This window comes from Coturnix japonica, chromosome 18, assembly GCF_054131305.1.
Source record: "Coturnix japonica strain WE chromosome 18, WE-NBRP24, whole genome shotgun sequence".
NCBI classification, from domain to species: domain Eukaryota; kingdom Metazoa; phylum Chordata; class Aves; order Galliformes; family Phasianidae; genus Coturnix; species Coturnix japonica.
The window spans coordinates 8,151,173-8,287,715 of NC_140680.1; the positions used below are offsets into that span (position 1 = coordinate 8,151,173).

Here is a 136,543-nt window from a genome sequence, read left to right on the forward strand (position 1 = left end):
GCTTCACAAAGAGAGAACAAAGAGAAGATCAAAAGGTATGGGAGTCTGCAAGATTAAAACAACGGAAATTGTTCTCTTTCTTTTCATAGTATCAGCTTTGCTTCATGCAGCACTGAGCAAGATCTGGTCTGTGCTTTCTGTGGAGAGCGTCTCTTTTGAGACTGTACTCTCATTATCAAATGCTGGAGGTTGTTCCTTAAAATAATTTCACAAATCCTAACAGGAGCCTTACATGTACACATGCATGCATACCAACAACAAATAGCTTTTGTTTGTTTGTTTGATTGATTGATTTTTAACACAGAATGTCTTTCTATCCTTGGAAAGAAAAAAAAAAAAAAAACAGTAGTAAAATTGCTTTTTAGGAAGAACAGGGCTTGAGAATAATATGTCTTTCAGTCTTTCTATTTTGTTATTTTAAGATACTTTATGTGTAATTCTTGCTTTATTATCATTCATTTTATTGCAATCTGGCAGATGCTATGGTAGGTAAATGTCCCGTGTACTAGAATGAATAGCTGTGCAGCTGAATCTTCTTGCTAGCTGAGCACCTGCTTATGACTTCTAGACTCGTAACTCTGCTCAGAAGAGAACAAACACATACTGCTGCCACACAGCACTTTTATTGAACAGCATAACTCACTTCCATAATAGCATATTGTTGGCTTTTGATTCAAGATTGTGGGATATCTTAGGTTGGAATTTGCTGATTGAGTGCTTGGGTCTTGGAGAAGTAGGCTTTCCAGAGCACCATTCATAAAAGTATCATCTTGTCAAGAACCTGGCATTTCTGTGGGTATTTTTGTTAGAAAAATAGAGTCTTCTTGTATATATCCCAACACCAGGCAATCCTGCTAAGATGCTGAGTTCTTATTGAGTTCTACATCCATTTTAAGTAGAAAAACATTATAGAAAGCAGCAAATCAAGCAAATATTTTTTGCAAGTCACTGTGTCTCCTTTCAGTGAGTTTTCTGTAGATTCGTAGAAGAAATGTCAGTAGGTAAGTTCGTACCAGAGGACTGGAACTTTCATGAAGTAAAACTCCATGACTTGTATAAGCATTACACATCTTCAGTGCAAGGTCAGAAAGTGTCATTCTGCTCAGGTCTGCAGATATATATAATAGAATCAATAGAGAATTAAGAGAAGCACCTGGTTTTATTATGAACGTATTATTTTAAAAACTTGCCTATAATTGGTAAGAAGCATTATTGATCAACATTATCTGAAAATCATCTCCTGAGATATGATGATAAAATCTGTTATATTTAAAGACCATAAGCAGTTGAATTAGCAGATAGGTTTTCAGACTTGCTTACATAGCATTTATCCCTGTTCAAGTGCTTAACATCTTCAAAAATCTACGCTATAATGCACTATAATGTCTAAATTCAGGGATCATAGCAAATGTCTTGGAAAAAAAAAATGCTGCTTTATGCAAAAATAGAAAAGGAAGAGCCTGCCTGATCGTTTCTGCCATCATTTCCCCATAATCCCTCCTTTTAACCTGTGTGTCTTCATGTAGAAATCACTTTCATTATATAAAGGATAACAGGTTAGATAAAAGATTGCTCACTAAAGATCACAAGGTTGGAGCATGATGTTTCTTGGAATCAGTGCACAATCACATGTCTGTGGACATAGGTATCATTAAATTCAGTATTAAATGTTGAGGAGGAAGATTTTTCCATAGACCAAGATTCTCAGTTTCAAGAATAAGGTGTTTCTTGAAGGGCCTTATCTTCTGACTTTCTACCTAGACTCTGTAGTCCATGTTTGACTGAAGTGATACAGGCAGCTATTTGCAGTGTGACTTGACAAAATAATGGGATCGCTGAGCTACTTCAAAGCCTTGTCCCATCAGACCATTACAACCAGTGAAGTGGATCAAGTGGTTACATAAGACATTAGAACTAATGGAGTGATTTTATTTGTGCTAGAACAAATCCACCCTTGCATGCCCTTTGACTGACACTAAATATCTGGGTAACCTTATAGGATAAGACAGTTTCTAGACCTAAAAAATCACATATTCCTCTCCTTTTCTTGTGTTTTAAAAGCCATGTAAGTTCTTGTTTGTTATGATGAATTCCATCCTGCAGAGCAAAGAAAAAGATTGTTGTTTATAAACTTCTTTTGAAGAAGACACTTGCAAAGGCAGTTGGAGATTATATTTTCATTTCCAGGAATAGGCATGGTCTGGCACTCAAGGCAGAATTCTGTGCATTTTTAAAACACATAACAAAATTGGACCTCAGCTGAATGACAAGCAGGTGGCAGAAGGACACCCACTTTAAACCCAAATTGATACAGGAAGGATGACCAACACTGTTCTTTTTTATTTACATTTCTTTTCAAATCTTGCAGTCACCCACAGACTTCAGGAATGAGTTTTCCATGGTTCTTTTATAAAGGTTGTGACTGTATTGAAACGCTGAAATCCCAGGAAGTTCTTGGTGAAAGCCTTCTCTGGATCATGATGGCTCTGACAATGGAGATATACAAGTACTTAATGGGAGGATAGACCTAAGTTGGAGCAAGGGGTTTCTTGAAGGACAGACAGGGGCAGCACAAGAGATAATAGACATATATTGGAACATTACAGATAGCATGCAGATGTAACATGAGACTTTTTTTACCATAACAGTGGTAAAATATTAGAACAGGGCTGACAGAAGCTGTGAAATCTCCATCCTTGGATCTTCCATAGATTATCTGGACATGGCTCTGAGTAGCTCCCCCTGGCAGAAGATGTCTCTTAGGATCCCCAGAAGCCCTTATAATGTAGGGGGTTCAGAGTGTTTCAAGTGGACACTCTGGACTGCATCCTAAAGTTAGTCTGAATATTTTGTTGAGTTTAGGGTGTAATGAAGAGGTAATGAAGACAGAAATAGTATTGGCAGTGACAAAAAACTTAGATTTATCTTGGGCCTGAATTACAGACTCGATGTATAATATTTACAGGGATTTGGCATGTAATGAGACAGATTCCAGTGATGAAACCCAAAATGTACTAACATTTGCAATCATAGAGGATGTACGAATTTTTATCAGACAGCATGAAGTGAACAGGGGTTTGTATAATATACATATCTCCTTTGAGGTGTTTTCTACAAGGTCAGCTATGCGGTCTTCATTTCAGACTGTGCAATTGATGCAGGCTACTGTGGATAGCAGGCAAAGAAAATCTTAGTTCTGCCATGCCCAACAGTTCTGCTAAGTGTACAAACCCCAAACATCAATTTATGTGAGCAGTGAAAAATGTTTTGGCTTCTCTGGAAGTCCTGCCAGAATGCCCTCCAGCAGTCAGAGCTCTGGATTATGAGGCCACCATCCCATAATTTCACTCTAGAGAGATGATGTTTGCCACTCTGCCTCACTGAGTCACATCATAAGAATCACCTGTACACCTTCCAGGTGAAAGTCTGAAATATTAATCACTTAAAAGAACTGTAGGTCTATGAATATTTAGAGCCTGATACTCTTTCTATTGGAAATCATTAGAATTTATTTATTTATTTTTGTCACTGGTACGGAAGTGGTCTCCTAAGAAATCATGGTCAGGCTTATGAGAGCCAGAGTTTACCCTGCAAAGGCGGATTTCTCAGTCCTAGCCCTGAATCTGTGGATGCTCAGGGCAGGCTGCTCTTACTGTTTATTACTCTGTCTGGAACTATTTTTCTTCATAGTATTCCCTGTGTAACATCTCACTTTTCTCAGGGGATGGTGATGTGGGTGACTTTTTAAAATGATTTTTCCTATGTGGGATGTCTCTGATGCATAGAAGTATTCTCTAAAGGTTAATATGAGGCAATGTCAGAGATAAGGAAATGTAAAGTGTTTTTCTTGTTTGTTTGTTTGTTCGTTTTTTGTATCTAGAAACCAAGATAATGATTGAACTGTATTTATTTATGAGAAAAATAGTGGGTAGTTTCCATGCTGGTTTTTAATGTAGGTTAATGTGTTTATATATGTTGTATCTATAAAAATGCATAAATACTTCCTCTTCCTTTTTGCCATAATTCCTTTTAATTTTAACTTATAGGAGTCTGGTTTTTTTTTTTTCTTTTTTTTTTTTCTCTATGTGGTATTGATAAGATGTTGATAAAAGAATTATATTTATAGAGATATAAGAATTGATACTTTATTCAATAACATTATTCACCTTTGGAGACAACTCTCCTTTTTTATCACAGGCCTTATCAGCCTAACTCCATTACAAATGCATTGCAGAGTAGGTTTCTCTTCAAGGAGAACATGTGGATATCTGTGCAGGTAATAAATACATTGGAAAATGAATCAGATGAAATTTTAAAAAAACATTTGCTTCTGGCCTTATTCTGGAACAGGCTGCATTGGAAATCACTCAGACGGAAGTCTTGAGTTTGTGTGAACGTAGATAGTGCTCTGTACAAATCTCTTTCAACATCCGTCATTTAAAAGCTCAGCATAAATTTAATTTCTCTTTTTTTTTTTTTTCTTTCTTTTTATTTTCTTTTTTTAAGTAGTGACCAAATCATAGAGTGATTTTAAAAAGTAGGACTGCTGATAAATGCACATCTTTAAAGCCTCCAGCCAGTGTCAAACATTTGAAGAACTGGAGTTAGTCCTTTTAATCACAAGGATAATTTCTAAGATTGATATTCCTTATTTGGCAGAGTGTAATCCACACATACAGTCAGAAGAATGTTTAATTCTTAAAATCAGTGGTTTCTTCTTTGCATTTAAGTATGTTAGTGATGCTGATGAAATGTCAAAGCTTGGACAGTTTGATCTCTAATGCTCTGAACATGGCAGCATCTGTAGGACAGAGTGGCATTTCAGCTTATTTCATTATTTAGAAAGGGAAAGCAGAAGAGAAATTTTAAGCCTTTAAAAATAAATTTTAGGTGCATTCTGAAAATTGCAAAAGACCATTAGACCCCACACCTGCCTTGCTGACTTGTGCTGACCCCTTCCGACAGAGGAAAAAGCATTTATAGTATGACAAAGAACAGAGATTATTAAATAATTAAAGTTGGCAAATGTATTATTCTGAAAAGAAGCAGATTCTTCCTCTTCTTCCTAAATGAAATAAAAGCAGTACATCAGCATAACTGAAAGTAGTAGGAAAATAAAATTGATAATCTTCCTAGAAGGCAGCAAATGTTCTCCTTGCTGCTATGCACTGGCAAGGTTTACCATCTCAGTGCACTGCCAGTTTTTTACCAGCTGAGAAGCTGGTTTGGCAATAGAATAAAACAACTTATTATTCCAGGCTCTCTTGGAATATAGGGAGATTCCTTCAAATTCCCAGAGACATCTTTCATTGCATACAACAAAGCAGTAGTTTGGGTTTGGGTTCACGTTCAGGACTTGATGCTCTTATTCCTTTCTGAGACAACTGGATTATTTTTCTTACAGACTGTAATAGGCTTTGTCTCCATGTCCATGAGGTAGCCAAATAGACTGAGGAGAACTGCAAGTTCATGATATAGGAATTGCTTGTAGCATTTTACACTTTTCTTACAATGTATTTCCTTACTATATTGTTAAGTCACTACACTAAGAAAACCTCGAAGCTTCTGTCTAGTGAAAGTATTTTGATTTTTGTAGCATAGTTATGCATTTGTAAGTAATTCCTCAATCTGGAATATCTTTTCATATTTGGATACTGTTTGCTTTTCATCCAGGCACGGGAAGATAAGTTATTAATGTGGAAAACAGTACTTCCCAGAGATAATAAATGGCCTTTAAGCAGAAGAAAGTAGATTAAGCATCAACCTCTTCAAATCATTTAACACATTTTATATGTGAAGATTTTGTTCCTTTATTTTATTCTGTTTTTATTTTTTTTTATTTAATTGTTATTTCATATGTAAAGAGTAGGAATGCAGATTTCAAACTTGTGAATGACTGAGCAGACAGATACAGATGGTTTGTAACTAATTTTAGGATGCATTTTCCATTCAGATTATCAGATTCTAATGTTAGAATCTTCATGATACATGAAGAGTGGTCTTCAGAAGTAGATGTTATTTATAAAGATGTTGATCTCCTTCCAATGGAAAACTGCAAATGCATTCTCTCTTCTTACTGGTACCAACATGCTATGAATTGAGACTTTGTAATACTGATAACTCCAATCTGTATGTCACCGAACACCTGTGCTTTACATGGTCTATTTGAAGATTAATTGCCTATTTTGCAGCAAAATCTTCTTGTTGAGAAAAACCAGTTATGAACAGTGCTTTTCTAGATCATTACCCTTAATGTAACTTCGTATACAAGATAATGATTATTGACTAGCATTTAAAAATTACCATTTCCAAATAAAAGAAGAAGAAAAAAAAAAAAAAGAAAGAAAAAAAAAAAAAAACAAGAAAAAAAAACACCACACAACTATTTTACATCCCTTTCATGGCTTTACAGTTGAATACTGAGGCAACATCAGCTCTTCAGTCCGTACTGGATAGAGGTAGGGTATAAATTTTAAGATATGCTGCAGTATAAACACAAAGATCATTAATAACTGCTGAACAATTTACCAGCAAAAAGCAAGCAGATGCAGTATATTTGTGGTTTTTCAGTACCAAAAGTGTAAGAAGATTATGGGAGCTTGAAAGTGTGGAAAGACGAGTGTGCACAAATTCATGTTATGTACTTCATACCAGTGCTTCAGCTGTTCAGCTGTTTGCATGTATGCACAACATCAGACCCCTAGAATGACACTCTCAGGATAGAAATGTTTGAAAAGTTGACTAAATATTTCATAGGTACACAAAGAGGAAGGACTATGAGGTCCTTAATACCTACTTGATTTCTCACTGGTGTTATAACATGTTATTCCACATTGAACACCTAGATGGCAGCTCTGAACTTCAATACATTGCTCAATCTAGTCTTTAGTCTTCAGGCTCTTGATGGCTCCTGTTTCTGGTGAAGTTCATTTGTGCAAAAGAGAATGCAAGATTTACAGAGTTACACCTGGAATAAAAATTATATGGTTAGAACAGTAGTTCAGGCTGCATAAATAGAAGATGTTGTTTCCTACACTATTTTTATATATTGTCGTCTTAAAATTCAGTGGACTGTATATAAAAAGAGACACTCTCTTGGGGAGGAAAACTGGAGGACTCAAAAATCCTCATTTTTCAAAGAAATGCCTTAAATGTTTAAGCTTCAGTCATGTTCCTTTGTGTGGTCAAACTCATTCAGCTTTGAATTATTTTAAAATGGATCAGTTTTAATTAGATATTTCTTCTTTCTCTATCTTCTGAACATTAGGCTATGACATTCAGATTAAAACAGTCTCTTGAATGTGACTCCAAGCACCCAAGACAGAGGAGATATGCTAAAATTGAGACTCTGCTTTTCTGTTTAAGTCTCTTGTACAGGAGCTAGATATCAAATAGTAAGCAGAAAAGTGTTTGAAGCAGGTGATATTTAAACTCTCTTCCTGTCCAGGCCTATGACAGCACCCTGCTCAAGGCATGATAGCAGGCTCATAAGAAGCTTTATTGTCATAAAGGGAAGTTGAATGGTTCTACTTTGGAAAACAGATTTGTAGTCTCTTTTGTCTCACTGCACTGTGGACATAAAGGTCATAAAGATCATAAAGGTCCCTTCCATTCCATACTATTCTGTAATTCTTTTAATTTCTGTAAATTGATAAATAGTCTGGGTAAATAGCTCTTTTGAGGGAGAAGTTTTTGTTGAAAATAGAAATAAAAGGTAGTTTGACCAGAAATTTAGTGAGAGTTTTTTCTTTGTAAGTGAGGAAGAAGATGAAGAGCGTGTGGTTTCTTACTGTTATTTACTGTTTTGAATGTTAGCAAAGGTATATTTTTAATTCACTTAGAAACTCACCTTGCTGGGGAGAGAGTAAGAAACTCTTCAGGAATATGGAGTACACAGAACCACTGTAAGGAAATGTGTGTAGAAAAAAATAAGTACCTTTTACTGTCAAAGTTTTGCTATTTAGAAAGAAAAAATGTAATATATTTCTTGATGTTTTATATGCAAAAGCTAGGGTGTCTTAAAATAGCTAAGAGTATACAAGTGGAAAACACTCTTTTCTTATTTTACTGAAAGTCATGTAGTTTCGTGTGAGATAATTGAAGAAAACTGTTGTTATTTTGATTGTCAAGATAATAAATGTTTTTGGAATAGCAATCATAGAATCAACAGATGTGAACAGTGTCTCTTCTAAGTTAAATACTTCTAAACTGTTTGGAGTCAGTTTGCTTGTGTTGTGTTTTTTTGTGTGTGGTTTCATTTCCCAGTAGGGCATACATTTGGATAGGTCTGGTAAATAAATTTTGAATATAGTCATTCCTATAATTTCTTTTTCGATACAGCTTTTTGCCCATCTTAGCAACCACCTTGTCTACAGCTTACAGTAATTTATAAGGTATGACCCAATACAAATATTTTATAAGGTTCTTCACATTTAATAGTTCTGAGCACATTGATTTTGATTTTAGAGCTCCTCAAGCAGCTATAATATGGTGAAGATGAATGAGAATGCTTAATGAAAGCTTCAGCTAGCTACTGTATTTCTAAGTACTTCAAATGAAATGGAAATAACATGGGATACTGTAGCAAAACATCAGTTTAACTTCTGAATTGCATTATGAAATTAAGTAATAATATATATATTATGAAATTGCATTATGAAATAATCTATATGTTATATATATATATATGTGTTATATATATACATATGGATTTTTAAAGCCAGGATCAAAGTAACTTGGGGAAAAGGAGTTCAACCTCTTGTTTGTTTAAAACAATAAAAATGTACATCTGGTTTTGAATTACTCTGGCTCTTCATAAGCTGTTCTAAAAAGATGAGTATCAGCTAAATCATCTGAGGTATTTCTGCATGTATTATGTGAAAGTTTATAAGAATATTAGCATTTTAAGCTTAAAGGTTTGAAAAATGACAAAGCAAATATGGGTTTACATACCTTAACTATGCGTTAAAAACTATGAGTATCACAAACCTACTACAGGGTGCGTTATGATGTCCAAACACCAAGTTTTTATGGGTAGTCAGTAATTTACAGAATGTAAAGTGAATATGCTAATTAGACTGTAATGACCTGTGCTTCTGGAAAGCAAAAGTGAAATGGGTGAGGAATAAACACAGTACTGATGAACTTTGTCTCAGAGTATTCGTTATTGCCTCTTTGAGGTCCAAACATTGATTTCTGGCAATTTGTATTTGCTCTTTTTCCTTAAATGTTCTGCAAAATCTCTTAACTAATTGAAATTTCTCATGATCCTCCAGAAGGAGAAGCCCAATAGAAATATTTTTAATACAATTAAATTAACTTTTCATGTCTAGGTGACCTCGCAATTTGGAGATCATAGCCTTAAGAATCAATACCTCATTTGCTGAAACAGATACAAAATGGACTATGGTATTGTGTCTATCTGCGATTAATTTTGTGGAAATGAGAAGTTCTTATCTGACATTGATGTTTGAGTCTGAAAATGTTCTTCAATATCTATAAAAGGGCCTCAAAATGGAAGGCATTGCTTGGCAGTATTTCATGAACTGAACACAAATGTTACATGCAAGGGACAAAAAAAAATTCTAATTAGATTAAAATTAGTTCCTCGGGAAGGAATTTTTTTCTCAGTTACCTTTCACCTGCCCTTCTCCGATGCCCCCTCCTTTGCCAAAGTGCCAAGTGATTTGTGATTGTGACTTCATGTTTTTTAAACTTGATCCATTGCAGTGTGAATTCCACATCATCCTTAAAACAAAACCAAAACTGTTCAGCAACTGCTAAAAGTTTGTTGCTTCGTACACAAGCCAAATGTCAGCAACTTTTTCAGAGGAGACAGATGCCTTAATATAACGAGACACTTACTGCATGCTTCTGCATTAAGTGACATTGAATTGCTGAGATATTGGCAAACCTGTCCAGTAGACACTCAGCTTGTCTTCCTCTGCTGGTTCTAGTTCACTTCACTTATGCTGACTCTTCTCTTTTCTTTTGTCATCTGAGAATTTCCTATTCAATGAAATCCTCCTTTTGAGACTAATTAAAATCAAGCTGGAGAGATTCTTTGAAGCAAAAGCACTATAAAGAATTAAACTCTCATTACTAATACGAGGATATTATAAATATTAAATTCCTACCTTCCTCTTTTTTTTTTTCTTTTTCTTTTTTTTTTTTTTTTCAGTTGATCTTGTTTTTATATAGCTCATAAATTTAAGAACTGCTTATAAAGATTGCTTTCTTATTCTCCATGCAGCTTTTATTTGCATGTGTTATTTCATACACATGATGTCTGCTATTATGGTAAGGTTATGAAAAGTTAAGTGTCCACTGATTTTAAGAAATAAAATTGTTCTCATTTCTTAAATTGACTTACTATACAATAACATCTGAATTGTTTGTGGTGCTGTGTTCTTGTTGATTTGTCTTCTGAATGCTGCAGCCTATTTGCAGGTAGGGTGAGGAGAGAGTGTATAGATGGAGTAACTGAATATTTTTGTATTATCTGAGCATCTCCTAATCTTAGCTTGTCATGCAAATCCTGGAGGTTATCTTAATCTTGTTTTGTGCTTAGGAATCTGTAGCAAGAATTGCCTAAAGTGGCGTAAGACCATGAAGGTAGATGATCTTCAGCTTTCTTGTACTGTAGAGCAAAGTGCTTAAACTTCATTGTCTCCGTTCCCTGTCAGACCTAGCCAAGAAAAACATAGTTCTTACCTAGTGTTTTCTTCAGCAAGAAGTAATTTATCCATTGAAGTCTTTATTTGAATGAACAAACTCCAGAGGATTTTGTATCACTTCTTGGTTCAACTTCCGCACAGCTAATGGAATTTGTAGAATAAAAAGTCTAAGAATGTGTTTGGTTTTTTATGTTGTTTTCAGTTAACATCCTTTCTTTGTCCAAGTAATAAATATTACATAAACAATTATTGAAGTCCAGTATGTTCTACATGGCTTGGATTATGTACATCAAATACTTGTAGTGAAGGCCATGGAACAGTTGATTCTGAGTGACTGTTTTCAAGAGTGCTTCTTGATGTGGCGATGAAGCTGTTGCAGTTCAGGATGGATGTGTGGGGGTGGTTGTCTGGTATGCTCACAAAGAACTGAACTATCATGATTTAATTATTTTTTTCCACACAGATCTCAGGCTGCTAAATAAATCCAAATCCTCTCTACCTCTCTTCATTATATAAAAGCCATTAACGAAGTCATAAGTTTTCTGATAACCAATGTTTATACAGGAGAAACAAGCTCTTTTAATGTAATATTTAGCTTAGCTTATTATTTTAGATCTAGAAGCTGCTTTCCTCCCACTTTATAGAAGACCATGTCAACTCAATACTTCTTAATTCCACTTTAGCTCTAATACCTCAGATATTGATTCCTTGGCACATCTTCTAGTTCCTGATGTGCTGTTACAACTAAGATCTTGGCGAGTTTGGTAATCTGAGAGTGGTGACTCTTCAGCATTGTGGAATTTCCTTCTCTAAACTTCTGCTCAGCTTTTAACTAATAAAGCAGTCTTTCCGTTTTATATATTTTTTTTTTCCCCCAACCTGAGATAATCAGTGCTGACTGACCCACTGACTCGTACAGGTAAACTTGTTTGGTGGAGGGAAAGGATGCTTATGTTCATGTGGTAAGCAAAAGCTTTTACTGCTTCCCTGCTTCATACTGCTGATAACAGTATCATTCTTCAGTGATTGCCATTGCAAGAAAACTGCACATGTGCTTCCTAGCTAGCGCATTCTTATCAAGGTTATGTGTGGGTGCATTTATCATTCACTGAAGGATTCATAATGGTTACACAGTTTTATTGTCAAAATACTGTGACTAACAATTTACTATAGAGGTGCTAGTGTTAGTACAGAAATGGGAGATGGGATGGCAACTCAAAAAATGCACTTATATTATTAACATTTCCTGCATTAAATGGAGTAAGCTTCTTTCTGTAGGCTTCGTTTAATTCCAGTTGGCATCAAACACTAAATATTAACCTTATCTATCTGGAGTTTAGGACTATTGACAAATATAGTACAAATTAAATTGCAGAATGAGGCATCACTGGCAGCAGTGGCTGGCTATTAATGTTGTGAACCTGCTTTCAGAGAGACTCTCCTGCAGGGCCATGTTATGCTCAAGGGGAGGAGATAAACCTGCTGCTTCTGAAGAGCTTTTGATCACTGTGTGCAGCCTTGCGGCTTCCTGAGCACCATCCCTTTTAATTTGTGCTCCTGTTCAGCTCGAGGACTCGGTGCATGTTATTATTTGCTGTACCCTAGTGCTGTACAAGTAACAGGCATTTTTTGCAGTATCTGCCTGGACTCTAATCTCTATATTTTGCTTCTTTATAATAGCAAATGAGTTTTCCTGGAAGAGCAGGATTGGGATTTATTTATTTATTTTGCTTCAAACAACAAAGATACATTCTAACAGCAATGCAGACATAATTAAGGTCTGAGTTAGGTCTTCCGTTATCTCCTGATCTCACCCTCTGTCTGAGACACACCATTAATGAACACTTTATGCTGTTGCCTTAGAGAAGGTGTTGACACTTAATTTTCCCGTCTTTTTTTTTTCACCACAAGACAGAAGATGGTAGGATGGCAGAGGAGGGCAACAACTTCTGTAGCTGAGGAGGCTGAAATTGGAAAGGCTGGAGGTTTATTTTTTTTATTTATTCTCTTTTTTTTTTTTTTTTTTTTTTTCCTGAAGGAGAACTAAAATCAGAGTGATTCTGAGAGTTAAATGATTGTCCATCTGGACAGTGAATGCTGAGGCCCCACAGCTTGGTGTGCCTCTGTGCTGCAGGCTGATACCACCCCAATAATGGTCTGAGGGAGGAAGGGCCATGGAGACTCATTGCATCCCTTATCTCACAGAGATTATGGCTGAGCCATGCAAAGCTGATGGATGGAGGTACTGAGGCTGCAGCTGATTGTTGGCTCAAGATCTGGTCACCTGTGACCCCAGATGTGCTCAAAGCACATGTGAGCTGTTCACAGTGCTTGCTGAGCAGAGATGCACCTGATGTTGACAGTGGGAAAGGGAGTGGGGGTGAATTTAGAAAGATTACATTCACATTGTGAGACACAAAGCTATCATTTAGTAAATGTGTCCAGGACTAGCAGAGATTTTTTCAGTGTAATTAAAAGCCAAGGGAAGTAGCACATCGCCTGGTTATCACTCACTAATTTTCAAGTTCAACTAGAAATAAATTAATAAACAAACAAAACGCGTATAGGAGATACTTTGTGATACTGCCCTAGAATGGCAAGTAGGTGGCAGTAGGAAATACCAAAATGCCTATCTTTGAGCTGTATCTTGGCTAAATTGATCCAGATTGATAAGCCTTCTATGTGCCCAGTGTCACTCAGAGATGTGGATGTGTGAGTGAGCTTATAAACAACTATTATTCATTATCTTAAAGATAAAGATTGTAAAAGTGATTTGAAAGGTTGATTTTTATTGCTTCTTTGTAATATTGCTATGAGAGAAGCTCAGTGTGGCTGTGAATTCAGGTAGGTCATCCATCAAGCTCACTGTGCAGGCATCTTAGTTTAAACAATGCTTTGTAATGCATAGTAACAGAAGATATAGTGGAGGCAAGGAGGATGGAATCCGTGGCTCCTATATCAATTCTTCTATCACTTGTGCTGTGAATTCAATCACAAACTTCTGTAATATCAGCCTCTTGTACAGTAAGGGATCCGATTATTTCAGTCCTTGACCAAGACCAAATGGTGATGCTTAACCATGCCATTCTTACAGGATCTTGGCTGGTCAGTGATTGGAACACATGCATACAAATAAAGGCTCACATACATAGTTGTAACACAAATGAAGTTCCTCCTTTATGTCCTAATTCTTTTGTTTTTAGAGTTTTAATAGGATTTTTATTTTTATTTTTTCCCCAGAATGTCTATTTGCTGTTCTTGCTATTTTCAAGGCTTTTTTGAATTCTACACTGCCTTTTTATGTGTTAGGACTGATACTCATAATATGCTCCAAGCAGATTAAATAGGCATGTTGCAAACCTTAATGCCTGGCCTATTTTCCATCATTAAAAACATGTACCGGATTCTCAGAGTTGATTCTTCAGAGTTCATGCATTAAAAGTGATGTGATGAAGCAGCAATTTAAAAGTGCAAATATTCTGTTTCAGATACACAAGCATATCAGATGTAGTCACCTCATTGTTATTTTGTTACTCCCTTGGTGCTACCCTTGTCCCTGTGAGCCCTATAAAAATGCAGGCTTCTTGACCAAGTTAATTGCTGCTGAGCAGTGCAGTGTTAACATGCACATCAGCATCCCAATCGAGACTTGCTGGGGCCTTGCTGCAGTGAAAGGTACACAGAGGAGTAGAGAAGAATCCTTAAAGACAAATTCAGATGCCAGTTTTATTTTTCTTTTTGGTTTAATTTTACTGAAAACTGTTCAGTTTACCAGGCAAATATGAGACCTGCAAGAATATAAACTGGAGGTCAGAGTAGATTTTTCACTAAGACTGTAGACAGGATTTTCTCTCCTGCAGATTTTCTCATCCATGCATATTAGAGAACAGACGCTTTTTCCTCTGCCAGTGGCAAAGAAATCCACCCTGCTTAATCATATTATTATTCTGTGACTCAGCAATCGTTCTGCCATTGTATTTCTGCATTCTGGTTGACATTGACTGCTTAATCCCTAGCAAAATTTTTTTTGCAAGGCTGGTAAGGTCAGCTTCTCCTAAATGAGAAGTTTTTCTTACAAGTTTGAGGCTGTCTGACTTGATAAAGAGAGATAGAACAAGAAAAGTTAATATCATGGGGAAGGGCTTTCTCAAATTCCTGGTGCCCTCCAGATCTTCCTGACATAAACTGTTTTTCACATAAGTTCACATACTTTAGACCAAGAAAGTACAAAAACTCACTTTGAGTTTACATTTGTTTAAAAAGCTTGGAAAACATGCAGAGGTCTGAGATTTGAAAGCAATTATTCTTAGAGTACTTTCACTTAGTCTAGTTTACTTTTCTTAATCACAGCCAGAGAGAATTATTGATTGTAACAAATTACACATTTCTGGTTCACTTTTTTTTTGTTTGTACTCAAGTAGTTTCTGAAGGAGGCAGTAGTTTCTAGTTTACCCCCATATATTTCATTTACTTCAGAGCAGGACAGAAAAGACTTTGTAGTCATCTGTATGATTTCCTTAATACTTGGTACAAATGAACATAAATATTTTTCTCCTTAGCTTACTTGAAGGGTGTTCCAAACTGTTAGGTTTTTTTGGGGTTCTGTTGAAAGCTTCTAATCTTTTCATAACCAGTGTATGTTCGTTGATTTCTGTGTAAGAGGATTTTCTTTTTTCTACTCATGCTTTCATTTTCCCTTATCAGAATTCCATTTAAGAGCTGTACTGCCAACCTTAGGCTTTCAGTAACCAATTTAGATCCTTCTTTCCTGTTTCTAAATGGTAGCAGAAATCGCAAATCATAGTTCATGAGTGAATGGACTTGTCTATCACACTATTGAATATCATCTTATTCCTCTTGCTTCATCCTTTAAGGCTATTTGTGTTGAAGAATTTCCAGTTTTCTCCGTGGTACTCTTAGTGCTCCTAACTGTCTGTATATCAGCTGTATAATTTTTGGCTAATAACACCATAAGTTTCCACTTTGAAAGGCAAAATGTAATTGTAGGCTACACTGCATCCTGTATCTGTTTTCTTAATTCTTTATAACTCTGAATCTCTGAACTCCAGGTTTGCTCTGCTGTCAGCCTAAATTTTATTCGGCTGCTGGCTGTGTAAGTTAACAAATTTTCCTGAGTTGTTCTTTACTGGATTTCTAAATGTAAACTTGTGTTGAAGAGAATCACACCACTTTGTCTGGTCAGTTTATGCATGTGGCTTAACTTCAGGTTTCCAGATGCCTTATAATTATAAAATATACTCTTGTGCAGTACTTTATAGTATCTCGTTCTCTTCAAACTCCACTCTATCAGGTTATTTTTGATCCAGAAAATGTGATGGTAGAACTTATCAGATGTGTTCTAGATAAAGAATTAATAGCTTTGATCTCTACAGATGGTTTGAAAAATACACTTTATATTGCTATAACAATTAGCTGTGCGGAAAAGAAAAGTAAGCAAAGTTAACACATTCAAAATATATTTCTTTACAAAAAAAGACTGTTCAAGAAAATGCCCATAAAACAGTGTAAAAGAAGAAAACTTCCATCTTCCTGTTGTGTAAATGAAAAAATGTTGTGTAAAGTTTCATCTGCTTTGCAGCTGCATATGATGACTTTAGCAGTAGAAATGGGTTGTTAACTCTGTAGACATATCACATACTTTGAAAAGAGTCATTTGGAATAGAATAGACACAATACTAAGTATTTACTCTCAGGAGTTTGGAAGAGAAAGAAATATTAAAAAATAAAAAAAATATATATAAAAAAGTAGGGAATTTGACCTTAAGTACACCTCTTCAGAATTGTTCTAAACCAGGTTTTCTTTTGCCAAGATTACTCTGCAGCTTCAGTGACTGCAGAGGCTGATTTTCCTGGTCTCTTTCCAGTTGCAGGAAAGATATTGATTGACCTGTGGTTCCCTTTGGGTTAATCTTCTTCTATCAGCTTTTCATTCTTTTTTCCTTCACATGACATTGTCAATATTTCTATGCTAAATGCAGCTTTAGTACTTCTCTCTCGAATGTGTTTCTGTTCCTCCTGCACTTGCACAGGTGATGTTTCACTGTATGTTCTCAACAGACGATTCTGTGTAAAAGAGCTTTCTCTGGACTGTCAGGGTACATAATGAAATACCCTGATGTAATTTGAAAGCAACAGACTACCAAACTAATAACTGTGAAAGAATTTTTATGTTATGAATGCAAACAGATCTTATTATTTTTAGAGCACTGTTCATCGTACCTTGGCATAACTGAGAGTTATAAATAGGAGTTAACTATGAAACGTGAAAATGAAATTTCATAAATACAAAGATCAGTCTCTATCATCTGCTTTTGTGTTGAGGGGGGTTTTAAAACTCAAGCTGATCATCAGTCACTGTACTATTTCTATTACAACTGTTGAAATAACTTGGTTTTAATAGTGCAATTAAAGTGAAAACCAGAAATGCCCTCCAGACTGTAAGTGCTGGCTAACTGTGATTTATGGGATTTTATCATTATACAGAAAAGTTAGCTTGAAACTTCAGGAAAAAGTAACTCATCCCCACACATCAATTTGAGTACCTGATGAAAGTTTTATCTAAAATTTCAGATGGAAATCAGGATACACGAACACTGCAAGTTGGATGTTCTTTAAAAAAAGCTTTCAAACAAATCACCATTAACTTGGCACATTGAAGCTTGCACAATAGCAGTCAGTCATTTTAAAAAAGCCAACCACAGTCAAAGCCCACATATGCATGTAGTGGTTGTATGGAATGACTCCTGCAAGTTAGATATATATTATGTGAAAAGTGTATTAGATTCAATATTAGTAAAACAAAACATGTAGTTTAGACAGAATGACTGAAGATTTTTTTTTCCTTGGTTTTAAAAAGTGAAGAATCTGGATAGCAAGAAAACGTTGTACACCACAGATATGTTGTAAAAAAATTAATGGGTAATTTGTGAGGTTTGTATGCGAATGGAAGTACTGGTTCTGAGTGATAAAGGAACACAAAGACTTAAGAAAATATGTACTTAAATTTATAATTTTTGTAACATATGGGCACCTGGAACATCCATTAATTTCTTCCTGGATTGTTTGCAATTAGTTGCCAGATGGTTTTATCTATTCCTCTGCAATCACCTTCTTAGTTCAATAATTCAGCCTGTCAAATGAATATCACTAATAAGTACCATTGGCTAACTGAAAATGAAGGCTTCTTTGCACTGCTCAAGGTGCAATTTGAAACAATTCTGGAATTGCAGGAAAACTTATTAGCTGTCACAAACTTCTCATAGTTTCATGTGGTTCTCAAGAAAACAGCACTTTGTCTTACCTATCAAAGAAAACATTGCTTTGGTTAAGGTAGAGAAGAATCATGTAAGAAACATTTCCATTTCAATCCTTTTGACTGGGTGGTAGTTACTGAAACAGAATTTAGAAGGGATGTCTCATTTTTATTGTGTGTGAATAAAGAGGGATCTTTAAGGAAAGCAAAAGAATGAGGTTGACTGCATCATGAACAAGGTGTTTAAAAAACTTTGTTTTAAGGAGCCTGTGTGAGGTCTGCTTAGGAAAGGCGTGTGACATTATGTCATTTAGTTGCTTTCAGTAACTTCTGTATAAAGACTGCTTGTGCCAAATAAATCTGAAAACTGAATTCAGTGCTTAATGGTAACACAAGAAAAGGATAGAATAAGTGCAGTCATTCAAAACCTGAATCAGTTTAGAAAGTATCTCAAACATGCACATAGTAACTGCTAGAAAAACTTGTATAATGAATAAACTGGTGGAAATCACCTATTTGAATTAATTTATGTTTTCACTCTTTGTAATTCTGTTATGCTTGTCTGTCTAGTGAGCTTTCATATGATCAAGCAATTCTCATATTCTACAGTGAAAACACCTCAGCTGGGTTAGTTCTTAACCACAGGCAAAATGTGTTGGTGTTGACTTCACTGATGTTGTACAGAGAAAACTAAAGTTTATTGCAGAATAGCATGCAGGCCCATAACAGTGACCAGAGCTTGTTCCCTTTTGCAAGGTAACCTACATCTCAGAAATACCCAGGAACAGCATTTTCTTTCATTACAAATAAACATTCAAAGAGAGAACTGATCCTCATTCCTGAGGAGCAAGTAGAGGAGGGTTTGTAGACATTCTATTAAATTGAAATTAGCTCATTCCTAGATAAGGAAAATCAACATGAGAAAGAGAGAAGACTGAAACAAGGGTTTTGTTCTTTTGCATTTGTTAGAGAAGGCTAAGTAATGTCTTTTCTATTGGAAAAAAACAAGCCTATTTTGGTCTGGATGGATGGGTAAAGTTTAGAAGAGATTTATATTCTATTCTGAGTATAGTTATTTCCCCTGGAGGGCACTCAGGTAAGGCTACCTGGAGAGGTGTGGTACCCTTGCATATGCTGAGAACCAGATTAGAAAAAACAAGCAACTTGTTCTAATCTCAGAGCCTTCCCTGCTTTGAAGCGTGACCTCCTTAGGTCTGTTGTAACATATGAAAGTCAGGCTAGAAAAGATGTTTTGAACAGTAAGTGAAGCTTGCCAAATTTAGAATATAGAATCATAGAATGGCTTAGGTTGGAAGAGACCTTAAATATAATCCCGTTCCAACCCCCCCAGCCATAGGGTCACACACTGTGTGTTGTTTTGGTGGAGTCTTCACTGCTTGATGTTTTTTGAATGAGGGCTTGATTCTCATCTAAAATGCCCAATGAAGATTATTTCAGCAAACTTATATGGCTTATGTCATAATGGTGTTCTACTAAAATGAAATTTGCACAGAAGATTGTAATGTTGTCATTTTTACAAATACCTTTAAAAGCAATGGAAAAACATTAATTTTTTATTCTAGGTTATATTTTTGTAACTTCAATTCTTGATTTCCCAAAGGCATTTCAATCTATTTTACTGTATGGGAGTGATATGTAGTGGTCTGCTATTTATTCTGTGTGCATTTTGATAGAGATTAGGGAGCAAGTCACATGGAAAATGTACAGAATTTTTACTGAAGCCGATTGAATACAAATAATTCTCAATTGTGGTTTGCTCTTTTGCATTTAAATTTACTGCGAAGAGAAATGGAAATGTGACTAGTAGGGTGTGAAAGTGAGGAAAGGTACATTCCAAACTAACTGATGAAGTTGAAGGACTTAGAGCCTCTGCATGAAGAGCACCCTGTGTATTGATTAGGGATATTTTTTTTTTCAGATGACGCTTGGTGCCCCATGAGCTGGTAGCTTTGTTTAGGATTGTTCTCCAGAGGAGAGAATGACTGCAGCTAAACTGCTGTGAGTGCCATTTAAGTCTGGGCAGCCTTTAAAGAAAAAGCAAAAAGTGAATTTATTTTACTCCAGTGAACAACTTATTAAAGTAGTTGTATTTAGAAACTCATACAGAGGAATAAACATATGGCTTCGTGGCAGTTTGTAGCTTTAATTTTAAAGATGTTTTCTCAGTTCCCTTTCACTACTTGGTTATCAAATTAAGCTAATTATGAGTATTGCACATAACTCCCAGTTCTTCCTAAAGCTCCATTTTTAATCTCATTCTTTCTAAAATACTGACTTGAGATGAAGTCCCTGTTATATTCCTTTTTCTCAGGTGTGCTGGTTTGATTACTAGCTCCCTCTGGTTCCTGCTGTTAGTCACTGTTTCAGTGACTGAATCCATCTCTTGTCTGTTTATTTTGAGTGCTCCCTAGTACTTTCCTGCTGTCAGAGATCCTCTTGGAATTTTTCACCAAGGCAGGAGGATTTGGTTTAATATCTGATTAACTTATTAACAGTAAAAAGTATCCTGTTGTTTACATTGACTTGGATATCATTCATATCACAGCTGGGAACATGGCATATCAGGTGTATGGGCAGTTTAGAAAAAGGTTAACTTGAAAACTGATTATAACAAGATGTAATTGAGAATGGTGCATAAGGGTAATTTCAAGATATTCACAAGTTCTAATCATATCAATAAACTAGCTAATTTGAGGATGCCAGAGTATTGGGTAAAATGCTTTCTAGGACTTGGGCTACAGTAGTGATAACAAATTCCTCATGCTTAATTTTAGTGGTTTTCTCACTGAAGAGAAAGAACTAGTGCTCTATCATTAAGTGAAATAGTAATGAAACAATGGAACTTCATCACATGATTATTATAAAGAGTAATTACTGTTTTTAAATATGTAGGCATGCTTAGATTAGAGGTTCCAACGTGCAAAATGAACACATACTGCCTTGCGCTATTAAAGACAGTTAAAATAACTCAGAAGGTGGTAATAAAGCAGTTGGCCATCTTGGCTGTGTTGACTAAAGAATGAAAATAGATTAAATCTGGAAGATGTCTTCAGTATCTTCTTTTCACTAGGAAACCTGATGATTTAAAGACGTTTTCATATGACACTGCTGTTAGAGTCATCCAAAACAGGAAATGGCAAAGCTACTGTTTATTTCGGACTGTAGAGTTGTCCATAATGAATACTGGGACAGACTGTCTGCTGTTTTGGGAGCTTGGAAAGGCAGCTGATGGACAAATAAGGCATCACAACTTGCAGTTTAAGATGGGTGACCCAGTGTGGCAAAAGTGAAAAAACTAATCTTGAGTCCAAAAAAATAAAAAAACTTACTATCCTTGAATCATTTCTGTTCCAATTTTATTTTTATTTTGCATATTATATAAAGAGATGTTCTGAAATTACAAGAATCCAGCTGTATTGTCCCAAGGAAGGCTAGAATCAGGTGTTCGTTCAAGTTTGTCTTTCATTGGAAGACTATTCTGATATACTACCTTATTTTATTGTACTTATTACACCAAGGGTTACACCTACGTCATAAACCTTTTACTAAACATTAACCTTTTTCATTGTCTCTATTATGACCTTACTCATACCTCGCTTATGATTGTCCATTACCTCTGACCAGTTTCATTTCTTTTTGACAAATAGTGATGGGATTCAGAAGGTAATTAAGGTTAAATTCTTTATTCACCAGGAAGTCAATTTCCATTTAGAAAGTACAATATCTATTGCTACAACAAAGAAATTTATCTTTAAAGGATGTAATCTGTCATATCTGTCATGGTTAGCTTTCTGGCAACTCTAATACTACCAGCTCTAAAGAATAAAATTGCTCTGATGGAAGAAACTGAATGTTGCAATATAGAAAACTTAAAAGTAGGCAGGCAGGCCTATTTGGTCTGCCAGACAGGCCAAAATAAATGCAAAATATTTATTCTTTTAAAATTATTATTTTTTTTTTTCCCCCCAAAGCGGCTTAAGTACTATGTTTAAAAAGTGGTTTAACCTAGTTCTCAAAGAAACTAGGAGTAAATGTCACTTAAACATTCTTCACCTGCTCATTACAGGCTGTGAGGAATATATTTTAAACAAAACATCAAGAAACAGTTTAATTCAAAAGTTACTTATTAGTATTGGATAACATTTATTTTCTTTAGTACAAGATTCCAGATCCTTCAACATGCATTTGGAGAGTTTTCAATTACTGCAAACTTTCTTTTGTTCTTACTGTGAGGAGAAGGAAGGGAAAGGAACCAATGCCCTTCTTGGTACTGCTTCTTAGAATTGTTGACAAGGTAACGTTGCTGCTCAGTTGGATACTCTGAGGCTTTCTGCTTGCTGCTTATTAGTTTTGCCTTCTGCAGCAGTTGGCAATACAGAAAAAAGTTCACAACCAAGCACAACGAGTAGGTATGAAATCATTTACTGTTCTTATGTACTCTTGTGGTTATGCTTTTATCAGTAAAAATGGAAAAACCAGTGTCTTCTCGTACCTGTCATAGACAGTTTAGAATGGAACATATTGGTTTTCAAAACATTCATTCTGAAAGATTGTAGAGAAGAATCTGCTTCCTGTTTCCTGAAGACTAGCTGTAACTTGGATGTGTGAAAACACGGCATCATTAGGTAGATCTTGTAATATGCATTAAGTGATTAAGATGGTGTGGTTAGAAGTATAGGTTTTGGCCTTCAATTCCTAAGAAAGATTTTATGTCCTCAAAATCATGTACGATGTTTAGGCAGAGCAGGAACATCAAATGTACCAGACTCAGGGTTTATGCTAATGGTAATGAAATTCTAAAGCACCACTGTTTTACTTAGAGTGTTTATGCTATTAAAATAAGAAAGGGAAATGAGGCTTCAAAGGTCATATTCCATCCCACCCCAAAAAAACACGTGCCCTTTTCTGTTGTATGTTGACTTTTAAGTTCTTGTTATTTCTCCTGGCAAATTCCATTTCAAATTCAGTTTCTATTTTGCACAGCATTAAAAACTGAACATGCTATGTGGCGTAATGAAACATTATTGTAATTCTGATTTCCTATTACAGGACTTAAAGTGAATTTAGCCAAAGCAAGCAGGCAGAAGTCATTATCATCCGATGGCTGCTAAAGGTCACAAGTGACAGGCTGGTAGGCACTCCTTTCTTAAGAATATCATCCCAGTTAACAAACTGGAAACAGCTTTTTTTAGTGTTTGAAAGAAGTGTATCTTTGAAGCTTATAATACCTTTAGGAGAGGGAATAAGATAGTTAATAGTTATGGGGTGGGTATCTGTGACCTCTATGCATTTGCACAGATCAAGATGTTTAGCAAAAACTGCTTGATTCAATCCAACCCTCGCCTGTCACAGCTCCATGTTGTTTCCTTGGGCCCTGTCACTGTCACAGAGGGCAGAGCTCAGCACTGCCCTCTGCTCCCTGTGAAAAGCTGTAGGGCTATGAGCCTCCCCTCAGGGCCTCAGTCTCCCCTCCTCTGTATTGCCCTCCAGACCCTTCATCATCCTCTGGATGCTCTCCAAATAGTTTTATGTCCTTCTTATTGCAGTGCTTAAACCTGCACGCAGAGTATTAAGTGATGCCTCTCTTGAAGACTGATGTCCCCTTCTTTAACTTTTTTTTCCCAATGTACTGAGACATCTTCTAACTGATGAAAGGACAGACATACCTGGCTCTAAAATCTAAATAGAAAATCACAGTGCCCCTCTTAGAAAACATGACTTGTGTTTTCAATCTCTCTTCTCCACCCTATGCCCTCAGTGAATTAGTCAAAATCAATTGCTTCTGAGAGGCAGAACTGTTATTAATGGATGTATATATTTTTCTTAAGTAAACTGACTGAAAAAAAAAGGAAGCCCACACAACACCTTATCCCAGATATGACAGGCATGTATTTGTGTTAAATTTCTATCTTGCTGGAACAAAAAATGGCACATGCTTTTGTCTTTCTGTGCTTTTAAAGCCAAAGGAAAATTTACTTCCATTTACAAAAAATACTTCAATTTCTTCCATGGTTATCCTGAAATAAGGGTGTCATAATTTAAAATGGTGGTGTAAAGTCTGAACTGGTATGCAAAGTCATCTCATTGATTCACTGGGAATATTTACAAGTAAGTTTTCCAAAGGAGTGAACTGCCTTGATTTGTGTTGTATTAAAGCTATGCTGTAGCTTTTAATTTTTAAAGGAAAGTAATTTCTTTAATTATGTGTAAGGCACCCATTTCTTAAGGTAGAAGTGCTGTTTCTGTAAACTACCTGAGGCCAAGTTTGCCAGCAGCTTGCAGGTGCTCATTCACTTCAGAGAAGCTCCATTGTGCCATAGCTGTAATACAAAATACTAATACAATATTTCATTGTTATCAGACCTATGACATTTCATTTTCGTTTTGTTTGCTAGACTTTTATTTAAAGTGTTATATTTGATGTGAGAAAAGAGGAAAGAAAGGTCCTCAGGGTTATTAAAATTCAGAACAGGGAAACAAATAACCAGAATGTAATAGAAAAGATTCCTCTCGGTCAGCCTCTAGTTCCATTCTTGTTTACACAGGAAAAGTCCATGTGGATATTATTTCTGTGGCTCTAGGCAGCCGTGTACTAAATTTCATTTGTGCTTCAAAGTGTGAGGATGGCAGTCTGGTGTGTTTTATTTTGTTGCGGTGAGGAAAATCTGAAATATTTTGAATTAACATGCAGTTGTGAATAGATGTCCAAATGGTTTCACAGGAATAGCCAGTCATTTTTTGGACTGATTAAGTTTGCATGATCTCCATCGGTAGCAGTGCTAAGAGGAACTGTTTTTACTTGTCTTTTCATTCTATTACAATGATTAGTCAATTTTATGAGCAATGTGCAGTTTAACATATTCCATCTAGATGCATCAATCTGACTTCTTTATTTATTTTTTTCTTTTTTTCCCCCTCCAGATCTTTACTGAAAGAGCTGGATTTTGTTCTAATTATGTGCTTAACCTTTGGCAGAATGAAAATGTAAAATGGGCAATGTAAAGAACTTTACTGAAGGTTAATTGCTTGTACTGTATAACTTCCTGTTTTACTGTCTCTTACAAAGCTAACTAAAAATGTTAAAGGACTGGTGAACATACATAGTTGTTCAGGCAGCAGATGGGCTGATTGAGTTCCTCTCAGCTTGTAACAACAACTGAGCAGACGTGGTCCTCCTTATGCCTGCTGTTTTTCACTGGTGTTTATTCCAGCAGTGACGTTTGCTTAGTCATATGGTCAAAGGAGAATGGATGCCATCTTCAAACTAACATTTCTTCAGATTCTGTCAATAGATAACCATACCAGGTTACGGTTGTATGTCACTATAGCCCACTGGGCATTCAGATGCTAAGAGCTCTATAAGTTAGCTGGCTAATTGTATTTTGATGTACACCTTTATTAATATTCACTCACTGCACTATTCTCTCTTACATATTGTCAAGCGGTATAACATTTCAGTTGCCTAGAACATGAGAATTTTAATTGATATCTAGTGTCAATGAGAGATAGACAGAAAAGTAAATCTACTGTTTTTACTTGGATCAAATTTTGCTTGCATAAGAGAACTCAATCTGTAATAGTGAGTTGCTGCCATGTTTAAGCTGTTGGGTTCTGAATCTGGCACCTCAAATGTGCAACTTCCAAGGAATTTTCAGCTGCACTTTTGAATCTCTTTTGAACTTTTGCTTTTCCTGATTTATTTTTTTCTATTTTCCTTTCCTTCATAAATGTACACTTCTGTTTAAAACAAGCTTAAAATCCGTTCTGGTTTGGTTCTTAAAACAGGTGTGCTGGAACAGCAGTAGTAGTGCTACTTCTAAAGGAAATCCAACCCTGGCAGTCTTTAATGAGCTAAAATCTTGGTAGTTATGCCCTATTGTGGGACGACAGTGGAAATGATGGAAAAAACTTTGTCTTTCTAGTTGAGAATTTTTCTGTATTGCTTTTGCAAAAGAGGTTTGAATGGCTTCTATTCTTGTGACAAACAGGCAAATGCAACCAGCTAATGTCAGAGAGGCTACTGTAAATATAGGCACTTCAGTAATTCCCAAGTTGCTTTCCCCAGGATAAATATTTTACTGTTACTAAATACTTTACTAAAGTAGACGGGGTGAGAGAAAATATGTTTTTGTATTTGTGTGCAGAAACAATGGTAATCATTGAGGGGCAGCAGAATGCAGAAACTATAGAAGATGCATTGGATCTGGTAAGATAGGTCCAGTGGCTCCAGCAAATAACATTAATAATGAGGATGGAAGTCAGCACAGCAGCAATTTCTGTAATTTAAGTCCTGTGTCAGTGTTATATGCAAGAAAAATTTTGCCCTGGTGACATGAGGTTGATGTGCCCTCAATTCCAAGACACTTGGACCTTTTCTTATTGCACTAGATTATTTATTTGCAACTTTTTCATTTGCTAAGCCAAGACAGTAAGAATGAGGAGAGCAAATAGAGTAGTAAAATGCAACTCTCATCGATAGAGTTCTTGTATAAAAATGGAAGTAATCTGAATTTTACAGTGTAGCCTTGAGTCACACAGCACATACTGCTTCTATTTTGTCAGTGAACAAATAGCATTAAGTACTTTTAAAAATAAGTGCCCTGTACTTCTGTGTTAAAGATGTTAAAAAAGTGAAGGTGAGATAAATAGGAAAACTGGGAAGTGAAAGTGAAGAAAACGAATATACTTGATTGTTTCCTGTTACTTTTCAGTTTTTTTGTTTGTTTTTTCTTTTCACTAATTGGTAATTAGAAGTAGGCTGATGGAGAGAAAGTGTGACCCTTCATCTTCTGAAAAGGTCGGGGCCTATGAGAGATGAAAGTGTATTGCATGGTGAGGGGAGGGGTAGGTGGAAGGGAGGAAAGAGGGATCTACAAAAAAAAAGCCTGAAACCCAACAAGCAAAATCCAGCTGTTACTGGTGCTTAAAGTGAAGCTGAAATCATAAACTATTTTATTATGGCATAAAAAACTGGAAATTGGTCTTTAACTATATTTCATAAATAGCACTTGAATGTCATTATTAACTTCAACTAATGCCACACACATACACACCCTCCCCCACAAAAAGTGATAGTAGCTCTGCAGTCTCAAAGGACTGTATTTCATGAAGTTTTAGCTGCTGAGCAGCCCATCTAACTATATATTTGATTTGCTTTTCATGGTCAATAGAGTACAACTCTGAATCACCCACTAATCTATAATAAAGTGAGGATTTCTCAGAAATGAGATGTCTTTCTTACTGATTAGGGAAGCAGGTTTCAGGCCTAATGTGTAAATGCCTCAAAATAAATGTTGGATTTCATCCCCAGCATTTTGTCCCTGATTGAAAAGTTAAACCCAGTTATTTTATTCTTTTTATGAAATGAAGAAACCATTGCCAGGCAAGAAGTCTTAATCATGTATGATTGAACTCATCTCAGATTTTCGTCACCACTATGGTCAGGTATCCATGGGGATGAGTTAGCTAAATGCTAGCTGTTCATTGTAAGAGATGCAAGGTTTGATTTCAGAGTGCTGAAGAAGAGATGATTGTAACAGAATGTGTGGAATGAATTTGAAAACAGGAGGTTGATCAGCACTCCTCACTGATGCAGTTTTTCCAGAAATTCAGAAAGATGGTTGAATGAATGCTTGTAGTTTGTTACTTAGATGGGTAAAAAACATAAACACAAACCCAGCCAACTAATAATCTTGGATGGCATTTATAAAAGTATTTGGCTATAATATCATTCAGGCCTGTTCATTCCTTGCTGTATTTATCACCAGTATCACAGTGTAACCAGGTGCATATCATTATTGTAAGAGGCAGCACTTTTGCCCAGGAGTAGAGAGGATTTTGGAATTGAACTTTTTCCTGTGGTGTCGCATGCTGGAGCTGGAAAACTGGAGCAAATGTTAGTTTTCAAAATCAAAGATGTGCTTTTTATTTAAGAATTGACTGCCTTGTAATGTTAGAAAGCAGATAGTGAAGCCAAGGCTTCATATAGTCCTCGAACTGGTGTGAATATGGATAATTCTGATATCAATTAAGCAATTAGCAGATTATGAAAAGATGAGGGTAAATGTTATAGTCTAAGATCGAACCATATCCGTGTCAAGATTTGGAGACCAGTGGGGTCTTTGGATCATACTGGAAGAGTTTCACAATGGGAAATTCTTATTTTTCCCAGACTTTCAATTCCAAACATTACTTGATTCTTACATAATTGCCTTCTTCACTACCATGAGTTGTCATTACTTCACTGACTGGCTTTTTTCTCTTTAGCTTCCGTTATCTAATGTCCTGTCCCTGAAACAGTTGGACTCAAAGTAAATGCAATCTTTTGAAAAGAGCTTGCTCACCTCCCTGCAGTCTAATCAGCACCTCTCTTCCATTTTAAAGCCCTTCCTGAAGGCGATGGTACTTTGTGTCATATTTCTTATCTGAGTATTCTGTTACTTAGCTGCCAAAGGATTTACGTTTTTTAATAGGAAACAATACAAATCTGAAAGTCCCCTTGAGATTGCTGGGGCTTCATGATTATGTTCTGTAACTATATTCCAATTGTGAAGGTAGTTTTACTAGATAAGTAACAGATTTTGATTAAATAATAGTTTTGGCTATCTTATTATCCCTAATAAAACAATTTAATCATAAAATATTCATGATTATAAACCTGATGCCACAACTGAAGTCATGTTAATACTTCTATTAATAAAACCTTCAATGGCAAGTTAGTGAAGCTTGTATTTCACTAGATTGTATCATAGTGGGACATAGACACAAAGACTTCTGCATAATGAAAAATATTTTAAATTAAAAAAAGTGCCAAGTTTTCTTGTAAAATAACTTAATGCTGTAGCAATTTCAGTGAGGCATTAAGGGACAGACAATTGAATACTTTTTCTAAAGAGTATGTTATTTCCCTGGGGAAAGACTTCCCTGCATTTTGGAGGCTTAATCTTGGAATTCATTCATTCTCATTTTTAGAAAGTCTGTTTTCACCTCACGTTAGCAAGTTCTATGCAGTTCTGGGCCCTGATGTCCATGGATAATTACTTCCATTTGATGGCCTGCCTGTATCAGCAACTGTAGACACCATTTTTTATTGTTGGATTACACCAACACATTGTTTTACAATTCTAGAATGTGTCAGTGCTGAGGTTGTGTCCTATTATTCATTGCTCTTCAAGTCTGAGATACCACACTTCCACATTAAAATTCTGTTTTCCTTTTGAAGTACTTCTCTAAGATTTTTCTATACCAAGTTATGGTATTAGATCTAGTAATGACTTGACAGACATCAGTACCATACTTGACTTATTTCTAATAACCCTTATCAAGGCGATGTGTTACTTTTCTATTTTTCAGTTCCTACTTTGCAGATTTTTCAGACAATTCACATACAGGTAGATTAATTCTGTACTGTCTGGACAAATAAATACTTCTGTATTCTGCAGATAGAGCTGCAAAATGTTATATGCAAAGTTAAATTAAATCTTGATGAAGCTGAAGGTCTGCTGTCTGAAACTCTACTGGATATGGTTTGCCCTGGTATTGTCCGTGCTCTCACTTACATCAGAGGAACCAGGTTATTGAACCACTACCACTTTTCCATTTGCAAGTATTGATTAGTATGCAGTTATTCTATTGCGTTCCTGTTATGTAACATTGAACCTGTAATACTGAAACAACAGAATCTGGTTTCAGATAGTGAGGTGCCTATTGCGTTTCTATCATGGAAAACAGTTCTCTGAATGTACAGTGGTTATTGCAGTGAATCTGTGAAATACTTATTGTGAAACAATCTAGAAGGTTCTCACATTTGATGTGAGCAGTAGGAGCCTGGCTGATAACTTGCAGTTAATTAGTGAAACACCGTATTTTTACAGACACAACAGATGTGTGTGTACATGATAGAACAGGATAGAAAATTCCACAGTTGCAATTCAGGGCTAATATAAGCTGGGATCTAAAAATAGTAACTTTGATTTGCTTTCAAGTATCTTTCTGAATGCTTCAAAAGGTTTCATTTGTATTGTGCTTCACGATTGGTTAATTCTGCTTGTGTGACTTTTAGTATTTTCTTGTTATATCACAACTGACATATGTTTTAATTTCCATAAATGACATGCTCATATGCCAAAGCCTTCTGTGTAATACAACAGTTTACCCAGGTAAGGCTACCACTTGCATCAAGAACAAAAGAACATTTAAGAACATTTAACAAGTCTCTGAGCAGTACCAAGTGAGAGATCACAATATAATCATTAGTCCCTCAACCTGATAGAAAATCAGAATCAAAATATAGCATTGCACCGGTTTCAAAGTGAGGATACATATGAAAAGATTCATTTTTATTAATATGTACTGCTTCAGTAGCAAAAATGCCTTGGGTTTGAAATGAGGGACAGATACTATAGAACAATCAGATAATTAAGTATGGAAAGATGTCTTCAGTTTTACCACATCATGAATGCAAATAGCAATTTAAAAGGGGCATGTGACGTAGGAAGGCTTTGTCACAAAGGTTCTCCATAAAAGAAGATAAATGTATGAAATTTCTTGTCTTGTCCTGTTCAATGGCAGTTGATTCAGCAAGGTAAATATGATGTGCAAGTTAAGTATTAGTAGAGGTCATGGAAACAGGGATTAAACCATGGAAAACATCAGCAGAATTCCAGAGAAGTTCTCTGTGGGGGGTAAAATAGGTGCTGAAAAGCAAATGGAACTATCAGAGCAAGTAGAGAACTCCAAATAAACTTAATTATCTCATAAGCCTACATGGTGTATTACACCAATCATAGATTTGATGAAAGTATGAGTATCTCAGTAACAATCAAGCTAATAAATAGACGTTAGAGCATTGACTTGCATCAAACAGCTGTACAAAATTATCTGTTAGTAAGATTTAATTGATATACTAGATTAAAAAATGTTCAGTAAGATATTACAAAAATTAAAATTAAAACAATTGTCACTCATCCCAGTGATAGATGACAGTTTTCTAATAAAAAGCAAATTTCTATTCAAGGAAATAATAATATACTTTCTTATTGAAACTTCTCTTTATAAGAGCTGAATATTTATTTACCAAATCTTTGTTATAACATAAACAAACTTCTTACGGGGACCAAATAGTGCATGTAGCACAGTGAAGTGATAGGTGCTTTGTTTCAACAGTGATGACAGTGGGTCACCAGTAGCACAGACTTCATCAAGCACAGCATGTAGGCTGTTTGTCAGTGGAGAAAATGGTGGCAACTCTGCTGAAAAAAATAGTGTTTTGTAGCTGAGAAAGTGCACTTTCAAATCTTGTTCATGTGCTCATATCAGTTGTTGCTTCCATGGAAACAAATTAGGAGGCATTACTTTTGGAACAACCTACATATCTATTATCAGAAGGTACTTTAAATAGTGTGTAGCTTTTGTTAAAAAAGAAAAAAAAAAAGAGAGAGAAGAAGTAGTGTGTGTCGTGCCATTCTTTCTATAGTGTATGTAGACATTAACAAGAAAAACTGAAGTCCATTTATTCATGTAAATATCTTAACAGTGTTTTCACACTTTTTTTCTAAAGGAATTAAGCTCTCTAACCTGGAAATGCCAATCAAATAGGAAAACGGAAAAGCTTACTAGTACCAAAATTTCTGGCCTCTATTCCTGTGCATTAATAAAAGCTATAAGTCACTAGAATGTCCGAGTGGAACCATCTTAAATACCAAAGACAATACAAAGCAATTCCCATAAAAGCCTTTTATGCTTTAAATGGTACTGCAATGATTTCTTTACAATGAAGTCTAGCTCCGTTAGACACAAATCTGCAGTTTTTAATGAATCTGCTATTGATTAACCTGAAAGGATTGAGCCAAACTAAACAGTGGTCTGTATGTTAGCAAGCCTCTGTTTTTCCATGTTTCTAATAAAGGTGCAATAGAATTATCTGTCTTGCTTAGGTGATAACATCTTCCAATACCTTTTTTTGCCTTTTTTACTGATGTATAACTCTTATTATTTTAGAAAGCTTTATCCTGCAAAAGTTAGAAGTTCAGTGATTTGGCAAATTGTAACTAGTGTTTAAGTGGCTGAGGAAAGCAGCTCAGTGTTTAAGATGAATTTTAATCTTTTTGGGGGAAAAAGAATAAATGTATTCATATATGTACATTCAAGATTGTGATTCCAAGATCCAGGCTTTAATGACCAGCTTTAAATGACTAAACTGTGGCGAATTAGACCTGCTCAATTGCTTTGATACTGGACATAGAGAAGCTACCACTTCTTTTCATTAATCTTTTTTTTTTAGTTCAGCTGGTCATACAGAAACGAGCATGCTTGGACTGTAAACTGAGCAATAAGACTGTGGTCTCCTGATACCTACTAAAAATTCTTAGTGAGAAACATGGCAGGAGCAGAATCAATTACAAAACCTGTCATGAAAATGACGGAAGAGAGAGAAAAATTTTTGGAGGGTGAGTTAACTTTGATTTAAAAGACCAATATCTGATTGATTCCTTTTTGTATCACTACCTGCAGAACTCAAGTAAAGATAGTTGTCACTAAATTTACAAACTAGAAATAAGAATAAAATTTAGTGAAAGTATTTTGAGTAACTCTTATGACCTCTGTCTGAAGAGTCTTTGATTCTCATCTCTTAAGGCAAGTAATTATAGATCTATGAATTCGTAATTAATGCTTATTTGAATAAAATTATTCTGCTTTTTATAATAATACAAAAGTAGCATGAATCACAATTAGTGTTAAAAAAAAACAGATCCAGGAATAATCAACGCATGATTCACATAGCTGGAAGACATATACAGATAAGATCTAAACTGAAACTTTAGGTGTCATCCTGATTGAAAACGAAGCTTGTCAGCTATTTACAGGCAAGTGAGATGCCCATTAAAAGCCTAATAAGTTTAGCATTGCATCAAAGGAGTAATCACCTAGAGTGAGGGCAGTACTGAGAGTCTTTAGGAGCTTTACCAACTCCCTAAGGTCTTCTAAGATACTTTTTACTTTCAGTTCTGAAGCAAGTGGTGCCTAGACACTTCATATTGTATATATCCATGTCAAAGACTTTGTGGAGAAACCAGCCAACTACGGCTGAGTATGAAAAAAGATCAATTTTTCTGTAAATAATTGTTACATAAAACAACGAAGCTTAATAAACACTGACTGAAAACCTTGGCAGTGGTCAGGGATTGTGTCTGGGCTCTCACAAAGGTTGTGCTCTGAGCATTCAAAACTGCTGTCCCACTACAGCGTTAAGGGAATTCTGTTTTGACTTAGTCACAAGCTATACATTACTGAAAAAATAATTTTTTTTTTCATGCCAGTGCTCACAGAATTGCATGCTTAAAAATCTTAGCAGTTAATGCTGTTTGATAGCAGTGACGCATTCTAGCCTTAGCATGTGATTCTCACTGCACTATTAGCATATGCCTTCTAGCTTTACCTATTTCAAGACCATGTAATAAGCAGTTCAGGCCGCTGTAACTTTGTCTTTGACATTTATCTCTTTCTTGCAGTGCATATTTCATTGCATTTACAAGCAACTGTACGTTCCCTCTATTTGTGTTCCTGTCCTCAAGGTAGCTGCCCTTTTCACAATGCTCCAGCAGTAGCTTATTACCTTGCTTTTAGTTCCCTGTTATTTCTACTGCCTGAATATTTAGGGTAATCGTCCCTCTGATGCCTGTATGTCTTCAGTGGAATAATGTGTGTGCCCTGTGTAGAAGCGATTAAACAATGTATTAGCAAGAAGGAAAGTGTTAAATTGTGAACTGGAACAAATCCCGCAGAGGCAAAGTCAGTCATAAAGCAGGAGGCTAAACATCACCAGTGGGAAGCCTCTATTTTTGGACACCTCTCTCCCTCCTAGGCCTACTTGCAGGAAACCTCAGAGGTCACCCAGAAATACCAAGCTAGTTTATCTGAAATGAGCTGGTAGGTTGAGGTTTGCGGAGATGCCTAGAGATAAAGCTGCTGTTCAACAAATCTTTTTTAAAAGTTCTGGCCCAAAATGCATTTCAAGAAATGAAAAATGTGGATGAAGGAAGAAAAAGGTTATTCGCAGAGAAATGCTGCAGAGCCTACAGAAATTAATAGGAGACTTTCCAAAGAGTTCCAATGAGAAGATTATTTTCAGAATATTATACAAAACTGTATGGATTTTAAGTTCAACTGAGAAACAATTTGGAATGAAGCTTCTCCCACTCAGAACGTCTAGTGTTAAATTAGAAGATATCCTTTTGGCAGGGGGTGTTTGTTAGTCCGAGGCGGACCTCTGAGCAGGAGCAACTTCCCCACCATCTCCTATACTTCCTTTACAAAATGGGGGAGTAAACTTTGCAAAGTGTAAATTATAATTTTCTCTGAAGAGTTTTTGGGAAATTTAGTCCTTTTTTTGGCTTGTGGGGCAGTAGGAAGGATATTTTCTCCTGTTTTTTTTTTTTGTTTTGTTTTGTTTTTTTTTAGGGGCATGGAGGAATAATGATTCTTGGAGAGAAAGCAGGAAATTCCTGGTCAGTTAGTACTGTTCTGCACAAAGATGCAGGCCTTCTTGCTCTAAATACTACCATACATTTGGGAGGACTAGTGCTAACTGTATAAATAGTGATTCACAATACATCTATACTAGTGAAATAGGATTTTTTGTATTTTCAGTGCTCAGAGTTGCAAGCTGAATGATGCTAAAATGTTTGCATGAGATTCCAGAAGCTGAACAAAGGGAGAATGAATAACCTTGCACCAGTTATAGAAGTCATTCAAACTGCAAGATAACACAGCTGATTGAAAAGTATTTAGATTAACTAGCTACCAGCTGGGTAACAAATTAAATAAACTCATGCTGGACACACTTTGTACTTGATTTAGTACTCACAGGGCAATTCATACTCGTGTTGCAAAGCACTTTAAAATATAGAGAAAATTATTCCAGTAAGGGAGTGCTGATTACAAATAATAGAAAAAATTACTACCATTACTGTAAATGACTCATACGCCAGGGAGTGTGTTCACACACCAGAGGGTAAGGTGCTGAGATGGCTCACAAAAAAGATGGGAAACATTGGCCCAAATTTTGCCTTCATGAGGCAAAAGCTTTGTTGTGTTAGCAGACACTGCACTTGAACAGTTAGATAAAAATGTAGAACCAGGCTGTAGGAAAGTAAGAAGGTTGAGCTGCTGTGGTTTAAGCAACAAAAAAATGGAAGCAAAATTAATTAAAATGTAAATACATTAGAAATGTAACTTGTACCTTCATGAAGATGTTCTTGGTATTAAAAACCTCCACCTAATGAATATTCACATTCAGTTAACATTTTTAAGGGGGGTTGAGGGTGGGTGGGGGTGAAACGTAGGAACCATGCAGGTACAGAATGAATCAGTGCTAGTCAAAAGGAAAAGTGGCTGATCCATTCTAGAGGGAAATGAAATTGGCCACGTGTAGCAGAAATGCTGTCATGGCTTGAATCAGCAATTGAGCATGTTGTGGGAAGGCAGGGTCAACCCAGGGAAACACAGGTGACCTCATTTAAGGGTTGGCAGGGGAGGTGAGGGCATCTTACTCAAGATCCTTGCATGCCTGAGGCCTTCCAAAGGTGTTTTTTTGTGTGTGTGTGCCCATGGCTGATGCATTTGAACAAATCCTTACTTTCTATAGCCTAGGATCTTGTTGATATCTAGTTATTGCTGAGCTTTCCATCACGTTACACCATGATTCAGTTGTCTGAAATACTGAGCTTCTAATTGAACTCTGGTTTTAATAGGGAAAATGGTGGCATGAAGTTGAGCCTTTAGACCACAGTGTGAAACCCACTGAACTTGAAAAAATCTTGCCTATTAATTTGAATGAGTGCTGAATTAGCCTCACCATAAATATAAGGATCTATAAAAAGCAAATATGAAATGTAGCCTGTCAGCCTGGTGATGTGCCATGTGAACATGGCAACCTAGTTTATTAACTCGCTATACCTTTTCCTCACCTATAGATTGCTTAGATTCTTTGTTACCAGATATAATAAAGTAAATAGGACACCATGATTGACAAATGAATGTTGATGAGGAAATGACTCATGGTTCTTAACAATTTATAATAAGGAGCATAGTGGAGGGTGCTTGAATTCATAAAGATGTTACACAGAGCTGTGTGGCATGGAGTGCTTCCTGATGGTAATGCTGCTAGACAGAGAGGAACACCAGCACATGCTTCTGAGTGCTGCCTCTTGCTTCTATGGGGGCTCTGCTTTTTGGCTCCAGTCTAAACTCTCCAACTTTGAAAATCTTCTGCTTAGGAAAATAAGAAAGAGGAATTAAAGATGATTCTTGAATTCAAAAAGTTCCTTTTTTTCCTTGTTGTTTGAAATGTGAATTGTGTGAGGCTTGTTTTAAAGTGGAGGACAAGCTCTCCATGTCAAAACATCCCCTGCTTAAACCAAAACACCTGACTTGCTCTCAGATGAAAATGCTATAGCCATTGTAAGGCAGTTAATTTTCTTCTATTGATTTATCACAGAGTATGTCTGTTCACCATCAGAGAACAAGGACCAGTGGGGAAACTTGTGAAAAAAAATTGGCGGCTACATGGCTGTTGTTTTTTCCGTTCTAATTTTATACTGAGGGAAGTGAAGACTGGATGCACTTCAGAAATTATTTCCTATGTTTACTCATTTGTTATAGGCATGTTAATCTTTAATTCAAGAGTCTTTATAAAAAATAAACATATATTATTTTTTTCCATGGGAACTTCTAGACAAGAAAGCAAAACTGCCTTTATTTCTAGACTGGTACCTGGGGAGGGAGGGAATGGCTTAAGGCTGTGACAAATTCTATGGTTGAGCTAGGAAACAAATCCAGGTTAGAACCTTAAATACATCTAAATATGCTGTAATTGCATGTTCTTCTATTAATCTCTTGTCTCAGCTTTACTTATTACCATCATCATTCAGTTACTTACATGGGAAAGCATAATAAAATATACTTTCAGCTACATTTCTCATACTACTTCCCCCTACTTTTGCTTTTTCTGTTGGCAGATCTCTTGCCTCAGATTTGTCTCTGTCTTGTCTGGTGTTTGGTGAGGCTCAAGTCTGGGAAATTTTTCTTCTTTTTCCTATCTTCCATCTGAACCATCTTTCTGCATACACCAATTCATAGCAGATGCTGAGCAACACTAGTGTGTGAGTGATAATCTCAGTTACATTTGCTTGGGAACTTTTGGTTTCTTATAGGAATCTCAGATCTTCTGTTTAATGTGGGTGATAGTTGAGACGATTGAGAAGGAACTGCGCGTATTCTGCATATTCAAATATTATTCGAATTTTTATTGTATAGAAGACTGCTCATCAACAAATTGAAGTATGCTTTCTACTAATATCACTGTGTTGCTGTTGTTTGCAGTAACCTGGTAGAATTATATTTTTTTTTCTCAATTGTTATATATATTTTTTCTTTACCTACTTTTAAACTGATACTGCTAATGAACTTACATTTGCAAAAGTTAACTTTAAAATAGTAAAATGTGAAAGGGAAATGCCATAATTTGTTCCCAAATCAGGAAATACTATTATTTCTATATACCATAATCCATGACTGAACCACTTATTTCTGTTCTTGACTGCTAACAGTTGAGATAGCTCTTATCAGAAGCAGGCTGTTCCCTACCTGGCTCACAGTCTGACAGAAATAGAAGGAAGGCTGCCCCAACTTGGTCATCTATCTTACTTTATGGACCACAGTAAGATAAATGTCTAACGCATATTTAGTTTGCAAGTGAAACTGGTATTGCATCTCTCCGTGGGCATTTTAAACCCATTGTTTTGTTTCCTATGTGATGATGTTTTCTATTGCTTATGACAGTCATTAATGTTTTATGAAGTGCTGCATTTATTTGCTTAATGTTATTCCAAATCTGTTCTAAACAGCCCTGAATCGAGCATGCCTGACTGTCTGGAACACTGACAAATATCAGTGTTCATGGATGGTTAACTAGGCAATGAACTATTCACCACCCCTGTGTGGAGCATACTGCATTTTCAAAAAGGAGTAAGAACAAATGTATTTCTTTCTCATGCAATACAGAATGTAAGTTAGACTTATAGCTGGCAATAACAGAAATGGATTAATTGGTGTGGCCAATGCAAGCTAAATTTTGCTAAACTTCAGCTGGGGAAAGAGCGCTCAGTTAAGAATCACTTTTTGTGTGCCTGGACATACAGGTAGTCTTTGTGTATATATCATACCTCTATAATTGCACATGCAAGTTATGCTGGAATTAGGTAAACAGCTTCTTCACCAGTTATGTAAGATTGTGTTTTACTCAAAAGGATTTCTTTGTTGCTTTATTCGACTTTTTCTCTAGTACAGCCCTAATTTGAGTCTCCTTATGAATGCTGGTGACTAATGACTATTTCAGTAGTACCTTTATTTCCTGAATTGACTCCCATGTTATCAGCTCAGGTTTGGTACCTTGCAGATCAGAAATATGTGAGTGTGAACACTAAAAGTGTGTAGTCTGCATCCCAAATTCTTTGACCAATCAACATGTATAACTTCAAGTTATCTTGCAGCATGTATTTTTTTTAAATAAGAATTTTACATTAGCATTATTTTTAGAAGCACTGTATTGACTTTGCTGTAGGCAATAGGTGGAAATATAATGACACTGTCTCAAGAAAGGATTGTTAGCATTCAGTTAGAGTCAATGACTGCTGTTAGCATTCAGCTGGAGTAAATTATTACTGTCAAGAGACAGCTATGCTGCAAGCTCTTCAGCTGCTCTGTTTCACTGTGACTGTGTATCATTGAAGAGCCTTCCAAAGTCTTGCATTCAGTCTTCCAGAGTAGTTTATTGGAATATCAGATTCTTTTTTCTGTGGGAGTGAAATGGAAAAATATGTGTGTGTGTGTGTGTGTGTGTGTGTGTGTATACATGTTATATATGTATGTATATATAAAATCAAAGAATCAAGAAAAATCTACAGTAATTTCAGCAGCTTGAGAAACAGTGGTCTGGATAGTTGTTTTATGATCAAACAATTGCTTATGTGTTGACTGGAGGAGGACAGTGAGAATTTAAAGATGAGATGTGGTTGCTTTCTTTAATGCTATACCACATGCACTTGGCCACCTACAGGCAGGTTTCATAAATCCCAAATTTTATTTAATGTTGGAACAGCAGAAATTTACCAAAAGTAACTGAAATAAAAATGAACCATTTCACTCCTTCCACAGAAGATATTTCTTTCAAGAGATGCTGTGAATTTTTATGTCTCCAAGTTGTTCAGGGGTGATGACATTGTGGTGGTCAAATTTTAGGAAAAAAATGCAAAACAAGATAATGATGAATTAAATTGTGCTAACAGGAGGCCAGAGAGCCACTTTGTATTGTCTAATTTACTGAGAATGATGGCTTTGAGAGATTTCTGTGAGCACCAAAATATAATCGCGTGGCCTTTTCAGCTTTAATCATTCAGGTAGAATGCACAGTCCTTCACAGACCAAATTCTCTGACCTCTCAAAATGTGCGCCTTTGGGGTAGCTTCTAGCATGAGATTAAAATATATAAATAAATAAATAAGTTAGACAAAGGCAGTGGCTATTGAAAGTGGCAGCCTGCCGGAGGGCTTGATGGCTTTCCACCTGACTTGGTCTATGCAGAAGGAGCCTGACTTCTCAGCATCATAACCTACCAAGCAGCCAGTGCCCAGCTCTTGTCCTCAGTCTGCTGCTGCTGCAGGACAGAACCAACCCCAGCACTGCAGGGCAGCAGCAGGCACTACTAGCAGATCTTTGCTATGGCTGCTGAGAGCTCCTGATCCAGGGCTGCAAGCGGGGTTAGAATTGTGAAGTTCCCAGTACTACTTACAGTGTTTTTCTGTGATATTGCTGTCGGCTTTTAACTGCATCTTGGTCCAGGTTTATTCAGCTCTCTGCAGGCTGTGATCAAAAGACCTCAGCTGTGTGGAGCCCTGGGAAGAACTGAAAGCAGATTTTTTGGGAACATGAGTGTGCCTGAAAGAGCATTTCAGGCTTGTAGGAGGGAGAATAGGAGAGAATAATGCAGGAAGTCTTTAAAAATTCAATTAAAAAGAAAATCAATGTATGATTCTATATGACAAATTTCATGATTTACCATTACTTTTAAGTGTGATCATTATTCTTTTGAGCTTTGAAAGAAAAATAACTGTTAACAATTCATACAAAAATGCATCTCTATACAGAGCTCCTTCAGTGTGCTTGCTCATGCTTATTTAAACTTATTTTATTCCAAGAACAAATATTACCTGCTACAGATGTTAGGTATATGAATATACTTCCCTTATTAACTTTCTCTGTTCTGTCATAGGAGTGTTCTTCCTGTAAAGTAGCCTAAAATTGTTTCGCAATGTAACTTTCTAAAGCCAAGAACTACACGTATAAAGGAGATGTTAATGCATCTGATTAAGTGCATACAAGCATTCGTATATTGGCAACCAATATATACCATTCTTGAAAACCTCTTACAGATAAAGAGTAAATTTAATGTCATGGAAAATCCTTTGAATAGATAAATTCAAAAATGGATGACCTGTTACTCATTGCACAAAGTGCAGGAAGATTTGTTGGTACTTAATGGTATATACTTGATTTTGAAACAAAGAATAAAAATATTTCATATTTGTCCAGAATTACTTACTTGCTGTAACATTCCAACATATTGTAGCAAATATCAGTGCTGTGCATTTTTTAATTTTGGAAGTACAATATCTTGGATTACAAAGTTAAATCACAGGCAACTCTTTGTAATGTGTAGATGCACTGAAACAATGATGAATTAGTGCTGACTTCACCACTTCTCCACTGTCTTTGAATCATATGCATTTTGATGTCCTGGGTAGTTCTGGAGAGTTGTAGGTGTGAGCAGTAGATGGACAGCTGTCATTTCTAAGCTGTAACTTCTTTCCTATGGGGCAAACTTTCATTATGTATTTGTTGTTCTCCTTTCACTCTAACCTTGACCTCTGCAACTGGCTGTGTAATTCAGGAAATAACCAATTAAGTTCATAGTTTAAAGCCCTATTTTTTTCAGAAAGTCTTACACAACCACAAGAAAATTGAGTTAAAACCCTCTGAGTACTTTCTTCTATGTAAGAGCCGACAGTTTGTTTTTCAAGGAAACACCCTGATAGTCTGTGACAGTTCCTCTCAAGTGAACAAATTTAAATCTGGACCTTTCACCTTTCTTGTCTGTATTCGCTCCCAAACAAATGCAGATTTGGATGCAGATGGGTGCCTCCTGGCTTAACTCCGCAGCTGCAGCTTGTTGTCACTGGAGGTCCTTTGGAAAACCAGCAACACACACAAGTTTCAATGGCTTCTCCAGGAGTGTGTCTTTTCTTTTTGGAAGATGTTCTTTTCGTTTTACTTCCTTCTTTCCTGTTTACAAGTATTTCTCATTTAGTGATGCAGTGACAGCAAAATGAACATTCAGGAACACTGTTTCAGGTGCACCTGCACTGTATCCACTTGTCAATATTGAATACTAGAACAAGCTGGGAAAGTAGAATAAAAGCATTAAAATAAATTTTACAACACAAACTGATGTTTTATGTTGCCAGTATGTCCACAGAATGAGTTTTCTCTTTAGGTAATCCTTTAAAATGTGTAATCATATATTTTTTTATTTTTTTATTTTTTTATTTTTTTTTCTGTCCGGGGTGCTAACAATCATTGTCTAAGTTCTTTGATTTTTGTTTTGTTTTAGAAAAAGCCTCCATAAAGAAAAAAATCCCGTGTACATGAAAATCCCAGTGCTCATTTTTACTGAAGATGAACAGCACTGTGTAACAGACAGACTTTCATTGCTATGGACATCACTTTAAAAACAAGGTATTTCCTCAGGCTATTTGCCAAAGTTTGGTAATTGTAAGATCTGAGTTGTTCTGTTTTGTTTAAGTCTATTTGGAATACTCTAAATACTACATCTTAAGAGATGAAATTTGGGATATTAAAAGGGATCCAGGGATTAATAAGAGGACTGCATTTGTTACTAATTTTATTATGATAGTTACTACTAGGCATAATATTGAGCATTAGCAGTCACTATGCTGTTTGTACAGCAGATGAAAAGCCACTTTGTGGGACCTTCCTACCTACTTTACCCATGTAACAAGATGCTATAGATGATACAAACCAAAAATATGTTCAGAACAACAAAAAAAAAAACAAAAAACAACAACTTTCTTGAGTGCAGTTTTATTACTCTACCAATTTAACTTCATTTGGATTGGTATCTCAGCAAGTGACAGTTCCAAAAAAATAAAATAAAAAAAAAATCATTAGTCACTTGACATAAAGAGCAGCCTGGAACAGATGCCAGCATCACCAGTAAGGAGTTGGGTTCCCAATTAAAAGATAACTGTAGTTTTTATGTATTTAATTTACTTTTTTTGTCATGTCGATACATGATTTTATGTGAAAGCACTTGAAAAATTAATTAAAGTGAATTCTGCCTTGCAAACAAGTAGGAGTGCAGCTTGGAATGCATTGTGACTCACCTAAGTAGTCAAATACTGTGATAGAATTTTATGGCAGAAGTACATTTGCAAATGCAAGCAGTGTATAGATGAGAAAATTATGTTGATAATGCAGCAGGAAGACCTGTGTTGTCCTGCTACGAATACCATAATCTGTGAGCAACACTTATCTAGCTACTCCTGGTCATTTCACAAAAGAATTTGCACTTTAAAGAAATATTGCAGCTGGGAGTACTCAGCCTTATATATATATGCTTTATAGATAACGGAGCTACAAACAGGTACCAAATGCATCAATATTTTCTAAAGGATCTGTCAGTTTTAAACAAATAGCCTCTTTGAATTCAAGGTTAAATGTAGTGGAAAGGACTTCAGTGCTTTTGTAAAACACGTCCTGTTTGGTAATCATCTCAGACGCGGGTTTCCTACGGGAAGCATTCCTTTAAGTCTGAAAAGAAGTGCAGGCACCAAGAAGAATTTTTATAGTGACAAAGTTTGATCCATTATTGAGAAAATGAGAACTCACCTCTGCAATCGATTGAAAATGTGCTGACTTGTGCCAACCCCACGATTTAGTGAAAGACTTCTAAAGGGAAGTTTCTCAGTTTTCTTTCCCATGAGCTTCGATGAAAAACTATTTCTAGGCATGTTTACTTCAAATGAAACATTTGCTACTCTTCTTAAATGGGGATAGTTTAAATTTATTCATTTTACTTGATTAGGAAATGTGTTTGTTTAACTTGCTTGCAACACAGATGAGCGTTGCAAAGTGAAGTTATGTTGCTTTTCATGATGGCTATGGGCATCTACAAGGTGTAGCTCTGAACTCCATTCCATCTGTAATATCACAGAAATAAGAATTATGTATATAGAAGATAAATTAGCTAATATAAAATAAGCCTCAGCTCTCAAGTTGTGCAGGTGCATTTGTGTGACTGAAGCTTTTATTTGTTCATAGAAAATTAAAATAAAAATTGTGGTCTAAATAAAAACAAAAGTAGACCTCTCTCTGAGGCAGCTGAGGAAGAAGAGGTGCTTATTATCCAGTAGTGACAGCAGTTCTGTTATGGAGTTAAGTTTAGGTGGTGTATGCAGTCATACAGAAAGATCATTGAATCTTTTAAAAGGAAGCACTACATTTTCCACCTCATTTAATTTTTAAAATATTTGTTGAGTTACAATTCTAAAGATAATCTGCACAAATAATGGGCTGGGATATAACAATGTGGCAGGGTTTACATGACCATGTATTAGAATGTAGGCATTGTGCTGATCGAGCAGAATTTGTGACTGTGAAGGTCAGCAAACTTTGCAATTGTTTCTCTGTAATTTGAAATTTGTTACACTTGTCAAGGTTGCTCTGATTCCCAGATGGATTATAAATGGTAGCATATGGCTGTTCTCACACGTAGTATTGTGCCTTGCCTGTTACGTTATTCTAATATAACAGATAAAGGTAGAAAACAATTACTAGATCAGTATCAACAAACATTGATTCTAGAATTTTCTCCCTCTTCAGTCTAGGTAAAAATAAATGATCTATTCTCATTACAGAAAGTACTAAAAATAGAAGGATAAAGAGGCATTGACTTGACATTTGACTGTTTTGTAATGTCTGTGATTGGTAGGCCCATCTGCAAGCAGGTGTTTCCCAGGCAACCACAGCTCATCTGCCCCAAACAGTTTAGTTGAGTGAAACAACATCACGTTAATTATCTGGCAATAATACATACAAACGTGAATCTGTACATCATCTTCCTTCAAAAAGGGCTTGTAGTTGTTTCTATAAACAATAGGTACGCAAATATTCCAACTCTGTTGCAGCTCTTAGATACTGGTGATAGCCTAGTTTGTATATAGTTAGGTCTTGAGGTGTTTTGCAACCCCATAAAATTAATCTAGCATAATGGAGGTATGAAATACCACATCACATTATTTTAGTAGGCCTAGCAATTACGTTGTCTTTAGCGGTTCCCTAGCTACAGCACTAAGATGGTCACAATGCTGCTTTCTGTTATGTACCAGCTGAAGAAGAAACAAGAGTGGGAGACTGAAAATACATAGATTTTTTGTATTTAGGAGAAAATAACTACATCATCTAAGATTCCATGAATTATCATGTATCTTCACAAAGAAAACCTCAAGAGAAGATACCAGATCACAGCAGTCCAGAAGCACCCTTAGATTAATAAGTAATCTGTTAAGATGAGAATTGGGTGAATGCTTGGATTCATTACAGTTGCTGCTGCCTGGTGATATTCATCTGTTTTCTGGCTCATTTTCTGCTTTTTACATGGGCCACTCCCAGAATGGGCAAAGACAACTTCAAGGACTTAGCCATGTTATTATATTTATTTTCAAACAAAGTCTTTCAGAGAGTTTGTTCTTTGCCTCAAAGTTTGAAGGCACTTTAGTTTTAATTACTCAGTAGCTCTTTTCAGTAGCTTTATTCACTTTCCACAGAAACTGATGAACATTTGAGAGTATTTGAAAGGAGGAACTGAGAGTGTTTCTGAGCACAGTTTCATAGTGAGTGTTGTGATCTGTAAAAAGGTTGTGTGTCTGCTTTTTTTTTTTTGCTTTTTTTTTTTCCCCCAAGTGCATATAAAACTGAAAATGATTTTTCTGGTGAAAATCAGAGAAATCAAACCTATATGCCAGAAATCAGTTTCCATTAAATATAAGCATTGGATCCTGCTCAACATAGGATAGCTTTCTTTGCTTACATAGCTTTTTCTGCCTTATTTTATGAACGAAGGGTACAGGGTTTGAACAGTATTATATTTTAAAATCATAATTCAAACACAGAAAGAGAAGCCTGGCATTTGGATTTCACCGTTCTGCTCCTCAAACACAATATTTCTTTATATGACAGAAGAGTTTGTCTGTTCCAAATTGGTAATATGAAGAATTTGCTTTTACTCACAGTTGTCAGAGTTTCTGGTCCGCTTACGGAACATATTGAACTACAACTGAGAAAGAAACAATCATTTGTAATGTGGGTGAAAGCTGCAGCTCAGTAATGAATTTCAGAAAAAGGAAAATGGAAGAGTGCTTCTACAAGTGGAGTTCAACCTCCAGTAGCTGTTAAAGTAGCAGTAATTGTATATTTGTATGTGCTTTGAGGAAGCTATTCTTTTTCCTAGTACTCAGCAAATGCTCTTTTCAGTGTTCAGCAAAACAGCAGTAGAGGAAAGAAAGGTAGGGATGGCAAGCAAGTGGTGGTGATACTTAGGTGGTATGAGAAAGTCTTACAGACTCTTTTCCATATCTTCTAATTAAAAGTTTATTGAATTTTTGAATCCTGTAGACATTATTTCGGATGATTTTACTGAAGGCCCTTTAATACCAGCACTAATCTGTTTAACTTATAAACAATTCCAAAGAAATTGCATTTTACAGAAATAATGATATCAAGCCATGCTAAGAAAATTTAATTTTGTTGTTTCATTTATGGTTTTTGTTTTGTTTTGTTTTGTTTTGTCTTTAAGGCATATGCTAGTGCTGCACTGCCTGCCTCTTCCAGTGTTTAGAAGGTTACTGAATTAGTGTAATAGTTGATACAGAGTGGTAAATTAATAGGCTGACTGTATCCCTTTCAACTGCATGATGTTCTACTGGTGTAATTTTATCTACTGATAGTAGAGCTGCATCACACTAAGAGGAAAAAAAGTCTGAAGAATGTGAAAGAGTAGATGGAAAATATATTTATTCTGATCGTGATATGGCTTTTAACATACAAACAATCTTATGCTACCCTCCACTAAATATATTCCTTTCCCTTTTCTCTGTCTCAGTAAATAGTTTTAGCTTAACTCATGTGATCAACTTTGTTTTTTCTGTTTTCTCCCGCATCTCACTGGGAAGGGTGAGAGTGAGCAAATGGCTTTGTGCTGTGGAGCCACCCACCACGTTAAACCACCACACTGGTGTATACTCATTAAATTTAAATGCTGTAAGTCCACAGAAATGCATTTGCAATTGAAATGTAATTTGTAGCAAACAGAACACTCTTACTTTAAGCAGTATTGGTTATTTATGTGAAGCAGCTAATCAGAAACTATATATATATATAAAAAAAACAAAAAACAAAAAACAAAAAAACCCCACATTGCATAACTTAGTTTATCAATACTTCATAAATTTTAAACATGAAGTACTTGTTATAAGCTACTCCAAGTGAGATTCACAGACTTGGAGTTGTTTGCTGAGGGAAGGGATTGAACATTTCAGTTTGATAATCACAGGCAATTTGAAGATTAAAAGAGGAGAAATAACTATCTGAATGCTGGAGCAAGTACACATCAGCATTCAGGAAAATGATTAATAATTTACAAACTAAAAATTATGAAAATACATGTTTGTTCTAGCAAGATATATTTTGAATGAAGACATAGATGATTTAAAAGTAAGCTATTCTTATTCCTGAAGGCATTCTTTATCTGAAATGAGTAGAGAGATTTCTGAGGCAATGGGAGTGAAGATGCTTCCTGAAATGTTTGTTGCCAGTAAGTGATTTTTAGTGTGAGCATAGCTACTGTCAATCTGGAAGCTACAGCTGTCTGTCGATAAACTGCACCAGCCATGGTCATCTTGGAACTATGCGGGAAGATGTATGGGTAGTCTAGCAAAAAGCCGTCTTTTATGATAATGAGGTGTAACAGCCTGGGAAATGCCTTTCTGTAGTATGTCTGGACTGAAAACAAACCAGGCACATCATCAAAGGAACTAAATCCTTGACAAGGGGGTTGAGAAATAGGTCTAGGCACGCAGAGGAACAAGAACCTAACAAACATAGGAGGAAAGGAAATTCTAATGAAAAATGATGCTTTGAGAATGGACACCTCTTTCTAGAATTCACTTACTGCTTTACCGAATGCTTTCTCTGAGAGGGGTTTTCAGAAATGTTATTTTCTGTCAACCATTCCTCCTACACAGCTGCCACTTTCTCTTTATTTCTGTTTTTAATGAATCTCTTTGAAAATACCTTTTGAGAATTAGACTGGCTTGTATAGTTTGTCACCTTCAAGAGAATAAAATCCTTTCATGTATGAGGAAAAGTAATAAAGGATGAAGGCTTGGAGTTTGGAAGCTGGTATCTTTAAGAGACTTCAAAAACAGAGCTTACATAAATGGGCAAGAAAACTGGTAAGGAGAGATCCAGGAGCAGCAAATGACAGATTTTGTGATGTTAGATATAGTCAAATCATCTGAGTTTTGTCCATGAAATTGAATTCAGTATCTTTTTTTCTTTTTTCTTTTTTAAATCTGTGGGTTTTGTTTGTTTGTTTGTTTGTTTGTTTTTGTTTTTTGTTTTGTCTGTGAGAGCAGAAAGTAGGAAGTGATGCTTGAATTGAAAGTACCTCAGTGGGATAAGTGAAATAAGGGAGATTTCTAAAATTTGCCTCCCTTGTCAAGATTAAACATTACAGAATATATGTTCCACAGGATTTGGTTTCAAATCTCAGTTTCATTTAGCTGAGGTAGTTCTTGGAAAATGGTTTGAAAAGAGACCTTGGAAAACAAGTCAGGAAACTGACTTGCTGTGTTTTCTGCATTTCTGACTTCAGAGAAGCAAATAAAAAACCTGTTTCTTTATTAATCCAATATATTTTGTTGAGCTACTATTTACATCTACTAGCCTTCTCAGCAGTGTATATATGTCAGTGTATTTGTGCTTTTGTGTAAGGACATGGTATTTAATTATGGCAATGTAATGCAAACATAAAAAAAGCTAGAATTATAAACTTTTTTTTCCTATATTCTCTGTGCTTCCATTCATCTCCTGTCTGCAAAGCTTATTCTGTTCTTTTTAATTTACATCCATTCCACTGTAAAGAGGCAACTTTCCAGAAGTCTTTTAGATTTTCTTGGCACTGCTTATTAGTGATAATTTCTCCATCAGGTCCCTTTCGTCTGTCTTGCATCAGCAATCGTTTTTAGCACCTGACTTTTACCGGGCACTTGTCCTAAAACTTATGGTTGTTTTCAGTGACCTGAATTTCAAAACCTGAAGGCAGTGGAAGCTGTGGTACTAAGCAGCTATTGAAAATTAAGACAAAATTAGCATGAATACACTATACGTAGTCTTTTGTCTGCAAAAAGAATTTCAATTTTGTTTCCAAAAACATTGCAGTGTTTTGCCTTTCTCACCAAGCACATTCTAGGCAAGGCATTAGCAGACCTCTTTTGCTCTTTTGACGTTGCTGGCAGTCCAGTAACTTGTGATATTAGGCCCTCTCTACTATATTCACAAGCAGTTAATTACGAAGGGCTGTTTTCCTTGACTGCAGCCAGAACTTAAAGCTTTCTAAAAGTCACTTTTCTATATGTATCTGAATTCTCTGCTCCCAAAAGATGAGGGTTGTGCAGTTTGCTGCTCATCTGTAGTGCAGATGGTAGCAGTGCAAATTTGTATAGAACCAACTTACATAAACCTTGATGTGGAGGATCATTTCTTTGGAATTAAAGGTTAATTAAAGGTCTCACACTTTTAAATTCTATTTTTTCTAACAACAGTGCTAATTTAGTTTCATTGAGAATTCAAATAAAGCCAACTTGCCAGCAGCAGCATATGCCATACATCTCCATTATCTTTCAGAAGTTTAACATCCAGATTCTGTAATCTGACTAAATCTATTTTATTCACACTCTGTAGGACAACTTAGAGCAGAGGAATATAACGGTAGAGCCTTGGTTTGCATTAGCAAAACTTTGCCTATAGTAATAACTATGGAGAGGGTATGGTTAGGACCATTTTTAAGTATAATTTTTGGCCTGAAAATGGAGAAGAAAAAAAGTACAATAAATTTGAGTTCAGCTGTATTTACTTAATGTTTAGACTGAGCAGGATATTCTCCATGATTTGATGCTTCTTTAGACAAACTTGGTTCACTGAAGCCAAGTCATCTAGCTGTACTTTAGCTTCACAAACAGCTGAAAAGTCTCTGCAGAGAGTAAATGAATTTTTCAGAGGTAGATATAAAAGAAACCCAGAGAGAGGATTCCCAAAGCTTCTCACTGAGTACTGAAAACCCACGATTAACCTCACGGTCTTGGTGTAAGTCAGTGTTGCTGCTGTGAGTCTGTGAGTTCTGACTTTTCAGTAAACCCATTATCTTGAACTTGTCCACTCTAAACAAGTCCCTAATATTTTTGGGGTTTTTAAAATCAGTTTGATTCAAGTGTATCAGACTTTAAGAGAGGAACGTATTCAAGTGAGCCCATGAATGTCAGATGCCTTTCCTAAATTAATTCACGAAAAATTTGGGTTACCAAATTCTTGGTAAAAGAACAGGATGTCTTATTGTTCTCCTTTAAGGAAGCTAAAAACATTAAATTAAAAAGTAATAATTAAAAAATCAGCATTCTCTTGTGGACTGCTGCATCCAGATGTGGAGTCTTCACCACTGGAGAAACTTGGACTGGTTAGAGCATGTCCAGAAGAGGGCCACAATATATGAACTGAAAAGTATTGTTTTAAAATGTAATGCAGAGATGATTTGTGTTTAACTTAACCTAGTTTTCATCCTTTTTTTTTTTTTCACACAGCATGTGCTGGCCTTAATGATATCACCCTCCTTTTCAGATTAGCAATTAATTCAGTTAGACATCTGACATGCCTTTAAAATCAATTTGACAGTATAAAAGAAAGCGTTTTTCTTAAATTATGTTCTGTTGTTTGATTCTTTAATAACATAAAATATCAACTGACAGTCTTCATTTCTCTGTCATAATAGCAGCTATCCTGAAGGAGACACCAGTCTTGGGCCAGTGAAATAATAGGGCTCTATTGTCTACAGTAACCTTTCTAGACAAAGGAAAGCTGGAGCAGGTGAATATGCCTTAATATTTAGTGGGGAAAAACAATTTCTAAACATTTTCATTATTAATTAGGATACTGTATCCCTCAAATCCTCTCACATACTGGTTCTCTATGATCACTTTTGCAAGTGTGACTTGGATTGTGTGAATGTTAATTGAATAAAAAATTGATACGATACTAAGATTTGAGTAACTGAAGCAAGACTTCAGTAAGTGGGAATAGCTTGCAAAGGTCAGATCACATAATCAGGAACAGAATTAACCTAAGGTGAGTTTGGTGATGACAGTAAATGGACTGAATGCTTGAACAACCCACGGGTTGAAATCCCCAGCTTGATATCTTAAATAGCCTAGATTATACATATAGGAGAGTGAGTTTAATTTCTTAACAATTCAAAGCAAGAAGTTACATTGAGAGAATGTGAAGTTGATCAAGTTAGAGAAGTGAAATAGGGAGCAGAATGTTTCCTGATGCATGAATACACATTGAGGATATTTTCGTATGAGTCTGCTGCTGGAACAACTGGATATTGAAAATTAATGCAGTAGTTAAGGACCATTTGTAAATTATTTTATCAATTTATATTTACTGTGGAAAAGAATGCCATTTGGATGCATCATTAAATCATTAATTTAAATGTATCTGAAAACTGTTAACGATAATAATATCTTTCCTTGGGAACTTGTATACTGCTTAAAAGTTTCAGTCTCCTAATTGCTACCACAATTAGGAAGAACTTTCAGATACATGTGGTCTTTTACCTTGATTCAGATTTGTTATTGATAAATTTGAGATGTCCAGGATAAACTTGATTAGAAAGAAAGTTGTTCCACCACATCTTGCAAGTTTCAAGATGATTTTAAGGAGAAAGCACACCAGGAATTCTGGCTGGTGGTCCATCTTCTGCTCTTAGTGAAACTTACTGTGACTCCATTCTGAGCCATGGTCTCGGCAGTACACGTGGTGTTGGCATATGCTATCAACAAGGCTGGTATAAGCACAAATTGTAAGTAGAAGTAGAAATCTGTGAGTTTCCACCCAGTCTGACAAAATGCTGTTGTGGTCCAGTTTATGTGAGAGCTGCTCATCGTTAGCTGAGGTGCATGTAAAATTCCTTATCTCCAGATTTGCAGGTTCATGTGTCCATGACAAAATTCTGTTTAATTTTTTTTTTTTCCCCCATCCCATGCCTGTTATTAAACCTCTGTGTGACTTCAAGATACCAAGAAAAGGTATTTTCTTAACTTACACTGCCAATTCAGTATAATTGTGAATAATTTTAGAGTGGTACTGTGTCCTCCTTTACTCCAGGAGCAATCCCGGGGAGGAGAATCAAAAGAGTTGCAGCAACTGTTAAAAACTCCTCATTTACTTGGGTGAATTTGCAGAAAATATTAATTACTACTCTGTAACGCATGACAAGATTTTTTCACTCTTTTTAATTAAACCAAAAACTTCCACATTTGAACAATATGCTGCTTTATTCACTTGATAGCATGCTCTTTTTGCTTTTTTCAATTATTTCTACTTCTTATGCAGCAACCCTTTTCACACTTTCACTTTGCTCTCACGAAGCAATTTGTTGTTTTTCACAGTTTGATCTTCAGTGACAGTTTCTTTGCTGTGTTTTCTGTGCATAAAGAGCAAAACATACATTTCATTCTCAGTGTCTTTCATTCTAGATTAGGAAAACTAAAATACAAAGTGAGAGCAAATAAAATCTTCATGAGGGAGAGAGAGTGAAGAATCTGTAAGATCTGCAGTTTAAAAACCTCTGTAAAGCCTTTCATCTTTAATCTTCTTATAATGCTGTCACTGCCTGACAGGCAGGTGGAGAGATTTTTCATTTTCTGGCATAGAAAGGACAGATTTGTGATTAAGGCATAGATGGAGTCTCAAAGGATTCTAGTTCAGTTTATATCTTTTGGTATAAACTTTGTATGTGTGTCAGTTCAGACTTCACGTCGTCCATATCTTTTCTTTCTTTTCCTCTCCTCTGTAACATGGGGATGATAGCATACCTCAGTCTATTTAGATGCTGTAATCTCCAAAATCCCTTTGTACTGGAAGAGCTAACTTGGCTATAGTCTGAAATTTAGGCCTGGTCGGTGCTGCACAATAGCTCCAGTTCAGGGGAGCAATTGTACATGTGCTTATAATCCCTTTGGAATGTGTGGATGAGCATATTCAGTGTGGGTCTCGTTTCTCACTTAAACTGCTGAAGTATTTCTGAAGGAAATGGAATGTGCCAGATATGTCTATTAGCAATATGAAATCTGCATAGCACAAAGTAAACATTAAGCAGATTTCCGTGATGTGAAAAGGATGAGGATATGTTTATATTTCAGTGTGTAGATGTCTCTGATCTGTAAACACAAATGAAAATTCATCTTTTTGATTCTGCACAGACAGCAGTGGTATTTCAAGGGCAATATCAGTAGCATATAAATGCAGGTCAATAATTTGAAACACTCCCTTTGGAAGCTATTATTATTTTCACTCATGATGCCTTACATAAAGGCAATTTATTTTATGCCATTCACATTTTGTTGTGGATTTATATCTCATCCGACTTTTATCTTGTTAAACTCACAATGAAACCAGATTCTTTTTCAGCTAAGAGTTTATCTCCTGTTTAATTTTAACCTATTTTTCTTATTTGTATATTGGAAGTATATAAATAATAAAAAGGAAGTGCTTTGGAAAACAGTGCAAGAACTCTAATGGTATTCAGTCTTCTGGTCTTGCAGCATCAATCAAGTGAAGAGTCTGTGTTAGTAAATGAGTGAACCTGTGATTGTTCTACAAATAAAACATGTTGTGTTTGGTTTGTTTTTTTTCCAGCAGATGAAAGTAGGATGGTGGGTTTTGCTGTATGTTAAACAATCTTAAATGACTGCTTGAAAGCCATTTGGTATTACCCACTGACAGTTTTAATACCTGTAAGAAAGGAGAACTGTGTCTCAAGCTGACTCTTCCCTTCCATCAGAGTCTGTGAAATATGCTCAGGAGGAAAACAATCAACCAAATGAATGGAAAAAGAGAATTAAGAAGAGGCTTGAACAAATGGCCATTGCATTTATCATTGTCCCCAAGAGCATCACCATCAGAAATGTTCTTGATAGTAAGAATTGCATGGCAATACAAACCAATTTACCCACTTTTTACTTGCAGATTGGGGAGCCTATGCAGAAATACAGGAGGAAAGGTCTGCCCAGATACACAAAATCGCAGCAATTGCTCTGTCTCCCTGATTCTTTTGTCCTGACCTAGAAGGCATAGGAACTAAATTATTATACTTCTGTGCAAAAAAGCTTTTAGCCATGCATTTTCACTTCAACATGGACTATGAAATTCAAAGATAAGATGAGCAAACTCAAACGATAAGTAGAAACTTGCAGATCAGCTGTAGAGTATACATTCTTGGTTTATATTGTAGCAAAAACAATTTCTCTGAAGATAAGCCATACAAAGCAGATCAACATAAAATTCTCCAGTACACAGGAAGTAAATTTTCTTACTTTGATATTATTATCTCGATAATTAATAACTTATTTTTAAGAAATGTTTTGTAGAGAGGATTGATGGTTGTTTATTAACAAGATAAAACTAAATGAAATTGTAGGTAGGGCAAACTACAGGTGCTAAGTTACTTTCAGTTAGCAATGTATTCACTCATACTTGTAATATAAATGCAAGGAATCAGAATTTTAATTGTAATATATTTGAAATTACAAGAAGAACATGAAGTTTTTCAAGGGTTCTAAGCCTTAAGAAATGCAGCTAATGACTTTTTCAACTTGCAGTTTCCATTATTTTACTGTATTTTTGGTCACATTTTTTCTGCCTGCTTTCCTTGAATTTCCTTTGTAACCACAAAATTGTAGGGGTTGAAAGGGGCCTCCAGAGATCATAGAGTCCAACCCCAGGCTGGACATTCTCATCTGTTTCTTAACAGCAATAATAATGAGTTGAGTCTGTATTTTATTTATTTTGAAAACATATTTTTGTTCATAACTGATATTCACCTTTTGAAACTCACTGTTGCTATCCTTTATCAACAAAAAAAAAAAAACAACCAAAAACACCGTTTTGTTCTTCTGCTACAGCTTGCATGATTTTTGTTTAGTATTTTCATCAACGCTTTGCCTGCTAGCTTTGAATGAAACAAAGCTATAAAAGTTAGTGAGATTTTTGTTACTAAAATCTAAAACTGGAACCCTTTTTGTTCTAAAATGTTCACTGAACACATGCTCTACACAACATCAGAATGTCAATCCATTTATTGGAACTGTGACAAATTATTCAAGCAGGATAGGATGATTTAAATGTATTAATTCTCAGACTGATTTAGAAACTAATGTACTTCTCGTGGACTTGGCCATAATGGTCTTCCCACACCAAGATTCGTTTTCAGAATTACTAGCTACTTAATCTCCTAAATTTTAAGGAGAATGCAGAGCAGGAATTAGACTGCCAATGCTTTTATCTTTCTTTATCTAGAAATATTGATTGCCAACTTGAAGTTTTGTTCCATTTTAAAATCTCCCCAAATGCTGCTTTTAGTTTTGTGATATTTATTTATTTATTTATTTATTCCTGAAATATGTGTTAAAGAGGGGTGTTTTTGAAACTTGTATTTTCCCTTTGCACTACGTGTGAAAAGACAAATCCTCAATGAGGTCACATCCACAGAGAGTTTGGTGCTGTGCTTGGTGGCCAGGCAGCGTGAGGTGGAGGGAGCAGTAATGTAATACTTTGTATTTATTGGGCGAAATCCTCAGAAGAATTTTTTGTAATTATCTGAGCTGTTCACGGGATGTGAACTTGCACCTGCTTACACAATCAACACCCATGTGTCTGCATTAACTGCTCATCTCTACAGCAGCATTATCATTGTTCCTCCTTGTACAGATAGGAAAAACAAACTCTAGGGGATAAATTATATACTCACACAATGAGCTCCTTTCCAGCTTATCCCTTAGGAAATTTTACCATAGTATGTCTTATTTCAGGTTTGGGATAAATATTAAGACCTTTCTCAGAAAGGTCAGTGTTTTGTTCCTGAACTCTTTGTAAAGGACAAAATCATACTCAATGAAAAAATAAAATAAAATACGGGGGATTAAATGATTCTCAAATTTCAAACATATTGAACAGAGATATCTGCTACATCTTTCCTGGGTGGACTTCCTGTGTTTTTGTCTACTTCCAAATAGCTCTAAATATGCAGTTACAGAGAGACTTAGTTATGCTTACAGAAAGCTGCAGCATACTGCAGGTGAGAAGGCTTTATAAAAATTGTGGGAGAAAGTTATGATTTTTACTAAAACAGTCTGACAAACTGTTTGAGAGTTCTGTTCAGTTCTGCACTCAGATATTTGGGGCTTAGCTTTGTTTCCTTGCACACAAGCGGTAGGGGATGAGGTCGACCACAGCTGGAAGGAGGAGCTGCCCTACCTTTTCTTTGAACATCTGAAGGACAGAAATCCCTAAAATGTTATTTTGTTAAAAGCAAAGGCTAATCTACTAGAACAAGATGACTCTTCAAATAGAATAATTTCTGATCAACTATGGCAGATTATGCAGGGCAGTTTGAAGCAAATCTCTTTGTGCATGTTAGGTGTTTGCAAGGTGGTTTCTTTCACACATTTGTACTTTCTACTGTAGAAGCTTTCAGTAGGTTTGTAGGTTGAAATAATGCATTTCACTTACAGTTCTCTAACAGAAGCTGCCTGTTACCTGTCTGTCTGAATGCTCTGATGGACTTTCTCTATGGGAACAGGACAAACAGACACGCACCTGCCACTCCCTCAGCTTTCTAAAAAGTCTTACGTTAACTCTATGCTAAATTTGAAATTAAACAAATTATTCTGACAAATCAAAACAAGAGCAATCCTTCATAAACTTTGTGGGTTTGTTTGTTTGTTTTTGCTATATTATTTTTACAAAATAATGCATGTAAATAAAGAGAGGAAAACTCTCCAACAGATAAGTCGCCATCCCTTGAGCTGCTCTTGCAGTGTCACTCTGTGAGCGTTCTCATTCTGTAGAGCTGATATTTCTTCCCCATCCCAAGTGTTTAAGCCAAACAACAAAAGTTCTGTTATCAGTTCAGACACTGCTAATAGAAGTTTTAGTGAACTCTCCTCTCTCAATTGTTAGTGTCCTCTGTCAAGGTGAGCTCATGCTTATCTAATCTATATCTGCGATTCTCTGACACTGAGAGTCTCCAAGAGCCACCATGGTATGCTCACCTGGTGCATACTGTTCCAAAAAGCACTGCTGGAGACTTCTGAGAGAGCAGCAAAATTACTGGATCCATTGAAGGCAGCCAAAAACTACTGATGAAGTCTTGCTCAGGTTTGGAAGGAGGTCATGACAGCTGTGTCTGTGTGACCGCTGTCTTTGTTTTCCAGAAGTATTGAAGTATTTAGAGCACTTGTATGTAGAATGCACGTTCAGATGCTTGACACAGCAGGAGTGTTGCTATACAGGGAGAGTACAGCCCTGGGGAGACTTAGGCCACAACGATGTGCAATATGTATGTCTTACTAACTCCTTAGTATTGAGTGTATTAGCTGTAGTGATAGTTTGCAAATTCTCAGAATTTTTTTGGAATTGAAGTGGAATTACTGGAAAAAGCTGGAAGAAGCTGTGAATACAGTAATTTGTGGGACAGAAGGAAGATTCTTAACAGTGAGAGTAATGGAACATTGGAACAGGCTGCCCAGAGAGTCTCCTTTTCTAGAGATATTCAAGACCCATCTGAATGCTTACGTGTGCAGCCATACTTACTTGATAGATGTTTCTGTGCTCTTGTCCCTCTTCAAGAATGAAATGAGAAGTTTGTGTTTTGTGTGCTTTTTTTTTTTCATTTTTTCTTTATTTTTGTGAAGCTTCTCAAAGCAAAATGGTTGAGCCTATAGTTTGGCTTATAGCACATACCTGAAAATTCTAAAGAAAAATAGAAATGTCAGGAAAACATGAAGCTCATCAGATACAGATCTCAATATGCTGGTATCACAAACCATGTGTCTGGTGGGAAGATCGATACTGGTAATATTTTTCATTCTAGTTGAATTAAATTTATATTAATGTTTCTTCATTTCTTATTTTCCCTGTTCTCATTTTGATAATGGATATGAATTTTATGTAAGTCTAAATGAGAAAATCTTATCCAGTCTTATCATACTGCGCCTTTTATTTTTCCTATGAGGAAGGCAAACTTTTTTAATATATATTTTTTTCTGAACTAATTCAGCAATCCTCAATGAATTATTCAAAGAGGTTTCTGATACGTAAGCAAAGCTTTTAGTTTATGTCTGTTATTCAACATCTCTTAAAGGTCACGAACTTTCTCTTTCACATTCAACAGATATATTTTCCATTGCAAATCTTGAATTTAAAAAGAAATATATGCTGTTGTGTAAGTAGGAATTCTAAGTCTTATCATCTATAGGATTCTTCTAAGTAAGTAAGGGCAGGGCACTGGCTTTTAATTTTTATAAATGGAACAATAGATCTCTCATGAGTTCAATAAGCTGACTTACCTGTGACATTTTTCATAAGATTTAATTAAATTCTCTTTACAAAGTAATTGAATTTTTTTATGAAAGACAACAATTGCATTTTAAAACATCACTTTTTCCCCTGGGTTTTAATTAAGTTTCATCTTGATGGGTCCTTTTACATTTGCATTTTTCTTCCTGTGTTCATACTTGAGATTGGATTCTTCCATGTATCCCTCAGCTTATTTTAGAATGGCCACTTTTTTTCTTCCAGCTGCTATGAATAGGCTTCATTTTTTCACTTTGTCCGTACACTGGACATCCTTATTCATTTCTAAATAACATGAAGTTTCTCCCATAGTGTCATCAAAATCTGGTTCCTCACCTGTGTAGAGAAAGCCTGAACCCAAACTGTTCTCTGGTTGGTTCATAGACCTGCACCCTCTGTGGTTCTGACCTTGACGATCACTCTTTCTCCTATGGATCATATTGCTTCTTATCTCCCCTTCTTAGCTTTTTGTTTTCAATTGCCTGTTTAGCCTGTTAATGTACGCAATTTTTCCATAATTCAGTAAATTCATTTAGCTTTTTCTCTAATTCAGTTCTCAGCTGCAGGCAGGGTAAAGCACATTAGCTCAGTATTGATTTCAGCTTTTGTGTCATTATCGTGCTTTAATTTCATTCCTCAACTATCAGCTTCTCTCACAAAGTCTGTCCGCCCCAGTCCTGCCTTTTCTTTGTCAAACCTGAAAAAGCCTATTCTTATCCTTTTTCCATTCCCTGATTACAACTCTTCTCTCAGAATCCTTAGTGTCAAAGCACCTCATCTAAAACTGGTTTACTCCATTCTTTTATTGGCTTTATCAATAAAAGCAATACCAGCTATTGAAACCTATGCACTTAACAAAGCTTTCTTATTACATTTCTCACAGCAGTCATTTACTTGAGTATTTTATAACCGTTCTTTTTTTTCTTTACTGCTCTTTGCTTTTAGTCTGGAGGATTTTGGGGCATGGTGGGAAGAATGTCTAAATATCCAGACCTTCAATATCTGAAAAATATTTACTGCTATAGATGTGCCATTGTAACTGTTACACATAGTGCATTTGAACAGTCCATTGAAGTGCAGCTCTGGGAGAACATGGTAGAAGTAAAAAAATACAGCGGAGGGGCAGAGATTAAAAGTCTTCAGCACTATTTAAGTTCTGTTCTCATTTTTGTGATTGTCGAGTTTTGATAGGACTGTCACTGAGTCACATTGTCTATCTGAACACTCTCTATACAAACTGGAGACGATAAAAATTATAAATTTTTAAAATGTATTAAGTCCTTGAGTGTATTCTCTGTTGACATGCATATTTGACGTGATTTCTGGGTTAAAAATGTCTTGATCAGTACATTAGGTATACTTGGAACATGAATAGCAAATAAACAATTGCACTGCTAGCCTGTACTCAAGTAAATTTAACAATTAACTGAACATCCATGGACATATCCCGGAGCAGCTGTAGCAGTCTGCAGTATGATGAACTTGAACACATTTTAATAAGTGTGTTGAGTCAGAAGAGAGTTTATTCCCTGAAATGCGGCTGGCAGGTTAATACATGTACAAAGTATATAAATATTATATGTAAATATGTACAGATATATTTATATAGCTAGATTTCTGAGCAGTTTTCTTCTGAATACTAACCCTCCTCACACCCAAAGGACATTTTTCTCTCTAATTTGTTTGCTGTGATGGCAGTTTAACCACAATACAAAGGTGACTGTTTGATTCTGGGCAGCATTGCTAGTGCTGTCTCTGTTCCGAGGAACATTGTGCTTCTTGCTCAGTCAGCACTGCATCATGCTTTGGTGTCACTTCCTCACTGTAATTACATGTTTCAGCATGAAATGTCTTTTTCAGTCTCATGCATCTGCTTTTGGAGGAAATTACAAATCTCCTAAATAAAAGCAATAAAACCTGAGGTATTTGGTTATGGATGAGGAAGTACTTCTTTGCTCTCCTTTCGGTAATGACACATGGTAAGAAAATGTCACTCAAATCCTTAGCTGCAGAGTTGGCATGCTTCTTTTTGTGTGCTGTGCTTTATTCCAATGGGCGTATCATGATTTTAAGCTAAACTGCTCTCCTGCTGGAGGGTGGAGACCATGCTGCACAAGCAGCCTCATCGTTCGATCCTCATTAGTGCCTGCAATTTGGTTGTGCCGTGGGCCTTCCATAGGCATGTTCAGCCTGATGGTCGAACTAGGGTAATGGTTTCTGAGCATCTGAATCCTTCATTTCACTGACCTTGACAGAAAAACAATCTAAGTATGTTCACTGAAATCCACTTGGCCTGAGGGAATTAAAAGTCTGATTTAGGTTGAGACTCATAATGATCTTTATAAAGGCTATTTGGGAGAAGGGAAAAGATCCAGGTAAAAATTGAATTCATAAATGTTTGACACCAGCCGCTCATTAAATGAAAGGAGCTAACAGGGAAGCTGCTAAGTCACTGACCACTGCAGAAAATAATTAGTCGGCAATCTGTCTGCCAGCAGCTGATATGCATTTCCTTGTGAAAGATGATTGGAACTCTTTCAGGGAATAGAGATACTCTGCTCAAAATAAAAAAGGAAAAGTCCTCTCTTTTCATCACGATAATTCTAGCTCAGAGATTTAATTTTTATTTTTATATAATATATATATATATTTTGTAGAATAAGGTAATCTTCACAATGCTTTTAAAGACTTAGTCTCCAACCATGAAAATGTGAGTGGGCCATTTGAATATAAAATGAGTCAAATTAGAGAGTTATGAGGATTATTGTCACTTTATATTTCGGCAGCTGATGAATCAAACTTCTTAGAGCCCAGTCTAGTCCTTGATGTGTGCTTTTAACAAACTAATCAAAAGAAAACTCTGGAGCTGAGTGCAGCAGTTTTATTGGAAAAAGTCCACAGGTGTGTGCAATTCCTTTATTAAAAGATTTTCAAATACATTGGACGAGAAGCAATTGATGATTGAGTTATTCCTTTTTTTCTTTTATACATTTTTTTATTTCCAAAACTATACAAACATCGGAAAACTTTCATTTTCCTCCATTTTAGCTATTAGTAATTCTGTAATGATAATTAAATATCTCCCATTTCAATCTGCAAACCCACTTTTCAGGAGGTGACATTTTATATCTTTGACAATTTAAAAAGAAAAAGAAAAAAGTCAGTCATATGTACATGTGCTTAAAGTTGCATAATTGAGCATCATACAAGTGCTGGAAACTAGTGAATAAGTGGGTTTCAAGATTCACCCAGGAGGGCTGAAGGTTTTGAATACACATAAACTGCGTACATATGATTTATTAGCCAAGACACTCTTTGTTCCCTTTTATTTTCAAGGATATCTATCTGTGTGCTAGCTATGGTGTGAGGGTTTCTTAGTAAAGGTACTTACGGAGTGAAAAGCAGCACTGGCAGCAGCTATTGCTGATCAAGGACATGAATGGGCAGAGAACTGTATGCGTATACACAATACAAACATTTAAAAATGAAGTTCTTATGTAAAAAATAATATCTAGAAAAAAAACAAACCTATTTCTTGGATTGGACTAAAGGAGGGGGAAAAGAAAAGAAGAAAAGCATTGTGTGAGTACTTCAGCATGGGAGAAGAACAAAGGAAACACATGGATTAAATTCAGAAGCTGATCTTGCAGTGTATAATTACTGGAAATTCATTTGAAATATAGCAACATTATCAATGGAAAATGAAGGCTACAACTGCAGCAGACATGTACAGTATACTTTATGAGCTATTATATTGGCCATACAGATTTGTCTACATGTTATTTATTTGAATCCTTAAGGCTTCTCTAATGTCTTACATGAAAGTGCTGTCTGCTTGGATCTTCCATGCATGAGGGAAAGGGGACATTTTTCAAGGAAAAAAATATGATTTTTATTCACATTTCAGTTACAATAGCACAGCCAGAGACACAAAATAAAAGACAATACTTTATGGTACCTTTGTTTCATTTATTTTGGCCCCCAAAAGATGCATGCACTAGACTTTATGTACTACAAGGTACTGAAATATTTACAGCATTGTACATGTGCTCTTAAAGGGATGGCATAGGGAAAGGTCTGCTCCTATCTGGATGGGAGTAAAAGTTATTTTCCTAGCTTATTAATACATATTCAAAGTGAGAGATGACTCTTCCAAAAAGAAAAGCCCACAAAGAATAAAGCTATAACATAATTATAGCCAATGTTAACAAACTGTACAGTACTTTACCTGGGAATTCTCCTCTCTGTCACTCCTGTTTTAAATGGCAGCGCCAACTATTAAGTGATGTTGCTGTGCTCCCCTTGCCCTGTCTGCCCTGTTTCTCCTTATTCCATCAGGTATAGCTGAATATTATCTGCTTATGAGATTTTGGAGATATTTTAATATGTTGAATGGACATTTAATTCACAATAACCTGATGGAAATTTTTGGATAAATGATATAATTGGTATTTACTGGGTTATGGCACTAAAGATTTCAGACCACTATAAAGCGCATCATCAGTACTTCAAGTGGACTTTGGAAACCATCTCTCTAAGAAATTTAGTGAGTAAGGCCCGTATCACTGATCTCCTTCTGCTTTTAAAGGTAAAGATATGATACCCAATACACCAAGTTAAACAAACAGAAGGCAGTGGGGAAGAAGATGCGGGCATAGGAGTCCATTTTGGCAATGCGGATATGTATTCTTCCATGCCTCCATGCTCCTGTTCGACAATCCTCAAAGCAGCAAAAAAAACTAGCACAGTCCTTGCCATCGAGACACTCGTACCCGTATTCTTCATCCCTTTCTTGGAGGTGTGTAGCATTGTTCATTTGAATAGTAGCTGATCGAGGTCGGATGTCAATTGTGGGTGCCTAGGGTGGAATGGAAGAAAAGAAAAAGATGGCAGGAGGGAGAAACTCTGTTATTATCACCAGACCAACAGGAAACAGAAACTAATGGTCAACATGTGAATGATGGTTCTGCGGGGGTATATGGGAATCTGGTAATATTACCTTGAACTTAAAAATCAGTTTAAATCAGTTGCATCGTACACTAACTTTACAGGAAAGCAGCACAAATCAAGATCAAGTTGACAGCTGAGAGCAGTTAGCTTTAATGATAGACTAAGTAAATAATAGAGGTTAAAGGAAACGGAAATATAACTGATGATATTTGGAATTGCTTTTGTTTTATATTTCACATAACTGCTTGATATATGAAGGCAGTTTGGGTGCTGCACATGGGCGGAACGGAAATAATCAGTTGGAAATGCAGGATTATTTGTGATACAGGGCTGGATTGTGCAAATATATATGTATGGAAAGAAGGCAAAATTAAAGTGTTTTTTAACAAGGTTAGGAAAATTTTGGTAAGACTCCCCAGTAGTTAGTTTGAATGTATGCAGTTCACTGTCTACTAGTGATCACCAACTAGAAGGTTCATCATGTACCCAATTTTATATGGCAGATGTACATTTATTGGAGTGTTTTGAGTGAGTTATGCATCTAAAATGCAGTTAAGCACTAGTGAACACTAGTATGAGGAGTCTTAAAATTTCCTGCAGATACTTATTGTGGTAAAATAATTACAGTTTCATTCCATGAGCATGTGCAATTCTTGGCTTTCATTTTAAGGTGTTTTTTTTTAATTTTTTTTTTTTTTTTTTTGGACAAAATCTCTGCATTTCTGAATGAAGATAAGATTTAGACATATTACACAGTTAGATATATTTGCTAATTAGCTAAGTGTGTTGGTCAAGTGACAGCATTAAAAAATATGTGCATCTTAAACCCTTTCAAAACTCTGACATTTTTTGCATAAGGAACAGCATTTGAGTGATCACCCGGAATTTTGTTCACATCAACATCACAAACAGATTTAGTTTTACAACTTGAAGTTAAGGCATAAACTGAGGGATCAGAGCTGAGTTCTAAAAGGGTGTATTGCAGCTTCTGGTGTAGTTGGTGGCATTGGATCCCATGGGCAACTAACAAAGAGAGAAGCAAAATGTTTTGAACAGCAACTCTCTTAATTCATGTGATCCAATAATGTTGGTCATTCTTGAACTTAGTGTAAGTTCAAAATCATTGTGAATCGATAATTGGGCTGCTGAATCAACACTACGTACTATTTAGAGAAGCATAACCATTCTACTTAATTAGGAAGTTACCTAGAGTAGAATGCTTAGATGTCTAATTTAAGAAAACAAACAAACAACAGCACTCTCATATAAGCTCTAATAGTTAAATTCAGCAGTCGCATGCAGTGAATTTCCATTCCAAAAAACATTATACCTTGAAGGAAAACATCCGAAGAAGCTTTCATTTTGTAGACAGAAAAGAGAATCAGAGGGTTTTGGTTTAAATTAAAGAAAAGAAGGAAAGAAAGAAAGAGAAAAAAATAATGTAAATTAAAAAGATGTTTCTAAAACATAGTAAGTCAAAAAGAACTAAACTTATAGAAGGTTTGGGGTAACAACCATTTAAACAATTATCTGTGCTATAAAACCCACACATCTTCATCTTATCTCTGACTTGTAACTACATCCAGGACAAAGACAAAGTGTAGCAAGCTCCTTTTAGATCTTTTCAGGGTATTCCAGTCTTTTATCAACATAAAAGATTATTTGAAAGAAGAGACAATTCAGTTTATGAACTCAAATTTTAGAGAAAACTACCTGAATACTGAGTACTGAAGCCTCAACTTTAAAGTTTTCTAGACTCCGGGTTTAGATTTGAAGAACTATTATTTCTATTTGTCCCAGGATTGTCCCAGATAAATAGTGTACAGAGCAACTAATCTCTAAGCAAGGTAACTAAATTTGAGGTAGTTAATCTTTGCTCTCTTAATTGACTATGACACAGGTTCACATAAGCAGCCATTTATTTCAACTTAAGACAGAAAAGTATGTGTCACTTTCCAAAAGTGCTTTTTGATCAAAACGTGCCTAGGATGAAATCCAAATTCACCATACATAATAATGTGAAAATTCTTCCTGTATAGTAATAGGGATGTTAGCAGTCTGTTTACCTACTGCAGCATATATCTGCAATTTTCTTTGAGTGTATTTCTCAGCAAGCTTTAAAAATGAAATTATGACAAGAAAGTGTAATGAAAGCTACTTTAATTAATACATTTTTGCTAATTTGTTCTTTCTTGGTGTGTTACAAGTAAGAGAGAATATCTTAAGTAGGATATTAGCAGAGCAAATCCAGACACTTTTATTATTTCCTAGATGTCTGAAGTGGATTTGAAAATATTCTTAACTAATGTAGAATGCTTGTGCATCTTGCAGATGCATATTTGATTCTTCTTTGAGGACAATCAGGCTGCTTTTGTTTCCTGTAATTTTCTACACTCATTCTTTTTACCTCACTGTTTCTAGACAACATACTTCTAAGTCAGCAGCAAAAAGCAATGTCTGTCCTGGACAAAATAAGACAATATTTTTTCCCTACCTGAGGACAGTCCTAGAAATCTACTAAGGGTGTTCCTGGGACTTTTCTTTTTACTGTGGTTATTATATACATTATTTATTGTTGGGTAGCATGCATCCATAAGTAACATTGCAAAATGGTGTTAAATCACCTTCAAAAGGAGATAAATAGATAATGGAGAGAGAAAATACAAGAAAAAGAAGATAAGGAAACAATAAAAAGGAAACAGAGGCTTACAGGGGAATTAGAAAGAAAGCACAGTCCATAGTTTGAATGTAACATTACAAAAAGCAGAATCATACCAATTTAAGTTAATAGCAGAGAATATTGATTAAACTTAAACAGAGAAACTGAGAGTTCTTCCATAAAGGTCACAGCAAAAGTTCTACCTTTATATATAATATATATATATATATATATTATATATATAATATAATAATTTCATTGATAGTTATTTGTAGAACAATTTGGCAAAAAGGGTCCTTGTTTTAATAAATTTGTTTCTCTGGCATCTAGACAACTGTGATATATAAGTTTTTATTATCAAAGTAGATGATTGTATTCCCATTAATACAGAAGAAGAGTAGATATGTAATAGCAAACTATCAAATGAGAGTACAGGCATAAAGAGAGGTGTAAATATTCCTTCAGAGAATGTAATTTAATTTTATACCTTACTGGTAAAAAGATACATACTGGATTTTTCTTCTTTTTGTCTTTATCCTTGCTTGGCTTTCTGTTGCTGACAAAGTAATGCAAAGTTCCATATTCCACCAGTGCAGAGAAAACAAAAATAAAGCAGACTGACACAAAAAGATCCATTGCTGTCACATAGGAGACTTTTGGAAGAGATTTACGAGCAATTGTACTTAGGGTGGTCATTGTCAGGACAGTTGTAATACCTGGTAGACAGACAGAAAATATCAGAAATGTTTTAAGTTCACATAACAAAGGCATCTTGCCATTTCTCTCTCTGACTGTTTCTAAAGGATGCCCACAGCTCTGACAGATAGCAAAAATACCAGCCTATCCCAAGCGGGGAAATGTGGATTTAGTGAGAGCTTCAAGGATGAACAGGGAGTGTGAATCATTTTTGCATAGTCATTGCAAGCGTTGCCCTGCTGAATTCTTTCATTAGATGGATTCTGATTCTAAGAAATGTGTTTAATTCATCTTTTTAGCTTTATAGTTTTGTTTTTAGGCATTCTTAATTCATTTTTAATTAAGAAATTTAGTTGTAGGGTTTATGTTCTCAAATTCTTAAACTGTTAGAAAGGAAAAAACTTTTTGTAACAGATTGAGAGGTCGTGGTGGAGAAAATATATACCTGTCACGTTCAAAGTACCCTATAGGCCAATCTAAACCTTTCCATGATGTTCAGGATGTTTCTTTTATGGAATTTGTATCAGTAGTGGCAACAATGCCAGTAAGAAATGCATTTGCAGTCATTATATGAGATGATAGAAATTATGAAAATTCTTAAGGAAGCATGTAATCCAGATGAAAATTTAATTTTAAGGTCAAATTGTGCGTTTATTTGTATATGTGCCATGTAAGCATGACTTTGTTTCCTTTCTCTTACATTAATGCATTCTTGTTGTAAGTAAAAATACTATCCCCAAATTCCCACACAAATTCTCTGTTGCTGCTTATTTAAGCAATTTCTTGCAACTAAAGCTGGAAGAGAGCCTTTCAGGACTCCATACTGTTGTCACACTGTGAGGTCAGATTTCTCTCAGCAGTGCCTCCTCTGGTCTTCAGAACTGACTGTAGCTCATAACCAAGAAGTACTAGGATATGCATCACCTTCCCTTCTCCTTTCAGAAGACTATTCCCTGTCCCATGGTGTAAATAACATTAAAAATGCATCAGAACAGTTAAAATTCATCATATTTTTATGGCAAATTTCATAACCACTGATTTTATCTCAGAGGTATGAATAGTCAAGTTCTCAACAGAAAGACTGGTCTAGATTGTATGTCTAAGCAAAAACAAAAATAACAGCTGAATGCCTTTATTCGTTTTATACTTTAAAGTACATTTTATGTCCTTGTTTTAGAGAGAGTGAAAAAAAGCAATAAAACATTTAAAGCATTATGTCTTGGGGCTGTTGGTCCTCTACTCCTGTATTTCTTTCAAGGGAAATCTGTAATGAAAATGCTTTCCCTCCCTCCAGTGCTCTGTTCTGTAGTTCTGCGAGGAAATGAAAATGCAGAAGGAAAAACTAAAACAATTGTAAGTAGCACCAATTTAATTCCAAAGTAGAAAACAGTGTTTCTATCTCCATAGTTGGGTTTCTGCACTGCTAGTTCTTACAGATACATCTGGTTTGTGTGAGGGGGCTGAACTTGGTAGCTCCTTTATTTTTGTCAGAGCTGCTAACTGTGTAGAAAGTGCTAATTCAGATTAATTGCATTTCCCCTTTTAGATATGGGCAAATTCAGTTGAGTTTGTGGTCTGAAGGACACATTTGACCTCTGAAGGCTGGTACCACATTCCTCACTTTCCACCACTGCATCACACAGCCAGAGAGATTGTTTCTTTTGTGGTATTTATTCAATTCTTTTTGATGTTTATTAAAAAATCGGAAAGGGCGATCAGAAAAGAAGCAAAAGATTTTATTGGAGATGATCTCCAGTACTCCTAGCTTAGGTTGTGACATGGTTAAATGGAAGAGAGAGAAATATGGTCTAAGTGCTGTTACTCCTTGGAAGTGATTACATTATTCTAAATGGGAGGAAGTTATATTAAATTCTCCCCTCTTGCATTTAGAAACTGGTGTCAGTTTAGCATCATAATGCTGAATAGAATAAGGAAGTAAAACAACTCACCCAGTGATGTTCTGGCTGGAACCGCATCCTTGTTAATCCAGAAGGAGACCCAGGACAACACAACAATAAGTGTGCAGGGAATGTAGGTCTGAATAGTGAAATAACCCATTCTCCTGCTCAGGTTAAAGTAAACAGACATGACTACATAGTCTCCTGTAAAATAAAAAGATACTGAAGTAGAATAATGTGTAAAATAAGGTCATAGAATTTCTAGATGTTGTCTAGGACTTTCCTATTCTATGCCTGAAGTATATATGAAAGTCATGCATGTTCACTTATGTAACCTGAATTTCAGATTTCAAGGGTAATCTATTTGCATAGCACAGCAGGCTTCTAATTTACCACTTCATCACATCTTGCAGATGCGTAGATACTTCTCTTCAGGATTCAGGAATAAAGCAAAGCTTCAGATTTTGATGTATTTCTTCTAAGCTAAAAAAAAAACCCCTGGATTTCATCTTTGCTTCAGATTAGAGCACTCCTGGGAAATCTTGATTGCAAAAGAACTGCAAAACCCCAGGCTGCAAAATACTTCATTGCAATTCTATGAAATGTGGTCCAGAGATAATTCCCAAACTCAAACAGAAGAGGGTTTGCAAATCCAGAGTAAGATGCTTTCCCGGAGATATCTAAGAGACTCTGTGGCTAATGTATGTTCTCCTTAGATCAGTACTGCTCCTTAACAGAGAAAGCTCTGTTTTCAGATATGATTAAAATTTTCATTTATCCCATAAGAATCCATTTGAATTTAGTCACAGAAGAAACTTCAGAGATCATTTTTCAGCTGGTGCTTATTTTTTTTCCTTTTTTTTCCCTCCAATATCAATGTCCATACAGCAGGGATTAACTGGCTTTTAATTTCATTGCTTTATAAGGAAACTAGAAACTTAAAAAGCAAATTGTCTATTTGGGACTTACAGGAAGATCTGATTGATCATGAGCAACCAGTTTCAACAAGTAGATGTTGTTTGATTACCCCCTTAATCTTAATAAGATAAACTTGTCTTACATGTGTATTTTATGTGCTAAACAACATTGACCAGGAGCACAAGGACTGAAGTCAGCCTCATTCTTCATCTCTGTAGTAAATCTACTAACTTCCTGGAGAATGTCTATTTTATCAGTTTGGGCAACCAATTTCTTAACATGGGTTTTTCAAAACCATTTATTTTTTCCCCTTCTGCATTATTGTCAAGATAACTTAAAGCAGTAGTTGTGTTACTTCAAAGCAAACAGTCTCAGGGAAAAGGCTGTCTTCATGTTCAGTGTTACTGTATTGCTTTAGTGAATCAACAAATTACCAGAAAGTAGAGATGGGAAATATAAAGCCAAAAATATGTGACAACATAAAAAGTTAGAAAAGATTAGCTCAGAACCAAAATAAAATTTGGTTATTTTCTCTCTGTTCTTGCTTCTTTTTGAGTTGCAGCTGCAGCAGACCATCCTGGGGAGTAGCTGAGCAGATATATCAGATCCTAGTTAACTTCTTCTTTCATATTTTTTTGCCCATAATTTTTGTCCTGTACTTGGGCGCGTCTGTTTGTCTGTTTTGTTGGTTTTATCGCTCATGCCTTGTAGGATCTTTTACTCAATAGAACAGAAAATAACACAATCTAGTATAGTAGACAGCACTGCTGTTCAAAGGTGTTAGAGCCAAATCTACAGCTTGGCACCAATACTGGCAAAATGAACAGTAAATCCAGCTGACCCAGACTGGGGTGTGCTGCAAAGACTTCGTGCAGAGACTCCTTCTGCAATAACCATGTGTGCAACTGCACCAAGTGGTGTGAATAACACACAAGTATGCGTTTATATCAGAAAGAGGAAGTAACTCCAGTCTTTCAGTTTTTTAGATGATTTTCACAAACAGTGTTTTACTGTTTTCCCTAGGAAACTTGGTGGAGATTATCTGGTCTCCACTGAGATTTATTTAGCTGTTTCTTTTAATGGAAGTAGTGTTTTTTGTATCGCAAACTATTACACTAATATTTTTACATTTTATGCACTTATTTAAATTAAACACATATTTTGTTCAAAATGTAATGCACATGAGCTTTTAAAATGCTAACTAACGTGTGAAGGCCTTGATCCATTCTGCAGCAATGAGTCATTACTTTGAAATCTCTGTCATCTCAATGACACTCTCTGAGGACAGTCCATTTACACACAGTGACAGCAGTGTCCCAACACAGCTTTTGCTACACAAACCAGAGACAATCCAGGTGGAAGAATTTTCTATACTGTTGAACACAATTCCTACTGCTTTTTTTTATTTTGTTTTGTTTTTTAATACTGATCTTCCTAACCAATTAGAAATAACATATTTCTACGTGTTCTAAAATCTAGAAAGTGATGTATTTGTTCTAGATGATTTCATTCTCTCACAAATGTTAATAACTTTTCTTCATGTAAGGCCTGTCTTTTCTAATGCATCTGTATGTAAATAATTCTAGCCACTGCAGAACCATATTGAAGGGAAACACTTTTTGTCGGTTTCTGATACTTGTAGCAAAACCCACAGCACTATTTTGGCAGACCTTATTTTCACACCTTGTAGAATCTCAAACATTCTACAGGAAGCTCAACTAAATAAACCTCTATATTCTTGACAAGCTTTAAGATTTTTGCAAAGTGAGTAGGACTTGAGCACCCAGTATAACTTGCCCGGCAGCTCAGAGTTGTCCAGTCTGAATAACTATTAAGTTTATGTAAATTCTATTAAAATTACATGTTGCTTTCTAATCTGAAAGCCTATTAGTGCTGTAAATGTTGTGCTGTGGAGTAAATTCCACTACTTCAGGAAATCTTACTAGAGAAAGGAATAACATTAAAACCAGAGTGACAAATTTTTATTACTTATATTCCTTGGTTGGGATTTTGGGAAGGGGGATGGACTGATGATTTTTCACCAGTATATTGTAGGAAAGGCTGTGTGATGAGGCAAGCCAATAATTCTGTAATGTATTCAATATTTCCTCCAGCCTTTGAGTAATATGAACAATTATAAATAAAGCAGTAAGGAAAGCAAGATTGCCCCAGAGAAGTGTGGTGCTAAATGTTGCCTATACAAGCAATGTAATGATGTAACAGCTGGCCTTCAAGACGTGTGGTTTAAATTAAGGCATGTACTCTGGAAATGATCAAATACAAAATGCTACAGAAGCATTCAAAGTAATGAAATACCAAAGATGTACAATTTAGGACCTAATACCAGTTGTCAGAAAATGTACATACAAAAGGTAAAGTATATTAAGCCCTCTGTGAGACATAGACTTGGCAGTACTTTGCTTTAATCCCACTTTTCATGACTTAAAACCGTAACCTCTTAAAATGGAATCTTGCCTCAGCACTGTTTTTATTCATATTTGTTTTATTTCTGACTTTATTCATGGTCTTCTCTGTTCTTTAGTTGGGGCCAGCTAAAACACTATGTCATTTTCAGATTATCTTTGTGCCTGAGGTGATTTTCACTCCTGGTGTGATGCCTGCATGAAGCTGTCAAGCTAAGACACTATTTTAGTTAAAAATGACCAGAATTGATACTTAGCACAGTGTTATTCACTAGTTCTCACTTGGTAAATTGTTATTTTTTTCATTATTACCTCATCCTTGTTCCCTGAGTTCTGGTTCTTCTCTATCCAATGTTGCCTACTGTGGCTATGGAGGTTCTCAGACTGCCAGATTGTTGTTTGGAAGACTGATATACTTCTGGACTTTTCTGGAAATGAATGATAATGTAACCTGGCAGCTTCTTTGTGACAGGACATACCTAAGTACTTAATGTTTGGCACTCTAATTAGATAAGGTTGGATTATTTTAGCTTTTCACTAGAAATATTACAGTCCTACCCATTCTATGGTTTATATACATTGTTATATGTGTCTAGAAAATACCTAGTGTTTTTTACTGTTAAGGAAATACAGTATTTCCCTGGCAAAAATAATCTTCTTACATTGAAGAGCACAAGTCATCCTTAATATATTTAGACATCGTTTCTCTCTCCCCTCCACCCTATGAATATGTATATATCTTCCATTCCTCTATGTCAGTATATATAGATAGCTAGATGTAGTCTACAGATATGATAATCAGTTCAACAGTTTCTTCAGTAACATCTATTTAAATTTTTAACCAGAATGCAGTCCCTTGGGAAACTGTTCTTCAGATCATGCTTATATTCATGTATAAATACTCATACCACATTTTCTACTAAGTGCATATTCCTGCTGTTTATATTCTGAAGATCAGATCGTGAGGCAGGATTCTGACTTGAGGCAAAGCTTCTCCATGATGCTGCTCCTAATTGGAAGGCAGGGATTTCTCTTAGTGGCAAAAATCCTTGTTACATATAGAGAAACTGTGTGGGCCTAAATTCACATCTATAAAGCAGGAGATATTTTGAAATGGAGGTCAATATTCCATCAATGCCCAATGATCATGACTTCTGTAAGCCCTTATAAGCGGGATTTTTTTCAAGCAGCGCTATGCCATTCTAATTTACACAGACTCAACACAGTGAGTGGGCACTTGACACACTTCATTTCATATACTTGTGTAATATAGCGATTCGAGTACTCAGATTCTGGCTCAGTTAGACATAAGGGGAAGTGAATTCCTGATTTGAGGAACCATCTGTGCATATGTCCTGGCCTAATTCCCAAAGGTTCAATAGAAGGAATTAGTTGTGCCAGGAAGTGCAGCCAGGGGGAGATGTACATTGCACTTAGCTGATTTAATCAGCACAGTGGGTGTGATCCTTCACTACATCCCACTTGTGGAATCAGTTATACCTGTGCAAAGTGAGGGGGAAATTATACCTATTAGTAATGCATGTTTAAGTGACTGTGCAGTGTGAGAGGTACTGGGGCAACAAGACTCTAATTTGTTCTCTAAACCTATTTGGAAGCTTGTACAAATGCTAGAGAAAAGAACAGCTTTCTAACATCACATGAAATTGGTGTCTTAATTATAGTTCAGGTAGCAACACTTGCAGCTCAGATTGCCTCTCCCTTACTATTATAGGATCCCATTTTCTGTTGTTTTAAACCACCAGTTTAAATTACAAAAAAACTTCAGAAGAGCTTTAAAGGTTTTATATTGGCAACCCATTCGAGTTACCCATATGTATCATTTCAGATCATTCCCATAGATAGTTTTGGAGTGGATAAAATTCAGTGTTTCACTCCTGTTAAATATACAGAGCTTCTAGCAAGGAAATTCAGTTAAGCGAAGGTCTGGCCTTTTTACATGATGGCATTTGTGTGGAAATCTTTCTAACAGATTAGAAAACAACCCATGTGTCCATAGGTATAGGCAGTTGCTTGGGAATTTTTCTGAGACTTTGTTTCTGATAAGCCTTGTGCTGCCTCTGCTGCCTACCAAACCACACACTGCTATGAAGGATGCAGCAAAAAGAGATGGACACCCACACAGTGAGGTGTCTCTGTTCTCCTCATACTTTCTTTGTTCCATCAGACAGGATAATAGCTAAAATCTCCAGAAATTCTCTATGTGATGAAAGTATACAGAGCAAGAGCTCTTCACTTGGTGCCGACTCCATAGCATAGGAGCAATTCTCCCTCAGGAACTGGAGTACTGTATCACAGGGACTGAACATGAATTTCCTTCAGTATTTTGGTTATCTTGAATATTTGTACTAGGGTATAACAGTGTGAAAAATTCATGAGTGCTTTAGTAATTCTTGATAGTACTTATGATTTTGTACTTTTCATGCTTGAAATGCAAAAATCTGGGGAGAAAATAAATTCCATAGCAGAATATTGATGATGCATCAATATCTGGCAGAAAAAGGATTCTATCATCAAGTAGCTACATAATATTGGGGAAAAAAAAAGAAAAAAAAAAAAAAAAAAAAGATAGTAACATATGAGCCAAATTCCCCCAGAATTATCCCTACAGGCCATCATTTCTTCTTCAAGGACTGCTCAAATGACTAGCCACTGGGATTTACCATAAGTCCCTGTTTATACAGTAACTAACAGGCACAATTTTGTTTATGCAGCCAACAGCATCCACATGGTGTATAGAGACCCAGACATACACCAGCTGCCCAGATTTCCACTGTTGATTTTCTCTCCTAATCTTAAACAGAAACCAAATGGAAGATTTATTTGGAAAACCATACAAATAGAAATATAGATAGAAATGGAAGGTTTTTTCAATTAACTTATAAACGAGTACATAAATGGCTCATTATATATGGAAAACTGTGCTTAGCTGCTGTCTCTGGATAGGAAAAAGGCAAAAAAAAAATAAAGTCATGCCACAGGAGGGCACTGTCACCACAGATTGGAAATGAGCAGCGTTTCCGTGTCTGCCCATGGAAAACTAAATCATAACAGTTGCTGTGATTATTCTCCATTTGATTTATACAAACACTCAAATGGCATAACTGACTTCTACGGCTGTGTTAATACAGCAACACTTGTATGAATAAAACCAATTTTTGTATGAAAGAAATATTACCAGAGGAATATCACCTTTGTGCTACACGTAATGAGTGTATAAACCGCATAAATTGTTAATGAAGAACAACCACAGCAGCAGAATTTATTTTCTTTTCCTCATAAATAAGTAATAGAAACATCCTTGTTCTCTCTCTCTTTTACTGTTAACATGGCCAGAGGTCTCATTTTCAGTGAGGAGGAGATCACAGCTAATGCTGCTTTCTTTTATTGTTTTCTTTGTTTCTCTTTTTAAAGAATGAACAGGTAAATGGAAGTTTAATGGTACAGAGCAATTGTAGCGATCAGTTCATTGCTGTCAGTACTCAAGGTAATTGAAAGGCCTTTGTCACTGATTGGTTTCTGTGACGATTTACCCGCGCATAAAACAAGATGTTCCCAGACACAAATGGGACATTGGCTGAGGTGCTCAGATTTCTAGAATATATGAAAACCATCTGTTACTTTTCTAGAGCTGGCAGAATTGCATCTGACTGTGTATTGATTCAGTGCTGTAAGTATCTGAACTGGAGGTGTATACTTAAATCCTACCAAATCCACATGAGATTCTAATTCTCTCTAGTTCTTAAAAATCCAATTTTTTTTTAGACAATTACTGATTATAACAATATTGGCAAATGGGACCAAAAGAGATTCTAAATGCATCCATTTTTTTTTTAAAAAAGGGCTGGGCTTGGTGCCATTTTTATGCAAATATTCTTCTCCCAGAGGAGCCCATGAGGATGCTCAGAGGGTTGGAGCACTTCTCTTATGACGACAGGCTGAGGGAGCTGGGCTTGTTCAGCCTGGAGAAGAGAAGGCTCCAGGGAGACCACACTACAGCCTTCCAGTACTTAAAAGAGGCCTAAAGAACTTGGTGGGGGGGGACAGGCAGCAATGTCTTTAAACTCTAAGAGGGCAGATTTAGATTCGTCATTAGAATAAATTCTTTGTTCAGATGACAGTGAGGCACTGGCACAGGCTGCCCAGAGAAGCTGTGGATGCTCCATCCTGGAGGTGCTCAATGGCAGGTTGGATGGGATCCTGGGCAGCCTGATCTGGTGTGGGTTACCATGCCTATGGCAGGAGAGTTTGAACTGAATGGGCTTTAATAGTAATAAATAAAATGATAGCAATATTATTTTAAAAAAAATTATAATGATAATAATAAATATTTCTGTGGTAATAATAAATAACTAATTGGTAATTAAATTGCCTGCAAAATGACTGACTTCTTGTCCATTATGTGTACTCCCACTTCTGAAATACTGGAGGGCAGCAGGGCAAACAGTCAAAAAGAACTGGTAAAACATGGGAAAATCCTTTTCTTTTTCATGTCAGAAAAGCAATGGCAGCTGAGCTCTGGTGCTTAGTAGTGATTGGAACAGACTGCTGTCCCCAGGGCAGGCAGGAGAAGGGACAACAGAAGATGGGACTCAGGTCTCTTCCAAACCAGGCCAGTGTCAGACTGTGGGCTACATTGCACAGTGCAGCTTTAATCTAGAATGAAATATCACGTAAATAGTTTAAGATTGGTGTACTCATTTCTGTGCTTTTGTTTCCATCTCTTTTCTTGCCTTGACAGGGTCTGTGTTTGGAATTCTTGCTAGCATTTATTGTTTTGTTAGGGGTAAGAGGTCAGTGAGATGTCTTGTGATGTTACTGCAATATAAGAAAAACATAATATTCCTTTCTAAGCACAGAATTTTTTGTGTGGATCTATATTTAACCTACACAAATTTCTCTTTTGTATAACATCTAATATCACATATTTTTGATCTTTCTTTCTTACTTCAGAACAGAAAGCCCTTAGGTTTGCCTAGACCTGCACAAATGGAAACAGTGCTTCAAAGGCTGGTTATTTGTTAAAGGAAGAGATGATGACATTAACTCATCTTTGCATTATGCTTTTTCATATATCACAGTAAAATCATTTTGGCCAAAATATTTGATCACAGGGGCACTTGAGTGAATTTTCATAAAGGCAGATCATAGTGCTGATCATAAGCTGATAATTATGAGATGTATTGCTTTCCACAGACAGGTAAAATAAAAGACTCTGGGGAAAAGGGGGAGTCAGTACCACAGATATCTGACCATGACCCCTTCTCATTATTTCATTCTTTCCTAGGTACCCTTTCATTTCTTCTGTACTTTACAATTTTAGATTCTTTCATCAACTCATTTTTGAAATGCATAAGTGCCAGACAGCTTCAGAAAATAATTAGGTCTTTTCCTTTTCAAAACTGCTCAACGTTCTCTTTCCCTCTGAGATTTAGCAGTGAAATACCAGTATTGTGTCATAGGAAGTCATGATGTGAAATAAAATACAGTGAATGTTTAGCCTCTGGGGCAAAGAACGAAAGAAAATCTGCAATGGCATTGTAGATATTTCCTTGCAACAGACTTGAAGCACTTGGAAGCAGTCTCATTTTCTACCTGACTGCTGGTGCTTTCTGTGCCTGGGTGTTACATAAAGGACAAGGCGATTCATGGTCATCGCTGATCCAGCGTGGCAGCTGTACTAAGTGACTTCCACCCCAATTCTAAATATCCATTTCTAAGCCATGATTATAGCTTGATTATGTAATGGGGTAAAACAACATTAAGACTTTCACAAAGCTTGTTCTATAGTCCATTTATATAAGATTATCTCTGGGATTCAGATAGCTGCAAGCCTGGTTTTCAATTTAAATTCCAAAGGCTGAATCCTAACTACATTGAACAGCAGGGTGGAAGGCTGGAGGAGATTTCCTCTTCTTTTTTTCTGTTTTTATAGAGTAACACATGTATGTCTGTGTGTGGATGTGTCTGACGTCAAACACCTTGATTTCCAGCAGGATCAGGGGAGAGGAGCTGGAATTTGTGTTTGTGTGAAATGACAACCCCAGCTGATGAAATTCCTGCAAAATGAGATGAATCGTTATAGATATCCAACCAAGTGGAATGTCATTATGCATGACGTGACTTTCTGACCACAGTTCTGAGTTTCTTTTGGTCCCTGGCCGCTCGTTCCACTGTTCTGTGCTGTTTTCTCTGATTGACAGAGTTGTTCCACTTCTCATTAGTTTCTAATTATAGAAGGAAAGAATGTAATGACTCTAGGTGGTAATTAAAATCTATTATTGTTGTTCCCACCTTCCCTTTGAACTCACAGAGATACGCTTCACCCTAACAAATTTTGTTGCTGAAAAATATTGCTGTGCATGAATGGAGGCAAAATTCTGTATGTTTCTGTGACTCTGTCCACAAATGCTACAGTTTTGAAAGAAAAATGTATGATACAGAGCCTTTTTAGTTGTTGTTGTTGTTGTTTTTAATTTATATGTTTGCTTGTTTGTTTTTTTTCTGGTTGGAGATGTTTTGTTTTTGCATTTGTTTTTGGGTATTTGTTAGAAGTCAGGTAAACTAGTACAGTGGCATTGGCAAATGCAGGAGGATTTTTATTGTGCGGGATTAGTGTTCAGATGTGGCAGCAGCATGATGTAATAGATTGCAACTGCTGTGAGGGAGTCATTAAGTGCCAGTGTGTAAATAATCTGCAAATTAAAGAACCTTCTGCTCCCTTTCCAAATTCTCTCTTCCCCAGGAAGTGTTAGCCCAGCTCAGCATCTCATCTCTGGGCAGTTAGAAGAGGTTGGGTTTCTAAATAACTTGTCTGATGTACTGTGGTTGGAAATAGGAACAAATAGATGAGCAAATGTGAGGCTGAACAATATTTCGAGTAAAATGAGAAAGCAGATAGCCACAATTTCCAAGTAACATAAGCAGTTTGGATGCTGTTCTGCTATAAAACTTGCTATGCCTGGCACAGACAGGCATCCTGTGCCCCTGTCTGGTTCTCTGAATGACCAAGTGAAGCCTGTCCACTTCAATAAATAAATAATAAAATGACACTCCAAGAGCTGATAGTTCCACATGTATTTAAAGCAAGGACTCAATTATGAATAAAAAAATGAATATTTGACATGTCCATGCTATAAGAAAGGTTTTGAGATGCAGCGAGATCAGCAATGTCAACAAATAAGAAATACGGTTTATTGTATTTAATTCATTTCAATGTATCCAGATCATAGATCCCTGGTATACACGTTTTTCTGGCAGTATCCAACTCTGGCTTCTCTTAAACACAGGAGATAACTACCTGTGTACCTAAGTACCTGTGAGAACAAATCAACCCAATGGTCAAGCAAGGGAGACAAAAAGATCCCAAAGTAAATCAGATCTTAGGTGGGCTAACTTGTAAGACTTTCTCATCCCAGCTGACATTACGCTTTAGAGCTCTGATGTGGTCAGTGAATGAATCTATGGGCAGAACTACTCATGATTGAATAGGAAGGTTCACATCCTATCATGCATTTATGTACCCTCCTTTGGACTTCTCAGAATTTCAGAAATGGTAGAAAACTAGTTGCAAGCCTATTTCATGAAGAAGATAGAATAAAAATAACAAATCAATGGAAATATAGAAGAAAATAAAATGAGCTGTAGAAGATTGAATGATGTAATATTTCCAATCTGAATAACAGACTTACAGGCTTGTTAACGAACACCCTGAAATTAGCACTGTTTAACAAGCTTTGTGCATGTTCTGCTTGCTGAATTGATTGCACAGGACTAATGTAGTTTATACAGCAGTGCTTCATGGGTTTGCTTTAAATCTTCCTAAATTGTCTTGCATGGCAAAGGTCATTTTGGAATTCCTCTGAAGGCCTTTCATTCTGAGAGAAGAGGAATTTGAGGATACAGTACATTTAATCTTTTCTCTTGATGTTTCCAGTTATTTTCAGAGCCAAGAGACAGTATTACATAACCTGGGGCTGCAACAACACTTGATGTTTTCTTCTTTTTCCTCTCCAGAGGAGAGAAGACATGAGTGCATGGAGGCAAAGTTCTGCAGGGAAGCTATGGGTTTCACAGATTCATTCTGTCTTAACCCCCCAGCAAAAGAAATATTTATAAAAGAAAGTACCACTTGAACACCAGCATTTCTTCCACTGGATGCACAGGGAGATCACTAGAAAGACAGTACGATAAACAAAAAGCCCAAGGGATGCTGGGAGGAACACAACATGCTTTATTGCTTGGCTTTCAGCAGTATATTTATTTTAGAACCTTAATTTCACTTATTTTTGTCATCCTTTAAATATTTTAGAAGATTTCATCAGCAAATATTTAATTTTAAACCCCTAGGAAACCATTCTAAGTAACCAAGAAAAAACTAAAATTCGCCAAGCTATGAGATCCTGGAAGGCAGAACATCAAGGAACAAAAGTAGCACAGATCAAAACTAACTTTCTTCAGAGCTCAGTGTGATCAGCTACCAAATGTCAGGGGCTTCAGAGAGCTAAGGCAGCTCAGTAATAAGAGAAGATGACTTTGAGCACAAGAACCTAACTCTAATACATAATAAGAAATAAACCGAATTCTTGAAAGGCAGCACAGACCAACAATATCTCAGGTTGTGTGAATTCTTAGTTAGAACACTGAAGCAACAAGTAAGATATCTCAGGTCCAGCACCCTCAATAAACAACTTCAGGGCTATAAGACAGCTGTTTCTCTTCTCCTAACCCATTTCTCTTCCCATGGAGGTTTTGGAATGTTTGAACTCTGTATGCTTGAACAACATCTGGCTGATTCTACTTTGAACTTAGGTGAAAATATTTAATGGGAATGACTGAGAAAAAGGAAAACTAGTATTTTATGTCATTGCTATGCACACAACATAGAAAGTTCCTTCAGTTCTGAGTCCCACACCCACAGGCAGTAGTAGTAGTTTCTATATACAGATGATCTTAGGGCATTTGTGAAGCTGCACAGGAGTGCACTTGGCTTTTTCCTCTTATTGTAGTATGTGACTGTCTGGAATTGAAGCTGAATTATGATTAACTCTCATTTTAAAATGAGTTTGGTTGCATTTAAACTGTGCAAATACTACTAGAAATTAATGTGGACTATGATGAGTTCATACTTTGAGATTGCACATTCTGGGGGGAATATGTTCTATTTGGCCAATGTAGACATATCTTCATACATAAATTTGAGCTTGTTTCATAGCAATTTGGCTCGTGTCACTTCATAGCAGAATTAACAGTTCAGATTGGTTAGAAAAGCACTTTTTGAACTAAGAGAACAGGTGAGACTTGAAAGAAATCAGTTTTCTCATCTGAAGGATAGAAAACCTGAAGATATGCTTAATGTGGCTATTATGGACTTCCATTGGTCCATATTGGTTCAGAAGACCAATACAGCTTTCTTTATCTTGCATGGTCTGTTCAAGGCATGGAGATTACAGCGTTTTTTGTCTCAGGATAACCTGTTGCTTTACCTTCTTTCCGAGCATCTACTAACTCAGATAAGAACATTCTCTACCACATAAACTGTGCTTATATCTCTCCATACATGCAAACCTGCTATGTCAGGTAAGACTGCTCCCATTCATGTGTATGTTTTGGGAAATTATAGACCTGAAAACTGCATTTTTTCCAATAAGGAATATGGAAGAATTTGAGACACATTTTCTTTTTTGAATGTAAGTAGATAAATCCAATTTTTTGCTATAAGAGACTGCCAGCCTACCTGGAGTAATTTGCTACTTCAGATTTCACATCTAGAAATATTAAAAATAAGACATTTTCAATCATATTATTTTTAATGACAAATTGGAACATTTTTAATTAAAAATACCACAAACACATTAGTATTCCAATTTGAGATGTTCCTCTGAATAGGCTACTGTGGATGAGTGCTTAAGAGGTAAACAGTAGCAGTCATTCCCCTGCTATCAATTTGCCTGAGGACAGTGACTGCTCTGAGAACAGATTCCAAATTGTTTCTGGTTTCTTGAGCATTTTGTCTCACGGAAACCAGGTGCAAGCTTTCAGCAATGTGCAAATTAATCTTGTTCACAATCACAGCTAATGTCACAGCAGAAACATACGCTGACAAAAGTAGGTGTTGCAAACTAGTCCAAAGTGTGATTGGTGAGGAAATGGAATGGAAATAACTAGCTCTAACAGAGCAGTTATTGATATGCTAAGAAAGGATATAGCAAATGTCTGGGTATATTTTTAACCTCTTGAGCTTTTTATGGGGATGTAATTGACATTAGGTAGAAAATAAAATCCATGGAGGAAGGAAAACTGTCAAATCCAGAATCTCTGCAGCTATCAGAGAACAAGAAGAAATAAAGGCACTGAGCAGAACAAACTAGGATGTGGTTAAAATAACAGACAAACATAGAGTTCAGTAAGTGGGTATCATGCATTGATGCAAGGAACTAAAAAATCATCCGAGAAAATGGAAAATGGTAAACAGTGAGACAGTGTTCTAAAATTACCTCTACTACCTAGCATGAGCATCAGGTAGGCCACAGGTCTGAATGCAACAGGCCTGGTGGGAAGAATGGAGATGAAGAGAAGAGAATGCTTAGTTTGTAGATCATGTCTCAGAAGATATAGCTCTGAAACATGAATAATTTATAACTAGTAGCACTGTTTGAAGTCAAAGAGATCAAGCTTAGGATGAAAAAAAAATTCTTTAGAGACTGCAGATACCATCTTGAAGTTACCAAGCTTTGCAGGGATAAAGGTAGAGCTAGATGTGTGTAATCACACTAGTTCAAATCCTATAAGGTATTTTAATGACTTGCCCTCTTCAAGAGGATACTTTGGAGGATCTATTTATTTCTCAAATAGACGTATTCAGGATAATGTTCATGGCTACAACAGAACAGGTTCCCTTGGGAGTGAATACCATCACACTGTGTGTTTTCAGATCACGAAGTACAAACTCTTAATCTTTTCCAAAATGTAAGGTTATAACATTGTGATTCCTATGGGTTGTGTCTTCCTAAAACTTTCCTCTTAAAACATTTGAAAATGATACCTACTATAAACCTTTTAAAAATGCTGACGATACTGGAACTAAAATGCTGTGTGGGATACAGAGAAGGTTGCATTTGGAAAGCTGTAGGACACTCACCTCTGAGTTGCCCTTTGCCACGTGGGCTAGATCATACCCTACATATAGGTGTTGTAGTTGCTGGAAGCTAGGTCTCTTAAAGTCTACCAGACTGTTTCCTAGAAAAATAGCTGCTGTGTTTGTAACTCCATAGAAAGAAAAGGCAGCAACTTGGTCTAAGCACAAGAAAATCTTCAACACGCCCCAGTCACCCATTGTTTTTCTCATTTATCTTTCTGTGGAGGGTGCTATCATAAAATACTTGAGGGATGAGATGTTAGGCTACATGCAGAAATGAAACAGCGGTCATTTCTATCTCACAGGGATAGCTTGCTATGGAGTACTTCTGATCACTTGAAGTTACACCATTTACTACAAGGATGAAATAATAAAATTGTAACAAGAAGTCCTTATGCTTAGGAAAGCAATGTTTGCTTTGTAAGGGATTTATGAGTCTCATGAAAGGTATATGGCAATGGCAATGCCATCCAGTTTCCTTTGGGAAATCATCACTTCCACCCCACAAACACAGTAATGCTCTGTACCAGAGGCTGTATCAGCAGCAGTCTGCCCTATGGGTTCAGCTGTATTAACCCCACGCCCTTCCAGCACCTCACCTTTTCTATGCGCATGCAGCAGCTGGGAGAGGAAGTGGAGCTAAGTGAGAATTTAAAATACTTCAAAAGAAGTCCGTCTTTTTATTTTTATTATTATTTTATTTTTTAGACTAGCTTTTACTGTGGAAAAGACAGCAGTCTTGTTCTCAAATAGCACCTCAAAGGGTTCCCAGCTGCATGAATCTTAAACATTTCTTTTTTTATTTATAGTAGTAGAATAAGTTCAAAAGAAGATGATTGATGTCTTATCACTGAAAAGTCTGTTGTATGATGTAGATTCTTTCCTGCCAAGGAGTGTGAATGTTTGGAAGTATGAACACAAGTGTAAAGGAAGTTCTCCAGGCAGCTGAACATGATGCAGTTTGTTGCTTAGTTGTACTACCATGAGTTAGCAATCCTGAGTGTGGACTGAGATTCTGCTATAAAAGAAATTATATCAAGAAGAAAAGAAGTTTTTATCCCTCCAGTTTATATTCCTCAGAATTACAACTTTACCGTATTAAAATATTAGTCCTTATTGCGCTTTTCTGAATGGCTACTTATTCATTTATGTTTAGTTTTATGTCATGTCTTACAAATTTTGTGCTTGGGTAGTACCTGTGGTACTTCATTCAGATGAGAAAATTAGTAATTATCATACATTTGTCTTTGATTTTACCTAGTAGAGATGGAAAGTCCTTTCATTAACCTAATCTAGTCTGAAGGGTAGACTCTCTATATGACTCTCACTTTAGTTTCAGCTGAATTTCCTTTTTATTCAGAGGTATTAGAGACAGATATTGCTCATTTTCGATTTATTTCTTTATGTCCGCTAGAAAATTTTCATGCAAACATTCAGCAACTATTTGAATATTACTATTTCTTTGATCACACAAACACTACATTATGAATTGTTTATCTGAGCTGAGCATAAAATGATTTTCATTTTTCAACCTACAAAGATTAGGCTGCAAACTCAGATTTCCAGAAGGCTCTCAATTGTTGCCTGGTTTCAGTTCAATTCCCAGTATTCTCATTGCAGCATTTTTGCTCATAGACCTTGAGTCCCATCTGGGGGCTGAAATTACAATGGCTTGTGAAATTTAATTAAAAATGAAACAAAGAGCGAATAGACATTTTTTAGAGCCTCAAAACTGATATTGTTTAAGTTCTTGGTAATATGAAGAGATGCATATTACCTTTTATCCTGTTCCTGTATGAGAAATCAAGGTTATACTATGTCAGGACCTTCACATTTATAATTCTGAACACACTGGTCAATTATGACTATTAAAGCAGAAGCTGCAAGGTGTAAAAATACATGTAGAGGGATCGGTGAGGTTGTCACATAATGTTGCAGTGCTGCTCACCATCCACTGCTCAATACATTTCTTCTCCAAGGAAAGGTTAAAGCATGAATTTGGTTCTCATCATACTCCAGAGAAACAGAGCAAACACCTGTGAGGAATGCTTCAGCTGCTGAAAAAGCTAAGTTGGCATTTACATGTTCATTAGACAGTAGGGAATTCTGCCACAAGATCCAAACTGGTACAAAATAAGCCTTCTGCTCACAGAACTATTCATTTGTTATATTTAAATCTCCATATGTAAAATCTCCTATCATGCAGTGAAATGAAAATCCATTTTAAACTTTTCAGGAAGTGACCACAAGGAAGAGGGTAGGCCACAAGGAAAGAGATAAGAAGGAGAGGTTTCTTCACCCCAGCATTATATCTGGGATGTGGCTAATCCTGATGGACTCCAAAGCTGACAAGCTCAGCAGGGATGTCTGCTTGGAGTAGCTTTATTCTGAGTTGGTTTGGAATGTAATGTCCAGGAGCTGTGGTAGCTATACTGCAAGGACTAAATGATTTATTCTTCTGCATGGATCAGGCATTACCACATCTAATGGCATGGTTATTGTAGATCAGCCAGCTGGTAGGTCACTCATTGATAGTCTCCATCATTGCCAAGCTCTGAAACAGTGCTACTGTGATGGATGAAACTATGTTCTGATATGGATTTCCTTTTCCTCTCTGGGATGGGAGTGTACTTCAGTGCCTTTACTTTATGGTGTATGGCTGGGATTGGATCTCCACTCATAAAATGAGCTATTTCGTGAGCTGGCAGAAATGTTATGTTTCCATATTCCAGAATTCAGAAGGTTTTTCTCTTTTTCTTCTCTGACTTATAGATCCATAATTAGTTTTTCCTATTTGCTAGTAAAACATTCTCCCAACAAAGTTCTCTGCTGCATGCACACTGTCTAATTAAGGGAAATCACAGATTTCCTATGCCCATGCTTGAAAGTATACTATTTTCCTGCTGCATTGCTATGTCTAGTCATTCAGTTCTTGGAAGGTCTGTTTTTTAAAATAATAATAAGCAAAATTAGAATTAATTGCTTTTCTTCAAAAGTGAGATTTCTTCCAGAATGAAGATAAATGATGTTTCTCATGAGCTCTTCTTTCATTGCTCAGACCCTTAGCTCTATTACAAACAGCAGGAGAGTGACGGTGCACTCTAATAAGTTATCCTAATCACTTATTTAAGATATACAGTTCCAAGACATTGGTGCTTTAATTTGTGATTTTTACCTCTTTTGATTATATTTGGCAGCTCTGTTCCAGAACAAATGTTTGCAACAGTAATATAACTAGTGGATAACTAGAGAAGGAATGTTAAAGTCAAATAGTTACTGCTGTCTGTAATTTGAAAGGGCAACATACAGGCTTATTTTAGGTTTTTGAGCTGTACAAGGGAAGAGTTGTTTGGTTTTTTTAACCCACACACTCACAGAATGTAAGCAACTGTATATGGCTGTTGTTAAATATAATACAACTCTACTTGCTCTTCAAAGTCATATTCTCAAGGTTCAAAGAGAAGTAATGATGAGCTACAGTCAACAAGAACACATTATTTATAATAAATTTTTTTGTGGTTTTGTGGGTTGTTTTTGTTTTTGTTTTTTTTAATAGTAATTTTCTCCATTCTTAGAACCACATACAAGAACAGGCAGCAATTTGATAACTAGCTCCATGGTCATTTCCAGTCACCAGCATCAGGGCACAAAAAGAATGTTGTGATACTTTATGCATTAAGTCTTGAAAAATGTTTTAAGATTCTTCTATGTAGGTCATGAGACAAGAAAGTATTGTTACATAAATTTTATCCTGCAGCTCTTTGGCTTTAATTATGCAGTCTTCTGAAAACAGCGAAGAGCTCACTTAATAGACTGTATCACATTTTGAGATAAGTGCCATATTTATAGCTTCTGTAATGTACATCAAAATGAGGACAATTACGTCTTGTATAAAAAGGCAATGTTGAAAGTTGCTATTTACAGTTAAGAATTTATTTTAACAATAAAAATGAGGGGGTTAATGCTTACAAAAATAGATAATGATGAATATTTGAAAGCTACTACCATGCTCAATGTTACTCTGTTGTGTTTCTCTTTAAGAATGTGTTGTTACAATTGTTTTATGGAATTGCAGACCACATATATCTAAAAATGAATAGACCTTTTATATTCATAAGGTAATTCAGAGTGTTCCAAGTTTTTATGTACTGCACACATTTTCATTTGCCACTTTGATCTATTTTCTTTCTGTTTCTTATGTTTTATTTGACATTTAAAAAAAAAAAAACCAAAAACAAACAAACAAGCAAACAAAAAAACCAAACACCAAAGCTGTCTTTAAATGTAGAGGTTTTATGTTATTTAGTTTTCTTTTTAAGTCAGATATTTGCCTGAGTTTGAGTATTATTAACTCCGAGCATTGCACCTGACTCTGATAGTTGTGATACAAAACCTTGTAAGTCTGACTGGAAAAGATATACATGTACGTCTATTCAAATACAGTGACAACCTCCCCAAACTAAACAATAACTTAGAGAAGTAGGTTGCTGAGAAAGCAGTGTAATGATATGAGATCAAGAAGCTCAAAAGTGTGCTTACAAACTGAAGGGACTTAGTTGCGCAAGCACAGACCTTGAAACATATGTTTTTTTTTTATTTAGGACACGTATGTGCCCAAGGCAAATCCAAACTTACTTCAAATAAGCTATCCCTACACTGTAGAAATCATGAACATTAAATTGTCATCACCTTCAAATATCCTTCCTGAACTTGTTTCAGAGAAACACAAAGCATGAAGATAATAAGGAAAGACCAAAGGAACAAAATAAAGAAATTACCTTAAAATTACTGGACTACAAATGCATTTTTTGAACAGGAAAAAGGACTATTATTGAAGCATCAGACTGAAAAACAAGTGCCAGTGCTATGCTGACCAATTTACAGGTTACCGGAGTTACTTTGACACTGCCATTGAAAGACTTAGGTACACATGGAACCTTTAATTTATTACCAAATTACTTGAAGTTTTTTTACTTAAATAGCACAGTAAAACATTTATTTAAACCAATAATTTAAATATGCATATTCACTATGACAAAAACTTCTAAAAATCTTTAATATTCATTTTTCCTCTTGCTAAAATAATTGTAAGTACACATTTTTTTTTTTTTTGCTTATTTTGTCATAAATTTATTATATTCAAGATTGCCATAAATGGTTATTTTAATATTCAAACCAAGTTCCTAATATTCTTCTTATTATTCATAGTATTTTCTTGCTCTTTAATGGACAAATAATTTCCTTAAATGCACTGTTCTTTTATATCTACAAAATTTTGTTTCTAGAAAATCACTCTTGCCTTTAGCATCTGTGCTTCTGCAATTACATTGCATTCGGTTTCATTGCAGTGCTTGTAAGGTTCCACATTATCCCTTATTCTCTAGTCCCTGTATATTAATTCTTTTTATCCTTACCTGACCTTTCTAAAGCGAAGTTTACGTTGGAGCAAACCATGCTTTCACATGTGGGAAACCTCCAGAAAGACTCTAATATGTATCACTTCTTTTTGGTATATGATTTGTGATAAATTCCCTTCCATCTTGCCTATACTGTTAATGTGCCATGGAACTTCATATCACTTTGCTGTCACAGGAATGGGTCCATAGTTATTAAAAACCGTTATGAACCAGATGATAGAAAAAGTGTTTGAATGGAGGACAACTGTGCAGATATACTTTAGGTGCTTAGGAGTGCTTCCGAGCAGCTGGCACAGTAGAACAGCTGTCACTGAAGTCGGCTTGAATCCTGGATGTTGGATGTTGGATGTTGGTTGGATGTTGGATATGGTACTGTTTAGAAGTGGTTTATGTGAGTAATCTTGAATATTTAAGGTAAGGGAGAGTTCAAATGGCAGAAGGAAAGAAAAGAAATGTGATTTACTCATTGGTGCTCTCTTTTTACAGAAGCAAAAAGAATATTTATAATGAGAATAAAATGCTAACGATTTTTAAAGATATTTTAAGGGTGTTAAGGATATTAGCTTGGGCTTGTGGGTTTCCTTTGAAGCAGCAAACATCACTTCAGTGTGTTGTGTCTGCTTACTGCTTTAAGTTTTTCACTGCCCATGGAGAATATACTTTTATTAAGAATGTGAAAGGAAGTAGTATAGCATTCGTTTCAAAAATAAAACCAAAAAACGTAAGATATTGAGATAAATACCCTGTGAATTTATCAGGAGAACAATTAAGATTCACAGAGCAACTTAAGACACAGTGGGGTGGGTTCTCTGTCTTACAGATCACATCAACATTTTCTCCTCCACAAAGCTGAGTACAAAGTATGTTCAAAAACCAAATGCAGAGTCTACTATCTTGTAGCTATTCACAGGATCAATATCTTTAAACAGGAAGTTTGTCAGTTTTCAGACTTAACATTCTCCCTGACATTAGCACATATTGGAAACAAGAACAGTTTCAGACAATCCCTAAGCACCCACATACTGCCATTTTTTAATGCCAGGTATGTTTTCTAACAGAGGTAAATATCTTCTAATATTTTATGTGTCTGTCATACCATATCTTGACTTTATGAAAAAATATGAGAAATGGCTCCTGGTCTTTTGGAGTGCTGTGAGACCGTGTGCCTGCCAACAGTTCAATTCATTAATACAGCATTAAGATAAAAGACTATAAATTTATCCTCTTCCATGAAACAAAAGCCCTGACCATGTTTTTTAGAGAAAGCATAAATCAGACCCACATCTATTTATGTAGACGCAGAACAAGATAAATATTTAATTAGCAATTTTATACTGTTTATCAGTTATGAGAAACAAAAAATCTCTGTTGCACCACCCTGATTACCTCTGCAAAACACAGAACAGAAAGAATGTAAAATGGAATTTACAGATGTTGGCTTATCAGAGTCATGGGTACTGTGCAGCTTGTTGAATTGCTGTTTATTGATCATTCTTGCAATGCCTGTGTATCTAATTAAAAGTTTAATCTGATATATGCACCCATTAAAAAAAAAAAAAAAACAAAAAAAGACCAAACAACTTTATTTGTTACAGTGTCACATTCCATATCTTAATGTGTTTTTTGACTATTGTAGCCCCGGACTCTTTTTCCTTTCTCTTCCATAGCTTTTTCCTTATCATAAATGACTGCTCTATTATATCTTTTTCCATTTTCAATAAGCTCATTTGGAATTTCTCTGTATATCTAATTCAAATGAAGGAGAGTCTTGTTTTTACTTTAAAAACTCTTTTATATCTGGTTTTTGGACTTTTAAATTCAATTCAGATAAAAAAGAAGAAACAAATGATGTGGGAAAACCACCCGGCAAGTCCATCACTTTTCTTAGCAGTTCCCATTACTATTGACACAGGACTCCTCTGGCTGAGACGTAGTTTATGGCTTAGTCTGTGACTTTCGAAAACATTTGAGTCACATTAGAATGTTCTGTGGGGAGATAAAGAAGCTGACAACTCTGAATGGCTTGCCTCAGATACGATAAACAGACAGGATGGTTTGTCTTTAACAGTTTGCCTCATTTTTCCATCTTTGTCTTATTCTGACAGGATTTTCTAACCGACAGGTAGTCACTTCAGAAAGTCCATCCAATCTTATGGAGCTTTCACTCAAACAATTCTTATTTGCTTCTGCCCATAACTCAGCACAAATCTCAAATATTCAGCTATGGCATGACAGAAATAGAGGTGACAGAGTTTTCAATAACCGAGTCACAGTCATCCTTTCTGATTTTCTATTTTTGCTCCAGTCACCAAGCCAGCATAGCCCTCAAGGACTAGGATGTGTTAGTCACTGGGAGGTGTGAAGCCAGAACCAAAAGGTTATTTTAAAATGGAGTAAATGAAGTTAGGGAAAATTTATCCCACATTCTCAGATGCCTGGATAGTACCAGTAGGCTCTTCCTGATTTACACCTGTTCAATCTCATACTCTCTAGCTCCTCCTTCCTGTGTTCAGGTTTTACTGATTTCTGTTGTCAGCCATATTAAGTTAGGGGGAAGAGCTGTGGGTACTATCGTCTCGTGAAGCATTGAAGTGGGACTTCCATCAGTTTGTATCTAAACTCCATTACGCGCAGCACTGCAATTAGTTGCATAAATAGTCACATCTCGTTTTGGTTATGCAGGCATTCAGCCTCTTAACTTGTGTACTCAGGGTGCACATAGGTTTCAAGTATATCTGATGGCTTTGTTTTTCTCATCTTTCATTTTAGGGAAACTGTTAGAAATGTGTGTATGTTAGAATAATTATAGGTAGAAAATTGGTTGAACAGAGGAATATTGAGCTTAATTCAGTTCCCAGAACGATAATCAGAAATTAGGTAACTATGAATTTTCTTTGGCCCCTGCCAGCTAGATCACAATATCTGTAGGGGGTAAACCATATTAATGACAATATTTATTTATTTCCCCATTTTCTAATTATTTAGATTCTGCACCTGGATCAAAATCAAATGTAATTTTCTTGCCCATTTATGACTATACAACCAAGAGGATCGGGGAAAATCAAATATAGGATAACTGCAGGAGAAGCACAGGTTAGTTTTACAAGTTTTTGTACTCAGCAGATCTTTATAGTAGCTCAGGAGGCTGAGTAGCTTTCTTGAGTCTTTTTTAGTAGCTGAGCGATTAGAGTGACATTTTGCTACTTTGAAGGGCATGCTAGCCGGTAATTACTTTTTTTGTTTAAAAAGTATGGTGTCATGAAAATTACTGATGCAATATTATGGTACTACTCCAGGTTAATACTACAGGCTTTAATGGCTATTCCCTGAAGAAAGTTTTATCTCTGCATGAAAAAGTATTTGTTTGTTTGTGTGCTTTACTGCCTGTATTTCCCAAGTAAAAATCTCATTGCACAATAGCAGAACATCAGAGAGTGCTTTGGATTCACCAGTGCAAGATGTGGATCTGAAGCTTATAGCATGTTTAAAGTGTATTGCTTTCTATTTCTGACCAAAATAAGTTTATTAGAGAATGGTTCAAGGCAGAAAAGGAAAGAAAAAAATGCAAATAAAAGGAACTCGAGTTATTGAAGTAAACCTAGTGTAAAGCCTGGGCAGGATGAGACCTTAGTGCTTTACTGCTGCTTTTGTGCTGTGACTGCTGCAGGGGCAGGCTGCAGTGAGATGCTTGTTGTTTGGCTTTTTTTTGCTTTGAGAGCAACCTCAACATGTCATGTGCTATGGTAGTTGTTAGCAGCTATGGCTCCATACACACAAGTGCTATCTTGTCCTCTTTTGCACCTTTATTTCCCTGGGAAAATGATAAAGGTCAAATGCTTTCCTAAATAGCTGACTAAATATTTCCCTCAGCTAAAATGGCAGAGAATGCCATAAGGCAAATGTGACTACAGCTGGGAGGTTTCATTTCATTTTTGTCCTGCTCATAAGACTAAACTTGTCACTGGTGCTTAATATCCAGTGACTCAGGAGTTGGGAGCTGAATTAATTCTCAAACTCTTTGTTTGCACTCCAGTGTAATGCACAGCATGCTGCTCTCAGCTCTAGCGTAGCCCACTTGCCTTTTGAATATAACAGCAATGCTGACCTTTTAGAAAGAATTGTCTTATTCTTTCCAATGGATGGGGATATTTCTCAGGTCAGACTAAACATAGATGTCTGAATTGGAATGAATATATTTGCCAGAGCAATAAAATCAAGTGAAAATCAAAAGCAATCTGAAAGAAAAAATGCTTTCATTAAAGTAAGGAATCAAAGACAAGAGATGTCATAATGCACACGAACATTAAAATGTAATTCTTCTATGCATCCTTTCTCATATTCACTGATTTCCTTTCTGCTGACAAATAATATGCATGTCTAGAAGAATGTACTTTCCCACAAGGTAGCAGGATTCAAACTGCCATTTTTATTAAAAGCAGAGTCCTTCTTCATTTATTATTTTAAATTCCATTACTTGTTTCCAAGGAGATAAAAATATGCAGGAAAATCATCTGAGATTCAGGCTTGCAAGGCTGTTCTCTTTACTGAGAGCTAAATGTGCCCTGTTTTAATGAACAAAATACACTTGGAGCTGCTGTAGTAAAAGAGCCTGGGACTTGGGATTTCATTTTCGTCCAGGTCAACTTTCTGCTTGTGAGTGTTGAGAACAGGACTATTAAATATTCAAACCAGTATCAGATTATTACTTTGTGGCTCAGCTGTGCTGTTCCCTACGCTGATGCAGGCTAGGAAGTTCTTTTGCCCACCCACCCCTTACAGTAGTGGCTGTCTCCTGGCAGTGCCAGGTATTTCACTAGCAGAAGGCAAGAATGGATAGCAGGCAGCAACTTTTTCTTCCTGTGAGTTCCTCTCAGGAAATACCAAGGTCTGGATAGTTCCTTATTTAGAAGGCTGTATCTGTTCTTTACTGTTGCCAAAGTAAAGTTCCAAACAGTAAGAGATTTCTTATTTCTTTCTCCTTAGCTTCCTTCAATAAAATCATAAAAAGAAAATATGATGGTAAATAGATCAGTTGTCTTACCTGATGTAGTCTTCACCACCTCAGTTGTATTTCTTAATCCCGTAAAGGAGAACTGGTAGAGCCTCCAGGACCTGGTATCTCCCACCTCCACTGAGCTGCGTTTCCATTGGTAAATGATCTCTTCCCTTGGGTAACCATCTTATTGCAATGGAAAATACAGAATGCTTTGTTTCATAGTCATTGCTAGGATTTTAATGTACTCTGGGGAGTGAAAATACTATTTTCTATTTCTGGAAGAAACTGGAGAAGCATATCGCAAGTAAATTTATATATATACATATATACTATTCCCTCAAGTTAGTTAGTAGTGCCTTTTAATGTAACATTTTCACTACTATAAATTAAAATATCATTTGATGTACATTTTTCAAAATTGAGTTTTCCATTTTATTGTACGTAATAGAATGTAGCGTTGACCATTTGTTTGCTAAGGCCAAAACCACTTCAGCTGGACCCAGTATTCACCCTTTGACCCAAACACAAAATTCAAGCCCTTAACTCCATCTCTTGCAATATAGCACCCATGTGCAAAGAGAAAGTATCAGGGCACAAGACTCCAATGCCAAAGATAAAACATTTTACTTTTGTGCTGAAATTTTAGCATAAATATTAATTACAAGGTTCTCAGAAGTCATATCATTTTTAAATCATATTCTTAAATTATCTTTGTGCACATGTGATTCCTGTACTTCAAAATAAATTCAAAATAAAGCTGAAAACCGTTGCATTATGTTTAGCAAAAGCCTAACCCTAACTGACTCTTAAGTATATAAATATAAGATTTTAGGAAGGAGTTCAGCATGGGTCAGGAAAGAGCTATTTCTAAGCAAGTTACTTACAGCTTGAAAATTCCAGGGGGCAGGAATGGGCATCCATTGGGAAGTTGTGTAACTGTAGCTGACACTCAGCGTCAATTGTCAGTCTGAGGAGAAAGAGATCAGGTGGTACTGAATGTACATGAGAAGCTTATGCTGAAAGCTTCATAATGTCAAGCAAAACAAGACTGTTATTAGTATGGAACCTGGGTATGAAATATGCATGCACACAATAACTATAGAAAGGAGAAGGAAACTATTGATATGTATGTATTGACTTGGCTATTCCAAACATAGGAAGACATTGTGCTCATTAGCAATTTGTGTTTTCTTTTCAGTTAATTGGCCCTTACCACCTAATTTATGGACTGTATAGTAGAATAAGATATGAAAGGTACTGTTTTTATGCATCTGAAGCAGCATTACTAATTATTAACAAATCCCTAAGTGGAGAAACAGGTCTTCTCATGGGCAGTAGCAAATCTCTGTGTCACAACATGCCAAAATACACAAGGAAAATGTATTTTACAGGAAAAAAACAAACACAAAAATCACATCTTAAGAAGTAATAGTCAGTAGTCCAAATTTAGATACGTGTTGAAAGACACAGTGGGGATATACTTCATTCCATTAATTTCATTCCATCTAAATTAAGTTGGAAGAGGAATGCTCTGGAAAGGTTTTACTATGTACTGAATATCAAGTGGTATAGGTGCTGGAGATCTTTGTGAGGCAGACACATGTACTTCTAGAAATCCAAAATAAAATGAGATATCCCCTGATTTGCCTGCTAAAAATGCAATCATTTTTCATTTAACTAGCCTATACGTAGCCTCAGTCATGCATGAGCTGCACGATACCTGAACTGTAAGCAAATAAAGCAGCAAAAGAAAAGGCTTTGAAAAGGAGGAAGGAGTGTGAGAGAGGAAAAAGCAGTAATGTTTATATGCTCCTTGAATCTCTATGAAAACTATAGATTTCTATTGTTTGCTTCTTCCTTGGTGTCCAAATTAACAACTCCGAGCTGGATGTGCTTTCTGGAGGCTGTGTGTAAGTACTACATTCATATGTCTCACAGAACCTCATCCTGTGGGATGTAGAGGGATTCTGTGGCTGCTAGTTAACAGATTAATGAAATCAAAAAGAAACTTTTATTCATTAGAACAATTCTCATTCCTCTTGAATCTATGGGAAGGTGTGTCTTTGACACAGAAGCTAAACTCCATCAGAGTCATCTTGGCTCATTTCTCCAGAATTTCATGGGCCTGGACTTGGGACTTCTGAAGGCTGGTCTTATCAGTAAAGTCTGAAGCAAAGAAAGCACTGTGTACCTTGACCTTTTCTGTATTCTTTGAGACCAGATCCCCATTCCTATTCAGTGGTATGCCCACACTTTTCCTAATCTTTCTTTTGCTGAGGATGCATGTGTAGAGGCTCTTAGTGCTTTCCTGTCCATCAGTGAATTCAATTTCAGTTGAATTTTGGCTTTCCTAACCTTGTTAGGAAACCCAAGTGTTTGGGCAGTGTCTCTATATTCCCCCTGCTTTCATGCATGAGTTTGTCAGGAGTTTTGTGTTGATCCATGCAGACCTCCTTACTTGATTTGTTTGCTGGTCTGGATTGACTGTTCTTGAGCATGGGGGAAGGAACTAAGAAAATCAACCTTCTCTCTGAAACAGAATCCCAGATCTGCAGTGATAACTACCACGTTTCTCTTCAGTATTAAAACAGGTTGAATCCTTACTGGCGCTTGCTGTGACTCACTAGAGAAACTAGGCATACATAAATATTTGATATAACTCTTAGTTATATCGCATATATCTCATTCTGATGAGGGGAACCAAGAGGACTGAAGAGAAAGGTGTCAAAGTGCAAAGAGACAGTAGTGTATCTAAGTCCAATTTAACATTTCAAAAGTAGATCTGGGATCTTCTTTATCACGCTTACTTTGATTTACCTTGGATTTCAATTCCAGTCCTTCTCTTATCTCTTGCAATGTGATGCAATGTGTAATGAATGTAAAATAACTACAAAATAAAACTCCTTTTTGTTATTCAAATATTTGCAACATTAAAAGGTTGTCTTAAGGAAAGCTTCAAATGATTCATTAAAATGCAAATGAACATACTTTTCTGCTTTTTTTTTTTCCTTTTCTTTTTGCCACCCAATAAAACAAGTGCAGAAAATCAAAACTGCTTTGTAAAAATAGGCTGAAACTCAGATGGTCTGATGGTCTGTCTTACGCCTAACATCTTTGATTCTGCACTCTAATTTAAATTTTAAATTCTCTTGAACAGATACCATTTTTATCTTTGCTTTACATAGTTCCAACTACTATAACACATTAGAAAAACAAAAAAATAACATGAAATCCATACATAGGACTTCCACATTTAGGAAATATATTATAACTGCGTATAAATTATTTAATTTAGTACACATTGCATATGTAACATTAAAATGTAGGTATGCATGTAACTTAAATATTTAAAAGATTTGTAAAGGTCTCAAAAAAAAAGTCCAGACTGATGAAAAATCTGAAGACAGGCATTTCAAGTTTAGATTCATGGAAATTTTAGTGAAACAGGGTATATCCGACCAATGATAAAAGGATATTGGTTTTTTATTAATATATTTGAGGAATGAAATATTTTGTCAGGATGAAGCCTTATCTATCTAAATAGTAATTGGTTCAGAGTATGAGACCTCTGCTGCAGTTAATATCTCACTTATAACATCTCCTACATTCAAGGATATTTCAAATTAATTATTTTAACCCAATAAAAAGTTAAAAGCCAATATGGTCCAAACCACAGGTAAACAATAAAACACACAAAAATGAAGATGAATTACTTTAACCATGCTTGTATTCTTTTAAGTATAGAAAAACAACTATTTTGAGAGCAAGGCAGTAAAACCTATAAGTAGAATTTAAACTATTTTACTGCATCAGTATCAAATAAATTGCATGCAAATAGTATGTTCTAAATATGTGCCTTTTTTAGGGTTGCACACATAAGGGAAAAACAACATGCACTGATGTCAAGTGACCTGAATTCACAGAACCCATCTTTTTGGCTTTCCCTTGAGAAAACAAAATTAAAGTCAAGTGTAAATACCTCAGTGTGTACAACACTCTGCCATCATTCCAGATCCTGAGCATCCTATTAGGAGTTGTTATCCAGTGAGCATCAGCTTTCTTGGAATTTCGGAAAAATGTGTCAGGTATCCAGATCTTCCCAACCATGTTGCTGTTTAATCTGAGCACTTTTATAGTGCTGTTGAACTTCAGACGTCTGTCATACCACGTTTGGGCGAAAAATATATCAATTGTATATTCCTGTTGTGTTAACCAGAAATACCGATGAAAACATAGCACTTAGCATTTCACATTACTCCTGACATACTTTCCTTAATGTGATATGAAAAAAATGAAAAATGTGAAATACAGATGATAGTGGAAGTGATAAAACCATTTTTAATGAGACTTTTGAGAGGGTTATTTAACAAAGATTATTGTTTTAAAAATATATACTACGTCATTATTTTCCTATTGACAAATTGACCCACAGTAAAATGGAGCTATGTCTCTATTGTACATATTCTGTATCCCCATGCCTCAACCCACAACTGATCATTGCCTTTATTGGCTGTGACTGCTAGTTAATGTCAAAGTGGTGTAATCTCACTTTCCCTGGCACCCACCAGGCAGCCAATAGCTGCAAAGGGAATTGTAGAATGCAAAAGAGTCATCTGAGATTTCTTTCAGAACATAAAAACTGCAGGAAAAAAGTAAGTAGCCATTGTGCTGCTAAGGTTAGACCAGTTTCCATCAGCTATACAAAAACATAATTAAACTTTGCTCTTAGCATTTAAGTTTTCCCTTTTATCTCAATGGCAGGAGTGGTAATATCACTGGTGAATGCTTTTGCCTGTTTCATAGTAATCTGGGAACTCTGTCCCATAGGGGCTACACTGTCACAAAACAATGTAGAACACAGCACATAGATGTCTGAAGATATGTTAAAATTATTATTATTCACAGTTTAGTTTGTTGTCTCATCCAGATTCATAGCTCATCTAGTCCGCACACCAATAATAATGAGGTTTAAAAATAATTTATGTATAATGTGACATTGAAACTAATGGAAACCTTGTAATGTCAAAAATGATGGAGATTTTGCAACAAACTGAACACTGTAGAAAAATGTGGCAGTCATTTACCTACCATATTGATAGCATTCACTGGCCCAATACTGTTCACATACATGTCTGTGTGAATTACTGTGGGTTTAACTGTAAGAGAAACAAGAAGCACTACTATGAGTGAAGGTCAAAGTCAACTGCAAAAGAGTCAAAATGATGAAAGGATTGTTTTAATACCTCTGTTGTATAACTATGGATGCCTCACATTTAGATTTGCTGGTAGAATAAATATAATTTTACAGCACTGTCTCCAGGTTAAAATAAGTTGAACAAACTTATGAGTTCAACAATGAGTTGAACAATTCTTCTCAAACTTTGAGATGAATTATTGTATAATATCTATCAGATATATAATTCTATCAGAACAAATTCTCTTATGGTATGAGAACAAATGCAGAAACCAGCGTCACTACTTTAGTGAGTCATATCTAATGCAGAGTATGTGTATTTCGTGTCAAATCACAGCAACACATCTGACAAAACACTATCAACAAAAGTAAACTTATTCCTTTCACAATATATTGCATCACTCATTCAACATTACTATGCTGAAAGCAGTGAGACTGCTGTTGCCTGCAGAGATAGCTGTAGATCTGTAGATAAGTGACGATTTCACAACCCCCAAATAGTATCAATACTCAAAGCCCTAAAACAGGAAATGAAAACACTTCTTAGAATAATTTATTTTGAAATTACTCTACTTTAGCTTTATTGTTCTCATGTACCTTGACTAAAACATGTTCAGTTGTTTTCCCAGATGCTTTTTATGAGTGCTTAATTTTTCTCAGCCCTCTGATGTCATAGAGAGAATAAGGCAAATTCCTCTGCTGATTTAGACTACATGCATGTGCTGAAGGTTAGATGCTTATGTTATCCCTTATTGTAAAATGCCTTTAGTTTATAAGCCTATATAAACTTGCTAGAAGAAGCTTCTTTCATTAATCTGGCCATTTTCTGTGTTCCTCTGCCTATCTCATCTGTGAATTCTCTTTTTTTACTGTAAACTTGCTACTTCCATATCCTCTTCTACATACATACTCTCTGGCTGCTCAGTGCCCACATCGGGCCTTCTTAGTCTAACTCCCATGAGCTCAAGGACCCTTATCTCTCACGTCCTTCAGTAATCAATGAAGAGAAAGATCCCTGCAAAAGTTGTTTCAGTTCAAATAAGATTTCCATTATGGGTCTGAGCTTGAATCGATATACATGCATTAGCTGTGGGGGAAACCTAGGGAAATTAAGTCAATCTACTTGATTGCATTTATCTTTTGTGAAACATTCCTGGGTCACTTCTTGCTCTGCTGAGCAATGATTCGACAGATTGACATGGAGTTGCATCAGTGGAGGGTCAGGTTGGGTATTAGGAAAACGTTGGACACCAGAGTGTGGTTGGGCAATGGAACAGACTCCTCAGTACAGTAGTCATGGAATCAAGTTGCTGGAGTTAAAGGAGTACCTGGACAATGCTCTCAGACTGTTTGGATTTGGGGTGGTTCTGTGTAGAGCCAGGAGTTAATCTTTGAGGGTTATCCAGCTCAGGATGTTCTTTTGTTCCATGGTTCTAAACTGCATCAGTCAATTCAGACCTGTTACTGTCTGAGTCCCTGAGAGTCCATTGTGCCATGCAAGAATCAAACTGCATTCTCCTTACTTGGGCCTTCCTTTACAATATATTTTCCTTGATTCTCTAACAACCTCTTAGGTACACAAAGAAGAAAAGAACTCTTATTAATTCCCCTAAATCCTGTTCAGGTGCATGACTGCATGTGGCCAGATTCAGCAAATTACAGCAGTCTTATTAGCTGTCTCAGGAGAGATTTAGGAATCTTAAAAATGTATGCAGATTTCCGGCTTCTTTTTGTGGTATTTTACTATCTCTTATTTTGTTCTCATAACTACTTTAGATGAATTCTGCTTCAGGCACAGTATAATATTGTGTGAAAATCCTTTCACTTCACCACTTCATCAAAGTTGGGCTTAAAAGAAAACCAACATACCTCCTATATCAGGTCTTAATTTGTTGTCATATCCTTCCAGCAAGCCATTTAAAATAAGAGTGACGTCACTCTCATGAACCTTGGGAGTCAAAACCCAAGTCTTATTTGAAGTGTAATCTTCGTAGTCATCATCTCCCTTTTGGGTGGAACTGTTAAAGACATAAAAATGAAGAAATGGAAAGCCTTGAAAAGTATGAATTTGTAGGCAAACTCTCCGGAGACAATACATGCTTCAGATTTCAGTAGTATTGTACAAAACATTGAAAAGTGACCTGCTTTATAAATGGAGACGCACAGGAAAGATCACACATTACAGCTGAGGTTACAGCTCACTTTAGCAAAACGTCCTTTTAATGGGGTTGAGCTCATACTCTATATATTCAGAGAAGCATCAGCGTTTATCACCTTTGGTGTGGCTGTTTTGCCTCTCACTGACTCAGGTGGGACCTATTATAAAACAAATCTAATTGTCATTATGACAAACAATTGTCATGCAACTCTCCACCAAAATATCACTTAGTATGTACAGAGTGTTGTTGAATTACTTTCTTTTGAGAGAACAATTTGATGCAACACATTACTGACAAGAACAATAATTAGATTCATTCAGTCACACAGCTTCTCTCCATTCCGATGAACTTGAGCTTATTGTGCATTTGGAAAGTTCAGTATAATTTTTTTCCAGTGTTTTTCACTTTTGCTAACCAGAACACAAAAAGAATAAAAATATTCCATCTACCATTTCTTTCCAGCTTCTGAGCAGTATGGCAGCAGATAGTAAATTCAACCTGCTTAGTGCAGTAAGAAAGAAGTTAGTAACCAGAAACATGTTGACTAGCCTTTATGGTTTTTGTGCTATCTTCAAATCTGTGCTGCCAGTTACAGACCAGAAGATAGTCTCTTAGAATATGACATCATTAGTTACGTCAGTGCTTATCAGAACTGAATGGTGCTAGACATTTGTAAGATTGTTTCTGGCAGAATATGCCAGTGCTTTCTTTCCCTGACCTTCTTCTATAACGAAGTTTGAACTCTGATGGATATTGAAACTCTTAATGACATTATAAATGTCTTTAGTAAGTGGGTGGAGTTTGGATATGAATGAGTCAAAAATTAATGTTCCTATTGGGTCTGAATCTGTACAGTCTCTCGTTAGCAGCACAGAAGTGGGTAAGTGCAGGGAAGCAGATTCGCAGGGGGTAGAGAGCTCGTGCTTGTCACATGTAAATGAAAGTAGACGTAGTTGATCGTGTTTGTAGGAGTGATTGTGAAGGAATAAGTAGTACCAGAGTCTAAGAGCTCTGTTCTTCTAATGCAGACATTTGCTGAGCTTTGGCTTTGCATGTTCCTCCTACGGTGCTCTCTGATGCCCCTAGCTTAGACCTACCCAGCATGAGTAGCCTGAGGGTTTTCCCCTGTCTTGAGCCTCTGGAGCTGTAAGCCAGTGGCACAAGTACAACTTCACTAGGAAAGCAGCTTTCAGTTCTTTGTCCCCCATCAGCACAGTCTAATGAGAAAGAGCCACAGCACTGCTTGGCCTCATCGCATAAGACTGCTTTTTCCCAGGAGGTGCTGAAGGTACAATGAACTTGGAAGCAGCATGAGACTATGCACAGGACAAAAGCAAGCAGGAACACACAGCACAAATGAGAGCCAGGCTTGTGTTGCATTGAACTGAGCTTGCTATTGAAGCTACATCAACCTATGCCTTCATTGCCTGTACTAAATACCAGTACTGCAGCCTCCCTTTGGCAATACAGTCCACAACCTGTCTGCAGTATTTTACTGGCAATCAAAGGCTGAATTCTAAATGCCAATATGCTACATAGTAATCTGCTGGTAATGGAAAACAGGCCAAGATAATTAAATTGGTGAGGGAAATTTGTTTATTCAGCTGTCTCGGGTTCAAAGATCTAATTGCAATTCAAAAGAACATAATTGAAGCAGGGCTCTCCCTCCTGAAGGAAATCCCTCTAAATAGATTCATTGAAAACAGAAGGCACTAGATGGTATGTTTTTAGTCAGCAGAGTACATGAAAAAATGATTTGATGTATAAAAACCCATATTCCACTTGTATAGTCAGTTAAATATCCCTTCTCCAAGAAGAAATCCTTTTCTAAAGGGAAAAGAGAAAGCAAATCAAATACATCCTTTCACAAAGATAACGAGGCCCTGAATATGAAGGAGCTGCAAAAATGTCCAGTCAGTCAGATAGGACTAAGTGTGGTGTATTGGACATTGTGAAATCAGAAGATGAAAAAACATGTTTGTCTAGGACATCTCTCAAATTTAGAACAGCCTTATGGAAGAGCAGCCTGCAGGCACTCCATTTCCCTTGGTAATGATTTGTAGGAAAGTAATAGCTATTTGTTTGCTTATCTGGCATTCCAAACCATTTTGGCACTCTGAATCTCAAAATGCAACAAATGTTTTATGAGATTAGTGTGGAAGAGAGGGAGGAGAATACAGCCAATGCAACTAAGGATAAAGCCACTGAATTCCATCTTTTATCTGAATTCCAAGTGGATCATAAGTCAACATGGATATCCAATTGCCTAAATGTCTGTCTGTAAAATTGCATAGCAGCCAGAACAATCAGCGGTGAATCTATATCCAGATGAGCAGAGTTTTAGCTGTGCAAGTGCCATTAAAACTAATGAAAGTTATAATGACAAAGCCCTTTTCATCTCCTTAAGACTTTCAGATCTGTCCTTCTGATTATATGGCCTAAATTTTGCAAGAGCTTTTAATATCCAGAACAAATTTGGTAAAGCCCAGATTATACTTAAATACACACAGAAATCTGTTTTTATTTTTGTCTGTGAGAAGTTTTCATGTCTAGCAATAGAGTAAGCAAAGGGCGCATGTATTTCCCTCTTTGCAGATAACAGTAAGTTTTTTGAAAGTTACTGTTTTGGACATAGCAATAAATTACTCACTGAGATATTACTACTTCTCAAATTAATGTTGTAGTAAGATGTGTTTGAGACTAATGTAGGTATGCACAGTTTCACTATTTGAAATACAGACAGTTTAAGGAAGTTGGAATGTAAAACTGAGACTTCATATTGTAGAGTAATTAAGAGTTGGAAGGTGCTTTTGGAGGTCATCTGGTCCAATCCCTTCTCATTGTGCTACTTGAGACTGCAAGAGTTTGCTATGTATGTAATTACTTAGGTATATAACTACTATTCAGCCTGAAGTTCAGAGGGGCTCTTTGAATGTGTCAAATTACTTGAAACACCTAATCACAAAGTGGATAGAGGGCAGAAATGATTAGATGTTTATCAACGTTTATTAATCTAGATTAGAAAGTGCATTCCTTTGGACAACAGGATGCTTTGTGGAGAGGGGACACCACAAGACCGAGACCCTTTTTTCATTATTTCGAAACAAAATATGTAAGATCTATAACTTGGTAAATCATTCTACAGTTGTATATGAAACTCATGTCAGTGAAGTTTTTACCATAGCAGGGTCATAAAAGTTTCAACTCATGTTTCTTTCCCTCAGTTCTTCACTATACTGATCCGAATTCTGCACTAAATTGTTACTTGATTTATAACATTTGTATAGCTCTATTGTGAGGTTCTCATTGGTGAGGTGTAACTTCAGGCAAAACTGAGATTATATAAACTAAAAGTTTAGATTATCAAGATTTTTGCTAGTGCATATTATCCATATATTTTTTTGCAGTACCATCTGGGCAAAATTTTGTCACTGTTCTTCATGGAGCAACTGTCATCTCTTTAGGCAGAGCTATCTACTGCAGGTTGAAATGGGTTTTCCTATCAAGGGATGAAGAACTAATAAAGAGATGCTCTATTTGATTGCCACAGACACTTTTATAGACACCTTGCATCAAAAGCATCATTTCTAGGCTGGAAATGTGTTGAAATAGTGGAAGATTAGTTCAGTCACTTTGAGATGATACGTCTGCTTTGAAATTACTGATGCTTTGGGAAAGTCATTTTTTCCATCTTCTTTTCTTAACCTCATCCAGAATACAAAGCAAAGTCTGCTTGTCAAAGACTTCATTAATGTGCTGATATCCTATCTTAGCAGTACAAAGTCACAGTTGTCCACATAACAGTTTTGGAATCCATTCCTCCACTTAGTATACTCAATATGATGGCTTTATCATTTTTCTTTTATTTCCCTGAAGTACAATTGAGGGCTATGTAAAAATAATATATATATATATATAAATTTGGGAAATAACAATATTAATGGTATTTAGCTATCATAAATTAGTATGCTTTGAAGTATGCTCTGGACTAAATTCTTAAGTTCAAAATTTAAATAAATAGTGGATTATCTTTCTCGGAGCCACCATGTTCATTTAATTGCTAATTTAACGTCAGTATTAAAACGTTTTTTACAATCTCTGATGTTCTGTGACATCTTTATATGAAAGACACTGTAGCTTACAGAAGCACCACATGTAGCATTCCTTGGAAAGACGCCACCATTTGTCAGTAAGGATGCACTGCACATCATTTGAAATCACATTCAACAGCAACAATTTTTCAGTCTAAACTGAGTGACAGATTGGGCACATCTTTTTTCATTAATTAGCAATCGCTCACAAAGAATATTCCTCTGGAATAAGGTAGATATTTCCTAATTTACAGGATGGTGATTTTCACAACTAGGCACTGCAGAATTTGAATGGTGAAATACACAATAAAAAGGAAATAGTGCTTTAATCTGAAGCAGAAACCTACCTTGATAGCTCAAACTCTCAGCCCTCAGATATGAAGTCATATATTTAATTGGTTAAAATCTCTAGAATTTGCCATTCTGTGATTTTGTGGAATCTGACTTCAACAAAGATATTCTGATTTTTACCTGATGTACCTCGATATTTAACTTTTCTAAACATAGAAAATGAATTTTAACAATTTGCGAGTGTTCCTGTAAGAAACTTCCAGCAAGCGTCTGTTATCCCTGCTGGAATCCGCTTGCTATTGCACTGCTGTTTGCAAGCAGAATCACAGTGGTCACAAAGTGCCTGAAGAAAAAGACCTACAGCAGTACTGAATAGCCAACAACTAATTAGTTTAACTACAATTAAAATCTATCTGTCAAAAAAATCTGACCAATTTTATCTTTTATACCAAATATCAATGGTAGCTACAGATCCTACAGCAAAGATTTAATAAACCACTCACGCACACAGTAAATCTCCACTTATAGCACCAGTGTTTTCTACCTTACAGTGAAGGACTGAAACAAAGCTTGCTGGTTTACTTCACAGCATTGTTTAACTTAATGAATACTCAAACTAAATCCTTTGCTGTGCATAAAGATTCACTGCAATCTGTATGCTATACATTATTCATGATGATAAAATGGTCACTGGGAGGGAAGGATGTATTCTGTGTTTCCCTGCAGATAGAAAGATGTGAGTGTTCAGCGAAGAGCATATTTGCGGGAGATCATAGAGGCTGTGGAAATATAACCATATCTATCCTCTATTCTGTTGTCTGCCAATTGTATATTTAAATAAAACTATTTCATTTAAGGTAGAAAATGTTTTCACAAAGCAATATACCAAATTTTCTCTCCCTGCTTACCTCTCTCTCTATCCATCTGCATTGTTTAAATCCTAAAGTCTTACCCAGGACCAGATCTCACATGGAATCATATCAGTTAGAAAAGATCCTTAAAGTCAATCAGTCCAAGTGCCCACCTAACACTACAATCCCACTGCTAAACCATGCCCCTAAAGCACTACATCCACACACCATTGCCTCATGTTCTATTACTTGTCTCCTGAGAAAAGAGATTGAAGCGTCAGTGGCACCTGTTTTCTGCTATATTATAGAGGGTTCACCCAATCTTTTTCATATAACATGAAGAGTATTCTCTTCTCAAGTAATTTGTCAGTTCCAACATCTTAAGCAGAAACTAAGTATGATGCTTTGCTTAGAGAGGAAGATGGGAAATCCAGTCAGTTATCTGAAGTTGCATAAAAGGAAATGAAAAAGATTGTGAGAGAATTGGGCTGGAAGATAAGTGAGAAAGTGTACTGTTATTTTGTTCCCTCCTCTTAGAGCACTGGTACTGATAAGACCATGATTCTGGTATCCAGGTGGATCTTTGTCCCAGAAGAGCCACACAACACCTGAAATTCTAAGATTCAGTATTTCTGGAAAAGCCTTGGTTTAGAGATGGCTTTTAGGGTGTGTTAGCTGTATTTTGGCCACTTAGTTGTATCATAAAGGAGTCTAGAGAAGGAGAAAGAAAATGTTTTCTACTGATACTTAATGATTTGGGTAGTTTGGTAGATTTTAGGTAGGTCACCTGTGTAAGATTATTTCCTGGACTACTGTTACAGCCCTCATTCCCTGAAATATTCTAATCATGTCAGGTACTGAAAATTTGATCATGAAACGATCAGACTAAAGACTTGGATAGCTAATGCAATGTTGCTGATAGCCGTGGCAAATGACACAAGTCTGTGAGCTCTATCTAATTGTAAAAGGAGTAAACTTGGAATTACAAAAGTCTCAGAAGGAATATTTTTTGTTTACCTCCATCTCTCCCCTCTCTTTTATTTTCCCTCCTTTTCTTTTAGCACAGTACTACACAACTCTGTGTGTAAAATCTGAGGCACTTGAGGCATGATTATTGTTGTTCAGTTGCTCAATTTGATTTGAAAAAGTGGAATAAATATTCTTGTTCTGTAATACTCAATGAGATACTTATATTTATGGCTTAGCAGAATACGTGCACAATTTTTCTGTATTTTGCCAGCATGGTAATTTCACCCAGAAGGAAGTCACTTCTGGAATCAATCATTCATGGTGTAGTCATCTCTGCATCATGATCTGTCAGTGTTTAGAAACAAACATGTGAGATGCCAGAAATTTCAGCAGTTTTTCATACTAAGTAACCCTCCTGAATTTTTATTTTTTAAATATATTTTTTTTAATTTTTAGGGGGGATTTGGAATTATTTTGCTTCTTTTCTACAGATGTGAGCTTTAAAATTTGTTTTGAACTGAATATAAATCTTCATTAGACTAAAATATAACAGAATATTTACATTGTCATCTCACATGTTTAAGAACACACAAAAACACTATAGTGTGATAATCCCCATATTGGGCTCGGAGTAAGAAACACAGCATGCTTATCCCAATTAAGGAACTACTGTCATTCTACTTGTTTTACTAAGCCAGGGCATTTAACGAATACCAAGCTAATAATATTACACCGTACAGGATATCTTCTGTTTTGTGCTTGACAGTACTGTGATAAACATTATTAGAAGGGCAAAGCTATAAGCAATTATCTTGACATCTCAGGAGAAAAAAGAATCTTGCCTTGTTCCACTAGTTTTGGAATGGATTACTTAGCTAAAGTCAGGAAATAAAAACCTTAAGCATAGCCTCCCAACTTTGAGAAAATCTTTTTGCTGGGCATGACAATTGCTTTTGTAATTATGGAACAGGAAAAGAGGTCTTTCTGTGAAAAACAAACTTCATATTTTGTGCTTACTTTCTTTGTACGTTTACTGTTACATAAGGTTGACAGTAAAAAGTTTGACATGCAGATTATCACTACATTAATGCTATGTAATACCAAACTTTCAATAGTGCAGTTTGAACATCCACAATCAGATCTTGAATAGTGCTACACATGGCATGGGAGTAATAATAATAAAGGATTATAGACTTCTCTTTCAAAGCTGAACTAGGATGTTTCTTTTACAGCTTAAGTGAAGGAGAGTGAGAAGGAACGTATTTTACATGAAGAAAGCACTTATTGCTGTTAAACTTGTGTAAAATGCTGGGCTGAAGCATCTTTGTATCCAAGGATATTATAGGTAATGCTTGTCAATAGGAACCCTCTGGTCTATACCAAAGTTTTGTTATCAACTTTTAGGCTTGCCAAAGATTTCGATTAGCATTCTTTTTAAGTTTGGAGAACAATGATATTTGAGGATTTGGATTTTGGAATGTCGGTAATCTCAACAGCAATACTTAGTGTATGGGAACTGTTGAGTCACAGCCTGAACCACCAATTGATCACCTGAGGTGAGCGCAGAGTCAGCCCTGGGAGTACAGATGAAGGCAGTTCAGCTCTGTGACTGGAATGGCTGCAGCCTGGCTGCACCTCTCCTAGACTCCATTTAAGTGCTGACTGCCATTAGGGAAAGATCTCATGCCTTACTGGAAAATAGATTTATTTGCACTTAAATAGCCATATGATAGCCCTTATCTTTAGTTAAGTGCATCAGGTGACTCCAAAAAATTTAGGGAGCCAGGCAACAAAAAAATAAAAACAATACAGATTTATTTGTTTCTTCCAAGTGTGTTTTCAATTCTTGCTTCTTTTGATCATGGAAGTGTCATAACTGTCATTTTTTATTATGCAACATACCTTTAAGTAAGGGCTGGATGAACAGAAAACAGTTGCTTCATACATAGCTCTTTAATGAACTCATCATGAAACTAACTCATTCACAAAATGAGTGTGAGCAAATAGTGAAAATTAAATTACTATTTTTCTTAAACAATCCTGTTGACTTCACATCACATTTTTTAATGCACGGTAACCAGTAGTAACTGATGTGTTCCCACTTAAACCAGCTTATACTATGCAAGACGCTGTTTGCACTCATATCCATAAAACAGACTGTGCATGGGTGGATGTGGAGTTAAGTCCTAATCACAGGGTAAATGTGTGCTATGTTAAGAATGTAAGTGTTGAGCTAATGTCTCTATGTCAGCTGAGTAGGAAATCTGTCAACAAGTGTGCCTGAATTTTCCCAGTGGAATGTATTTATTTTTATAAAATGGACTGTTTTGGTTTTGTTATGGAATTCCAATGGACATTCCTTGGTGGTTGGTACTATAGATGTGATTGTATGTTGGTAGTTTCTTGTTTCTCACCCAAAGTATCAACCTAGGATTTTTTTTATTATTGCTAACATGCAATTCACATCTTTTTCTTTACTGTCAGCAGCTCCACATTACATCCAGGCTTACCACATATGGTGTCTAATTCACAGTACCCCATAAGGTACTAATTCATGATTTGTTCTACCTGTAAACCATGCTTGCCTAGCTCTAGGTCTGTAATTCTTAAATAGACCATCGGTGCCATGTTTATAGATATGGGCTCTCCAGTCCCAGCCTGTGCCCTATCCCTTATCACATCATGCCTATACTCCTCTATGCTGTATCCTGTCTTCAGTTCTCAAGGCCTCATCTGTAGTACTACACTTTCTCTGTACTGTATCACCATGCAAAGCCTTAAAATTAACAGAACATGAGCAGAAGCTGAAGTAGGATGAAGACGTTTTACTAATCATAGTGTGTATTCCACATGGCTAAGTTCATATTAAGTTTTCCTTGCTCCAACGTCTTTTTATGAACAGACTTAAGCAGAGTATCTGGCAGAGAACTGATGAAAAGAAATTCCCCTGGGAGCCAGCAGAGCAAGCCTTTTACATGTGGTTTGTTCCCTTGAATCCCTAGGTAATTTAGCAAATATGCCTCAAGATATTTTATTAAATGAAGAACGGGTGCTGTTACAAACCTTGCCATTTCCAAGAGACATTCTCAGTAGAATGGTTTAGAAGAAAGGACATAACAAGAATGCACTGAATTGGCAATGTTGCCATTTTTGCATATCTCCATCAGATTTTTCGTGATTATGCTCTTCACACTGCTAATTGCTTAGTATTATGATTCTTGTGCAGAAAACCATGCTGGTAAAATTGTCATTGGTAGATGTGACAACCCTGTTAAAATACAAATTTCTTCACATGCTGTTTGGAATTTTTGCAGGTAAACTGGAATGAGAAGTCCTATTTAAAATACTACTTATTCATTATTAAGCTTCTATTTTTTTTCACTACAGCCTTTTTTTTCTATCTATTGAAGAGAACAAATCATTTTGTGTGCAGGTAACAACTGCAGATAACGTGTTTCTCATTCTCTAATCTGAATGCATATGGCAATGGATTTAATCACCTGCTAATCTACAATAACAAGAACAAAAGAAATATTGCTTGGTGTACTATAACTGAAGAATTAATTTTACAGATATAGTACTTTTCCTTTTTTTTCTCCCTTAACAGCTGTTGTAATGAAAGCTGCAAATTGTTTTCTGTTCAAAGTCTCTCCGGAAGTCTCTAAACACTCAAAAAATCCTTAGAGTTACCATGTGAGCTATAATTCTTAGTTTCTTTCCAAAGATTAATTTTACTACAAAACTTAAGTAGGTCACTCCACAAGTAATGCCTCCTATTTATTTCCATCAAAACTGCAGCAGCCCTTGTAAAACACACTTATTGAAATTTGTAAAAATAAAATTTGTTCTTATTCCTTTTAAGATTGAGCCCACGTAGGGTTTGTTTTCACACAGACATTCTCTGCATAAATGAACAGTAAATTATGAAACTCCAATAAATAATCCTTATGGAGGTGCCTACCCAGAGTAAAGGGTCTAAAGTTGTTGAATGCTAATAGCAAATATGAACTTGGGACTGCTTCATTCGAATACTCAGAAGCTGCCACTGGCAGTGGTGGCAGCTATAAGATGAAAGGAACACTGTCCTCATATGTGGGGAAATTCAGGTACCTTAGCTCTGTAACCTTTCTGACACCAGTGGAAGAGGAGAATGTCTTCATGTTTCTCTTCATTGTCTCTTAAATATTGTGTTCATAGCCTGATTAGTTACACTGGACTTGGAAGTTAAGAATGTGGTCCTAAAGATTTGTGGCAATTTAATCTCATGTGTTGCATTAGAGATTTAGTAAGGTTTTAAGTCATTTTAAGTACATGCTTTAAGTCTTTAATGCAGCTTAGTAAGGTTTTTGAGCTTCTCCCATAGAAACCAGGGAAAGAAAAATGAATATATTATATATAATGTATACATAAAATTAATGTAATGCTGATTGTCCTTGCCCCAAGGAGTTTACAAATAGCAATATATGTTTATTCACTGTAAAGCAGTTGTTGACAATATTAACTATTTTGGTCCAACAAAAGAGCAGTAAGATTTGTGATTGTCCTTTAAGGTCCTCAGAACTTTTTATCAATGGTAGCCTTCGACTCTTCCAAATCCGTATCTGCCAATAAAACAGCAATTCCTTTACTACCTTACAAAACAGTAGTGTAATGTACAAACAAATTAGGGTTCACAGGCTTCATGGGTCATAGGATCAAACTGCATCATATCATTTATATAGAAGCAAAAATGAGTGTTTTCGTTCCTAAGTAAAGCTACTATTCTTGGCAATGCAAATATTATTACACTGATCACGTGCTTTCTTTCTTCCAAATCCTCTTACTACATCACTGTACCTCCAACCAAAGTTGCATGCTGTAGTGATGGATTTCCTTTGCTTCTCATTTTTCTTTTCAACTGAGATGTGCTATCAGCCTAACAACCGAGCATATTAACCTTCTCTCATCTGTGTTCTCATACCACAGTGGCCTTTCCCTTCTCTCTAATTTCAAACAAAAAATGCATAATGCCTGACTTGACTTCATACGTTCATCATTTTGGTCTCTTTATTTGATTGTAATAACCCATATTCCTGAATCCCTGCACTGGTTTCCTATCTGAAGTAATGCCAGGCATCTTGCCACTCTGTTTGAAACATTGTCTAATTCCAATTCATAATTCATTTCCATATATTCTTCATTTCTACCTCCTATTCGTATCAACTGTGCAGCCTTTCTCATAGCTAAAACCCTTGCACTCAGAAGTCTCCCTAAGAGCTATCAATGATTCATCTGCAGAAAGTCAGGATGACTATAATTTGAGTTATATCAATTATTTTATTATATTCATTCACTGACATCTGCCTGCTTGTTTGCCTTAAGTGTAATATAAGTTTGGGCAGTGGTTTCTCAGATGTTTTGAAAATACTGCCTGTACCACAAATAAGTATGAGCCAGTAATCCGCACACAGAACTACATTATCAGTTTATTTGGTTTGGTGCTTTTTTTGATCACTTGAGTACATTTCTGTACACAGGCACAGTTTGAATGACTATATGTAGGTATAATGGCTCTTTAGCCTTTAAATCTAGAAATAAGAGATTTAGTTTGGGATAGCAAAAGAAGAAAGATACATGAACTTTCTGAACTTAATGAACCTTAATCAGCTGTGCTCCCTTGTCTGCACCAGTATTTGCTGTATGTTTCATTGAAGACTTCTAGTTGTTAATCTTCAGAGAGAAGTCTTTTGTGCCTTCTTTGTTTTTTGGAGTACAAAAGCAGAGTATGTCCTGTACCATATTTTTAAAGATTGTACAAGAAGTGGATGATTTATCTGACCATTATGAGTATAATTCAGACTGGTTTGATGACTTCCTTCGTCTTAGTCAACAATATGCATGGACCAGTGAGTTACAGAAGTGCAGCAGCAGCTACCAGCATATCTAGTAGTAATAAGGCTTTCTAACTTTACCTCATTAATGTAAGTTGTTCTTTATTTTTCCTTTTATTCTTCTTTTTCCTATCTCTTTTCCTGCTTTCTCTGAAGGACATTTTTGTACAGGATAAATTAAGTGAAAGTGCAGTTCAGTACATAATCCTCAATCTGTTGCTGCAGGCAGATTTCGGTTTATATCTGAAGATATTTCACTACAGATTAATGAAAGCTTCATATGACCAGAACATGCCATTTGTGTTACACAATACAGCATTGAATTGCTATTGAAGGAAAGCATTTTCTGATTTCACCCAGTGTTTTCCAGGGAATTCTGTCAGACAGTTATTTTGGGGTGTGCACGAGCATCTTTTCAAGATGCACTTCTCATCAGTCTACAGTGCCATAACTTTTTTTTCTGTAAGACATGAAGAGCTCAAAAAGCTCAATATAAGTGGCTCAGAGAACAGCCATCATCTGTTGGCCTTTCATCTCAAGAGTTCACACAAACATCCAAGTTGGCATTCAGTAAGAAAATACAATTTCGTATGTGATTACCTGCATCATTTGGAATAATGCAGGCATAAAAAGTAAATATCTGCTCCTCATTCCATTCTTCCCAATGCTTATTACTATCCTTCAGTTCTTTCAAATTTTCTTTCCATGCACTGATATTTTATTTATGATAATAATCTGTATACGTTGGCTTAGTTTTTGTGTGAGTGCTATTTCTTTTATGTTTTGCTGTCTGTGAACAGATGAAAGTTCTATCTTGTAAGAGCAATATTTAGTTTGATATACAATGGCCAGATTTCACAGTTAGGCCTACGCATTGTGTTGTACATTACTGATTATGTGTGAAAATGTCCTTCAACTAAATCTGAAAAAAATAGATCTGATTCTGTAGTGAAGAAAATATGACTTACACATACGTGATTTTCTTACTTAATCGTTTGTTTAATTGAGATTCTTGTATAATTTACTGAACTTCTATCAGCTGCTGTCACTTTGCAGACATGAGGGTAAAATGATGATTATTCTGGGTCAGATCAGCTATATATCAGGCCATGTATTTTGCATCTGATTTGCCAGTAGCGGAAGCTAAGAGTGATAACTGTGGCAAAAATATAGCAATTCTTCCCTGGTAAAATCTCTCTGCTTCCAGAAACATGCGGCTAGAGATTTTCTGTAATGAAATCTCACCACTGACTTTAATGCTCCTTGGTGTACTTCTCTTGGTTTTGATTCTATATAAAACTTGAGACTCTGCAGTTACTGATTAGAAAGGAAAACATTTTAAGTTTTCATGCAGCCAGTGATAATTTCTTGAAGTGCTCCGTGCCTTTTACGTAGGAGAAAACAGGCAGTGCTTCTGTCGTGAACTTTCTTGATGTTGCTTAGAACATCATATGAAAAAGCATTATGCAGCTGAAGAAGCCATTTATATGGGAAGGTGTTTGCAAGATTTCTCCTCTGCTTATGCAGTCACTGAATTACTTCTCCTCAATGATGGCTTTCAGCAGCATTAAAGCCTCCTTTTCCTGAAAGTAGTTGCATTAAAAATATTATCCATTTAGATAAATAAGAGGATATCATTGTGTGCTAGAATGAATGCCCAGCATTCCGTCTGACAAGATTCACATATTAATTTCCTGTCCCAACTATACAAACAACCCAGAATCACACTAAATATAATCCTATTATCTCTATGGCTGCCTTACCCCTCTTTTTCTTTGTCTCAGTAAGTTGGCAGATGCTGGATCTTGTGAAAATACATAACCACTGTCTCCCTTTTTTGAAAATTCTTTTTTGAATGGATAAAATGAAGAAATGTTTTATATATAAATTTCTCACATCAAAATAATTACATAGTACATTATAAATGGATTTCTAACTATTTCATATGACAAGCTGAAAAGTAAACATTACTTTTTCCTTCTTTCCAAAGGAAAGATCTCTGATATTTTCTTTGTCTCCTGGATTAGACCAAACCTAAATTTCTTTTGAATGGAAAGACTCAAACAGGCCTGTTACTTCTTGTCATAGAAGAATGAAAATGGGGCCTAACTTAAACAGCAAAGACCCTATTGGAGCTCTTCTCTATCAGGAGCTCACTTAAATAAAATGTCTGTAAAGATAATACACTTCTACAGACGTAGACACCAGGAGCATTCAAACTTCCGTGGTTTGCTTTTTGTTAGCACCATGGTGATTTGGGCTGTAATCCACTATCAGAAGGAAACCTTAAATGAACATTAAGTTTCAGATCATCAGAATTCAGTCATTATATTGAACCTCAAGTCTGAAATCAATACATGTAGAATGGACACTTTAAGCTGTTTCTTTATCGTATCACCCTTCAGCTGAAGTCTCTCTTTATCTTGATTTTTTCATGCAACAGACCTTTTCCCTACAAGTAGTTATATTCCTTAACTTAATTAGTGCTTGATAAGTTTTGGTCTCATTCTATGAAACAGAATTTTGCTTTCCTCATAATAGCTATAGTTACCTGACAGTGACTTACTTTACCTGCATTTGGAGGTTCTGTCCTTGTGCTTTCTTCAGGACTGTAATCTTTTAATTTGTCATATAGTGGATGTAAATTGTCCTGAGTAAACAGCCTCCAGCTTTGCTCCCAGAAGCATACTTATACTTTTAGGGAAGTTACGTGGGCATCTGTTTCTATCATCAATTGTCATCTTTTTAGAAAAGAGATAAATAAACAGGCATCTTTCTCTTTTTATGCTTCAAAGTCTCCTTAATTGTTACACAGAATTGCCATTCACCAAAAGCAATCCCTGCTCTTTAATGGAGAAATTCCTTTATGGCCAGTAGGTCAGGACAAGACCTGAGTGCCACTTAAAATCGATTTATGTTATAGTTTGTGGGCAGAAGTGCAGTGTTAAGTTTAAGCTGACCTTCTATTGGGAATAAATTTCACCCTGAAAGAAAAAAAACCTGTATATAGCTATTGTAAATCAGTTAGCAGGAATGTAGGTTGAGATCTTTTTGCAAAGAGTAAAAGCATTGTAAGTGTAAGAAACACTTCCTGAAGATTCTTTTAAGCTACAAGTTAACTTTGGGTTATTTCCCTGCTCTGAGCTCTAAGTATCTAACTACTGATAACAATTCACATCACATAGGTCCTGGCTTTTCTCTCAACAGCAGACTGCATTTGGTCAAGCATTACTGAGAGGATTAAACTAGGTCCATTATATGAGGTTGCTGAGATGTTCAGAATTAGATGTAAAATAGAGTGCTGAATTCTTAGTAGACATCACTGGGAAGATGCAAAATCAAACCTTACTTATAATGCAGTGAATGTAAACAAGTACAGCACTAGATAGCTTATGATGCATCGAAACAAACAAACTTTCAATCATTTCATGTATGTGTGTATATATTTGGAAGCCTGAATCCATATTAAGGGAGCCCTTAGCTAGCATTGTGTTCTGCACTGCCATTCTCACAGAATCTTCCTCTTGCTGTGTACAAGACTGAGTGGTTTGATCCTAACTGTCTTCCTTTTAACTTTTCATGTAATGTTACAGTTTCTTAACCTGCCAACTGAGCAAGAAACAAGTAAACAAAACCACAGTCCAAATCAACAAGTTTTTTTTTTTCCCCACTAAACTAGAGCAGTTTAAACTTAAGACACAAAGCTGTGGTTTGAATGGCCTCTGAGAAAACGTGTGATATGAACTGTATGGGAAATAATACATTTAAAGAGCAGATCCGTTCCTAAGGCTATATTTTCTTGTTGTTATTTTTATTAGGAAGTTTTGCTTTTCAGATATTCAAAGGCTTTCTAACATTACCTTGTGTGTTCATCATAGTAATTTGGAATAAGTTAATTTTAGCATGCAAGTTATGGCTGTGTGGTATAGTCCCTAAAACAGAAGTTAGTTAAAGGGTTTAATCCGCACATCCAAGTGCAAGTAGGGAAATGATGTCTGCAGTTTTTTATGCTCCCATTAAGATATCAATAATGAGCAAGCGAGAATCTTGTTTACTTGTTCAAATCTACTTCATATTATTGCTTTTCGTAGTCTTCTTATTAGAATCATAGATGTTCCAAGTGCCCTCTCTGAAACAGTTTGAATCCTAACATTATAGCTGATAATTGATAGCAGTCAGAAATGCAGTATGTCTGAAAAAACTCAAAGTCAGTTTTGCCCTCCTTGCTGCCCCTCAGTATTTCAAGTTGAGTTCAGGTCCTGTGTCCAGACAGTCTCACCTCTGCTCAAACCAACACTGTATTATGCATTATGTATTATATCAAACCAACTATACCAACTGTATAGGTTGGTCAGCACTAAAACTTCACTTTCACATAAACATAAACATATCACTGTTTATTGGCACCTATATTCACATCTTCTGTTCTGATGCCTCTTTACAGAGGACCGTTCCTTGTTAGTTGAGAAACTGGCCCTTGCTGATCTACATATATTCCAATAACTCTCCTGGTGACTTCCACAGGACCACTGGCTTAATACAAGTGCTATACACTGTGAAAGCATTGGAAACTAGTGTATGAATGATTGCATCTACCAGATTAATACCAAACTGATGTTAGCAGTCTTTAATTCTAAAGGACTGTTCAGCTCAGGGATATTCATGCCCCTTTTAGTCACTGTTATTGTATCACTTATCACACAGCACAAGAAGCCAGCTGACACTGCTAGTGCTTTGCAGGAACAATTTTATTTATATCCATGCTAATAAATATATACATATTCACATGCACACCAAAATATTTTGGTGCAAAAATGATGTTCTTATTTGTGCTTTTTTCTTATCAATCTTGACAGCTTTCAATTCTAGTTATCTATTTGAGCATAGAAGCATTGCCATTCCACTACCTGGGCACTTACAAGAAGAAAAATAAAAGTAGTCAGTGTCCAGCATTTCACATCTAGGCATTACTCTGCACTGTTCTTATGTGATCTTTTTGCTGACAATTTGTTAAAACCAATGGCTATGCAAAAATAACAAATAAAACCTGCATCTAAATAATATGCATGGTATAGCTTTAAATTTGTCTGACCCTTTGCTGGTCAGTGAGCTCTATTACATGTAATAGGCATTAAATACTCATTGATATGTTTGATAAGTTTAATCAAATGTTTGTTCCAATTGAATGCCACACTGATATGTGTGAATCCTAAAGTATTATCTTTTTTTTTTTTAAATATTTTCTCAAACACGTGATTTTGGTGCACAGAACTTTGGAGTCTTGTTTGGTTTGTTTTCACTAAAACAGTATTTCAGTCAAGAGGGTGGGCTGCACAATGCACGTACATGTGTTTGAGGGATAGGATGATGGGGAAACTCTATGCAGTGTTTGCAGAACTCTCACAAACATCATGAAACATGGAAAGAAGCAGTTCCTTAAACTTTTGTGTGCACAATTATAGGGATGTACTGTGTGGATGTGATGAAACTAATGATATAACATTACTGTAAAGGTAATATGTTACTGTGTGGTAATGGGACATTTATTCTGAAATGACTCAAATCATGGTTTATAGTTTTCAGTGATGCTTGAATGGTTTTCTCCAATGAATTTCTCAAGAGTATAATCCTTTTATATTCAATCAGGAAAATCCTCTGCATGGTATTAATCTGTGTAACCTCCATCACATTCTGCAAAGACTGAAACTTTTGCACATACTGACTGATGACAGCACTTCATGGACATAACATAGAACACATTAGTGTTCAGTTACATAGGTCTGTAAGCATTTCAGTGTCCCAGAAAAGTGGCACATACTGCAGTTAAGTTCCCTTCTGTCTGAACCGTTTAAGAATTTTAAGAAAGACATCAATTTTTCTATAAAGAAACAATATTTAAAATCAATGTTCATAACTCTCAGTCCATGACTTTCCAAAACTAACACTGAAGTTTCTTCCACAACAGGAGGAGAAAGGTGTTTTGATTTTTAGAATTAAAACATCTTCATGATGATCCATTGAAAATATTTTTGTAGAGCTTTTAGGAGGATTTTCCCCTTAAACTGTATTTATTTAATGTTTCTTCTCTTTCTGCTACTTTTCTTTAAAATATGGTGTCAAGAAGGAAACCATCTTGCCCATCAGATCATTATGAGCAGGAAACAACCCTTTTCTGGGCCAGATCTTTAATTTCTACTATAAAGAGTTTCTTTTAAAGCTTTTGAAATAATTTTGGCAGAATTCCTCTAAGGCTACGTCAATCTGAAAGATGAGTGAAAAGAAGGAAGTGTGTTAAATTAACTATCAGGGATTATTTTGGTGGAAGTATTATAGCAAAATGAGACTGTGTAACCTGAATGCTTGACAATTGGAAAGAAGGAATAATCACACAGAAATAGAAACACAGGTCTAGCCACCTCAGCTGAAGCCCTCAGCATTGTTGAGGTGAACTGCTTTCTTGAAATCCTATAAAAGCTTATTTTCCATTGCTGAATTCACATAATAATTTAAGGAATTTACAAAATCAGAGAAGCCTTACACTTTTCTTACTTCTGACAATGAAGTATCTCTCCTGGTGGGCTCACCAAGTTTTCTTTCACTGTCTACTCAATTTTCATCCATTTTACATTTATTTCTGTAGAGGAAATTCTTCACAAAGTTATTTTAATGTGATGAAAGTTACTGTTAAAACCAGCAACGTTTAGTTTTCCTGGCCAGTGATTTTGGCCTTTTGTTTTGCTTGGAAGTAAAATCCTACCCCAGTAGCTACCAAGTTCAATTTTCCTTAAACAGAAAAACTAGGAAGAAAAAGAAATCAAGCCTCATTTAAGTACAACAATGTCCAAGGAAAAGGGCTGAGATAAGAAAGAAGGTGAACTGGAATGAGGAAACTGTAAGAATACCATATTACTAAATTAAAAGTAGTGGGTTCTAACTTCTATAATGTATAAATAACATGGCTTGTGCAGCTATAAGAAAAGTCTATTACCATTTGAAAGGCCAGGTACTTTGCAATGCAGTGCTACTTTCTCATCTAAACTGTTAAATGCACAGTCCACAATTTTTTGCAAGAATGCCTGGTTCAGCGTAATGCTTGGCACTGCAGCTATACTCACTCCCTCCTTTACTTTTTGTCCTTCCATATATAAACTCCTTTTTCCTCTGCTATAATTTTTTGCCTTTTTACATTCACGTTTACAATGCACACATGCAATGTGCACAGGTTATCCTCAAAGAGAACATCTCAAAGAGAACATGTGCCAGCCTGTGGGGGTAAAAGCTATTGTAAACATTTGTGTAATCTGACTGGCTGTGTGATTTACAAGCACTTTGTTACATCCCATTGCTTGTTCCATCGGTGTTAGAAGAATCACAGAAACTGGGAAATGTGGGCAGCATCCCACTGCCTGCCTTGGGAGGGTTGCAGAGATCTGCATCCCTGTCCTTGGTCCTAAATCTTGCGCTGGCTCCTTGCAGATGGAGCAAACTACAGCGCTTCTAAGCCCGGAGCCCGGGCACAGCCATGATGTGGCTGCTTCGATAGAAACAAACATGAAGGCACAGACAATCTGCATACAAAACACAGCTGTATTGTAACTCCTTGCACTCTAGCAAACAATAATTCAGACACAGAAGGCTTCATTAATATGGCATCAAATTCCATGAAACACCCGGCATGTACCATTGCCACACGCACCCGCTGCTTACCCTCCCTGTCCGTTTCAGAGCAACCACAATTGTAACAGAAATAAAACATGCTAAGATCTCGTCTTCTCGGAGACATATGAATGCAATGTTGCTACCCAAACCTCCGGCATTCTCACTACGGCTCTGTGAATTTGCGAACAGCATCTTCACCCCCCAGCCCACCCTTCCCTCCCCCCCCCCCCTGCTTCCCAACAAACAGAATCAGAAAGCACATCTTACCACTGGATGAAAGAGAAGAACACAAGTGCCCACACCGTCATTTTGAGAGAAAATGCAGGATTCAAGAGTGCAGTGCTCCCCAGGCTTGTTGGATTTGTAGGAATCATCTCTTTCTCTCTCCCCCCCAACCCTGTTTTTTCCCCTTTCCTCTTGGTTGCAGATGGATCCGTCCCCTTCTTTAATTTTTTTTTTTTGGTAGTGGTTCTCCCCCCTCCCTACCAGGTCCCGTCAGTGGGATGATACATTGCGCCCAGCTGCAGGAATTAATATGCAGGGGGGCAGAAATTAGATCTGCACAAGCCCTTTGCAGATATAATCAAAAAACGTCAGCTCAGTCAGGCAGCAGGCAGCAGCTTCCCGATCCAGTGGAATAATGTAATTGGGAGGAAAGAACAGAAAAAAAACATGCACACACATAGACACTCACAGAATAAAAACAGTCAAGGGAAGGAGAAACACATACACATGCACATATCTATGGAACTACTCACATACATGCAAAAAAAAATTTGAAACAGCAATGGGAAGAGTAAATGAGAGGAAAAAAAACAAAAAAGAAATGAAAGAATAAAGCAATGGAGCGACTGCCTGAATGCAGATTAACTCCGAGGTCAAAGTGGAAATGATGCACTCTGCTGCAGCACAGATTAACACATGCGTGGTGTCAGCCGTGGTGCTTTTTAACCTTTGATTACACATATGCAGGCAGCCGGGATTTTCGTTTTGAAGGCGAGAAGGATTTGGCAGGCATAAAAAGGGAGGTTGGAAGGAAAAGCTTGCCCTGTGCTGCTGAGCATCCTCATTTTTCTAAACAGCTTGAAAATCGTGATTGCAAAGCGAAAAAATAAAAGGATGGATCGGGGGAGTGGAAAGGGGAGGGATGGTTGTTGCTTAGTAACTCAGGAAATAAGGAAAGCAGCATTGGTGGAGTCAGTATGAATGAGGTGATTTAGTGTGTGATAGGATTAGGGAGAAATGCAAGGCTTTCATCTCCCCTCCCCCTAATAAAATCAGGTTAGGCTAACACAGGAAATACTTCCTGGGCAGAGGGGAAACACTAGATGCTTACGAAAGCTGAATCTTGCCAATTTTGGAATCCCAGTTTCCACTGTTCAAACCAGTAATTTAGCTGCTTTTAGGGCAGTAAAACAAATAGAATCTCATGATTTCCCAGAGGCAGGATACCATACCTCATGCTAACACAGTCACTTGGACCACTAAAAGATTGTTGACCCTCCACGTTTTTTTATGCCTAAAAGCAATACAAATATAGACAGCTTCCTCAAACCCACTTGGGAGCTGGGAGACTGCAAATATAATGAGCAGGAAGTGATAAATGTAACCTGATGCCATCTCAGTTCCAAGCCCATCCATCTAGAAGAGAGAAAAAGAATTCTTTTAAGGAGAGCTCAAACAGAAAGCAATTAAAATGCTTCAGATAGGTAAAGACATCAGTATTTACAACAGTACCAAACTTGATGCCTGGATCTTACTAAAACCTGCCAGTACTTGGGCTGATGTGGTAACTCCAGTGTCCAAATGCAGAGTGTACTTTATCCATCAAAAATAGACAGTAATATTTCACTGACAGCTCAGAAAATATAGATCTAGCCTTCAGCCATTTAGCTATATATTTTTGTTTTTCATTTCCAAACGCTGTATATGTAGCTACAAGAGATGGATTGACGTCATCAGATGAATGAAACACATCTTGGAACCAGATATTACATTCTGTGATAATTCATGCCCATATCTAACATTGTCACTGTATGTTCGTCAGTGTTTCCAAGCAAAATACCAAGTTATGAGCTTGATTCTTAATATTTCCAATCACTGATCTTATTCTTAATTGACACTTCACCAATCTGTGAAACATTCACAGATAAAAAGCTATAAAATATTCCAAATGCTCTCCCTGTATTCCTCTATCAATATATGTGTGTATATATACACGTATGTATGCATATTCAAACATTAACATTTGCTCATGGTTCTTTTTATTACCTGTCAACATTACACTTTTGTGGTTTTACTACTGTAGTCTCTCTCATCAGTTACCAAAACATCCCTTTGAAGGTTAACAATACTGTGCAAGGTTTGATGTGGGAGTCAGCTTTGTTTATAGTTGATCTAAGCATCTGAACTCTGCTAATGTTATCATTTTCATTACAGTGTGGCTGCTGTAACATCAGGAATACCACCTTTACAGATTATTTACTAAAATTTGTCCCATAGCAAAATCTTTCCTAACCTTTTTGTCTGAAAATAATTCCTCAACTCCCTGCAAAATTATTCTGCAGATTTACTCCAGAGGTGCAGTTCATTATGCCCTGCTGGAGAGGGTCTGCAAATGAAGAATAAAGTTCTGGTGTCAAGTCTTAAGGATTTATGATTTTTTTTGTGTGTGTGCACAGGATTTTTATGTTTTCTCCTTGCACTTCCCATCACACATAGGGTATTTCAGAAGGAGTTAGTAAGTGTTATTTTCATCCTCTCCCACTTGGAATTCATTAAGATGTACAGAGATATAGCCCATTGATAATATTATTCTGGTAGATATGGTATTAACTGTAAATTTTTTAATATTTTTGACTCGCATTCTGATGAATAAGTGTGTCTTAAAGATTGTGTAAATTGTCCTGCATATTAAAAGTGGCATCATTTTATGATGCATGATGATTTTCAGATGTTTGCAATTGACTCTGGGCACCAACTTAGGTAGTGGGAATTAAGGATTTAGCCTCTGGTATAGTCAGTAGACCACATGAGGTCACGTCACATTTCTCAGTGGTCCTAGAGGGTAGATATCAGAGCTAGCATTAGTTCAGTATCTGAATATTTGACCATGATTCATAAAACGTACCCACTGCTAATGCTGGTTGCCAGTAACCCTGAATGCAAAATCATCCTACAGTTTGTAGTCCTGGCTTAGAAGATAAGAAAGCAAAACCAGGTTTTACACAATGCATTTAAATATTATAATCTCTGGTTATGATGACAACTTTTGTGGGGAAAAACACTGTTTATTGGCAGCAGATGTAAATGCTCCAGCAAACAAAAATCTAGTAGACTGTTTTCTATTCAAATGCACTGTCTTTGAAGCTCAGGTTTCTGCATTTTATATCTGCAAGCTCAAATCATATAGCAGTCTTCCAGAACTGCATCATAATAAATTATCACAAAGGACCAAATTTACATGAGGAAGCTGCCTGGTGTCAAATGTTTATCTGGCACTTTGTGTGTGATAAATCAATCCCACATATTGACTTGTCCCTGAGCACAGATGCGATATCTTCACAACAAATGACTTAAAGGTTTTGTATAGAAAAAGATGTCTTACGCAAAGTAACTGAACACAAATGTGATTGTTCCAAAGTGTACTTTCTGTATCAGCCCAGAATAATACAGCAGTATCCTGCTGTACTTTGGCAGGAGTTTTGTTCATTTACAAATAATAGGTTTTCAGATCCCATTGATTTCCAAAGTGTCTCTAAGCCCAAAGAAAACCTGGCTCTTCCTTACTATTGAAATTATTTTTTCCCATGTATCAAATACTGTATCATGCATTACCAAAGAAGACAAAACAGTCCAACTGAAATAAAAACAAAGTATTGAACTCAGGTCAGGCCCTCTACTCCTTCCCTGCAGCCAGAGCAATTTCTTCCAGAGCTGACAGCAACCCTTTGGCTTGCAGAAAGAAACAATGGAAGGAAAGGGGAAGGGCTAAAGGGAAGATATATGCACTGCCAATGTCAAGAGATTGCCAAGTTATCCCCAGAAAATATTGCATTTATTTTTTCCCTATCTGAAAATACTTTCTGTATCAGCTCGTCATTTGTCATGACAATTTAGACAAGAAAAACAATCAAACAAACAAAAACCACATCAACAATGAGTATGTTTGTATTGGACAAGCTTGCATCAAAAAACTGTGTTTGAACTACAACTTTCTCCACATACCTTGTGCTAAATCTCTAATTTAAAGACCAGTGTCTATTGACACCAGCCCAGGAAGGCAGCTCCTGCTTCTGCTAGTCAAGTTCTGAAATGAGGGGGAAAGGAATAAACTAGAGTTTTCTTCATCCTCTCATTCCTAAAAGAATGAGGAACAGCAGACAGGTAATGCCACTGCTGCCTCTGGGATCATGCTGGAATTATTTGGACATAGGAGGGAACCCTATGGTGGAGGGCTGCTCCAAAAATAATGCCTTATATTTTATTATGATGGCACATATGATGGAGATGTATGTGGAGCAAAAGTGTGTCACTGAATTTTTCCAGAAAAGAAATGAACCTGCTGACATTCATTGTTTCTTATTAAATGTGACCAGACAGTGGATATGAGCACATATGAGGCAATGGGTGGTGCCTTTCAGCAGTGTTCACAGAGAAATGAAAGATGTGCCATATTCCAGACAGCCATGCACAGCTGTCCCACCAGTAAATGAAGAGAATCTTGGTAAGCTTATCCACGCAAATCTGCAGATTATAATCAGGGAGTTGCATACTGAGCTGAGCATCCGCTTCAGTGCATTGGAAATGATGGTGGTAATGTTGGAATATCTCAAAGTTTGCACCAAGCGAGTCCCGCAAATATATAAAGGTCCCTTCAACATTGTTTCCAATGACTGATAGAGAAGTGCTGTGTATAAATCATAGCTAAAGGCTTTTATTAAAAAATGGACTGAAATTAAACAAAAGAGAAATTTGCAGATAAACTTTTAAACATAAAAGTAAAAAGACAATATCTTGTTATCTGTAAGGACCCGTAGAAATTCATTCCTTTAGGAGGTTAAAGGGCGGTGAAACCATTTTAAGCCACTTAAATAAAAAGATGTATTTTTAGTGATTTAGATGAGGAAAAAAAATGAGGAAAACAACACATATGAAAGGTAATGAGAAATAAGGCATGTGAGATAAAAAGCAAATGGAGAAAAAATAATGGAAAATGGGAAGTATTGCATACAAGATCAAAAGAAAGTGAAGAAAAAAAAGTGATTTCCTAGGATGTTATATAAAGTCTATAGCTTCTTTTCATCTCTCCCTCTCAAGTTCAGTTTTCTGACATGAAAGCCCACTGCTAAGTAATGATTTTCAGGATAATATTTCTAAAATAAACTTACTGTGTTTCACAGTATTTGGTCTGGCATTACTTACAATATACTCAGAACAGTAACTGCATCAGAAATCTCTTCAGATTGTTGTGTCTGCTGGAGATTTACAATACACTTATTTTGCTTCCCTGTCTGTTTGCTTGCTTTTATTTTTTTTTTAATACTAAATATTAGTAATTTTTAATAGTAAATATTTTATAGTAAATATTCTATTGCGCTATCTTCCTAAGCACCTATAATTGTACAGATTGTGTAATAATAAAATAGAAGTGAGTTCTGAATTATTCCTTTTCCACTCAAACGTAGGTTGTATGATGATCTCAGTTGCAGACTTGATTTGAGCTTTTATATATATTAGCAAATTTCCCCATATTTCTAGGACGCTATGGCCCCCAAATAAAATAAAGTGCTATAGTTCTAAATATAGTGCTAAAGTTCTATATCATCCATATATGTCACTCAGTAAGTCCAATGTATATTTAAAGAAACACTTCCCCTATTGGCTGCCACACTTTCTTTTTTCATATGAAATGAGGATTCAGGAGCTGCTATGACTCTGTACAGGAAGATAAAAAGTCATACTAATTCAGTATTTTACTCTCTTCAGCACTATAAAGCTTTCAGAATTGGGACTGAAAACACAAATATTTCTGAAGGGCTGCCAATGAGACACTTAACAGTTCAGGCTGAAATCTGAGGTCTGTGTACGCTGCTCACTAAAACCAGCCAGTGAAAAGCTATAGTTAATGTTTCTTTCATGTTACAGAAAAATGATATAGTCTGCTTTGTAGTCTATGAGATCTGTAAACTTTCCCCTAGCAAAAAAAAAAAAAAAAAAAAGAAAGAAAGAAAAAGAAAAAGAAAGAGAAAAAAGAAAAAAAATTGCAATTTGCCTTCATTTTCCAAGCTTGATAGTTTAATTTTCCAGATATCTTTTTGGGCTGTTGTGATTAGAACTAATGGTTTAATCCATCAACACAACCCCTTTAGAACTGCAGTGTAAATGAAATTAATTCCAGAGCAGAAATAACTGTAAAAATACAAATGTTCAAATAAATTTAAACATATAAAACACTATAATGTCTGGTCAGGTTAGGATAATGATTAACAATGGTAATTATTAAACAGCTGTGCTGTTATTAAAATTGATAACATCATTATCATGATTAGGTGGCATTGCTTATTTTGAAGTCTGAAGGCCTTGCGATGTGTGTAATATTATTCCAAAGGCTGGGACTAAATCAAATATGAATTTATATATTAATAGAAACTAGAACATGACAAAAGAAACTGAATTTAAAAGACTACTATAAGAAAGACTCGTTTTTGACAATCCCTGTATCTACTATCACTGTGAAATACATAGGGTCAGGTAGAAATTAAAAGGGGAGAATCCCCAGATTTGCCCACTTGAAGTACAACTGATCTGACACTGAAAGAGAACTTCAGAAGGAGGTTTTCAAGTACCCCTTAGTTATTGGGTTAATTGTACACACTCTTGTTATTTTAGAAAGATGTCTCAGAAGCTGAAACCAAGATTTCATTTGTTAAAAATTTTGAGTTGTTTCTTTCAGCAAATATTAATTTAATTCTCTGTACTGTTCCCAAAGGAAAAGCCAAGAAACTAATGGACTGTACACTTTCATATTTGTCAGACCACATCAAAAACAGTGATCTGATCTCAGAATGTATCCAGGAACAAGTGCCGTTTTGCTGCTTTTCCGTCTGTATAGACACCACCGTCTTTCTTTAAACCAGTAATTCGAAATGAGGTGGCCGAATTTTTTCAGAGATGCTTTTTAATTAAGTTTTTTATAATTTCAGAGCAACGCCCTCAGCAACAGAAGCAACATGTTGTGCCTCTGAGGTGGCGTGTTTGCATAACCACCGGCAGAACGGCATTTCTTTCTTTATTAATAATTCATCAGGCCCTACAAAACAGATTCTAAGAAAAACACCGAGAGGTGGGGATAAGCTCACAAGTTCACATCTAAAACTGAAATTTCCCAGTCCTCAGTGGGAAAGCAAAAACTCTGAAGTTTTAACTTGTTTTAAAGCTAATTAGCCTAATGTCTCTGACATTAGCTTTTACAAGTGAAATCTCATTCTTTCCAGTCTTGAAATAGATAAGCTTGCCCTGTGGCCCAGAGTTTGGCTTTGAAGCACCCAGGCATGGAAACAGGCAGCTGCCCCTGCACTTCTCTGAGTGCTTTTGCTATGAAGGATGTGAAAAAGCAACACTGCACCTCCATACTACCAGCTCCCACACGTCTCCAGCAAAGATTCACTGCTGGCAGGGAGAACAGAAAGTGGCCTTTTTTGCAGCAGACATTATTGTTGAGGTATTAAGGGATTTAATTAAAAGACACAGGTTACTGTGTATTAAAAGATGCGCTTTTTTATGAGTATAATCTTCCGTATGAAGGTAAATCTTATTCTCAATTAGACAAACATTGGTATTTGAAACTGCTCCATTTGGTTAGGTCTCCTAGGTGCTCCTTCCAGGCTTCTGCTGCACAGTGGAAGTGGAATGTATGGACAGCTTTCCAGTGAGGAAAAAAAAATGCTTAACACTGCTTGATAGAGACAACAGATGGAGAGACTGTTTCTCAAAATAATCCTCCCTAGTGGACATTGAAGTCACAATCCTGCAGAAAGACATAGGGGAAAATTTCTCTTGCAACATCTGTGAAAGGCAATCCAGGGAAAACAAATAAATTAGCCTCTTTTAAATGACAGATGACCGCACACGACCCAGAGTTATTTATATATGACAACATGTTTGCTTATTTGCATCCTTTCATTTTGTTTATGGATGGTTTAACTGAATTTTCAGATATGTTTTGTCACATCACACTCCCAACCCTGGTTCTTTTACACTGGTTCAAAGTAGGGACAGAAAATGTGCTTTAGCAGCACATCGGCATCAATATCCTAAAGGTAATTCCAGCCAAGTTTAGGCCAGTTTTTTGTTTTTTTTTTTTCTTTGTTTTTTTTTTTCTTTCCCATTTATTGTTATCGTTCTCCCCAGCATAGAAAGCAAAATGCTAGAATAGAAAATTCTCCCTCCACCCATTTTTTTTTTTTTTTTTTTCCCTTGAAATGTCATCCATACATGCAAGTATTTCTCATCATTCCTGTTCTCCTTTTGGCAGTGAATAAACTACTAAACCGTCTCATTCTATCTCCATTCATTTTTAGCATAATTAAATATTTTTTTTCTTTATTCCATTTGTTGATACGGGCAGTGTACCCTGTATTGCTTTGTAGCGTCTAGAGGCTAATTACGATACTCATTCTGCTTTGTAACATTCATTACAGCTGCTCTCTAACATTTTGGTTCTGTGTTTATCAGTAGATTTAGTTTTTTCTTCACAGTTCTTTTTTCAAGTCTTGCTATTTCCAGAATTTGAATATTCATTGTTTGATTGAGTCTATTAAATTGTATAGAAGTAAATATGGGTTTTCCCTGTAGCAAAATGTCACAGAATGAGTTTCAGTACTGCTAAAACAAGTTAAGCTGAGGGAATGCAATAAAAACAAAAAAGTGTGCTGGAAATAGGAATAAGAACAGATGGCCTAAGTTAGCATTTTTAGATTTTGATATTACATAAAGTGGTAGGAGGAAAACTAAAAAGGTCAATAGCGAGCTTTTCAATAGTAGAAAGATTCTGTTGATACTCTCTTATCCAAGCTCATTTACAATAATGAAGTAAATAGATAGCCTTTTAAATGGGAGTTATTTTCTGTGTTGTGCAGAAACTGAAAATCTCATTGCAAAAGCTACCAGTTCCAACATGAAAATGGTTAATCTGTTAAGCAAGGATACCTATAGCTGTGACTGCCTGCTCTTCATGGCTTTTTAAGGCATTTGCATTTATTTGAAAGAAATTCCTAATCAATTATTTCACACGATCAGATCTGCACTGTTCATTCACAAATTATATCTCCAGCAATAACCATCAGAGACTCTGCCACAGCGTGTCCCCAAAGCAAAGACAAGTGTCTCCAGTTCCTGGCTTGAAGCTGTGTACTGCATTCACGCCTCATTTCTCCAATATCAAACACTTTATTTGGGAGCTCAGTTAATATCCCAAATTTTGTAACATCGCCAAGAAACTTCCACTTGAATTCAGGATGTGCTGTTTATTTTGTTGTGTGAAATGAAAACCAGAGTAGGCTCACTTGTATAATCTGTGTTGTGAAACATAGTGACATAGTGGCTGTTATGACACAAAAAACATCTAGAAAGGGATATTACTGAGATCTCAACTATTTGTCTTTTATACTTTTTTTTAATTTATTTTGCTAAATCACAACCATATATATTATCCACTATAATGTCTTATCAAAGAAGTGTTCGCTTAACCCAAAATTTTTATTTACTTCCTATTAAGCAGCTGGCAGTTCAGAAAATATTGGAATAGAGTTTGCAAAATAATCTGATAATAGGAGACTTCCCAAATCCCAGAAGTTAATTGTGTGTTCATTAATTGGTTCTAGAAGATACAAGGCAGAGTTTTGATCATGTTATTTCTCAGGTACTTCTCTAAACTACTTTGACTCCTGCTTGTAGATCTGAATCCTACTTATAACTGGAAATTACTTCCTCAAAATTTGTTGGAAAGGTTCACCAGAGCCAAATCCTCCATTTTAAACAATAAATTTGTAGATACTTTGTTAATTGTACTCAGGAAGGAAGAATTTATCTGATACGAATTAAATACGTGAAGCATACTTTGGTGATTCAGATTTGAGAGGAAGGTCTCTTTGTTACTTCAGAACAGTGTACTAACAAAGATTATGTTTTCCATGACAGTGGAAGCTGTACCAGCAACAACCTGCTGTGCTCTGAAAGCTGTGCTGACGATAAGGGAAATGACACATCACCTACCAGACTCCTTCACTAGTCCTTCTCAGCACTTCAGGTGAGCTTTCCATCTGCACAGCATGTCCAGTATGGATTGCGTTCCCCATCTTGGTGCACTTTCTTCCAGTCTGAATGTCTGATCACTGAAATTGTGTTTGATATTAAGAATTTGGGGGAAAAGCAGCACTCACTTTGTAGGCAGTCCCAGCTTGACAAAGCACAAGCAGATTCAGATGAGTGGGATTACCTAGTGATACGAGGTGCTCACTTCAATTTTTGACTGGATTTGGACCTGTGTGCCTGTTTGAGAAAGGAAGTTGCAATCTGAGATGTTTTTTGAAGTACTGTGCACTTCAGAGGTGTACAACAGGTGCTGGGCAACTGGGAACATCAGGGATCTCTTGCTGACAGCCTCTGTGCTGCATCAAGGTCCCAGAAGCTAAATGACTGGGGTCAAGAGTTGCTTGGCAAAATGTAATTGCCTCCTCTTAAAATCAAAGTTCACTTTAGGTCTTCCAATTCTTTCCTGAGTCTGGAAAACTGCGCTGAAAATATAAAAAGAATAGATGATGAAGAAAGGGGAAAATAAAAATAATAATTTCCAAAATATGCGTTTACCTGCCCAAAAATTGTGCATTGTAGTGAATCACAAAACAGAATGAGTTTTGAGATGGTAAAATTCAATGTTGTTGTCAGATGATCTTCACTGATTTACTAGCTACAAAACTTTTCTTGCTTGTTCCTTTAGGATGTTTTCTTTCTATTCCTGACTAACCTAATTTTTATACAAGTATAAAACATATTTCACTGTCCAATTTAGTTTGTCTACAATTAGAAAAGACCCGAGCAGCTGTTCAGAATGTAGCCATAAAGCTCTTTATGGCTGCACCTATCTCATATGGAAAATTAGTTTCATTATATTCACAGCTCTCAGCAAAGTAATGCTCGCTCACATTACAAGTAGGCATTTTCCTTTACCTTCTGATGTCTGACATTCAAAGAATGTCATTTACAATAAGCTAGTCAAAATGTCATAGGAATCAAAGTAACTTCCATGAGTAATGCTGGTGGGTCACTTTCATCCATGCAAAAAGGAGTGAACAAATAATTGATTTGTTTATGTCATTCAATGTTTTTGTTTGTTTGCTTTTATAGTTGTGTGTAGTATTGTGCTCTTCCTAAACATCTTCAAGAAATCATTTTCCAATAAATCTGGGTTCCATACATTACATTATCTCTTATGAAGACATTATATTAAAGAGGCTCACCATTAACAGATTTAGATGCCTGAAGAAGCCGTCTTTTTACCTTTTATTTTTTTCAGGAAAATAATTCAAAAATCATTTCCTCTGGGTTGCCAAGATAGCTGTGAGTGTCCCATCTTTAAGGATGCCCAAGGCCAGATTGGAGGGGGTCCTGGGCATCCTGATCCGGAGTTGGGACTGGGTGGGCTTTAAGGTCCTCTCCAACGCAAGCCTTTCTTTCCTCCTACAGTGAGCTCTCAGCTTTTCTCTCTCTCCAGGGTGTGTTCGTCATCTCTCTGACTTCTCTCTGCTCCCCTTGTCACCAGCAGGCAGTGCTACCTGCCCTGCTGCGCCGTACCGAGGAGCTGCCCCCGGGCGGAGCTGTCTCGCTGCAGCACTGCCCACTTGCCCAGCAGCTCTCACGCCGCAGGAGCCGGCCCTGTCAGTAACGGCCGAAGTCGGCTCTTCCTCTGCTGTCCGTTGGGCTTCCTTGGGGCACGGTGGGAGAGCAGGGAGGATCCTCTCTTCCCCTCTTCTCTCTCCTCTCCCCTTCCCTCCTTTCAGAGCTCTAGAGAGATCTGTAAGAGGCTGCTGCCTCTTATAATTAGCATGGTGGGCACCCATCGCAGTGGCCGAGCAGAGGCACCGACCCAGACGGAGCGGATGCGGCCTCTCTGGGCTCATGTGGGCAGCCAGGTGGACAAGCCAGGGAGTCCTGTGGCAGTCCAGACTGTTGACTGTGAGAAACTCTGGAATCTGGAAGTCTTCCTGGGTGCTGAGGAAGAAGAGGGATGTCATGGGTGCAGGTGTGTCCTGCTCAAGGAGCTGCTTCAGCAGATATCCAGGCTGCTGTGAGAAATCAGCAGCATAAGGGGCTCCTGGGAATCTCAGGGAGACACATAGGAGGAGGTGTGTACCTACAGCTACTGCAGACTGGCAGCCCTCTCCTAAGTCTATGCAAGTGGAATAGCCAATCCAAATGCTCACCTACAGGACAGAGGACTTGACAACCCATGAGAGGAATAGGGCTGGTCCTATGTCTCTTCTGGAAGCAGAAGGAGAACACAGGAAGTAACGAACACAGGGAGCGAGGCTGATCGGAACGCTGCATCAATACATGTGCCACCAAAAAGGGGCAGAGAGTCTTAGTAACCGGGGACTCCTTGCTGGGGGACACTGAGGCTCCCATTTGCTGCCTGGCCAGGGTACTTGTCCTCTCAGGCTCTGAGTGGAAGTGCTCTAAGGCCAGGCTGCAGGGCCAGGGCTCCTCTGACCACATTCTCACCTCTCCAGGCTGGGGAACAAGGGACATTTAATTTTTAATTACTTCATTATACTCTATTCCACCTTTATGTCCATTCTTGTTTTTGATGCCACATCTCTCACCCTCCCAGCCCTGCTCCTGCTTTCTGCTCATTTATCACCTCCCAGCTCCAACCCTGCAGCCTCTGCCACTGCATTGTTTCTCTTTGATGTGGTCAGCAGTGGTCAGCCATCCTTCTGAGTGCCTCTTTCCTGTCCTGATTCACAGCAGCAGCCCATGATAGCTCAGGGAAGCCTTTTGGACATCAGGTCTCCCTGGCACATCCATTCTGGTGGATTAGTGCCTGGTGGCAGCTGTTTCACTTCAATTTATAGGAGGGAGAGGAGGTTCTTTTAATATACATATACCCGATGGCACTATTAATACACAACAGGTCAAATGTTAGTTTAACAAGTTTATTACAAATCCTAAGGAGATGTGGAAGAGAAGACAAGTGATAGAAAAGATTATAGGAAATAAAAGCAAGGAGTCCTTGTAGAAAGCAAGAGAGATAGTCACCACCTTGCGTCTAGCGTTCATAGTACAGTTGTTGATTTTCAGTTGTGGTGGGTCATCGGAGTTGTTGCTTGGTTGAAGACAATGACAACTTTGTCCAGTGACAGTTCAGACTTATTTCTAAGTCCAAAGTGGCTGGGTCAGCTCTTTGGAGGGACAGCTTCCGGCTTTTGGATCGCAGCAGGAACTCCTTTTGTTCCCATCTTCTGGGCCTTGTCATCAGATAAGAATTAATAGGGAGGTGTCCGCTTGTATCTTGCCTTCTCAGGATATAATGTTATCATCCACCAATCCCCAGTACCAAGCTGGAGTTACTTGGTTACAGGCCAGATCTTCCACCAGTAAACATTCTGAGCACTCCCTTCCGAAGGCAAACAGCTCCAGCGAAATGGTCCACAAAGTGATGCTGACTGCCGTACAGTGACACGCACCACACACCTTCCACCTCTCGCCTCCTAGATAAGATAGAGTCTTATTGCAAGATGTGGAGGTCTGGAGAATAGCCACCTAATAGGAGAGCTGCTGGTACATGCTGTTACAGGCGAGGCACCTGCACTCATGTTGCTGTAAAGCTGAGTGAACTCTGGTGGAAAAGTGCAGGGTCATGGGCTGAGGCCGTTGTTGATGTCCTCATCTTCTTGGGTAAGAGTATCATTTTGTTCTTTCCTTGACCCTGCATCTCCAGTTTGATCTTCTCCAGTGGAGGTAGTGGCAGTGTCAGCTTGTCCCTGTTTTCGCTTTTCTATCGCTTTTATTCTGTAAGAATGGATTTCAGAAAATACTACTGATCATGTGGGAATTAAGAAGCCAGTTTAAAAAATCTTACAACAGGAATTCAGCAGAGTACTGCCAACAGCTGACTTGGCCATGCAGTATACTGTAACTTCAGGGGTTTCATTGCCAATCGAAGCAATGAGGACTTTAGGGGAAAAGCCAACTTACAATTTACCAAGTAAAAACGTCAGACGCAAAGACAGCAGCACCATTGGGACCACTGAAGACATTGTAATATATAACCGCTCACGTATGTTGCTGCCTGCCTTTGAGTTTGTCCCAGAGTCCACCACTAGAGGAAAAGAAAAAAATTCAACTCAATATTCTGTTCTCTGCTACAGATAATCTCAAAGTCTGCTTGACATGCCTGAAACATCTCACGCAGTGGTGGGTTCCTCCATCTATGTTGTCTTAGCAACAAAGGACAAGAAGGATTGCAGTGGGAGGCTACACCGATATTGCCCCTGTCTGCTTCTCTGGACTATGGGATAGAGATGGGTGTTGAGAGTCCAGTCTTTGTCCAAGGGGAGCAGAGCTAGAGCAGAAATGCTCTTGCTCTCCAAAGCGCACATCTCCTGAGCACCCTGTGAGGATGTCCTCCAGGCTGGAAGCTGGACTCTAACGTGGCAGTAGCAGAGGGAAAGCTGACCTCAGCACAGTACAGCTTAGGTCACAGCCCTCTAATTGTCTAGTTCTAAAAAGGGAGCATTCCTGATGTTCCCGAAACCCTGGGAACTCGGTACAGTGGGAAGCTGAAAATGGCTGAGCACTCCATAGAGGATTGCAAGCATCTCTCTAGCACACTGGTGGTACTGATCCACATGAACCATACCTGGCTTCTTCTACAGCCCTTGTTGTGTTCTAAAACATTCAGGTTTAGGTGCTGACATGAGAGCTGACTAGGCCAGGGCGTACTGACACACAGTATTTCTGTTTCGTGACACTGGGTGGCCAGGGGAGAGTACTTACCTGGCATGCCGTTTTCATCCATTGCCTTTCTTTCTACATCAGAAACTGGAGGCATGCGATAGCTTCCTTTCTTCTGATTACTTTTTGCACGTGGGTCTTTAGAAAGAAAGCATAAGAGTTAGATTATAAGTATCTGTTCCTCATCAGGAGGATGATGTCTTCAGGAGGCAGTCTGCCACAAATGAATCAATAAAGTTTAAGAAAAAAAGATCTGGGGCTCACCGTAGTCTATCTGCACCAGTTTCTTCACAGTTTTGTCTAAGACATCAGATGCCTTTTGAGATTTTTTCCCTCTTCTAGATGTATAACGTGCTCTCTGAGTACCTTAACATAAAGTTAAATTTTGCATGAACAAAGTATAGAAAAGTAGTGTTCATTCTGTTAAGTCAATAAAGATTGGCTGCCTACCCCTTGGAGGCCAGCTTGGATTCAGCACAGGAGGCCGCAGAGGAGCTGGAAGAGCCTTCTCTGAGGGCTTATCTGTAACCAAACCTGAGAGCATAAGAAGTTCCCATCACATACTGTGATCAACATCAGCATAACTGAATAGCAGTGCATATCTGGGATTATGCAGTGAGAGGACACATACAAGCAGGATGCAGTTTTCATGCCCGCAGAGATACCTGTCTTGTATTTGGCATGAAAGCTCTCAGAGGAAGTAAAAAACCACATACCTGTATGGTCTTTTGGATGTTCAGCAACGGAACGCAGCTGGAAGAATGGAAAACCATCAGCTACTGCTGCATCTTTAAACAAACACAGGACAGAGAACCTCCAGTGAGCAATGTCAGTAGATTTCTTCGGATCAAAATAACAGTGAATGCAGTTCAAGCACAAGATTGTTCTACAGTGCTCATCTCTCTCTTCTACTGACGAGCATCTTTCAAGGAGTTACCTACACTAGCAACATGCTGGTACAAAACTAATCACGTGGGATGCCAGGAGCTCCCTGGAGCCCACACCAGCTCTAAATTCAGCCTCAGTCTGCCAGCTGTTTGCTTAGTAGGTGCTGGCAGTAACGAAGTACAGCAGTGGCTAGCATGGACATTTTCACAAAGCACTTGGCAAACCACCAAACGTAACCTTTTCCTACTCTGCTCTTTTCCATGTCTGTGCATTGGCCAAGGAAAGAGGAAGTTATATTTCACACAAAAAGAACACTGAAATGCTCATTTCTTCAGCAGCTTACCTTTAGAATCACCCTGAGGCTTATGGGGAGGATTAGGCCACAGAACTCTGTACTCATCACCAACAAGTACAGCAGTGATCAAGCACAAAGGAGAAATATTCCCTATGTATGGTGTGATCTCCTTCATCCTTAGTGAAGTGTCCTTTAGTGGCTTGGTAATGACAGGGGATGCAAATGTGCATCTGTAAAATCAGTAAAGATTGACTACCTACCCCTGGGATGCCCGCGTGGATCAAGAACAGGAGGCCG

At 36.6% G+C, this 136,543-nt stretch overlaps 1 protein-coding gene and 1 long non-coding RNA gene across 3 annotated transcripts in view; both read right to left on the minus strand.

Annotated features, from left to right (window-relative positions):
* Window positions 1-60,719: 60,719 nt before the first annotated feature.
* Window positions 60,720-121,283, minus strand: GABRG2 (gamma-aminobutyric acid type A receptor subunit gamma2). Of its 2 annotated transcripts, XM_015876420.3 has the most exons (10): window positions 120,316-121,283; window positions 100,028-100,176; window positions 98,053-98,120; window positions 96,944-97,164; window positions 93,849-93,931; window positions 93,010-93,147; window positions 68,107-68,259; window positions 65,972-66,177; window positions 64,133-64,156; window positions 60,720-62,710 (listed from the first exon to the last, which is right to left on the minus strand). In XM_015876420.3, the coding sequence occupies exons 1-10, from the start codon at window positions 120,420-120,422 to the stop codon at window positions 62,435-62,437; spliced, it is 1,425 nt and encodes a 474-aa protein (XP_015731906.2). In that variant the 5' UTR covers window positions 120,423-121,283; the 3' UTR covers window positions 60,720-62,434. The 2 variants fall into 2 exon arrangements, with proteins under 2 accessions (XP_015731906.2, XP_085374955.1); XM_085518829.1 differs by lacking the exon at window positions 64,133-64,156.
* A 14,233-nt stretch (window positions 121,284-135,516) lies between these two features.
* The window catches only part of LOC146757921 (uncharacterized), a 2,101-nt gene continuing 1,074 nt past the window's right edge, over window positions 135,517-136,543 (minus strand). The window contains exons 1-3 of the long non-coding RNA XR_014935719.1: window positions 136,507-136,543; window positions 135,780-135,851; window positions 135,517-135,597 (exon numbers count right to left, since the gene is read on the minus strand). The exon at window positions 136,507-136,543 is cut by the window's right edge and continues 1,074 nt beyond it. This is a non-coding gene — a long non-coding RNA (uncharacterized LOC146757921). The remainder of the gene's footprint in view (window positions 135,598-135,779; window positions 135,852-136,506) is intronic.

Bases quoted from the DNA above. Each gene is read 5' to 3' on its own strand.
- GABRG2 (XM_015876420.3), bottom strand. From the start codon at position 120,422: ATGATTCCTACAAATCCAACAAGCCTGGGGAGCACTGCACTCTTGAAT. The intron at 66,178-68,106 runs GTGAGTTGTTTT...TCTGTCTACCAG, and splicing joins TCCAGCCAGAACATCACTGG to GTATTACAACTGTCCTGACA. The intron at 62,711-64,132 runs GTATAATGTTTT...ATTCCACCCTAG, and splicing joins TTCGGATGTTTTCCTTCAAG to GCACCCACAATTGACATCCG.